Source organism: Ictidomys tridecemlineatus, chromosome 15, assembly GCF_052094955.1.
Source record: "Ictidomys tridecemlineatus isolate mIctTri1 chromosome 15, mIctTri1.hap1, whole genome shotgun sequence".
Taxonomy (NCBI): Eukaryota; Metazoa; Chordata; class Mammalia; order Rodentia; family Sciuridae; genus Ictidomys; species Ictidomys tridecemlineatus.
The window spans coordinates 10676852-10813824 of NC_135491.1; the positions used below are offsets into that span (position 1 = coordinate 10676852).

General features: G+C 55.8%; 6 protein-coding genes and 2 long non-coding RNA genes across 23 annotated transcripts in view; 4 read left to right on the forward strand and 4 right to left on the reverse strand.

Moving 5' to 3' along the window:
- Positions 1 to 220: 220 nt before the first annotated feature.
- On the reverse strand, positions 221 to 25940 carry Mark4 (microtubule affinity regulating kinase 4). 5 transcript variants are annotated; one of them, XM_078031895.1, is made up of 19 exons: positions 25642 to 25938; positions 24842 to 24950; positions 20978 to 21178; positions 20105 to 20179; positions 18211 to 18264; positions 18060 to 18108; positions 17342 to 17407; positions 17191 to 17261; positions 16356 to 16412; positions 13914 to 14150; positions 10793 to 10912; positions 10350 to 10449; positions 9512 to 9621; positions 9244 to 9403; positions 7531 to 7748; positions 6802 to 6905; positions 4005 to 4283; positions 2800 to 2844; positions 221 to 1477 (listed from the first exon to the last, which is right to left on the reverse strand). In XM_078031895.1, exons 4-19 carry the CDS (start codon positions 20171 to 20173, stop codon positions 1141 to 1143), a joined length of 2076 nt encoding a protein of 691 aa, XP_077888021.1. In that variant the 5' UTR covers positions 20174 to 20179; positions 20978 to 21178; positions 24842 to 24950; positions 25642 to 25938; the 3' UTR covers positions 221 to 1140. The 5 variants fall into 5 exon arrangements, with proteins under 5 accessions (XP_077888021.1, XP_077888019.1, XP_021590894.3 ...); XM_078031894.1 differs by lacking the exon at positions 24842 to 24950 and adding an exon at positions 3761 to 3840 and having other exon boundaries at positions 1280 to 1477; positions 25642 to 25940; XM_078031893.1 differs by lacking the exon at positions 24842 to 24950 and having other exon boundaries at positions 25642 to 25939.
- Positions 10908 to 14744, forward strand: LOC144370774 (uncharacterized). Its single transcript, XR_013430712.1, has 2 exons — positions 10908 to 12114; positions 12935 to 14744. It is a non-coding gene; the product is annotated as an uncharacterized LOC144370774 (long non-coding RNA).
- Positions 25941 to 29586: 3646 nt separating the features above from the next.
- On the forward strand, positions 29587 to 50811 carry Exoc3l2 (exocyst complex component 3 like 2). 2 transcript variants are annotated; one of them, XM_078031890.1, is made up of 12 exons: positions 29587 to 29740; positions 33656 to 34191; positions 36874 to 37504; positions 39205 to 39316; positions 40446 to 40547; positions 40624 to 40724; positions 40961 to 41071; positions 43660 to 43795; positions 46605 to 46727; positions 47140 to 47295; positions 48109 to 48230; positions 50151 to 50811. In XM_078031890.1, exons 2-12 carry the CDS (start codon positions 33672 to 33674, stop codon positions 50440 to 50442), a joined length of 2406 nt encoding a protein of 801 aa, XP_077888016.1. In that variant the 5' UTR covers positions 29587 to 29740; positions 33656 to 33671; the 3' UTR covers positions 50443 to 50811. The 2 variants fall into 2 exon arrangements, with proteins under 2 accessions (XP_077888016.1, XP_077888017.1); XM_078031891.1 differs by lacking the exon at positions 29587 to 29740 and adding an exon at positions 32460 to 32627.
- A 14597-nt stretch (positions 50812 to 65408) lies between these two features.
- On the reverse strand, positions 65409 to 66136 carry LOC144370771 (uncharacterized). Its single transcript, XR_013430711.1, has 2 exons — positions 65889 to 66136; positions 65409 to 65738 (listed from the first exon to the last, which is right to left on the reverse strand). It is a non-coding gene; the product is annotated as an uncharacterized LOC144370771 (long non-coding RNA).
- An 18851-nt stretch (positions 66137 to 84987) lies between these two features.
- Bloc1s3 (biogenesis of lysosomal organelles complex 1 subunit 3) lies at positions 84988 to 87233 on the reverse strand. Of its 3 annotated transcripts, none has more exons than XM_005338215.5 (2): positions 87092 to 87233; positions 84988 to 86651 (listed from the first exon to the last, which is right to left on the reverse strand). In XM_005338215.5, the coding sequence occupies exon 2, from the start codon at positions 86640 to 86642 to the stop codon at positions 86055 to 86057; it is 588 nt and encodes a 195-aa protein (XP_005338272.2). In that variant the 5' UTR covers positions 86643 to 86651; positions 87092 to 87233; the 3' UTR covers positions 84988 to 86054. The 3 variants fall into 3 exon arrangements, with proteins under 3 accessions (XP_005338272.2, XP_021590865.2, XP_040136065.2); XM_021735190.3 differs by having other exon boundaries at positions 87047 to 87207; XM_040280131.2 differs by lacking the exon at positions 87092 to 87233 and adding an exon at positions 86798 to 87034.
- Positions 87234 to 87591: 358 nt separating this feature from the next.
- Trappc6a (trafficking protein particle complex subunit 6A) lies at positions 87592 to 95257 on the forward strand. Of its 3 annotated transcripts, none has more exons than XM_040280132.2 (6): positions 87592 to 87745; positions 93000 to 93067; positions 93201 to 93378; positions 93898 to 93981; positions 94131 to 94224; positions 94974 to 95257. In XM_040280132.2, the coding sequence occupies exons 1-6, from the start codon at positions 87662 to 87664 to the stop codon at positions 95003 to 95005; spliced, it is 540 nt and encodes a 179-aa protein (XP_040136066.2). In that variant the 5' UTR covers positions 87592 to 87661; the 3' UTR covers positions 95006 to 95257. The 3 variants fall into 3 exon arrangements, with proteins under 3 accessions (XP_040136066.2, XP_005338271.1, XP_077888027.1); XM_005338214.5 differs by having other exon boundaries at positions 93261 to 93378; XM_078031901.1 differs by lacking the exon at positions 94131 to 94224.
- A 1587-nt stretch (positions 95258 to 96844) lies between these two features.
- Nkpd1 (NTPase KAP family P-loop domain containing 1) lies at positions 96845 to 104402 on the forward strand. 2 transcript variants are annotated; one of them, XM_040280124.2, is made up of 5 exons: positions 96845 to 96935; positions 97532 to 97650; positions 98617 to 99054; positions 101057 to 101188; positions 102324 to 104402. In XM_040280124.2, the coding sequence occupies exons 2-5, from the start codon at positions 97545 to 97547 to the stop codon at positions 104117 to 104119; spliced, it is 2472 nt and encodes an 823-aa protein (XP_040136058.2). In that variant the 5' UTR covers positions 96845 to 96935; positions 97532 to 97544; the 3' UTR covers positions 104120 to 104402. The 2 variants fall into 2 exon arrangements, with proteins under 2 accessions (XP_040136058.2, XP_077888018.1); XM_078031892.1 differs by lacking the exon at positions 98617 to 99054 and having other exon boundaries at positions 96847 to 96935.
- A 3350-nt stretch (positions 104403 to 107752) lies between these two features.
- Positions 107753 to 136973, reverse strand: part of Ppp1r37 (protein phosphatase 1 regulatory subunit 37) — a 38924-nt gene continuing 9703 nt past the window's right edge. For 2 of the 6 annotated variants that reach the window (XM_078031897.1, XM_078031896.1), the window contains 12 exons: positions 114803 to 114900; positions 113580 to 113625; positions 113395 to 113495; positions 112588 to 112731; positions 112050 to 112200; positions 111760 to 111915; positions 110730 to 110842; positions 109974 to 110115; positions 109723 to 109889; positions 108894 to 109620; positions 108504 to 108590; positions 107753 to 108426 (listed from right to left, as the gene is read on the reverse strand). In XM_078031897.1, the coding sequence (XP_077888023.1) occupies positions 108508 to 108590; positions 108894 to 109620; positions 109723 to 109889; positions 109974 to 110115; positions 110730 to 110842; positions 111760 to 111915; positions 112050 to 112200; positions 112588 to 112731; positions 113395 to 113495; positions 113580 to 113625; positions 114803 to 114900 (1928 nt within the window). In that variant the 3' untranslated portion in view covers positions 107753 to 108426; positions 108504 to 108507. Of the gene's footprint in view, positions 108427 to 108499; positions 108591 to 108893; positions 109621 to 109722; positions 109890 to 109973; positions 110116 to 110729; positions 110843 to 111759; positions 111916 to 112049; positions 112201 to 112587; positions 112781 to 113394; positions 113496 to 113579; positions 113626 to 114802; positions 114901 to 136973 lie in introns of those variants that run through there. The other 4 variants (XM_078031898.1, XM_040280127.2, XM_078031899.1 and 1 more) reach the window with 4 other exon arrangements.

The window sequence follows — 136973 nt, forward strand, 5'->3', positions numbered from 1 at the left end:
CCCACCTCCACCTGGGCTTCTGCTCAGGGCATCACCAAGTCCTGACCAACTCCTATTCATCCTTCAAAGCCCAACTCCAGTATGAGCTCCTCTGGAGCTTCTTTTCCAACCCTCCTCACTCTCTCTCCAGGCTCCCCAAGACAATAGTTTCCCTAGTGTTTGTACCCACAGACAGGGCACCCATGTCTCCCGGTCCAGCAGTGGCCGGGCACGGAGTAGGCACTGGTCAATGACTGTTTATTGAATAAATTTACTACTGGAGTAGGAAGAGGCTGAGTCCAGTGTAATATAGTTGGCGGGAGTTGATAAATGGGGGTCCCCAAGAGAGGACCTGGATGGGGCCAAGTTCTGTCCTGCCCTTTCCCACTACAATCCTTCACCCTCACACCCGCCACCCCAGCTCTGCAGATGACCAAACAGGCTCAGAGAGAAGCCACTGGCCCCGGGTCACACACCTCCTCTCCACTCACCTGCAGGGAGGGCAGGGAAGGAAAAGCCCTGGGTCAGTGTGGGGGACTCTCCTAAGTTTATTGGGCAACAGGCTGCAGGTGAGGGGCTGGTGGGAGGGTGGGGGGTAATAACTTAAAAACCGGAGGTGTCAGCGGCAGCTTGAGAGACCTCTGCAGAGGAAGGGGGTGGGGTATTTACAAGGATTTGTACAAAGTGCCCCGCGCCAGCCTGGGGCAGGAATTGGGGTTCGAGCATGAGGGGTGGGGGAGGGGAAGGACTCTGCCTCTCTGACCCCATTCCCAGCCCCCCACGAGTTCTCCAGTCTTGGGCTCAGCAGCTCCCCTGCCCTGCCCGAGGCCTAGTTCTTGAGCTGTTGGAGGAATGTTCTCCTAGGCGTCCCTTCCCGCCTGCCCTGCCCCCAAAGTCTCCTCAGGTGCCCCCACGGCAGGGTGAGGGGGAGCAGGACTGGCTGGAGCCTCCAGGAGGGTGCCAGCTCCCCCGGCTCAGTCCCCTCATCCTTCTCCAGTGCCAAGCAGCCCCGGAGAACAGCAGAGGGGATAACTTGTGTCCCCAACCAAATCCATGGAACCCGAGGTGATGACAAAAGGAGAATCCTCTCCCTGTCCCCTTTCCTCTTGCAGAAGTGAAGGGAACGAGAGAGGAAGAGGAAGGGACCCGGGCTGTGGTGGCTCAGAGCTCGAGGTCGTTGGAGATGCGGGTGACGAGGGTGCGGAAGGCCAGGGCGGTGCCCGCCACACGGCGGAAGAGAACGCCCCGCAGGCCCGGCCGGGGCAGCTGGCAGACCTCCACTTCAAAGTGGGACAGGGGCTCGGGCCCGCCCGCACCCCCGTGCAGACAGGCCAGCAGGAACGGCTGTGGCTGGCGGCAGCGGCAGCGGGCGGCTGCTGTGGCCTGGCGCAGAGCTGCCATCAGGGCCTCGGGAGGGCGCGAGCTGGTCAGCTTCACACTCCAGGGGAATCGGAGCAGCCGGGGGGCGGTTTCCGTTTGATCCCAAGGTAGATGGCAACTGGGGTGGGAAGAGAGCAGGGGTCACAGACGGGAGACCAAGGGAAGGTGGGTGGAGAACTGAAGGGACAACTCTCTCCACTTTGGGACACACGTCTAGCTGTGCCCTCAAAACCATTCTTGCACCTGCAGTGACAATTTCAGCTGGATATCTCAGCCTGGCTGGAGATCACATGTCTCAGACTCCTTTGCAGCCGGGCAGGACCGGGTCTAAATTCTGGGACATGGGCAGAAGTGAGGCCTGCCACTCCACCTGGTGTCCTTCATAAGCGTCCCCATGCCCGGGGACTGGCAGCAGCACCAGCCAGCCTCGCCTGGACAGATGACTAAGGAATGGGGGAGAAGAACCCAGCCACCTGGATGACCATATGGGGCAGAGTGACCCTGCCACACGGCTTGGATGAGAAACTTATTACTGCATTTTGGGGTCTCGTTGGAGCATGTGAGCTTGGCTCCTACCTAATACTCTTGTGGTAATGACAATCCCTTCTCCCGGGGGCCCAGCGCTCTTCACTCTAGACCAGGGACTCACTTAGAAGTACCTTCGGCACAAAGGGGTCTTTGGAAATTTCTCGGGACTTTTTACCTGGGATGAGACCATCACTAGTATTTATTATGCTGGGGAAATGGGGCAGGTCAGGGATGAGAAATGTCCTATGACGTGAAGGCGGTCCCTCTACAAAACGCAAGGCCAATCAGAACTTCCACTGCTCTGCCCACTATGATTGGATCAATGACGAGCATACGGCCAGGTCTGACCAATCAGAGTAGTCCACCCTTTCAGCCCCAGCCAATGAGCGTCAGTCTGGACTTTATTGGAAACAGGGGAAGGCTCTGGGGTCTCTAAATTGGTAGGGGTGAAACTAAAGCAGGGCTGCCAAATACTGTGCTGCCTGCGTTTGTAAATAAAGTTTTATTGGGACACAGCCACACCCATTTTTATGTAGGGAATATGGTTTTCTCAGTGGAATGGCAGAGCCCATGCCAGAGACTGGCTCTTAAAATCTAAGATATTTGCCCCCTAGGCCCACACAGGTACTGTCTGCCACTGCGTGGCTCAGAGCAGTGGGGCAGCCACTCTGCCACCATGGATGAGAGGCGAAAGGAGGCCGGGTGGTGGCAGGAGGGCAGCTGGGCTGCAGCTAGGACAAGATGGTGCTCAGGGCTGTGGTGCAAAGGGCAGGAATCCAGGGCAACTGGCAGAGGAGGTGGGTCATGGGGCATTTCAGAAGGCTGGGCTTGGAAAATGGCCTCAGGTCCCATCTGAGGGCCAGGGGGGAGGGAGGGGCTGTGAGGTGGTCAGGGGCAGTCACATGCACTCACCTTGTGACCTCAGGTCCCCCGATTCTCTCAGGTTCGTCTGCGACCCTGGGGAGGAGGTGGACAGGGTGTCTAACCTGGACATAGGGAGCCCTCCTCCCCCACCCACTGCCTCCCGGGCCCTGCCTTGGCCCAGTCCCTCCCTGCTGGCTAGAACTGACCCCCTACATCTCCAGAAGGGGGTTCGTCCTGAGAGGGTTAGTGCAAGTGGTAGAAAAGACACCGAAGAATTTGGAAGACAGAGAAAGAGGGGGTGGGTAGATACCTATATGTAGAAGGGGCAACAGAGAGACGCACACACACACAGTCGGCTTTGTTGAAATGGCAGACACCTCCTTAGTGAGCCTGTCCCTCCCCTCCCCACACCCTGGACCACCGCCCTGCTCTATTTTTCTTCTTAGTACTTGTACTGCCAAGACCAGATACTCCTCCCCCCACCCTCTCTCTCTACATATATGTGACTTATTTAGATATTTTCAGGTCCCCTACTAGAATGTGGGCTCTTCTAGGGCACGACATTTTCACATTTTGTTCACTCCTGGGTCCAGAATGGCACCAGGAACACAGTAAGTAGGTGCCCCACAAGTAACAGCAGTAATGAATAAAAGTAGTGAACAAATTATTTCTAAATACTGCATTCATAAAGCACTTTCCAAGAAAACCTCCTCAGTCCTCACAACCACCCTCGAAGGAATGACCTGTCATTGTGACTGCCACTGTACAGAAGAGGAAAACCAGGTCCAGAGAGGTTGAGTGACTTCCTCAAGGTCACTCGGTAGAGTTGATATCTGGACCCCGAGAGTCTGGCTCCAGGGGCCATGCTTCTGGCCACCGCTCTTTATTAAAGGAGTAAATGAACACGCAGACCCACATCCAGGCCCTGTTCCCCACTCACATGCACGGCCCCTCCCTGCGGCCCGCACACACACCAGATGCAGACAGGGAGAGCGTGGGCGGGACTTACTGATCTTGGATCCCTGGGGCAGAGAGGCGCCCGAAACGCAGCGGTTAGAATTCTGCCGTTTAGAGGGATCGAGGGTGACCCTGCAGTGTGAGGAGGAGGTGACAGGGATAGGGGACAGGGGAAGGGAGCAGGAGGAGGAAGAAAAGGAAAAGGAGAAGGAGGAGAGGTCAGGGCGCAGGAGGCAGAACAGAGTAGTAGACAGGCCAGCCCGTTCCACCCCCACCTGGTGCCCGGCGGTGCTCACCGACGGGTCAGCTTGGAGGTCAGCTTGGTGAAGAGGTTGGTGGTGGGGCGCGGCCGCCCGGCGGGCAGGGGTGCAGCCTCGTGTGCCAGCGTGGGCGAGGCTGGGGGCCCGTTCTGCACGCCCCCGCTGCCCCCGCCCCCTGCCCGCCGATCCCGGACCTGACCACCGTGGAAGGTGCTGCGGATGGTGGAGCCGCGTGCTAGGCGGCTCCGCTCCCCAGATGGGGGAGCCAGGCTGTGACTGGAGGGGGAGGCGGGGGGTACCCGTGGGGTGCCCGAGCTGTGGAGAGAATGACAGGTCAGGGTGGGACTCCGGGGCAAACCTGGGCCCCAATCCCCCAGATTCTTCACTGTCCTGCCCTGAGCCCATAAACCCTGGAGCTACGGGGCTGCTATGTGTGGTTGTGCAGGCTGCAGACTACAGACCCACAACATTATTTTATGGACTTTTAGAAGGAAATTAGCTCTTTTTCAATCTGTTCCTTCTTTAAACTTTACCTCCTCCAATCTGTCCAGTGCTCCAACTTTCCTCTCTCCAGACTCGGCAACCAAATAGACTTTACATATACTTGTGGATGATTCCCTTGCTGTGTGCTATCCACACTTCAGGAACCAAATGAACTTGGCAAAGGCTGCTCGGATAAGGAGCAGATGTGAATATCAAAAACCCAGATTCATTATGACAGCAACCTCCTCCTCCTCTTCTTTTTTTTGAAGATGGGGGTCTTGCTATGCTGCTTAGGCTGTCCTTGGACTCCTGGGCTCAAGTGATCCTGCCATCTCTGCATCTGGAGTGACTGGGACTACACATGAGCCACTGCACCCAGCTCAATCATGACAACTTGCTGATGGGTGAAAATACAAAGGGGACCCCCCCTTACTTTTTCAAGATATTATGAAGGAAGTAGGGGTCCCTCTGTCCCAGTTTTTCTCCAGTCCTTTCCGACTCTCCCAATCCTGACAGCTGAAATAGAATTCCAATTTCTATCTTCCAGGGACCAGCCTAGATCTCAGAGAGGAAAGCCTGACTGTGGCAGAGGCCATTACCTCTCTCCCAGAATCCATTATCCCTGTTTTACTTCCTATGAACCCTGCTCATGGCCTCCCAGAGACTACACTTCCCAGCAACCCTTGCAACATGGGTGGTAGTCATGTGACTAGGTTCTGGCCAATAGAAAACAAGCAGAAATGCCTTGTACCATTTCTGGGTCTTGCTTTTTCTTTTCTTTTTCTTGGTACCAGGCATTGAACCCAGGGGTACTTAACCACTGAGCCACATCCCCAGACATTTTTTTAAAATATATTTTATTTAGAGAGGGTTTCGCTAAGTTGTTTGGAGCCTCACTAAATTGCTGAGGTTGGCTTTGAACCCACAATCCTCCTGCCTCTGCCTCCCCAGCAGCTGGGATTACATGTGTGCTCCACTGTGTCGGGTGGGGGGGCCATGCCTTTCAAGAGTGCTGCATACCCTCTAGTTTTTTCTCACTTCTTGCAGATTGGGAAACAGTGGCAGTTGGTAGAGCTGCTTCAGACCAGATTGGAGTCTCAGCATGAAGAGCCGCAGAGTCAGCCTGGGCTCCCTGAGAAACCCTGCTGTCTCCCCACCACCCCACCCCCCTGGCTGAGGTGCCAGAGATGGAACCCAGGGCCTCATATGTCAGGCAAATGCTCTACCACTGAGCTACAGCCCCAGCCTTCAAAATTCCATCTTTCTTAAGCCACCATCCCTTGGAAAGGTCTCTTTGTTCCAGCAGCTTGAGCTATAATCTAACTGACCAGGAAGACTGTGTTACTACAGCTGCCGATGCAGATTCTGGAGTCAGTCTGCAACTCTTGTTCCTTGACTCATCAGCTACAGTGGGCCTTGGGCAAGTTATTTAACCTTTCTGTGCTTCATTTCCAGTTACAAAATGGAAATACTAGGATCTACTTGCAATATCATTAGAAGCATTAAGTCAGCTAAGGTACTTTGCACATGACTGCTGCCTGATGAATGATCACCATTCTTACTTTTATTTAGTAAACCATCAAGATAGCTCAGCCAGGGCCTAGTGTATCAGCCCTGTGCCAGGTACAGGAACACCTGTTCACCATTGGAAATCTTAAGGGGGGCTGGATGTAGCTGGTGTTGGCCCCATTTTACAGAGTAGAAAAGAGGCTCAGAGACTTGTCCAACAGTAATTGTAGTAGCAAAGTGCGGAGGCAAGCCTCAAACAGAACTGAGTAGTCCCAGAATCACGACTGTCGCCCACGGCATTACCCCGCCCCCAGCCACCGTAACACCCGCCTGCATTTATCAGGCACGTCCCAGAGCTGGGCCTCCGTGTTGGCTAGTCACATGGCCAGTGGCCCTTGCAGGTGGGAGTGTGGCTATCCTGGAGGTGCCGCACTCCTGGATGGGCACCAATTCACTCCCTGTCCATGCGCCAGCCCCCTGGAATTGGTCCCCTCACTTGCCAGCTAGAGAGACCTCACAGCCTTGGGCCACCCAGCCGGGCCACCCAGCCAGATGATGTGGAAGCTGTGAAGATCTGGGGCTTCTCTCAAGTTCTAAAAATGGATCATTCAAAAAATCCGGTTGGGTTCCCGCCGCGGCTTGTAGGCGAGAGCGAGGCAGCCTGCTGTTCTAAGGCTGGTGACTGGTTAACTAGGTGAGGACACGGACAGGGTACCTGGGCACGTCCTACCAAGGGCAGGGTGGACCCGCCCACTGTCCAGGCAGGATCATCTCAGATCCAGGGGCCTGCTCCCTGCCGGCCCCTCCTGCCCCGGGCCCCTCCTGCCCCGGGCCCCCATACCTGTTTTCTTTGCCATTTGGCAACAGGGACGGGCGCTCGGCCCCTGGGCGCTCTGTGCAAACGTAGGTGTTCCTGCGGGTCATCATGCTGGGAGGGAGATTGTTCTGTGGGGGACACGCGGGATGAGGAGCGGTGAAGGGCTGCCTGCCACGAGCCTCTTGCCCTCTCCCAGGAGGACTGAGTCAGGGCCTGGGTGGAACTCAGGGGGGCAGGCAGGTGAGGGCTCAGAGGCCCCCAAACGCAGAGAGGTCCACAGGCTGTTCCCACTGGTGCCATTCACCAGCTCTCCAGAGAGAGAGCCATATAGGCCATACAGGTACAGGGACATGCCACACTCGGTCCCCAGTGAGCCCATGTCCTGGCCGGGCCGCTTGCACAGAACATCCCCCTGCTGGCCGCCCCACTCAGCCTCTGATCTGGTCAGTTCACAATATGCCCTCCCCAGGCCAGGCAGCCTCTGGGCCTCCTGGGTGCCCACTGCAGACAAATATGTCCCCAACCCCAAGAGACGATGAGCTCCATGAAGACACGGAGTGTAAGGATCCCACTGTCCCCTTGGACGTCAAGGTCTGAGATCAGGTCTCTGCCTCAGCAGGGCCCGCCCGGTGCCCTTCACCAGCTCTCCCTGGTGACAACAGGCTCTTCCCAAATACCACACAGTGCCCTGGGAACTGCAGGACGCCTGGGTCAGAGAAACGCACCGCAGGTGGCCCGCCCTCGCCCACTCACGGGGGTGCTCGTGCTGTCCTTCCGCCGCTCGGGGATCTCCGCCTTGTTGGGGTTGTGGGCGCTGCTGACCATGGGGCTGGACGGGGGCAGCCCCCGACTCCCGCTCCCCGCCGCGCTGCAGCTCGCCTTCCGGCCTGGCAGCCGCTCCTCCTTGAGCTCCGCCTCCCCGGTGCTGGTTGGGCTGCGCTTGGGGTGCAGGGGTGCCGGGGAGGGGCCACCTGGGGCGGAAGGAGCAGGTCCCGCTGATAATATTGTCAAAGCCACCAATGCGTCCGCGCGGACCCAGGAACCACAACAGGACCTCAGGTCCAAACAGGCTTTGCCGGCCCCCCGCCCCCGTAAGTATCAGGCAAAGAAAGGCCTGACCACTGAGCCCCCCGGCCACGCCCCTTGCCTTTTTCTTTTTTCTTTTTAATGTCAAAAGATTGGGAGCAGCCTAAATGGCCCGCATCCAGGGGGTGGCCAAATAAGTCAAGGTATTCCCACAAGGAGCCACACGTGTATGGGTGTATGGAATCCCTTAAAAGAAATGTCCACAACAGGCAAATCCAGAGACTAAGCAGACTAGTGGCTGCAGGGCGGGGTGGGGGTGGGGGTGGGTGGTGGGATTCTTGGTGTGATGAAAGTGTCCCCACAGCCAGCACGGTGATGGACTCTGGAAGTATAGTAATGCTGGGGGCTGGTCATTTTAAATGGGTGAATTGTATAGGATGTAAATTATCTCAATAAAACTACTTAGAAATCAGTGGAGAATTTAAATTTGATGAAGATGTAGGCAACAGACCTCCTGGAAGTTTTCGTGCCTAATCTTTTTCCCCTCATTCTCCTGCCTCAGTCTTCCAAGTAGCTGGGATTACAGCATGTGCCACCATGCCTGGTTTCCATGCCTAATTTTTGACAGTGGTGGGGGTCTATTTATTTTCTGCAGCAGATGAGATATTTGTTGGCTGCAGAATGTAGGGCACAATCTGGTATCTTCCCAACCTCATTCCACTTGAAATGGCCTCCTCCCATTTTAGTGTGGAGGAGAAGTGAGAAGGCAGTCTCTAAGCAGTCACTTTGTACAATGAGTCCTGTGCCCCAGTTGCAGTGAATTAATTCCCCAAAGACTCTGATATCAGTGCTTCAACACAGATGAGTAGCTGAAGAGATTCAAGGACCTTTTGGGCTGGTCTCTAAAAGTGAAATGTTAATTAACCTCCTAGCTGGGCATAGTGGCACATGCCTGTAATCCCAGCTACTCAGGAGGCTGACACAGAAGGATTGCAAGTTCAAGGCCAGCCTCAGCAAGTTATCAAGGCCCCAAGCAACTTAGAAAGACGCTGTCTCAAAATAAAAGCTAAAATGGGCTGGGGATGTGGCTCAATACTAGAGCACCTCTGGGTTCAATTCTCAGTTAAAGGGAAAGAAAAAAAAAAGGCCGTGGATGTAGCTCGGAGGCCGGGCGCTTGCCTAGCACCTGGGTTCAATCCTCCGTACAGCAAAAGGAAAAGCAGAAATCTGTGGGCTCACGGATCAGGAAAAAAGGTAAGGTGGGATAAGGGACAAACGAAAACCCAGAAAATGGGAGAGGAAGCAAGTCGCGGCTCGTCTGCTCAGCTCTGGGCTCTTCCAGATGGACCCCCGCTGCCTCTTTAGACGCAGCCCCTGGTGGCCCATTCCAGGGCCCTGAGATGGGGGCGGAGCCTGCCTGAAGGGGCGGGGCGAACTCACAGAAGTCGCTGTGCCGGCGCTGGCGGTGGTAGGTGGAGGAGGAGCTCCGCTGCCCTTTGCCGTGGCTGGTGCCTTTGCTGGCGCTTGTCCCGTTGGTGGTGTCGCTGGGCGCCCGTACCCGTGCCAGGGCCAGCCCTGGGGCGCCGCGGTCCCCACCCTCCTGCAAAAAGTCGGCAGACAAGACGTCTTGGCCGCCCGTCCCCTGTGCCCCCCAAATCCCTCCACCGGGGGCAGGGCACACTCCCGAAGGCCCCTGGCGTCCTCTGACCTCAGTCTTCCTGCCCAGCAGGAGGTAGGTGGCAGTCACTTCGTTGTACTTCTGGCTGGTCAAGGCCTCTCGGATCTCTTCCCGGGTGTAGCCCATGCCCACCATCACCTCTGCGGAGGGCATGAGAGCGCGGTCAGCCTCCCGGACCCCGCCACCTGCTCCCCTGCCGCCCTGTGGTCTGTCTGGAGCCATCTCCCTTCTACCATGGCAGGCTCCCGACCCCTGACTGCTCCATATGTCACGCCAGCCAAAGTGTCCTGTCCCCAAGGCCATCTGCCATTGCCTTCCCTTCTGAGAGGGCATCAGGCTTCCAGCACATGCTCTTGGCAGCCCCCTCCCATAGTGAGCCACGAGGAGAAGCTCCCAGGAAGAAGACTCCCAACAACTGTCTCGGAGCACCTGGGTCCAGCTGTGCCTGAAAGCTGACTACCCTGGCCTTGGTAGTCATGTGAATGAGTGAACTGTCAGTATTCGAACGTGAAATTGCTGATACTGGCAAACTTTGCCCTATAAATGGCAGCCTCTTGGGGTTTCTGTTACTCGTAACCAAGCAAGTCCTGAGGAATGCAGCAGGCTGTCATGGTCACCTCAGCCTCCTCAGCTGTAGAAAGAGGGCTACGGGGTTTCTAACGGGTTCTTCCAGGGGGAAAAAGTCAAGGTCAAAGCCAGCAGGACCTACTACACACAGCTGGGGCGGATCCACTGTTTAAAATGCAGAGCGACTCCATGGGCAGCCCTGGGATTCCTCCCCCAGAGGCGCGCAGGGGGACACTTGCTGGCGCTGGGCCACGAGGCACCCCTCTGCAGGCACTAGCCAGAGGGACGGGGTGGCCCTCACCTATTCGCTTGGTGTCCCCGAAGTCCTCCTCAGGCTCCGTGTATGGCTTCAGCTCCTCGCCCTCGTAGCCGATGTTGATCCACTTGTCTTTCATGATTTGCTGCAGGGACCAGAGGTGTCAGGGGAGCCAGGAATCCGCAGCTGCCCCTCAGCTGGCCCAGGTGGGGCTGCGTACCCTGCTCAAGGCCGACACCCAGCACCAGGGATCCTGAGGGCCGGCCCCTCCCCCGCCTCCCGATGCCACCCGATGCCACCCGCCTGCTCTGCGGCAGCTGGGTCCCCGCTCCCTGTAATCATCCAGTAGCTCATTAGCTAATTACTGGCGTGGCAGGGAGTGGGCGAGGCTGCATGGGGATGGGCTGTGCCTGGGCTCCCCGTCCACCTCAGGCGGGACACTCAGGCAGAGTGTGGGGAGCTGGCCGGAGGCGCAAGGCCGGGCTCACCTCGAGAGTGCAGCGTTTGGCGGGGTTCAGCACCAAGAATCTCCGCAGGATGCTCTCACAGTCGGTGGACATGTAGAAAGGGACCCGGTACTTCCCTCTGAGGACGCGCTCCCGCAGCTCCTGTGGGGACGGGGTTACTGGGGGGGGTGGCCGTGTCCCCAGCCCAATTCTCGCCCACACACCCACCTCCCTCCCAACCCTCGGACAGAAGTGACGGCAGCCCCGAGCCCCAGCCCTCTCCCTGACTCAGTTTCTCATCTGTAAAATGGGAACACTGCAGAGATGCAGCAATTTTAAAAAATGATATTTTAAGGCTCAGAACTCTTCATTCAGGGAGAAACTCTGTTCTTGTTTGAACAGGGGTCACAGTGAGAGCCTCAGCAGTAGCTGCCCCAGGGCAATGCTACTAAATGCCAGGCACAGAGGGGGCCCAGCACGCCCTCCCCACCTGCCCCCACAGGGCTGGGAGTCGGAGGACCTTCCGGAAGCACACTTGGCCCTGCTTTTTGTCTGTCTGCCTGAGGTCTTTCCCAGGGTCCCCAGCAAGGCTCCAAGGTCAGGAAGCCCAGGCACCCCCTCCCAGGGAGACAGAGCAGGGGGACAAACCAGAGGCCATGGGGTCAAGCCCAGGGACTGGGAGGGGAGCCACCTTCCAGGCCGTTCTAACGGGGCTGAAAGAGGGGGCGCCTGGGAAGCACCGCAGGGCTGCAGGCCACGTGGGCTCCAAGGGTGGGATCACTTAATATAAAGCCACCTCGGAGACTGCTGGCTACCAGCACCACGCACTCAAGGCACAAGACACCATCGCCAGGACATCACTGGCCTCCAATGTGCGATCCTCCTGCCTGAATCGTGGGGGCAGCACCCATTTTCCAGATGAGGACACCGAGGCTGGAGTGGTGGGCCCTTGTCGGAGGCTGAACAGCAGAAAGCAGCAGGGCCTGATTCCGAGCCAGGAGGCGGGGCTCCGAGCCCTAAACTACACGCCTGTCATGTGATCAGAGCAGCAGCCGCCAGGCCTGACGCCTCGGCCAGATGCCAAGTCCTGGTGAGGGCTCCAGGCCCAGGCTCAGGCTGGCTGCGAGCAGTCCACTCTTCCGTCCCCATCTTACAGGTGGGAAACAGGTTCAGAGACTCGTCCCAAGTCACTCAAAAGGGAAATGACAGAGCTGGCTGGCTGGTGGGAAGACCCGGAGAGCGAGAGATGACAAGGGCCTGGGGCAGATGAGAGGCTAGCCTGGCCCCTCCAAAAGGCCTCTTAGCTTTCTGCTCGCTACTCAGAAAAATCACCCCGCGGCAGGACTGGGTCCAGGCGCTTCCAGGTGAGTCTTTTCTTGGTGGCAGGGATTTGATATCAGGGCGCTTGGCCACTGAGCCACGTCCCAGCCCTTTTTATTTTATTTAGAGACAGGGTCTTGCTGAGTTGCTCAGGACCTCACTAATCTTCTGAGACTGGCTTTAAACTTTCATCCTCCTGCCTCAGCCTCCGGAGTTGCTGGGAGTACAGGTGTGCGCCACCCTGCCCGGCTCCCAGCCCTTTTTATATTTGATTTTGACACAGGGCCTCGCTAAATTGCTGAGGCCAGCTTCAAATGTGTGATCCGCCTGCCTCAGCCTCCTGAGTAGCTGGGACGCCATATGAGCTCCAGGTGCATATCTTAATGGTCCTCACTCAACAGAGCGGGAGAGTGAGTTTACAGGGCTCAGCGGCCTGCACAAGGCCACCATGAGGAGGGCCCTTCCTGCTCATCACGCAGGCGCCTCTGACCGCCTGTCCTCAACAAGGACTTGCCTGACTGCCCGATTTCAAACGCCCACGGGCCACCCTGAGCGACACAGAGTCCCAGCTGCAGAATGCCTCCCCAAAAGGTGTGGCCTTGGTCCAGCCAGAGGCAGCACCAGGCAATCCAACTGCAAACAAGTGGCCAAGCCGTCTGCCATGCCATGCCATGCCAGGGGACAGAGAGGCTGGCAGCTGCTCAGATGGGGGGACACAGGGACTGGGCACATCTGCAGAGCCTGAGCGAGTCCCCGGCAAGGAGGAAAAATAGCTTCTGAGGAGGCTCCTGGGTCGGTGGGGGGAATCTGAGTGTGGACCACAGGGTGGAGGCCAGGACTGAGCCGCGGATGTATTTCCTGTAGGTGACCATTGTCTGGAGAATGCGCCTGGTCTCAGAAGATAACCCACTGTAGCCTTTGGGAACAAAAGGGACACAGTGTCTGCAAGGAACTGTCCCACAGTCCATCAACAAGGACCAGAGCTACCTCGTCATGTGCCTGTACAGACAGATACGGCCCGGGTGGCCAGGGGCCAGCTCCGCGGCTCTCCCAGGGGACCATGTGTTCTGTGTTCTATTCTTGCAACATTTCTGGAGACTGGCAACATCTCAAAACAGAAAGTTCAAAGGAAAAAAAAACACGCAGAGGAAGACAGGGCCCATACGGGCTGCCCGCTTCCAGTGTCTGTCCCCAGCACTGGCCAACACCTGCCACCACATCTCCTCAACTCTTCATTCTGCTTCCTGCCTGGCTCCGCGGCTGGGACATCAGTTCCAGAAAATTTCTTGTTCTGAGCGTTCATCTCGAGGACTTCCAGTAACTTGCTAAGTTTCGCAACCATAGCCACAATCACTGTGAGCACGTTTTCCATCGTTCAGAAGCCCTGACCCCCGGCTGTCACCTCCCCTGGCCCACCTGGCCCCTGCGCCGGGTGGACATTTTCATAGAAATGAAGCCACATGCTCTAGCCTCGCGACGCTGGCTCTGTCTCTTGGCACAGCACTTCAAGATCCCCCCATGGAACGGCAAACACACGGGCAGGGGCTGCTGCCACTTGTCACGTATTTGCAAAGCCTCAAAGTGACCCTCGTGTCAGAGGTGGATGGCAAGTATCTCCTGAGCGAATGAGTGGGCTGAGCCAGGGATTCAAACCTGTCATGAGCCCCAACACGGCACCGGCCTCGTGGACTGGCCGCCTGACGGTGGGGACGGGGTCCCCTGCTCCATCTGGTCATATGACCTCGGGCAGCCCCACCCTCTGGTCCCTGCAGAGGAGCAGTGCAGGGGACAGGGTGGGGCCTGATGGTGGGGTGAGATCCCCACACCCAGCTGGGCCCAGCACCTTGAGGTTGTGCCCGTCAAAGGGCAGGGAGCCGCTGACGAGCGTGTACAGGATGACGCCAAGGCTCCAGATGTCCACCTCCGGCCCGTCGTACTTCTTGCCCTGGAACAGCTCCGGGGCGGCGTACGGGGGGCTCCCGCAGAAGGTGTCCAGCTTCGAGCCCAGTGTGAACTCGTTGCTGAAGCCAAAGTCGGCGATCTTGATGTTGGCCTCGGCGTCCAGCAAGAGGTTCTCGGCCTGGAGCAGAGGAGGAAGGTCAGGGCTGGCTCAGCCTGGGGCAGGGGCGCGGCGGGGAGGCCACCAGAGTGTGGTCCTGAGAGCTGCTCGCGCACTGCTCCCTACTCTGTGTGACCTTGGGGAGTGACTTCACCTCTCTGGGCCTGTTTCCTCCTCGGTGGAGTCGGGGGATCAGTCCCCACCTCACAATGCAGTCTGAGGACAAAATGAGCAAGTCCACATAAAAGGCCCAGAACAAGACTGGCACCGATGAGAGCTGAGCAGGTGCCACCACCCCATGTGGTCTGCAGAGCCGGGGTCTCTGGGAAACCCCCGGCCCCTCCCCGAGACTCAGTTTATCCAGCAGAAAAGATATGAGAATAAGAGACGGCACAAAATTATAAAATATGACTAATTTTATCTATCAGATGTGTGCCTACTATGTGCCGGGCCCAGTACATAGTAGGTGGGGTAAGGGTGCAGAGAGCCCAGCTCCACTCTCGCCTGCTGTGTGACTCTGGGTGGGTGACCCAATCCCATGCCTCAGTTTCCCTGTGTGTAAATGGAGGGTGACGGTGGAGTGGGGTCAACATGAGGTGCTTATATTGACCTGGAGCGCAACTGCTTTCCGCTGGTAGAAGGTTTTATCCTTTTCTTTCTTTCCTGTTTTCTTTTGGAGTGCGGATAAAACCCAGGGATGCTCTACCACTGAGCCCCATTGAAGGTTTTATTTTGAGACAGGGTCTGGCTAAGTTGCTGAGGCTAGCCTTGAACTTGCAATCCTCCTGCCTCAGCCCTGTGAGCCACCGAGATGAGAGGCATGGGCCACTGTGCCCCGCAGGCTTTGTCTATTTCTTGAGGAAGGTGGCCTTGTGACTGCCGTTTCCCAGATAAGGACACTGAGGCTCGGGGAGGCCACCTCGTGCCCACAGCAAGCCAGCTGGAGCCCCATGGGGCTGGTGGCCACCAGGCCTGAGCAAGAGGAGGAGCACCAGATGCTGCTTCTGCCGCCTTTCCACATCACCCACACCTGGCTGTCCCGTGTGAGGTCCTCGGCAGCTCAGGCCACCAGCATGTGCCTCCTAACTTCTGTACCACCCTCCCACACCTCCTGCCCCAGCAGGGCTTAGGGCACAAAGGCACCTCACACAGTTCGTCCCAAACCAGAACCCAGCAGCAGCTCAGCCTGGCTCTGGGGTGGCACTTCCCACTGGCGTTTGAAACCCCACAATCCACCTCACCCTCACATCTGGTCGCCTGGTGCACTCACAGGACCATCCAGCAGGGGGCGTGCGGCCTCCAGGTTAGCACCCAGCAGCCCCAGAGCCCTCAGGGCAGAGCCCAGCCCAGGCCTCCTTTCACACAGAGAGCACCAGAACCTTCTATGGCAATGGGAAAGTGGCATTTTATGTGTTTGGCTCTAACAATAATTTTAAAAACAAAGTTTGCCCTTTGTATATCCTTTTTTCATCTCATTTTTCCTGCAATTAATTTTTATCAGATTTTATAAGAGCACCTGTCCACAAGAGTTTTTTTTAAAATGGGGGTCTCTGTGTTTCTCTGGCAGGCCTCAAACTCCTGGGCTCAAGGGATCCTCTTGCCTGGGTCTCCAGGACAAAGATTTAAAAAAAAAAAAAAACCGGTCCTTCAACCCTGAGCTGACAGAGAAGCTCCCCAGGCCCTGGCCTGTGGCCTGGCACACACTCAGGCGCCCACTGCAGCCCGGGACCTGCCAGTCTCAGCTGAGAAGCCCAGTCCCTATGGTCCCTCTGAGTGGGGTGTGGATCACCCGGGGACAGAGGCACATAAGGGTCTGCGGGCTCAGCTCAGCAGGTAGCTGGGGTCCGGCCGGGTGCGTCCCTGTCCTGCCCACCGCTGGCCCCATGGCTGCTCTCTCCAAGGCCCTTCTCAAGTTCCAAGATCCCTGATTCTAAGACCCCGCAGGGTGTGACTCTGGGGACCTAAAACCTCTTCTCAAGGATTCCTAAAAGGTCTTGAGTCTGAGGCCCAAGTCCTGAGGCTCTAAGAGGGACAGACTACTGTGTCCTGCTGTCCCTGTACAGTAGGATACTCTATTGCTCCCTGGATGACTCCCACCCCCTCCACCAGCCTTGCTTGACCTCAAAAGCTTGTGCCCAGCTCCACTAGGGAGGTGCCAGGGGACACGCTGGGGGGGGGGAGTGGCCAGGCTAGGGTCCCTGCGGTCACAGTGGGCTGGGGGCTTACCTTCAGGTCCCTGTGTACAATGTTTTTCTGGTGACAGTAGTGCACGGCCGACACAATCTGCAGGGAGAAGGTTTGTTACTTTTGGCCCTAAGTGGTCAGCCTCCCTCAGGGGCCTGTGAAGCCCATCACCACCAAGCCCCTGGTTCTAGCCTCCCCTGGGTGCAGGCCAAGCCCCTGGAGCCTTATGCCTACTTCGGTCACAGTGGGAGATGTTGTGGGACCTATTAAGACATTTGCACTAGGACGCGTGACATTTTCACACTCAGACATCTAGATACTGTCACACACAGGGAGTCAGATTGAAAACGTCAAGGAGGAGCCCTCTCCCGACTTACTTCTGGGAGCTCCTGTGAAAGGGTTATGAACCTGGAGATGGACACGGTCCCCACTCACCAGGGCTTAGGCCCCTCACACCCAGGACAGCCGCCAGGGCAGCTGGACAGTCCCTAGCTGATGCCTGCACGCTCACTGGCACACTCAGCCACGCACATCCTGCACACCCACACCAGAGCTCAGCACACCTGCAGCCCTCTCAGCAAACCAACCCCACACCTGGCCCCCCAACCCACGGCCTACTCCACTGCGCATGCGCACGCCCACAGCTGGGCACGCCCAGCCGGCCCACGGCCCACACCTGTGCACCTGGGCCTGCGCCCGGGGCCAGCACTCCCTCCTGCCCACCCAGCCCAGCACCTGTGACCGGTACCCACACACTCTCACACCTGGCATCGGTATATCTGGGGACCCGGCTCTGCACCCTCACTTGAGCCCGCATCCCCAAGTCACTGGGCAACCCTGACCACAGCTGGCCCCAGGTCCTAGCCTGACCTCTGACCTGTCGGAACTTGGCTCGAGCTTCCTTCTCCTTCATGCGGCCGTGCGACACGAGGTAGTCAAACACTTCTCCTGCGGGGCAGAGGCCAAGGGGGTCAGGGCAGGCGGGAGCGCGCGGGGCGGGGCAGGGGCCGGGGCGGGGCGGGCCTCACCGGCACTTGCGTATTCCATCACCAGGTACAGTGTCTTCTCCGTCTCGATGACCTCGAAGAGCTTCACTGCCGTGTGGGGGAGAGGAGAGCACAGGGTTAGGTGGGAAGGGGACGCCCCTCCACCCTCCACCGGGACTCACACGACCCGGATGTGCCAACCACACAGCCCCCTACTCCAGAACCCTCAATGGCTCCCTGCTGGGGGAAGGTTTTCCAAACTGGTCAGCCCCACTCCGTCCCCCCCACACACACACACACCAGCTGGGAGAGGCCAGGGCTTAGTCCGCTTTCTTTACTGCTCCCTGGCACTGGCACACAGCAGCCACCCAGTATTTATGGAGTAAAAGATGGATCAACAGATGCTGCAAGGCCAGACCCTGCGGCTCTCAATAAGGCCCCTCTGTCCCCTCCCTGCCTAATAATGTAATGACAACGATGCTCCCGATGAAAACAGATCAGATCCCAAAGCTCAGCCCTGAATGAAGCGTTCTGGATGCATGAGCGTATCCACTCCTCACAATGACCTTGACATAGGTCTTTTTATCCCCCTCACTCTAGAGGAGGCAACAGGCTCAGAGGCTGAAGTCACACAGCACTGACACCACTGTGAGGAACAGGTCTAACTGCTGTAACCCTGGCCCCTCTCCCCCCAGTTCTCTCCTTTCCCACGCGCTCCAGTTGGTGGCCTGCCTCGGAGCCCACCCCTTCCCCTCCTCACCGATGTTGGGGTGGTTGAGGCCCTTCATGATGCGGACTTCTCGGAACAGCTGTGGAGGCCAGAAAGGAAGACAGAGAAGAGTGAGGGGGGAGGGTTTGGGGGCTGTCCCTGGAAACTAGCTCCGGCCCTGCTCCCCTTCCCTGGGCCTCACCTTCTGCAGACTGCTGGGGTTGAGCTGGGTCTTGTCAATAATCTTGATGGCAACCTAGAGGGACAGGAAGGGGACAGATCAGGATTCCAGGGGCCCTTGACACGGGGAGGTCCCTAACTCTGATCACCCTGGATGCCTCTTCTCAGAGAAGCCCTCTATCCAGGCCATTTCTAGAGGATGAGGACCCTGGCCAGAGGCACACACATACAGTCCCCGTCTCCAGTGCCACACTTACTTCTGCAGGTAAGTATCCCCCATTTTTTTTTTTTTTTTGAGGTACGTGGTCTACCACTGAGCCACATCCCAGCCCTTTTTAATTTTTTGAGACAGCATCTCGCTAAGATGCTGAGACTGGCCTCAAACTTGAACTTGTAGTCCTTCCGCCTCAGCCTCCTTGCTGGGATCACAGATGTGTGCCACCACACCTGGCCCATCACACCTTTGTTCAAAGATGAAATGGTAAATAACAACTAGCTCACTTTACTCCCACACACTGGACACCAGGCCCTGGTCTGTGTGATGCACAAATGGGACCTCTTCACCCTCACAGCGACCCCACAGGAGTGCCAGGACCACCCCCATTCACAAATGGGAATCCGAGCTGAGTGCAGAGGCGAATGCCTGTAATCCTAGCAGCTCAGGAGGCTGAGGCAGAAGGACAACAAGATTGAGGCCAGCCTCAGCAACTTAGCAACAGCCTGACTCAATTTTTTTAAAAAATAGAGGCTGGGGTTGTAGCTCAGGGGTATAGTGCTCTTGGGTTCAGTCCCAGGTACCAACAAAAACAAAATCCCACAAATGGGAAACCGAGGCATGTCACTTGGTCAAGGTTATGCAGCTTAATACAGTCTTTTAAACTCTTTGATAAAAAAAAAAAAAAACCTCTTAAAACCTTTAAAGATTTTTTTTTTAAAAAAAAGGTCTTTGAGGCAGTCCTCAATGGGGAAAAGAATTCGAATATTATTGAACTTTACTTATTTTACAATTTAGTTTCTATTTTAAATCACACATTGGGATAGAACCCTATGCACTTTTCCAATGAGTGGCTTAAAAAAAAAATCCTAATTTAAGCCAGGCAGGGGGGGCACAAGCCTGTAAATCCCAGCAGTTTGGGAGGCTGAAGCAGGAGGATCCCAAGTTCAAGGCCAGCCTCAGCCACTTAGCAACAGTCTGTTTCAAAATTTAAAACAACGGGGGCTGGGACATAGGTAGCTCAGAGGTCAACGCATGCCTAGCACAGTGAGGCACTGGGTTCGATCCTCAGCACCACATAAAAACAAATAAATGAAATAAAGATTAAATTCTAAATTTTTTTAAAAAAATAATAAACAACAAGGGCTGGCAGGTCACTGAGTGGTAGAGAAACCCCGAGTTCAATCCCCGGTACCCCCCAGTCTTCCTCTAGCCCCAGGTCCGTAGTTCTCCCACAGGGTTCCGGGCCACCCCCAGATAAACTAGATTACAGAGCTCTTTCCCTGGGAGCCTCGTTCCCTTATAATCCAGTCCTCTCAGAAACCTCTGGAACCACGTGCAGGATCCACATATGGTGAACTACATGTTCTGTGTGGGGGAGAGGGTCCCTCAGCTTTCCTCATATTCTCACGAATAGATTTTTAAAAATTTTGTCAAACACTTTTCATGCCAGTATTGAGAAGATCATATGGTTTCTCTCCTTTAATCTGTGAATGTGACGAAGTGCGTGAATAAATTGTCAAATGGAAAAGAACTCTGCATTCCTGGGATAAACCCAGCTTTGTTATCGCACCGCTTTGTTCCACTCTTCTGCCGATGGTTCTATTTGCTAATATTTTGTTTCAGGTTTTTGGTTTGAGGCCAGCTTGGCCAACACACTGAGACCCTGTCTCAAAAAAATAAACAAGATTTTTGTACCTACATTCACCAGTAAGCTTGGCCCATAATTCTGTTCTGGTCTGGTTTGGCTCTTGTGGCTACGCTGGCACATACAAATCTGTTGGGGGGGTTGGGGACGTGGCTCAGTGGTAGAGCACGTGCCTAGCAAGCGTGAAGTGCTAGGTTCCATCCCCAGCACTGTGCACGCGCAGGCTCACCATGCACACACCCCACACACCCGTTGGGCAGCAGAGCCTCTTTGTTCAGTCTCTGGAAGAACTGGCATGACATCTGAATGTTAGGTAGAATTTGCCCATAAAACCATCGGGGCCTGGAGTCTTTTGTGCCTATGCCATAGGCTGCCTAGGGGCAGGGACAGTCCATGCCCAACAGGACTTCAGCTACCAATTCCATAGTTGCAAAGAGCCCAGAGGAAACCATGAAACCACCCACGGTCTTTTTTCCCTTTAAGCATGAGCCTCAGCTCTCCTGTGTAGCGGGAGGTTTGCACAGCTCTTTCTGCAATAATGTTTGCAGGTAGGACTCCGCACTGGGGGCATGGGGGACGGGACTCTGGTGGGGCAGGATTTTGGTGGGGCAGGACTCTGGGGGGCAGGACTCTGGAGAGTGAGGCCAAACTTGAATAAAGTCCGTGTGTTCTCAAGATCTCCAGAAGACTTGGAAGAGCCCAAGCCACCACTAAGGCCATGAGGTGGCCCAGGAGCACGCAGAGGCCATGTGCATCCTCAGGACGAGAAGGGCTCTGCCCGCCGTCCCGTTTCCTGAGTTTCAGGGAGGCCTGAGTTGGTCTCTCTGGGCACTGGGGTTGCCTGGGTAAAATCTGAGGTCATAAGGCGAAGCGAGGCCACCCTGAGCTCTCTGGAAGCTCTGGTGTGGCCCACCTGTGTCCACTCACCTCCCGCCCGGTGAGGATGTGCCGGGCCAGCTTGACCTTGGCGAAGTTGCCCTTCCCGATGGTGCGCAGCAGGCGGTAGTTGCCCACGTGGGGCTGCTCCTCAGGGCAGGAGGCGATGGAGTTCCGGCAGCGGGCACCCAGGGAGCGGCTGGACCAGGACGGTCCTTTGTCTGAAGATCGGCCACTGCCCAAGGTGCCATGCTGAGCGGGGGAGATGAGCGTGAGCGGCCGACCCCACCTCCAGCGGCACCTGTGGCTGGGCGCTTCACGAGGGCCCTGGCCCTGGCCCCTGGTGGCCCTTTTCCAACTCAGGCTGCAGAGAACCACCTCCCCTCGGGACCCTCCATTCTATACAAGAGGCCTCCAGGAACAAGAGGGAAGGCCCGGCTCTGCAGCATCCCGGCCTCAGGAGCCAGCCTCTGCCGTCTCACTGGGACTCCAGTTTATTTTAAATGCTGTGACCCTCAACCCAGTCAATGACATTCCACCCCGACCCCCACAGATCCTCACGTTCAGCTTCAGCCATACTGCCCGGCTGTAGTCCCCAATTCTGCCCCACACCCAGACATCAGCCCGATGGCCAGACCCTGGCGCTAGTCCCCCCTCACCCAGTGTTGCCTGCCGTGCTTCCGGCTACCTGTGATCAACCATGATCCGAAAATGTTAAATGGAAAATTCCAGTAATGAACAATTTGTTAAGTTTTAAACACCTTTTATTATACTACATTATAATTGTCCTATTTCATTAGAAGTTATTTATTTTTTTATTTGGTGATGGGGATTGAACCCGGGGGGCTTAACCACAGAGCCACATCCCCAGCCCTTTCTTATATTTATTTTGAGACAGGAGCTTGCTGAGTTGCTCAGGGCCTCACTAGGTTGCTGAGGCTGGCTTTGAACTTGCCATCCTCCTGCCTCAGCCTCCCAAGCAGCTGGGATTACAGGTGGGCATGACCAAGCCTGGCAGTGGTTATCGTTAACCTCTTACTGTACCTAATTTAAAATTGAACTTGAACATGGGTACGTATGTGCCGGGTTTGGCCTATCCCCCATTCCAGGTGTCTCCTGGAAGTCCTGGAACATGTCCCTGAGCACGCAGAGGGGACTGCTGAGTTCCATCATCCTCGCCCCAGTTCTACTCCAGACTCCAAGCCTTCCTTTCGCCCCGACAGCCTGGCCCAGCCACCGAGACCCGCCCGCCACGGGAAACACTGTTTCATCCTCGGGCTGCCCTCACCACCCTGCCCCGCCGTCTCCCACGCCCCCACTCCTCTGTCCCCAACATTCTGTTCCTGCCATCCTGTCCCTCCCGGGCTCCCTCCCCCACAGGTCACCTGCCTGCTCCGAGTTGCCCTGTCCTGGATTGTGAGCCCCAGGGACCATGGCTCCCTTTCAGGGCTGGGCCCAGCGTGTCAGAGGCTCAGCCAAAATGGCTCTGCTCAGTCCTTGCCGTCCCCGTGCCCTCTCAGGGCCAGAGGTAGGAATCAGAGGACAGAGGACGCTGAGGAGGACAGGCCAGGTAGCCGATGGGCTGGGGGCCCTGTCTGCTCCTCACAGGGACTCCCTGCCAGGCCACCTCGCAGTGACGACCAACATTTCATTAACGTGGCATGACGCCCGCACAGCAGTGTCCCCATTCTACAGGAGGAAACTGAGGCCAAGGCCCGGATCCGAGCCCAGCCAGCTCCTGCCCACACTCTCACGCCGCCTGTCCCTACAGCGAGGCACAGGGCGGCCCGGCCTCGGGCAGCGAGCAGCTCCCGGCGCCTGACACCCAAGTCTGGTGGGGGCACCTGCACCTCCCCGCGCCAGAGGAGCTGAGCCCTGGAGAGGGAAGGGGCTGGGCAAGGTCACACAGCTCATTCACAGGGGGCAACAAGACAAGGTCCCCAAGCCTGGGCAGGAGCCACCTCTGGGCTGCCGCTCCAGGCACATGTCTGGCAGGTAGGCCCTCCCCCGGCCTCCAGCGGGGGGCCAATAAGACATGCATTCTCCAGGCAGGGACCCCAGAGTCCCCGCGGCTCAGTGGGGAGAGCACCTGCCCAAGGTCACAGGGCAGGTGAGGGAGCAGCTGGGATCCGAACCCAGAGCGCGCTCCACCCAGGCCTCCTCCCAGGGGAGGGGAAGCCCTGGTGACAGGGCACTGAGATGAGGGCTAGGAGGCCGCAGGGGGCCTGTCAGGGGGCACAAGTGAAGGTGGGATGGCACCCACGGAGGCAGCACTGCTGAGGGACCCTGGGAGGAGCAGCTGGGACAGTGGTGACAAAGCCCCCAGGAGTTGGGAGCAGGAGCTGAAACTGCCCCGTCCCTCCCACCGACGACGCCAGGCCAGTTGCTCGGGAACCTGGGAGGCTGACCCCTGGGGAGGCCTTAGACCTTGGGGGGGGAGCATGACCCATGGCTGTTACCCCAGGTAGAAGAGGGGGCTGCCACCTCAGATCCCAGAGGGAGACAGGTGGCTTCCAGACAGGGGACAGGCAGGCCTCACTGTCTGGAGTGGCAGGACAGGAGAGAACCAGCCATCCTAAGTCCCCACCAGGCACAGATCGCAACCACCAACACAAGAGGACGTCCTGCTATCAACCCCATTGTACAGACACAGAAACTGAGGTTTGGAGGTCACACGCCAGGGAGGAAGAGACACCTGACCGGAACCCGAGTTTATCTGAATACTTTAAGCAGCAAAAATGACAAGGAGCATCCTCCTGAAAATCTCCCGGCAGGGAGGTGCCAGCGTCACCCCCTGAGAGTCGGGGAAACTGAGGCTGGAGCAGGCTCTGCAAGCTCCCGCACGACTAATGACAGCCCTGGGTACGAGTGCTTGGCCTTCTGACTCATCTCCACAGTCGCACAGCGGCCAACATCAGAGGAGCGCTTCACCCACATTGCCTTGATAATCCTCTGAGGGACCCAATGGTCACCCCCATTTTCCAGGTCAAGAAACTGAGGCTCAAAGAGGAAGAACCAGTTTTCTGAGGACACAGTGCAAACCAGCATGCAGAGCCACACTAGGGCCCAGAACCAGGGGCCAGGTTCCTCCCTGGCACCTCACTGTAGTGAATGGGAAGGGAGGCAGGTGGCCTTGGCCAAGACTCCAAACTGCCCACCACGACAATGGGGTGGGGCATCTCTGGAGGAAGGGCCCTGCAGGATAAAGAAGGGAGGGACCTCTGGAGGGGCCCTGGGGTGGCAGTGAAGGCCTGGGGGGCAGGTACAATGACCCTAGTAGAAAAGCAGTCTGGGCTGTTTGGTGGCTGGTCTTTAGGAACCAGGAAGGGGCTCACTGGGACTGTCTGGGCCATGGTGTAGTGACAGAGGGGCCTGGGGAGGGGGAGAGGGCTGGAGCTACAGGGGCGTGGAGGTCTGAGGCCAGGAACCCCTGGGCCAGGGCCCAAGCCTCGGGGAAACTCCCAGAAATGGAGAGGGGGAGCTTCTAGGAGCAGCCCTTGAAACTGGACAGAGGCCTGGGGGCCTGGAAGTGGGGGGAAGGGGCTCCCCGGGTAAGAGCGCCTGGAGCAACGGGGGCTGAGCCCTGTGGGCCACCGAGAGGCCTAGGAATCTGGGGAGAGTGCTTGCAGCAGTGACCCCAAGAGAAGAGGGCTTCGAGCCAGGAGGGCAGGACCAGAGGCTTGGTGTCCAGGAGCCTTCTGGAAGCCAGTCTACGGGATGCTAGTCCTTTGAGCTTTGAGTCAGAGCTGAGGAGGGGCTTCCTTGGGAGACAGACCCCTGGCAAGGAACGGGGAGGCCCTGGGGCAGGAGAAGGGAAGGGTCTGGAACTCGGGGCAGGGATGGTGGCCACAGGGGAAGGGCCTAGACCCGGCTGAGGCGGAGGTCAGGAGTTGGGGGCTTGGGGAGGGGGCTTGCCTGGAGCTGAGGAGCAGATACAGGGAGGATGAGGCCTGGAGTCAGACTGGTCCAGGGCCTAGAAATCCGAGCCAGGGCTGGGGGCCTGGAGTTGGGAGGCCAAGGCTTCCTGAGAGAGGAAGAGACCAGAGAGGGTCCAGGTGGCACCTGGGGGGAGGGGGCAGGGGACGTGGGGAATCCAAGGACAGGGCTGCTTGGCAGAGGAGCACCAGGCCTGGGAGTAAAGAGACCTTGAAGCCAGAAAGGGCCCTGGGCCTGGGCAGGTGGCACCCGGCTCGAGAGAAGCTGCCCACAGGGCGGTGGAGCCCGGAGGGCCGGGGGGCTGGGGCCAGAGGAGGGGGCCTGGGCGGCGGTGCCGGACGGCGAGGGCCGGGGCAGAGGCAGGGCTGGGCGGCCTTGCTGGGAGAGGGCCAGGGCTGGGCCTAGGGGGTCAGGGGCCCTGCAAATCCAGGAAGGGGCGAGTGGTCGGCCGCGGAGCCGGGAGGGGAAAGGGCTGGACAGCCGGGAAGGGAGGGGCTCGTGGGAGGCAGGGGAGGGGGCTTCCTGGAGGGAAGAGACCGAGCGGAAGCGGTCTCCAGAGGGACCGGAGAGGGGTCCCGAGAGAGGGGCGCCCCAGGGGTCAGGCTGGGCCGAGGGGGAGAGGACAGAGAGGCCTGGAAGTCGGAGGGGGCCAGGGGCTGGCGAGCCGGGTCGGGCCCGGGAAACGAGGGCAGGGGCTCGCGGGGCGAGGGGCAGGACCCGGCGACGGGGTCGGTGGCTGGACCCAGCCAGGGCTCCCCCAGGGGCCGGGCCCCACTCACCGTGTCCGAGTTCCGATCGTTGCCCGGGGCCAGCGCCGTCCGCGAAGACATCTTCTCCGGGTCCCAGGGGGCAGGGGCGGCCGGGTGGGGGGGGCGGGGATCCGGGGGGCCCCTCTCTTCCCCTCCCCCCCCGCCGGCCTGGGGACGCGAGCTCAAAAGCTGGGCGCCGTGGACGCCCAAGTCCGCGCCGCGGGAGAGGGGGCAGGGCGGGGGAGGGGACACCGAGGGTCCTAGTGGCCCCGCGCGGTGTGGGCCCGGGGCGCCATGGGGGCGGCCGGCAGGCGGGCGGGCGGGCGGGGGCCGGGGAGGGGGCGCGGAGCCGGCCCGGGCGGCGGCGTAGGGAGGCGACCGAGGGGCTGGGGAGGAAGGGACGTCAGGGGGAGGGGCGGGCAGGGCGGGGCCGTTGAGACCCCGCCCCCGCCGCCGGCCCTTAAAGGCGCAGGCCCGGGCCGGCTGGGGGCGCTGGGGGCGGAGGCAGGTTTGGGCGCGCTGACTGGGAGCAAGTTCTCACAGGAAAGCCGAGACTCACCGGAAAAGAAGGGGAGAGAAATGTTGAGGCGGAGCGCCAGAGACGCTCCGAGAGATGCCGAGAGATGGAGAGATAGAGAGATAGCAACAGAGATAGGGAGGCACAAAGAGACCGCGAGAGGCGGAGGCAGAGCCCGAGGGAGGGAGAAACCCAGAGACACAAAGAGGTGAACAGAGAGGCAAAGGACAGAGACCAACACCGAGGACAGAAAGAGGGGGAAACGCAGGGAGGAAGAGAGGGTGAGAGGTACAGAGAGAGACACGCGGAGAAGGACAAAGAGTCCCGTACCCCGAGACAGTAAGAGAGCAGAGACCTGGGAAGAGGATGGAGATAAGGAGACAGAGCAGAGACACCCCGTCCCCTCCGAGAAGCAGGCCCCAGGCAGAGGCGCGCCCACCCCCGTGTCCGGGTGCTCGGGGTGTGGGGGGTCTTAGGGCACGGGAGGGTGGGACAGAATGGCAGGGGGACCTGGCCACCACAGAGGGCTGGCCAGCCTCTCTAGTGCTGCCGTCCAACCCCCTGAAAACCCCAGACCCCAAGAGGTATCCTCCAGTGTCCTCTGCACCTCCACTGGGGTTGAGGACCCTCTGTCCATCCGCATGACTCCGAGCAGGCACCCGATCTTTCCAGGGCTCCCTCTCCCGGGCTATAAAATGAGGGTTTGGGTCTGCATGTGACCTCCCTGGCCGGGCTGAAGCAGGTGCAGAGGGACCCTGCGCAGGTGCACAGCTGCAGGGCACGCTGCTCTCTGGGTGGAAAAACAGACCAGGGACGGCAAGAGCTTTGCCCATGGGAACCGCTGGAGTCCTCTAGACCAGGGTGGGATGACAGCAAGAGCAACACCACTTGTTCTGTTCCTAGAATCACAACACAAGCCCTGGGAGGAGGTCCGTGTCCCGCCTCCAACTGTCGCAAAGTCTGCTCACCTTCCCGAACCTCAGTTTCCCTTTCTGAAAAACAGTTTTGTTTTGTTCTGAAAAACAGATGTTTCCAACAGTGTGCTGGAGCTAGTTCAAGCAAGCTGATCATTACAGTCACAGGAATTTTGGGATGGTTGTTAACCATGGCCATTATTAAACATTAAATTATGCAAACATGCAATTAAATAAATTCTATTAAAAACAAAGGTAATATACACTCATACATCCTAATTATTTTGCTTCGTTTTCCCATATTCTCTGATCCTGTGGTTCTTTACCTCTATTGTAGCTGTTTGATGAAGCTGCTGTGTGGGAGTGGGCTACTATGTATCTCTTCCCAAAAATCCTTTCTGGGGCTGACCTTGGTAGCTTGAAATTAGTAGTGGGGATACTTACATCATGGAAATTGCCAAGTGTTACATAGAGATCACCCTCCTCCTCCCCCGAGCAAGTTGGTCATTGAAGATTTCCCAGCATGTCTCTGGTTGAGATCTTCCGCCCTGTAGATCATGGAGACCTCTCCCATGCCAGGCCCTGAGCACTCGACCCTTTCTGCCACCCCATGGGGTAGAGGTCATCTCTATCAACCCATTTAGAGATGAGGAATCAGAGGTCCCAGGAAGACAAGTCACAACAGAAACTGACGGGCAGTGAGTGGTAGGACTGGGATTGGAACCCAGCTGCCTCCCAACTCCAGAACTTGTGCTTTTAACCACGATGGTTTCCTGTTTCCGGATAATAACAGCAGCAACTGCAGTGTGCAGCCAATCAAGGAGGATATCTAAAGTCAAGTGCTTCCCGGGACCTGGATTAGAACTTCATTATTATCAGAATTCAGCACGTGAAGCCTAAGGAGTATTAAGGACAGAGGCAAAGGCGGTCGGGGAGAGTTCAGGATGGGTTCTAGAAGCTTAGTGATTCTGTGGGGTGAGGAGTGGGATCCTGGGGTGGAATAAGGGGGTCAGACACCACCCACCTCCCCCAAGCCCTTCCCAGTCCTAGCCCAGACAGCTGCAGTCCTCCCGTGGACCACACGGGGGCAGCACATGCCTCCCCACACCTGCAGGACACACTTTTGGGCCCACCCCTGTGCCCCTATTCCTCAGAACTGTTCCCACCCCATTTCCAAGATGGGGAAAAGTGAGGCCTACACAGAGAAAGGCTACAAAGTAGATGAACCTTGAAAACATATGTTTAGTGAATGAAGTCAGATCCAAAATGATTCCATTCACAAGAAATGTACAAAATAGACAAATTCTTAGAGACAAATCCTTAGTGGTTGTCAAGGGCTGAGAGGAAAGAGGGCTGGGAGTGCCTGTAATGGGTACAGGATTCCTTGGGGAATGATGTGAATGTTCTGGAATTAATGGTGATGCCTCCAGTTTCCTTGTGAATAAACTAAAACCCACTGAATTGTATGTTTCGAAGGGCAAATTTCGTGCTATGTGAGGATAGAGTTCAAAAAATTTTTAAATTAAAAAAGAGGGGGCAGGGGATCTGACAGTGGTCACAGCCCACGATGGGCCACTGGTGACCCCAGGTCCTCCTGCAGAGGCTGACGGACAGTTGGGGGGGGCTGAGGCCTGCTCCTTCTCCTCCTGCCCCCCCACCCAATCAGCCCTTCCCCCACAGCCTATTGTCCTTGAAGTGGGGCCTTCAGACCTTGGAATCTTAACCCCTGACCCACTTCCCCTAGCCTCAGTGTCCACTGAGCTCAGAGAGGAACTGCTGACCATCTGCCACCACAACCTCACCCCGGCCAGTGAACACTTGTGCCAGGGTGAACACTGAGTAAACCTAGAAACAGCCTTGGCCTGCTCTTGGTGGTAGAGAGCTTGCCTGGCCTGCAGGAGACCCCGGGTTCCATCCCCAGCAGCCCCCACCCACACACACTGTGTCCCCAACAGGTGCATTCTGCATTCGCGAACAGGTCTTTATCCAGTGCCTACAGTGGGCCATGAGCACGGTGGACTGAGTCTGCTTTGCCAGGTTGACATTGGAGCGGGAGACGCAGGGCAGGCACATCTGATGGTTTCAGGAGCCCACAGATCAGCTGGGGCCTGGCAGAGAGGGGCTGGGCGGCGGGGGGTCTGGAACTGAGACTAGGAAGACGGCGAAGGGGGGGGCCGGGCAGTTTCCTGGGCAAAGCAATAACCCCACCAGGCCCAGCACCCACCCGACCAGCAGGCTTCCTCCCAGTCTTCACCTCACCACGGGAGACCCCAAGTGTGGGGGGCTTCTCTGGAAATGCCCCCCGGCTTCTCTGTCCAAGGCCTCGGGCTTTGCTTGGGCTGGAGAGAGGTTCTGGGCTCCAGTCCAGGGCGGGGTGTCTCCCGGGGTGCCCAGGATGGTGTTGTCACCTCGGGAGGCGTGAAGAACAGGCAGGGGGCGGGTGGATTCCGGCCTGGGGGGGGTGAGGGTGGGGACGGCTGTGGGCCTGTCCTTCCCAGGCCAACCGCAGCCTGCCTAAAAGGGCAGACAGATAATGAGTCCTTCCCGCCCCTGGCCCCAGAGAGGGAGGGGTTTCCTGACAGGAAATTGTCCTCCTCCAAGCCACCCCCCCCCAGATCTAAGCTCTCAGCAGCCCTGGCCCAAGTAGCCTGGGGACAGGACAGCAGTGGGGACACAGGGACAGGCACCGAGGACAGAGGTGAGTGTGCAGCGGGGAGGGGGGCACACCCTGGGGTCCCTGCAGAGAAGAAGCACAGCCCAGAGGTGGCCTGGACTGGTGGCCCCTGCAACCTGCACCTTGAACCAAGAAGGGGCTGGGGGCCGAGAGTGGCCGGCGCTGGTAGGTGCCAGTGGGAGGGCAGAGGAGACGGGCAGGGGGAAGCTGGCCCGAGGACCTGGGGGCTCCGGGGGCCTTGGAGAGCCCCTGGGTGGGATGTGCTCTGAATGCAGATGGGAAGACTGAGGCCGGGAAGGCACGGCGTCTCCAGGACGGGACACAGGATCGGCCGGGATTGGAGACGCCGAAGATAAGATTGTGTTTGGGGCGAGGATTAGACTGGGGTGGTATCATGGGCTTCGGGTTTGGGGACATGTGACCTGTGAGGACAGCGCTCCAACGTAGATGCTGGGGACTAGGTAGTGACGGAATCTGCAAACAGAGGTGAGGGTGGCTGTGGGGGATTGGGGGCAGCGAGGAAGAGGAGGAGGGGCCCAAAGAGGGAAGCTCTGGTGGCCGAGACATCCTGCGGGGGAGCCAGCCGGGAGGCAGGGGGCTTGCTTGCGAGATGCCTCGGAAGTGAGTCAGGGGCCCCGGCACTGGAGGCGACAGGGCACTGGAGAGGGCAGGATGTCGGGAGTCAGCTTGCAGAGACGGGTGCTGGAGCCAGGAAGGGGACAGTCAGGACCCGTTGGGGGCAAGGCTTGATGCTGTGTTTGGGGAGTGCTGGAAATAATTTGGGGGGTTACTGGATTCAGTCTGGGGGGATATAGGAGCTGGCCCGGGAGTGTCAAAGCTAGTTTGAGCCAGGCGTGATGGCCCACGCCTAAAATCCCAGCAGCTCAGGAGGCTGAGGCAGGAGGATCGCGAGTTTAAAGCCAGCCTCAGCAAAAGCGAGGCACTAAGCAACTCAGTGAGACCCTGTCCCTAAATAAATACAAAATAGGGCTGGGATGGGGCTCAGTGGTGGAGCGCCCCTGAGTTCAATCCTTGGTACCAACAAAAAAGCTAGTGTGGCCAACACTGACATGGGGCGGAGGGGTGGAGACAGTTTGCAGGGATGTGGGAGGCAGTTTGGGGGGATGATGGACGAGGCATGCGGAAGCCAGTGTGGAAGATGAGGGCAATCAGCACCTGGGGACACTGCTGTACTTGGGGGGGTGGCGTTGAGTGCACGCAGACACGGGGGGCTCCCAGCAAGGGGTTGCCATGATGACTGCCCACCCTGGGGGCAGGGGACTGTGGAGACTAATGGTGTTTCTAGAAACAGGTTAAGAAGCACAAGCTGAAGTCCAGAGACTGAAATGGGGGAAGGAGGGGTCACTACAGATAGAGGTACTCTGTGCCCAGCCCAGCCCATCAGGACCCCAGCACCTGGCCGCTCATCCATCTGTGCACACTGCACTGTGCTGACCTGTCCCTCAGGTGCACAGAACCCTGTGACCATTGAAAACAACCCGTGGGCCGCATGTGGTGGCGCCCGCCTGTACTACCAGCAGCTTGGGAGGCTGAGGTGGGAGGATCTCAAGTTCAAAGCCAGCCTCAATAACTTATTGAGGCCGTAAGCAACTTAATTAGGCCCTGATGAAAAACAAAATAAAAAAAAATAATGAAAAGGGCGCAATGTATGGTAAAAGCCCCTGGGTTCTATCCCAGTACAAAACAAAACAAAAACTACAGGTCAGCAATACGAGAACCGGTGAATGCCTGATGCTTTATTTAACTGCGTCTCGTCATAGTGACACAATGGAATATCATACAGCTCTTAAAATAAATGGTGGATGTGAGTAAATCCCACAAGTTTGTAGTTTGAACAAAAGAGAAAAAAATCAGCTGAGCAGGGTGACCCATGACTGGAGTCACAGCTACTTGGGAGGCTTAGACCAGAGGACTACTGACCCCAGGACTTTGAGGCCAGTGCAGTCAAGTGAGTCCCCATCTCAACAAAACAAAACAGCAGCAACAAAACTCCATTAAGTTGCAAGAAACAATTGTGTAATTGAAAGTGGCTGAAACTATGTGAGGCAGGACATTATTTCTGAATGCATGGGGCAGGAGATCCAAGTCTACCTGATGGAGGGACAGCTCCTTTCCATTTCCTTGGGAGAAGGAGATGGAGGGGGACCCAGGAGAGGGTCAGGGAGTGGCAGTGTACTTGTCCCCCCACACACACACACACTCACTGCATCTGCGAGGCAATTTTTTTGGTACCCACGATTGAACCCAGGGGCGCTAAATCCCTGAGCCACATCCTCAGCCCTTTTTATTTTTTATTTAGAGACAGGGTCTCGCTGAGTTGCTTAGGGCCTCACTAAGTTGCTGAGGCTGGCTTTGAACTTGGGATCCTCCTGCCTCAGCCTCCTGAGCCGCTGGGATGACAGGCGTGCGCCACCACTAAAAACCCCTAAAGCAAATAGAACAAAGGGTTGCATTCGACGTGGCTGGGAGCACAGGGGAGTTTATTAAGTTTGTTTTCTACACTTTTCTGAATGGTCAGACGACTTTGTCATTTGAAAAATTTCAGTTATTAATTCAGTTCGTTGGTCATTTCACGAGTGCTGGGAATGGACCCCAGGGCTCACACTTGCTGGGCCAGCGCCTCCTCTGAGCTGCAGCCCAGCCCTATTTCATCATTTTAAAGAGTGCTCTTCCGAGTCCCTGTGGCCTGCTCCCTACTGACCTCTTCCAGAAGGACCCGCCACCCGAGGAAGGGACAGTCTGCCTCCTCCTTCCTCTGCTTCCTGCTAGCACCCATTCCCCGAGGGCCCGCCCAGTGCTTGGCACTGGGACCGCAGCAGTGACTGAGACCGCCACAGCCCTGCTGTCCCGGGGCTCCAGTCCAGTGGGGAAACAGATCTGTCCCCAGACGGTGATGACTGGGGGGGCAGGGCTGGCATGAGGGAGCCCAGGGGTTCTGGGAGCCCTGAGGGGTTCTGACCCAGCCTCGGGATGGGGAAGGTGTGCTGGAGGAGTGGGGCAGGGAAACCGAGTCCTGAAGCTTGAGGCCCGGCTTCTGTGTAGACGAGCAGCAGGACTGACACCCAGGGAGTCCCAAGTCAGGGGTGGGGACAGCAATGGGGAGACCACCGGCTGTGGGGACGGGCCTGAGCTCTGTCTCCAGGCACGGGGGAGCCATGGAAGGGTCAGGAGCTGGGGAGGGGTCTAGGAGATGTCAGGACTAGAGGCCAGAGTCCAGGGAGGATCTGGGGCAGAGCTGTGGGCAGGGCTCGGCTGGGCAGGGGCCACGGAAGGGAGAGGGACAGACCTGAGACACCAGTGACTGGAGAGAGAGACTTGGAGATGGAGCAGGCAGGATTCAGGAAGCTGTGAGCCCTGCAGGGACAGGGACCAGGTCTGCCTTAGTGACCACTGTGTCCCCAACACCTGCACAGGAGGGGTCCATAGAACTAGTGAGGGGTTTTGTTGTTTTAATTTTGTTCAAATACGCAAAACCAAATCCACCAGTGTAAAGTGTGCAATTCGGTGGCATTTAGCACACTGGCCACCTCTGTAGTTCCGGCCACGTTCATGTCCCACAGGAAACCCTATACCCCTTGGCAGGCACTCCCAGACCCTCTCCCCAGCCCCTTCCAACCACCAATCTCCTTCTGTCCCTGAGGATCTGGATTTTCCTAGGAAGTGTTTGCTGGAGGGATGAGGGAGGCAGAGGGGACAGGGCCCCAGGTGAGCAGGGGAGGTGGCAAAGGGGCCCAGGCAGGTGCCCGGCTGTGCAGCCTGGAGAGACTGCCCCCTGCAGGATCATGGAATCATACGTGCCACCCGCCCCCCAGTGAGGTTCAGGGGGTACTGAGAGCTCAGATCAGGCCTCCCACAATGTGCTTGGCCCATCCATGTGCCAAAGTGGTCATCACTCTCCCTGGTCATTCTTTTTCCCAGGTGCCTGCCTGTCAAAATGCCCATCCTGAAGAGCCTAGGGGTGGCAGACCCTAAGGTGCCCCGAGCAGGGACCCTGCCCTTGAGGTCCTCTCGGAACCCCTTCGAGGACATTCCAGGGCTGGAAGAAGAATCTGGGGAGCTGGGGACTCTGCCCAATGGAACGTCTTGTCACCGCCGCGCCACCCTGGAGAAGCTGGCAGGCCTGTCCCCTTTCCGGCTGGGCTGGGCCCAGGGCCGACGGGCAGGCAGTCCCGGGGATGGGCCACCGCGCTCGTTCCTGGGCCGCGTGCTGCCCCCGGGGCTCCGAAGGAGCTCAGCAGACTTTGGCCTCCTGGCCCGGCTGCAGGGGACACGTGCCCACAGTGACGAGGAGGGGCCTGGGGAGGCTGCCCGGAGACTGGCCTTCCTGCGCCTGGGGCGTGGGCCCAAGCCTCGGCGGGCATCCCTGGCTGAGAGGGTGGTCCCAGCCGGGGAAGCTGCTCCTGAGCCTCCACCCAAGGTCCCGGAGCCCCCAAAGATGAAGGAGCCATTGTCAGGTGAGTGGGGAGGTCCCGACCCTCCATCTCCCCCTCATCCCCCACCAAGTGAAACCCGACCCCACCCCCACTATTTTTTTTCTTTACCATCTTTTTAGTTATACACGGGCTCAATATCTTTATTTTTTAATTTATTTTTATGTGATGCTGAGGCTCGAACCCAGTGCCTCCCGTACGCAAGGCAAGCGCTGTGCCGCTGAGCCACACCCCAGCCCGCCCGTATTCTTGAACACAACTGGGGTCCCATCCTCTCCCCACCTGCTATTCCACCGGGTTCCCTCTCCAGCCTCACTCAACCTTCTGTCATTTCCAGCATCTGCTTTCAACCCCGTGGCTCTCCCTGACCCCAGGCCCGTCTCATTCCCATCCCACTCTGAACCCAATCCTAACTCCATCCCCAATCCACACCTTCAAGTTCAATTAGGTAACTCATGTCCCAACGTGACCTTCAACCTCTTCACCCTGCCTAACCTCCACCATCACCCCTAACTAGATCCACCCAAATCTAAGCACCAGCAGGAGGGTTTTCCCAGGTACCACAAACTGGGTGGCTTAAAACAACAAAAAATACTGCCTGGAGCCTCCTGCAGGGTCACGGCAAGCTCTGGCCTTCCCGGGCGGGGCGTGGGGGGATCAGGCTGATCTTTCACTTTGCTGCCTTTCCCCCTCCCCTCTTCTCCGTGTCTTTGTGTCTAAATTTTCCCTTTTATGAAGACATACTGGATTAAGGGCTATGACCCTATAACCTCTGGAAAGACCCGATTTCCAGTGAAGGTCACATTTTGAGTGCTGGGTTCCAGACTTGATATCTTTTGAGGGAGGGGGAGGGCTGGCACGCTTAATCCCTATCGCCAGCCCATCTCATCCTGTGCCCGGGCAACCCATCCCTAGGCCAGGCCTCGCGGTCCTCCTGGGTGCTTTTCTGTACCCACCGGGCACTCACTGCAGCCCCCTCGTGTGGGTCTCTATTTTGTATCGGAGCCTGTGCCCCCTCTTCAAACAGCGTCTTTAACGTCATCTCTGTGCCCCACACCTTGACAGCCCTGAGTGGGTCCACCTCATTCCACTCCCAGGCCTCCACTCCCTTCCAGCCCAATCCCATCCCCATGTTTGGTTTCTCTCCTTCCCCCACTGGTCTCACTCCTGACCCCTAGCCCCAGGCCCAGCTCGGCACCCACCCTCCACTCCCTCCCACCCCTCCTCACTCAGTCCTGTACCACCCAGTCCTTCCCCAGCCCCCAATTTCAACCCCAACCCCAATCTCAGCCTCCTTAGCACCCTCTGCACCCACCCCACTCCCAAACCCAAACCCCACCCTCACCCTCCACCTTCATTCAACTCCATCCACATTCCTGGCCCCAATCTCAACTCGGGTCCCTGCAACATCTTCAGACTCAGGGCCCTCTGAGCTCACCTGCACCTCCCTCCAGCCCACCCAGACCCCAGCCCACCCCGTGCCACTCTCGATTCCTTTCCTGTTCCCCTCTGCAGATTCCTAACCTGGTCCCAATGCCGGGCTTGCTCATCCCAACCCCATCCTCCTCCCATCCTCCTCTGGTCCCATCTCGGAAACTCCATCCTTCTAGTCAGCACTGTCCCCAGCCCCACCTTGATTGAGCCCCTGCCCGGTTCCCAGCCCTCCCCCCAGGCCCATGCTGCTGTTGTGCCGGGGACCTCCCAGAGCCCCTTCTGTCCTCTGATGCCCTCCACATCCTGGCCAGAGGCTATTTCGGCCCCTGCTCCCTGGGGACTGGGAGGGCACTGCAGGGAGGTGAGGAGGGGGTGACTGGAGCCCCTGCCTTCTGGAAACGGATGGGCAGAAATAGCGCTGGCCAGGAAATAGTTTCTCTGCCAGGGAGGAAGTGGAGGGGGAGGTGCAGGGTAACTCCTGGCGCGGACCCTCCCTCTGCCTTGGCCAGAGCCTCCCAACCCCATGACTCCCTTTCCCCGGGCGCGTCTAACATTTCCAAAGTGCCAGCTCACCCCGACAGCCATGCCAACCCCCCAAGACCCCATCTACCGTCCCCACATCTTCCTCCCTCTCCCTGCTCTGCCCCCGCCCCCTGGTGGTCTCCATCTGGCACCCTTCACCTGGCTTGTGTCTTGGCTCAGCCCTCCACCTTCCGGGACCCTCCTCTATTTCCCCCCCTTCCCAGTTCTCATCCCTCCCTCCAACCCTGACGCACATTTCCCTCGCCAACCTCTGGCTTCCCTCTGCCTGAAGCCCTTCTGGATCCCCTGACCCCTGGACCCTTCCCTTCTTCCTTCCCTCCCCCTCGCACCCCCTCCCCAGGCCTCCCCCTCCTCCTCTCCACCCTCTTCCTCATCTGACACCTTGTAGTCTTGTGGCCCCCACATCCCGTGGGCAGGTTCCTCTCCCACCTTCAAAGCTCCTGCCCCCTACCTCCTTGGTGCCCAGGCCCTCTCTCTTGTCACCTCACCTCCCGGCCCTCCACCCCTGCCCTCCCCCACCCCGACCCCCATCTTCCCTCCACCCTCTCTTGACTTCCTCCTCCAGCCTGGTCCCCACTTTCTCCCACCCGCACTCCACTTCCCTTCCCCTCCTCCCCCACCTTGCCCCTCGCCTGCCCCTTCGCGGAACCCATCCCTGCCGTCCTCTCCTAGCCACCCGTCCCCGGGCCGGGCCTCGGGCGGGCGCCCTGACCTCCCTCTTCCCCACAGTGCTGGAGATCCTGAGCTTGATCCAGCAGCGCGAGCTGGCGCGGGCCGACGAGCACATCTTGGAGCTGGAGGCGGAGGAGCTGGCGTCGTCGGGGGGCGCGCCAGGGCCGCCGGTGGCAGAGGGCGCGAGCGGGGGCCGCCGAGCGCGGGACGTGGCGCTGCTGTACGAGGCCCTGCAGCGCGAGCTGTGGGCGCTGGTGCGCGAGACGCTGGCGGGACCCGGGCCCGGCGCGGGAGCCGGGGCGGGCGCAGTGGCGCAGCTGGGCCAGGTGCTGGTGCAGGAGGAGGCGGCCGATGGGCGCCGGGGGCCCGGGGCGGCCCGCAAGCTGCGCGCCCGCTGGGCGGAGGCCGTGGCCCGAGCCGCGCGAGAGCGCCTGGAGGCGGCAGCGCCTGGGGCGCCCGGGGGCCTGGCCGGGCAGCTGGAGGCGCTGCGGGCGCGGCTGCTGGAGGACATGGCCGTGGTGCGCGGCCGCCTGGCGCCCGCCTACCCCGCTGGCCTGGGCGCTTTTGGCGTCTACCTGCGCGGCTACCACGGCGCACTGGCAGAGTGGCTGGGGGCCTCCGCCCGCCGGAGGCTGCCGCTGGCGGACCGCTACGCCCTGCTGCACTGGCACAACCAGGTGTACCCCAGGTGAGCGGGACCGCCGCTGTAAGATCGCACAGAGCCCCAGCCCCACCCTGGCCTCCTCAGATCCTAGGGACCTTGGAACGCCAGCCCTTCAGTCCTAGAACCAGACACCATAGCACCATTGACTATTCAGGCCTCAGCACAATCCTAGAATCTCAGCGCTGTCACCACGGATCCTCCCTGTTCCAGAACCTCAGCGGCATTCCAGTCCCAGCCCCTGGACAATATGGACACTTACACTCTTAGGGATCTTAGCACCATTGATCCTTCCAGACCCAGACCCATCACGGACACGCTTCTAGAACCTTAGTAACACTGACAATCCTGTCCTTAGGCTTTGGCACCCACCACACTTCCTGACCCAGAACCCATTCACACCAAAGGTTGTTTCAGTTCTAAAATCTTGGGCTGGGGAAATAGCTGCGTTGGTGGAGTACTTGCCTTGCATGCCCAAGGCCCTGGGTTCAATCCCCAGCACCACACACACACACACACACACACACACACACAGAAACACACACACACACACACACATAAAATCTCACAACCTTGACCTAGTAGTCCTGACAGCTGAGCACGGTGGACTCTTCCAGTCCAGAAAAGTAGCAGGGATGACACCTACACAGCTAGAATCCTAGCTGTTCAGACTTCCCGCCCTAGAATTTTAGCACCCTGGACTGTTCCAGGGCTAGAACCTTGGCCAAACTGACCTTCAACTTGACTATTTTTGGCCCTTAGAATTCTAGCTGCTCTCTATCATTTTCCATCTTTGGGCTGTTAACTCGTCCTATCTTTGAACTGTGGAATTCATGGCTCTTTCTTAGCACCTTGTGAGCCTTCAAATCCCACACCTTAGCCTCACCCGCTCTTGGTGCTGAGACCTGGACATGACTGACCCTCCCAGGCCTAGAATCTTACAACCACTGACCTTTGCATCCTAATCTTACCCTTCTTGTGGTGGGGGAATGGAATTTGGTGATGAGTTACATTTGGTCACATATCCTCTCCCGGAGAGGGGAGTTTGCCACCCCAAATTGTACCTTGGTGAGTGAGGGGTTTGGGAAGTTGTCATCAGAAGAATGAGAGGGCAGTGGTACCAGCACTGACCCTGTCGTCCCCATTTCTCCTCCCCGTCAGGGATGCTCCCAGACCATCTGGAGAGGTGGAGGCAGGGTGGGGGTCTGGAAAGCTTCCAGGAGCAGTGAGACATGGTTCATGCCCCGCCCCTGTGGGGAGATGGTTTTTCTGTTCATGCAGATGCAATGAGCAGAAGTCAGGTGCGGGTAGGCTGGAGTAGGGGTGACCGTGGTGATATTGCTCAGCCCAGGCATGCAGGGAAGTAGGAGGAGGACTACGGGGGCTGGACTGGGGAGCCCCTGAGGCCAGGAGAGAAGCAGGACCTAGAAGCAGAGGCAGAAAGGAGCCTGTGTCTGACTAAGTGGATCGTGGGAGAGGCCTTGCGTGTCAGATCAGCAAGCCTAGACTTGACCCCTGTAAGTCTTGCCCGGACACCATCCATCAGGGAGCTGACTCAGAGACCTGGAGCCAGGGCAAGGACTTCCTCTGAGGGATGAGCAGAGCTGGCCCTGAAAGAGGAAGGGAGTGGCCCAGGGTCCCAAACACGGTGGGAGGTCACCAGGTGGGTCCCTTTGCCCAGCCCCTCCTCCCACAGATCTCCCTGTCTCTTATCTCCCACTTTCCAGGGAGGTCCTCGGGCTGGTGGACATGGTCGCCCTGGAGAATGGGGAGCTGGGCCCCCTTCTCTCCCCTGGCACTCTTCGTGGTTTGGAGGACGAATGTGTCACAGATGTCAAGGTACCTGGGACTTGGCATTGGTGATTTGGGGCTGGAGTTGCTCTGTAGAGAGGAAGGGTCACAGTGGGCTTAGGTTGGGGGTCTCCCCTCCTCCATTCACTATTTCCATCTCCCTTTCTCTTTGTGAACTTTTGACTTCTGTCAAAGGCCATAGACATGGAAGCCCACACTGGTCATTTCCATTCCGTGTTCTGTGCCAAGCACCAGAGCCCTGAAGAAGAGACTTTCTATACAGGTTCCATAACCTTGGACCCTTCAAATCTTAGATCAGGAGAAAGCTGTCACAGAACATCAGCTCAGGAATGCAAACATGTTGTGCAATACCAAAACATCTTTTTATCATGGCTGCGCTGATAGTGAATGCAGTTAATAACAGAACGGCCCCAGCCAACTGGCCTGGCCTGGCCACAGTGGGATCTATTGGCTGATGCTAATCTTTCCCCAGCCACAGAAATCTGATCCTTGCAACCCCAGAGTCTAGAGTCCAGAAATCACATGGCTAGCTTATTGAATTGAAGACAATCCACTGGACCAGAGAACGAGAGATGCTGCGTAAGCCTTTCGAGTTCTTTTTTTTTTTTTTTTTTTTTATATTTTTTTAAGGAGAGAGAGAGAGAGAGAGAGAGAGAGAGAGAGAGAGAGAGAGAGAGAGAGAGAGAGAGATTTTTAATATTTATTTTTTTTTTAATTCTTGGCGGACACAACATCTTTGTTTGCATGTGGTGCTGAGGATCGAACCCGGGCTGCACGCATGCCAGGCGAGCGCACTACCGCTTGAGCCACATCCCCAGCCCCTCGAGTTCTTGAATCTCAAGAGTCTGAGTCTTGAACTAATTAAAACTCTGGGGGCAGAGTTTTAGCTCCCTCTCGCAGTGAAAATATAGACCCCTATGAGATGGAGGAAGCTTAACCCACAGACTCAGTATAAAAGCTCCAAACCACAGACTTAGGAACGGAAAGGGTTAAATAGATTTTCTGGTTCAGTCTCTCTCCCCAGCATCACCTTCCGCTTAGGGTCTGTAGGTAAAATCCAGAACCGTCTGAGGCTCCAGGGGATCCTGGTGGATATAGAGAGAAAGACCCACCGGTGGCCCCTGCCTCCCGCCTGCCTCCCGTGTTCCTCCTCCAGGCTCAGACGCGGGCAGCCCTTCTTCGGGTGCTGCAGGAAGATGAGGAGCACTGGACAGACGCGGCGGACTGGTCCAGCAGCCTGGCCCAGGACGTGTGTGAGGTAGGCGGCGGGAGGAGAAGGGGCGCCCTCCAACTGTGCCTGCCCCCACCTCACCTCTCTCCTGTGGCCCACGCAGCTACTGGAAGAGCACACAGAGCGAGCGCCCCGCATCAGCCAGGAATTTGGGGAGCGGATGGCACACTGCTGCCTGGGGGGGCTGGCAGAGTTCCTGCAGAGGTAGGGGGTCTGCAGACCGAGGGGCGGGGCTGGAGGTAGGGGGCGGGGCTGGAGGCGGGGGGCGGGGCTGGGGTTGGGTACCGGGACCTGGGATCCTATAGAGGAGGAGTAAGGATGGGCAGAGGGGCCCGGGAGGGGTCAGGATTGCAGACTGAAAGGCTGAGTGCTCGGCCAGGGGCCCTGACCGGGCACTGGGCACCATCCATCATGCCAACTGCCCCTTCTTCTCCCCCCAGCTTCCAACAGCGCGTGGAGAGATTCCATGAGCACCCAGGAATCCGGGAGCTGCCCTCTGACACCTACATCAGCAGGACCATCTCCCTGGTCAACTGTGGGCCCCCACTGAGGTGAGCACTCGCAGTGTCGGGCTGTGGAGGCGCCTGTTCTGGGTGACAGCTGATTTGGAGTGTCCAGGTCCTGGGTGGGAATCACAAGGCTGACCCAGGGGGACATGCACATGGGACCTGAGAACATACAATATGGGAGTTCTAGAAGAAAAATAACACATAGAATCACAAATTAGAATTATAGAGTAGTCAGAATACTGAAGTGTAGATAACCTGGAAGCCAGACTCAAAGGCTCCAGAATTGCGTGTATTTCTATATTTCTTTTTATTTTGCTTTTTTTAAAAATTAACTTCCTTCCCGCCCCTTCCCTGGTACTGGGGATGGAACCCAGGGCCTCACATATGCTCAGCAGTCACTCTACCACTGAGCCACGTCCCAGCCCTTTTTATTCTTTATTTTGAGACAGTCTTGCTAAGTTGCTGAGGCTGGCCTGAGACTTTCAATCCTCCTGCTTCAGCCTCTCAAATTGCTGGGAATACAGACGTGTGCCACCATGCCTGACTATTAACTTGTTTTAAATTGCATTTGATTAAATTGATTTATTTATTGGTGCTAGGGATTGAACCCAGGGCCCTGTACCTGTTAGGCACATCTCTACCACTGAGCTGCATACCTCCAGCTCTTCAATGGCACTTTTAAAAAATGGTGACACATGGGGCTGAGGTTGTGGCTCAGTGGTAGAGCACTTGCCTGTGATGTGTGAGGCACTGGGTTTGATTCTGAGCACCACATATAAGTAAATAAGTGAAATAATGGTGCATGAGCATCTAAAAAAAATGGTAACACATTCACATGAAAATATATGAAATAATAAGTCTTCCCGCCTCCCCTCCTCCCCGTTTGGGGACAACTAGAATGTGTGTGTGTGTGTGTGTGTGTGTGTGCGCGCGTGTGCGTGTGTGTGTGTGTGTGTGTGTGTGTGTGTTTTGCGGGGGCATTTCAAATATTTACCAGTAACAGGTATAAATAAGTGTATATATGAATGTGCACACATATTTATACAAATACAAGTGAATCTATTTAACTATATACATATATATTCTCTTCCTCCCCTCCTCCTTCCTTCTGTTCCCCTCCCCCCTCCTGTTTCATGAAGTCTTTTCTCTGTATCCATGGTGGGGATTGGTTTCAGGACATCTCCCTGCCCCCTTCATCCCCTCTGTGGATACCAAATCCATGGACACTCCAGTCCCCTATATAAAATGTGTAGTGTTGGCCAGGTGCAGGGGCACACACCTGTAACCCCAGCAGCTCGGGAGGCTGAGGCAGGAGGATCACCAGTTCAAAGCCAGCCTCAGCAACTGAGCAAGGCCCTAAGCAACTTAATAAGACCCTGTCTCTAAATTAAAAAATATCTTTAAAAAGGGCTGGGGATGTGGCTCATAGGTTGAGTACCCCTGGGTTTTTTTTTTTCTTTTTTTTAAGTGAAGTGTTTGCATAGAAGCTCCAAACTTCCTCCCCGATCGATGCCTGACCCCGATGACTTATGATCCCTAATACGATGGTGACTGTGTTTAAATAGCTGCTATGCTGTATTGTTTGGGGAAGGATGAAAGAAAAAATCTACGTGTTTTGCTACGGGTGCATTTTTTTCTCTGAATCTTCTCCATCCACGGTTGGTTGAATCCGTGGTGCGGAGCATGTGGACACGCTGGGCTGACCGCACAGATAGTGGAATACTTCCTAACAGCTTGGGGATCTTCCCACTGATGCTTTAAAGTGTCCCCATGCTCCAGGGCCTGGAGGGGTTCTATGGTAGGGCACTGCCTAGCACCCTGGAGGCCATGAGTTCCATCCCTGTACTGCAAAAGGAAAAAAAGGTCACCATGTTCCTTTTTGATGTGGGAACCACATTCTGTGCTTGCCCACACCGTCACTGGTTTAATCATCCCCAGTGGATGGACATGTGTTTCCACAGCTCCAGGGAAGAACCCTGCTTGCTTGTCATCCCCTGTAAGTGCGGGGCCTCTGGGCAGACATGTTCCCAGAAGCAGATCTGCAGAGAGGGCCCAGGGGACAGTGACAGAAATGAGAGGGAGAATTCAGAATTGCAGACTAAGTTTAGAACCACGGACAGAATGGAGGCCTCTTCACTCCCATCTACAAAGCACCAAGAGAAACAGAGACCCAGAGAGACCTCTTTAATTCCCCCATATTCCCTAGACCCTTGATGTCCCCAGCCTCCTGACACCCTCAGCCCCAGACACCCCTTGGTCACCTAACATCCCCCAGCCCCCACATAGTCCCCAGCTTCCTGAAATTCCCTAGTCTCTGCCTAGAACGCCCCAGTCTCCTCTAGATATTCCCAGCTTCCCAGACATCCCCCAGGATCTCCCAGGCCTCTGCACCCCCAGCCCAACACCCCAGAGTCCTTCAGCACCCCATTCCCTAGACATTGCACACCCTCCAGACACCCCAGCCCCAGGCTTTCCCTGACGTCTCTCGGGCCCTAGACCTTCCCCAGAGCCCCCCATCTGACCTGTCACTGTGCACCCCATACAACGGGGCCCACCTTGGGGAGACGGGGGCAGGGAGTTGGGCCGAGATGTCGGGGCTCCTTGACTTTTGGCTTCACTGATCTCTGCAGGGCTCTGGCCGAGCGCCTGGCCAGGGTGGGGCCCCCTGAAAGCGAGCCTGCCCGGGAGGCCTCCGCCAGCTCCCTGGACCGTGTGACCAGGCTGTGCCACCGCGTTCTGGCTGACATGCTGTTCCAGGAGCTGCAGGTGAGTGGGCGAGGGGCTGGGGGCTGTGCCAGTGCAGGCAGCCCCCCCCTGCAGCTCCCTTCAGCAGGCAGAGGTGGGGGTGATGGCCATGCCTGCGCTGTTTGGGGGGCAGGGGGGGTGCAGGAAGGAAGAGGTGGGAGGATGTGGCGGGGGAAGGACAGACAGCCACCAGCAGGAGGGGACTGGGGTGGAGCCCTCGACACTGAGGTCCCCCAAATCCATGCCCAGCTCTCCTGGTCCCTGGGGTCCCATTTGTGCATCTCTGGGCCCCTGTGCCCACCCCAAGGGGCTAGGTTCCCAGGTGTGGGAGTGCATGGAGCGAGCACCAGAGCGACTGGGGAGGTGCACGGAGGTGGCCTTCACTACAGGTACAGCTGACCTCTGCCAGGAGCCTCCCATGCCTCCCAAGTCCCTCAGAGCAAAAGCCAAACTCCTCCACGGTCCCAGGGCCCCACATGGTATCCCAGACCTCGTCACCTTGTACCTCACTCCTCCCTTGCTCCACTCGGGCCCTGTCAGCCTCTTGCTGCCCACAGCAGGCACATCCCTGCCTCTGGGCCTTTGCACCTGTCACTCCCTCTGCCTGGCATGCTCTCCCTCTGATATCCCTGTAGCTCCCTGTCTCACCATTTTTAAATTTTGACCCAAATGTTACCTTCTCAATGAGACCTTCCCCGATCACTTAAAACAGAAGCTCCACTAAGTGGGGCACACAGACCCGCACCTGGAGTCCCAGCTACTCAGGAAGCTGTGGCAGGAGGCTCCTTTGGGCCTAGGAGTTCTGGATAACATGATGAGACCCTCGTCTCTTTAAAAAACCAGAACCCCTGAGACTCCCCCTCCCAAAGCCCTGACCGCCACCCACCATGCCATGTCCTTTGCTGGTATTTATTTATGTATTTTTTTCAGGGCCTGCACGGCTCGGTGGGGGCTCTAGCACTGAGCTGCAGCCCCTGCCCTTCCTCACACTCGTGATCAGCACCTGAGGGGCGTTCTCCGAATTCAGAGAATGTTTCTAAAATGCCTTCTTATGGAAAATGTCAAACCTACATGCATGGCCAGAGCAGACAGAATGACCCCCTCAGACCCGTGGCCTACCTCCAGTCGCCGTCCACTCCTGGCCAATCTTGCTTCATCCAGAGTCCCCTTCTCCCCCTGAATTAATTAATTGATTGATTGACTATTCTTTTGGTGCTGGGGATGGAACCAGGGCATCTCACTTCAAGCCCTTGACCACTGAGCCACATCCCGGGCCCCACTCCACTGAATTCTGTTAAAAATCCCCTCACATCCACCAACACTTTAGGCTGTATCTCCCAACCATAAGAAATCCTTTTTAAACAAATACAACCAACAGTGACATTTTTTGGAGGCACTGGGGATTGGACCCAGGGGTGCTTAACCACTGAGCCCCATCCCCAGCCCTTTTTAAATATTTTATTTAGAGACAGGGTCTCACTGAGTTGCTCACAGCCTCACTAAGTTTGAGGCTGGCTTTGAACTCAATCCTCCTGCCTCAGCCTCCCAAGCCACTGGGCACACAGGTGTGCGCCATGGCAACCCGCTAACAGTGTCATTTTATACAGACGCCCGGCCCCAGCAGACTCGGAGCTGATGCAGACGGACAGGGTCTGCTCCTTAAATTCCCATCTCACTCGTGCTGTGTGGAGCAGGCCTGGGCCACTGGCTCAAGTCCTCGACCTCAATCAATCAGAGGGAGGATGAGACTAAGGGAGACAGGGGAAGGAGGGTGACTGGAGAGGCAGAGGGACAGAGACAGAGGGACACTGGGAAGAGACAGAGACTAGGAGAGATGGACTCAAAGCCAGACCATGCACTGGTGTGAGTGTGTGACGCCTGTGACGAGGGAATGGCCCACATGTGAGTGTGCACACCTGGGTGTTGTGCGCCTCTGGCAGGGGGGGCCCCATTTTGGAGGCAGGAAACTGGGCCGCTGTCAGGAGGAAGGTCACTAACTGTCGCCTATGAATTCTGCCACCTGGATCCTCGTTTCTCCCTCCCTCTATGCTCCCCTTCAGCCTCCTCCCTAATTTCTGCCTCTGCCCAGTCTTGCCTCCTCCCATTAATCTGGGTAGAGCACAAACCTAACCCTCTCCTCTCCCCTGTCCCGAACCTGCCATGGCTCCCCAGTGCTCCCTAGTGTGAAAGCTGGCACGGCCCTGTGTGCTCCAGCCCTGCCACCTAGACTCTTCTCTCCAATCCCCAGCCACGTGCCTGGAAAAAGCCACTGGTGTGGGCCCCAGAGTCGCACAGTGCCCAACACACACTTAGGTCCAAGCTTCCTTAAAGGTCTGCTGTCATTGCCTTAAAGTTCTTGGTGATTTTGAACGAGGGTCCCCGGTTTCCTGTGGTGGGCACCTGGAGAACTGTGCCGATGGTCTGGCCAGCCACAGGGACCTTTATGTGGTGCTCTGACTGGCATGCTGTTCCCTCTGAATGAACGGTTCCCTCTCGTGCTCCTAACCATGGCCAGAGTCAGGGCCTGTCCTCCTCCTCCAGGCAGCCCTCCTTGACTCACATGCTGGGTCAGCCCACCAGGGACTCTAGGCTTCCTAAACCCCTGGTTTCCCAGTTGTGGCCCTGCCAGCTCTGGGTTGTTATTGTCTGGGGACCAGTCTGCCTCCCCTTTGGACTGTGAGCCCCAGGAGGACGCGGTGGGGGGTGTGGGGACACAGCAGGAGGAGGACCCTAGGTTAAGCTCTGAGCAGGGTTTAGAGATCATATTCCTGAGGAAAGAGCTAGGGGGAAGGAGGAGAGCGGTGACTTCCCTGAACTCTGTCCCACCCAGCCATACTTCAACAAGCTGATGCGCCGGAAGTGGCTGAGCAGCGCGGAGGCCCTGGATGGCATCGTGGGCACGCTGGGCGCTCAGGCCCTGGCGCTGCGCAGGATGCAGGATGAGCCCTACCAGGTGTGCGGCCTGCGGTGGGGAGCCGGCGCGGGAGGGGAGCAAGGATCTGGGGGAGACCCCCTCGAGGTGGGGAGTGGCTCCGCGGGGCCAGAGAGGTGGCACCTGCTGGGGCCGGAGGGGAGGCTCCTGGGAATGGGTGTGGGGGTGCGGTGCAGCCGGAGTGGGGCTCTTGGAGGTAGAACTTGGGGACTGAGGAGATGCTGGGACGGGGCCCCTAGGCGGGCTGTGGGGTCGGATAAGGGGTCTGGGAGGGCACCGTCGGGTAGGACAGGGCCGCCGGGTGGGGGTCCGCAAGGCGGAGGGTTGGGCGCCTGGAGCCGGCGCGGGCGGTGGGGTTGGGGGAAGGGGTCCCGCAGCCTGGGCCCGGCGGGGTGAGGCTCACGCCCTCGCACCTGCTTCCCGCCTCCCGCAGGCGCTGGTGGCGGAGCTGCACCGGCGGGCGCTGGTCGAGTACGTGCGGCCGCTGCTCCGCGGGCGCCTGCACTGTCGCTCCGCGCGGACCCGCAGCCGCATGGCCGGGAGGCTCCGGGAGGACGCGGCGCAGCTGCAGAGGCTGTTCAGGCGGTTGGTGAGTGGGGGCCCCCGAGCCAGGGCTGCCCTTGGCTCCCCAGAGTCCCTCCCAGGACTCCAAGACCACTCTCGGCGGACCGCGAGGCTTAGCGCGTAGTGACCTTGGCGCGCACCGGGCTTTCCGGCTGCAGGGACTCTGAGCTGGCCTCAGGTGCAGAATAAAATAACGATCCCCACCCATTGTTGCGGGGTTAGGTCGCTTAGTTCCTGTGCAATGCTTAGGGCAGTCCCTTGGCAGCGTTGACACCCGTGAACGTCAACCATGATTATGAGCACAAACAGAACGGGACAGAAACTCGGAACCCTAACGTCTCCTAATCTAAGAATGTTAAGCCAACAAATCTTGTTTGAACCCATTTGTAGCCATCAGGACTGGAAGGTCCCCAGTCAACTACTGTTCTGGTTTCTAGCCTGGAGTCCTTGGAATTTTTTTTTTTTTTTTTGGAAACTTTTTTGAGATAATTGTGGAATCACATGCACTTGTTGTAAGAAAGCTCGCACAGAACTCCCTGTACCCTTTATCCAGTTTTCCCCAAATGGCAACATTTTGCAAACTTGGAATAGATTTCGAGTCATGTGGCCCAGCTCCCGATTATCTGCAAAACCGGGTATAGATTACATTATGGATTGTCCTTCAAATATCTGAAGGTTCCAGATAACCCCCGGCCAGCCGGTCTTCTGACCCTTTGTACAGATGGGAAGAACCAAGGCCAGGAGAAGCCAGAGCAGGGGACGCTCCGTCCTGGGAGGGTGGCTCTGGGAGGGGGCACTGAACTGAGATGTGAGCCTTGCACCCCCACCACACCCCCAGGAGTCCCAGGCCTCGTGGCTGGACGCCGTGGTGCCGCACCTGGCTGAAGTTCTGCAGCTGGAAGACACGCCCAGCATCCAGGTGGAGGTGGGGGTGCTGGTGCGCGACTACCCAGACATCAGGTGAGCGCCCGCCCGCCCGCCTGCGCTCCCGCCCCGCCGCCTGCCGGTCTCTGGCGGCCTTGGCATCCGTCCCTGCGTTTCCTGCCCCCCGGCGAGGGAGGGAGGCGGCGAGCGTGTCTGACGGCCGTTTCCTGCTGGAACCAAGGCATTATTAATACGATTTCCCTCCTCCTGCCGCTGCCGCCGCTGCCGCCACCGCCACCAGGACTCGCAAACAAACAGGCGGTCACAGGAAGCCCAGGGCAGGGGGGCGCGGGGCCGCTGGGCGGCAGGAAGGGCCGGCCCGGCAGGGGAGCCGCGGGGGACACGGGGACAGGCACGGGCACGCGGGCGCACACGCACTGGGACAGTGGCAGGCGCAGGCGCCATCCAAATCCTGGTGGGCCGTTTCCTTCCTATGTGACCTCTGAGCCTCAGTTTCCTCATCTGCTCCCTAGGGACAATAGTGCCGTTTTCTTAGAATTCTTGGGGAGAACTGGTCGGCATCATTACTCCGGGCAGTTTGCGGAATCTGTATGTTGGTCCTAAATGCGCATCCTGCACGCCCACTGTGCAAGAGGTCCAGTTACAGTTAGTCACTCATCTGCTACACGCAGAAATTTCAGTTTCCCAAATATCCCACTTAGCACAAGTGGAAAGGGGACCTGAATCTGGCAGCACATGGGCTCACAGTGCTCTGGCCCCCAGACCTTCTCCACTCAGAGGGACAAGCCCCACAGAAACCAGAGTGAGGCATAAGCAGGTTTGGGTTCCAGGTTGAGGATGAGGAGTCTGGAACTGATCCCTAGTGGGGGCAGGGGCGGGAGTCACATCCTTAGGAAGGCCTGGAGCCCTAAGGGGTCCTGCATTCCTCCAGGTTTGGAGTTTCTGAACTTGAATCTTGGGTAGTGGATCCCAACTTGAATCTGAAGCTAAATCTGAGAGTTCACAGGCTGGGCTGAGAGGACTAGTTTCCAAGCCATGTTCTGGAGCTTGGCTGGGGCTGAAGGTTCTTGAGCCACGTTTGGGATTTGTGTTTGGGAGCTACAAGGATTGCAAACTCAGGATGTGGGAAGATGAAGACACTGAGGTGGGTCAGAGGTGGCTGTGGAAACCTCAGAGATTTGCACGAAGTGAAAGTTCTCGAAATGAGTGTTGGGCTCAGAGTCCTGAACTGAAATATGTGGTGTCTCTGGAGATTCATTTGGGGCCTTGTTTCGGAGTTGAGGGGGGAATGGAGGGGAAGGAGGATTTAGGGAAGAATGTTACAGGATAGAGTTGATTTTGAGGCTTCTGATGGGGGTGAGAGTCCCCCAGGTGAATTCTAGTCCTGGAGTGGAATTTTTGGTGGAGCATGGGTGTGGGGGCCGGAGACAAGGTCCTGAGTATTCTAGGTTCAAATTTGGGAATGAAAGTTCTAGAATGAGATCCAAATAGAGAGCCGCTGAGTTGAGTTTGGAATGAAGGTTTCAGTCCTGGCCTCAGTGAAAGGTGAGAGCTAGGAGTGGAGTGTGGGTGGACGGTTCTGGGTGGACATAGGAGATGATTGTGGAGCCAATTGGTCGGACCCTGAAGGTGAAGCTCAGGGTTTGTTGTAGGATCCAGTAGTTGCAAGGATACCCGGATGGAAATTTAGGAGAGCTGAGCTAAATTGGGGCTGAAGGTTCATTTTAACCAGCAGCTGAGACTTGGGGTGAACAGGAAGACCCCTGTGCTGGGTTTGGAGAGGAATGTTCTGAAATTGTGCTGCCCATCTGGGCTCACAGGGGAGGATTTCGCAATGGTTGGCCGAAGAAAGACTGGGGGAGGAGAGGATTCCGAAAACCGGGCGAGGGGGCTCCAGATTCTGTGTTGGAAGGGACTCAGGTGGGGTCTGCAGGTGGACTGGATGTGCGTCCAGAGCCAGGACCCCTGCGACCCTGTGCGTTCCTCTACCCGCAGGCGGAAGCACGTGGCGGCCCTCCTCGACGTGCGCGGACTGCACAACACTGCGACGCGCCAGGAGATCCTGGCCGTGGCCCGGGACCTGGAACTCTGTGAGGGGGGAGCCCTGTCGCCCCCTCGGGATCGGGCCTTCTTCTCGGACATCCCCGTGCCCCGCCCTTCTTTCTGCCTCAGCCTCCCCCTCTCCGTGGGCCGCCTCCCCCTGTCCCGGTTGGCCAGGCCCAGCCTGGCCTGTCTGCCCCTGCGGCCTCGGCCTCTGTCCCCGTCGAGGCCCCGGGCCCAGCGCTGAGGCTCTCCCAGCCCTCGGCCTTAGTGCCCCCCACTTTGCTGCTGAGACGCCATCCCCCTGTGCCACTGCCCAGACTCGCTGCCCGGCCCACAGAGCCCTGGGATGGGAAGAGCCTGTGAGGTCCCCTCCGCCAGCCCCAAACTCTCCCGCCGAGGGGAAGCAGAGGCCAGAGGGAGCAAAGGCCCTCCCAAGGCCAAGGAGCGCCTTGCCAGAGCTCCCTTCCCCCACAGCCCTGTGTAAGGGTGGTGTTCTGGAAGGTTCTACAAAAATATCCCAGCCCCCCCTTCCCCTCACCTCAAGGTCTGGCCCCCATCCAACGTATTAAGGAACGTTCGATACTTAGAATAAAGAGGTTTCTATTTAACACTAGGAAGGGCTGAGGCCTGAGTGTGGTGGAGGAAGGACGGGGGCAGGGCCCAGGGCCAAGGCTTCTCACCCGTCCAAGGCCAGGCTGGGGTCCAGCTGTCACGCAGGGCAGTGGAGGCTGTGGGAGGCCACCGCAGCTGCCGGCTACCCGTTTACTCCAAGTCCCTGGGCTGTGTGGCTCTGAGGCCGGCCCTGGGCCACTCTGAGCAGGGACCATCATCCTGTCCACTCTGGTCCTGGTGGGTGCGCCTTGGCATGGCCTCCCCGCCCATCCATCCTTGGCCGGGAAGCCACGTCAAGAGAGGAAGGAGGTTGGGGGTGGGGCCGGCGGCATCCAGGGCGCCCTCCTGGGTTGATGCAGGAAAATCTCAGGGTGGGAAAACTTCCAGCCTCTTACCCCCAGCCCCACCGGATCCTGGTCTCCACGGAGGCCTGGAGGTCACCTCCCTGCTGACCCCTGCCTCTCCGGCCCGAGATGGACAGCACATGATGGATGCTTCCGGGCCTGTGTTGTTTTAATTTTGTTTTTTTTTCCCTGAGAAGTCAGAAAGAGGAGACGGCCAGGGGTCAGCCCCGGGGCTGGGGTTGGAACCTCACGCACGTTTGAACTCTGGGAGCTGAGACTGAGGCTCTTGGAGCCTCCTGGCTGGATAGCTGTGGGCAGGAAGCTGCCCCTCTCTGGGCTCTGGTTCCTGTCCCTCCCTGGGAAATCATTTAACCTCTCTTTGCCCAGGCTGAGGTAAGAGTCCCGAAGACCGACCCCCCTCACTTCATCCCCGAAAGTGCCACTTTTGAGGGGTGTACTGACAACAGAATCCTGGGCTTCCCGAATGTTGGGCAAGGGCTCTGCCATGACACTCTTGGCATTGGAGACCCACTGGGTGAGTGCTCTGCACAGAACCGGAACCAGTCACCAGAGCTGCCCCACCCCACTCCCTCAGCAGAAGGGGGCCCAGCCAGGATTTGAAGGCACCTCTGAGTCCAAAAGGCTGGTTGTGCTTTCTAGTGCTTTCCATGGGTCAAGGCCGGTGCCAAGTGCCATGCACACACGTCCTCCCCTTGAGCCCCCCGGGCTTGTGGGAGGGTGGCTGCTCTAGGGGCCTGGGGGACAAAGGCGGGGTCCTGGCTCTTGATGGGGGGATTGGATGCACTTCTTCCCGCCTCCAAGTCTGCAAGCATGTGGAGAAGGGCACCGAGGGAACTGTCCCCTGGTCTTGGGAACAGAGGCTTCTCTGGGGGGAAGCATGCTCAGGAGGTGAGGGTCTGCTGGGAACCCTGGACCAGGCAGAGGCTGGGATTCAGCCCTCAGTCCAGCCCTCGAGTGGACTGAACCGGCCCCCTGCCGACTGAGCCCCACTGTGTGCCGTGCCCGGGGGGTGCCCAGAGTGGGAGCAGCTGACACCTGGGTAAAGAAAACACAGTGCATCCACAGGACACCTTCACCTAACAGTTAAACGAAGGCTGATACCCGCTGCAATGGGGACGCACCTCCTCTGGGTCCCAGTGTCCTTCTGATGACTGTGGACCCGGCCCCCATTTCCCATGGAACCATCTGCTGAAGACCGTCAAAGCCTTTGGTGGTGGGAAGGGCCTGGCCACAAGGAGGGAAAAGGCCAGGGTGTGGGCAGTGCCCACCTACCAGCCTCCGTGGGCCCCTTCACCAGCACCCCAGAGCCTGCAGGGAGGAGGAGGCAGAGAGGGAATGGGGAGCTCCGCCTGCCATCACGGGCCCTGAACCCCGGGGTCTTCTGCAAATGCACCCTCCACCCCAGAGCCCAGATGCCTGCCGGGCCCCCACTCCACCCTCTCCACCCCAGACCACCCTCAGAGGCCCCACGGCAATTCCCCAAGATGCCGTCCCCCGTGAAGCCTCTGTCTTGAGACCGGACCCCTTTCCCGGACGCCCTCCCATCCCTCATGTCCCCGTTGCTCTCTCTGAGCCTCCCTACCTCCCTCTGCCTCGGAGGTCCTGCCCTCTCTCTGGTCCTCTGAGTCCCATGGCCAGCCCTGTTAATGTCACCAAATTATACACCTAACATAGTTCAGTGATCTCTTTTATGTATATTTCACCACAATAAAAATACGAGAGAAACCTCATCCTCATTTACAGTGGATTTCCAATCCCCAAGGTCCTCTTCTGGCCCTTACCATCCACTGACGACTCGGTCTCTATTAATCGACCATTTGAAGATGCTTTATGTCCATGGAAACAAGCAATCCGTGGGCTCTGTGACGGCTTCCTCCTGAGCGTGACCAAAACACCCAACAAGGACAACCTAGAGGATGAAGAGTTTCTTGGGGGCCATGGTTTTGGAAGTCTCGGTCCATAGGTAGCCAAGTCCATGGCTCGGGCCAAGGTGAGGCAGCCACTCCTGGAGAAGAGTCCGTCAGAGGGACGCGGCTCAGCTTGAAGCAGGGTCAGGAAGCAGAGGTGGGAAGGGCCCAGGGAAGATGCACCCTTCAGAACTCACGCCCAGAGGCCACCCCTTCTAGCCACACACCCCATGCCTAAAGCTACCACCCAGCTCCGTCAAACCAGGATGGACCAAGAAGGTGACAGCTCCCAAGACCTGATCATTAGTCTCTGAATTCCTGCATTAACAGGAGCTTTGGGGAGACACCTCATTTACAAACCAGTCTGTCCCTTGTCCCCAGGAGTTCATGTCTATCTCACAATGAAAAAATGCAACTAGCCCATCTCCAAGAGTCCCAGAGTCTTAACAGTTCCAGCCTTGCCCAGAAGGCGTATCCAGGTCCAGAGTCTCGTGAGATTCAAGGCAAACCCTTGGCTGGGAGCCCCTGTGAAAACCAAAAGCAAGTTGCATCTAACCCATAGACAGCGACACCCAGTAAACTTTCCCATCCCAAAAAAGAAGGAACAGGGGCATGAACAGAGGCTACCAGGAAAGATGGAAACCCAGTGAGCAAACGGGTTTCCTCCCTCCCCACACAGGACCTAGGACACTTGGCCATGACGTGTCATTTCCAAAGGGCTCTGGAGCAGCCCACCTGGGCTCTTTGACCCTGGCACTCTCCACAGCCAGCAGATTTCCTCAGTGGACAGTCCATGGTACGGCATCTCTCGATTCTTGGGGTCTCCATTCCAGCTTTAGCTTCTCCTACACAGCTTCACACGTGGCCCTCTCAGGGGTGGCCTGCAGGGACTCTGACCATGCTTTGTTTTTCCTGGCTTCCCAGACCTTCTTCAGGAATCTCGGGGAAGCCACCATGACCCCTCACCTATTCCTGCGACGTCAGCACCCTAGGGATGATGCCAAGATCTGCTACCATCTTGCACAACACATGGGCTCCTAGAATCCCAGCTTCAGCGGCCCCCCCAGTGCCTGTGTAGCTCCACGTGGTGAACCAACTTCCTCGGCCTCTCTGTGCAAGCAGGGCACCCTCAGGACCTCTTCTCAAAGGAATTTTCTCCTCTGTGCCCTGGAGCCAACTATCCAGTGGGTGTGGTCTCGTAAATTCCAGAGGTGCCCTCAGGTATCCTATTCAGTCTCTGTGCAAAGTCCTTAGCATCACTTTAGGGGCTATGATCTCTTCAACAGCCACACCTTCCCTGGCCCCAGCTTTACCTACACTTTTCTGGTCAAACTACAATACCTTAATATCCTTTAGCTTTGTTCTCTGCTCCCCATTCTCACAGTAAACCTTGATAAAAGCTGCCAGCAATATTCATCCCACTGACTGAATGCTGTGCTATCTTGAATTTTTCCTCCACCTACCACTGGGGCTGTGGCTCAGTGGTAGAGCACTTGCCTCTCATGTATGAGGCACTGGGTTCGATTCTCAGCACCCCAATAAATAAATAAATGTCCATCAACATCTAAATTTTTTTTTTTTAAACACAAGTTTTCTCCACCAGATTAACGAGTCCATCGTCTTTAAATTCAGCCTGACACAGAGTCTCAGGACATGGGCAAATACAGTCCAGTTCTTTGCCAAAATATAACACGAGTGGCCTTGAGTCCAGTTCACAAGAGAGCCCTCATTTCCCTCGAAACGTCACAAGCACATTCTGATCGGCATTCTGGTTTTCTAGGTCCCACAGAACTGTCCATGAAACTCCACTTACCACCCTCCTAGAGCTTTTCTGTGTGCATCTCTAAACTGTTTAAAATTCCTCCCATAAACCAGCAGCAGAGGCTTGTGAACCACACGGTCAGGTTATCACAACCCTGACCCCCAGTCCTGGTGAAAATTCATGTTTTAGTTGGTTTTTGCATCACTGTGACCAAAACACCTGACAAGAACCACTTAGAGGAGGAAACCTTTATTGGGAGTTTGTAGTTTCACAGGTCCGGATCCATAGAAGACCAACTTCATGGCTCTGGCCCAAGGTGAGGCAGCACGTCATGGGGGAGGGGCCCGGGGAGGAAAGAGGCCCAGCTCATGGTGGGGTCAGGAAGCAGAGAGAAAGAGAAGGGAAGGGCCACCAGGCGCGGTGACACACGCCAGTAATCCCAGAGGCTGGGGAGGCTGAGGCAGCCTCAGCAAAATCGAGGTTCTAAGCAACTCAGTGAGACCCTGTCTCTAAATAAAATACAAAGCAGGGCAGCGGGTGTGGCTCAGTGGTTGAGTGCCCCTGAGCTCAATCCCCAGTAAGGAAAGAAGAAGGAAGGGGGGAAGGGCCACCAGTGACCCCCTCCTCCCACCAGCCTCACCTGCCTAGTTACCACCCAGTCAGTCCATTCAGACTAAGATGGACTCTCATAACCTAATCATTCCACCTCATCTAATATCCCTGCATCAACAGAAGTTTCTGGGGACCTCCTCCTAGTCAAACCTGGACACAGCTGACTTTCACGTCGTCATGGGAAGATACACCACACTTACATGTTTATAAGTTGGTGGACATTTGGATTTTGTTTCCACTTTTGAGCTACTGTAAATCGTGCTGCTATGAACACTCATGTACAGGTTTTTCTTGGCTAAATGCTTGTATTTCTCTAGGATATATATGTTTAGATCTTTTGCCCCCAGGACTGTGGATGGAACCAAGGGGCATTCGACCACTGAGCCCCATCCCCACCTCTTTTCTAAAGTTTGAGACATGGTCTAAGTTGCCCAAGATGGCTTTGAACTTGTGATCCTCCCGCCTCGGCCTCCTGAGTTTCTGGGATTACAGGTACGTATCATTGTGCCTAGTTTCTTTCTCTCTCCCTAAACATTTATTTTTTGTTTAGTTGTAGGTGGACCCGATACCTTTATTTTATTTGTATGTGATGCTGAGGATCGAACCCAGTGCCTCATGCATGCTAGGCAAGCACTCTACCTCTGAGCCTCAACCCCAGCCTCTCTCTTTCTTTACAAATACAAATTACATACATCTGTGGTGTGCATTGTGTTTTAACACATGTATACATCGTGGAATGGCTAAATCAAACTAATCACCAGACGTTACCTGGCCGCCTCCTCCTTTCTTTTGTGTGTTGTGAGGACGTCTATTCCCTTAGCAATTTTCAGGGACACAATACACTATCAAGCACAGTCACCCTGTTGTGTGTGGGTCTCCTGTTGAGCTACACTTGTGCTTTGACCCACCTCTCCTGACTGCTTTCCCTTCTTTTCTAATGTATTTTTAACTATAAATAATCCTTTTAAACATGACTGTGCCTCATGCCACGTGTCTCAATACATTTTCCATTCATGCAGTTTTATGCAGTTTCTACTTCCTCTTTTGATTTCTTCTTTGACCTCTGGGTTATTTACTTTCATAATACTTGTGGGTGTTTTCAGATTTCTTCGTGTTATTGATTTCCGCTATGGTCAGAGCAAATATGTTGTGATATTTGAATCTTGTAAACAGCATCTAGCTCAGGGCTTGCCCCTTTCTTCAGGATGCCAATCCTGCCTTTTTTTTTTTTTTTTTTTTTTTGGTCCTGGGGCTTGAACTCAAGAGCACTTAACACTGAACCCCATCCCCAGCCCCTGTTCATAATTTATTGAGAGACAGGGTCTCACTGAGTGGCTTAGCGCCTCACCATCGCTGAGGCCGGCTTTGAACTCGAGATCCTCCTGTCTCAGCCTCCCGAGCTGCTGGGATGACAGGTGTGGGCCACTGCGCCGGCTTAGATGGACCTTTTGAAAAATGTTTTTCTTTGTAAATTATTATAGATTCATAGGAAGTTGCAGAAAATACAGCACAGGGGTCTCATCTTCCCCTGATCCATTTTTAGACTGGAATGAGGAAAAGGGACCATTTTTACCCTCCTACTGAAAGAACCAGAAATATCAGACAAAATGTACGAGACAGCGGTGAGGACATCGACCGTCAGGCCACGGAGGACCGGGGCCCCCGAGGAATGGGAAACAGGCAGCTGGGCCTCCAACTGGCCCTGGAGAGGTCCTGGGGTGGGGACCAGGCTGAGCCCAGAGGAATCCCCAGCTGAGGAACTGCAGCTGAGGCTTGGGGACCATGCTCAAGGTCACTGGACGGAGCACTGCGGGAGACATTTGCACAGGGAGAGACCCCAAGTTCTGCAGAGGGGCTCCCTGAGTACACAGCAGGGTGCTCATGCATGCACGTGTGTGAGGTGGCCAGTGAGAAGTGGGGAAGGAACCTTCTGGAAGAATTAGAAGAATCCTTGCCAGGTGTTGGATAATCCTAACATCTCCCAGCAGCCAGAGCGGAAACCCTGTGCGTGTGGGAGCACTGGCAGAAGGCTCTGAAGGGTCTGGCCTCCGTGGTGGGAAATGATTCGTCTTGGTCAAGTGCGGCTACTCTAGTTTGCGTCCTACCTCAACCATTTCCCTTCCTTTTTAAGACTGAATAATATTCCACATACACTGGAACAGAGAGGAGACCTTACAAAAAGAAGTGAAATTTCTTATTCTGAGTAACATGAATCAGTCACAAAAGAACAAATCTTGCACAATTCCACTTATATGAGGAACTGAGTGTGGTCAGATTCATAGATAGGGAAAGTGCACCGGCGGTGGCTTGAGCCATGGGGAGGGAAGGTGGTGAGTTATTGTTCAATGGGGACCAAGTTTCAGTTTTGCAAGAAGATTCCTGGAGTTGCCTGGTGCTGATGACTGCCCTCAAATATAAATGCACTTTGCCAGATGTGGTGGTGCACGCCTGTAATCCCAGGGATTTGGGAGGCTGAGGCAGGAGGATTGCAAGTGTGAGGCCAGCCTCAGCAATTTAGCAAGATCCTGTCTCAAAATAAAATATAAAAAGGGCTGAGATATCAGGCGCAGTGATGCATGCCTGTAATCCCAGTGGCTTAGGAGGCAGAGGCAGGAGGAAGGTGAGTTCAAAGCCAGTCGCAGCAAAGGTGAGGCACTAAGTAACTCAGTGAGACCCTGTCTCTAAATAAAATACAAAATAGGGCTGGGGATGAGGCTCTGTGGTTAAGCACTCTGGGTTCAACCCCTGGTACAACACACACACACACACACACACACACACACACACACACACACACTTAATGTCAATGAACTATAAATTTAAAAAGGCTAAGATGCACCATGGCCGGGCACCATGGCACACACCTGTAATCCCAGCGGCTCGGGAGGCTGAGGCAGGAGGATCACAAGTTCAAAGCCAGCCTCAGCAACTTAGCGAGGCCCTAAACAACTCAGTGAGACCCTGTCTTAAAATAAAAAACAAAAAAGGGCTGGGGATGGGGCTCCATGGTTAAGCGCCCCTGGGTTCAAACCCTGTTCAAAAACAAAACAAGAAAAGTGAAGACAGTAACTTTTACGTGGTCTGTATCTACCACAGCTGAAACAAGTTTCTGTTTTTATTTTTTTAAGCCAGAGGCAAAATAAGGAATTCTTCAGACATTCCAGAGGGTAAGGAATGTCTCCACAAGATATGTTGCAGGAAACCCTTCAGGCAGAGGAGGAGATGCCAGATGGACATCTGGGCTGCGCAGAGGAATGGAGAAGGGTGACAGTAACTCTGTGGGGAATTATAAGCTGCTTTTCTTATTATCTAAATCTCCTTCAAAGAAAATTGACTGGAAACGCAGGCAACTGCCACGCATTATGCGGGTGGATGATCTGTGGGCTGAGGGGCAGGTCTGCCACGTGTGGACTGGAATTGTCCCCTGCAGGGAGCCTGTGATCAGTTAAGGATGTCCACTAGAAACTAAAGGAAACGGGGCTGTCGCTCATCCATGAACAAAGAAGATAAAATGCAATAACAAAAAATACCGGATTCATCCAAAAGAAGGTAGAAAAAGAGGTCAAAGACCAGATGAGACACACAGGCGAGAGGGACAGCAGGGATACAGTCACACGGAGCCACAGAATCGCAACATCAAACCTGGACTGTGTGAGTGTCCAGTTGTGAGACAGATGTCAGGCGGAACAGAGCGAGGCCCGCACATATGCTGCCACAACAAATGCTCTTTGTAAATATAAAGTCTTCTTCTATAAAAGTTAGTTCAAAATGGACCACAGGGAGGAACAGCAAATCAAAAACTATAACGCTCCCAGAAAGAAACAGGAGAAAAATCTCCGCGGCCTTAGATGAGACCCACACATGTCACATTAACTCCCAAAGCAGGATAAGCATGAGCCATGAGAGAAACCTCGCTTACGTAAACTTTATTGAAATTGGAAACATTTGCTCTCCAAAAAAACATCCTTATGAGAATGAAAAGACAAGCCACAGATTAGGAGAAAACACTCACGAGTCACATACTTGATAAACAACTAGTACCCATAGATTCTGAGACTACTTAAAAACTGATGCTAGAAAACAACCAATTTCTTTAAATGAGCAAAGATTCAAATATTTCACTAATGGAGATATGAATGGGTGACATGCATGGCCCAGTGACAGAGTGCTTGTAAGGGGTCCTGGTACCATCGCTAGAACTACAGAGAGGGAGGAGGGGGAGGGAGGAGGGAGGAGGGAGGAGGGGGAGGGAGGAGGGGGAGGGATGAGGGAGGAGGGGGAGGGGGGAGGAGGAGAGAGAGGGAGGAGGGGGAGGGAGGAGGGAGGAGGGGGAGGGAGGAGGGGGAGGGAGGAGGGAGGAGGGGGAGGGAGGAGGGGGAGGGAGGAGGAGGAGGGAGGAGGAGGGAGGAGGGGAGGGAGGAGGGAGGAGGGGGAGGGAGGAGGAGGAGAGAGAGGGAGGAGGGGGAGGGGGGAGGGAGGAGGGGGAGGGAGGAGGAGGAGGGAGGAGGGGAGGGAGGAGGGAGGAGGGGAGGGAGGAGGGGGAGGGAGGAGGAGGAGGGAGGAGGAGGAGGGAGGAGGGAGGAGGGGAGGGAGGAGGGGGAGGGAAGAGGGAGGAGGGGGAGGGAGGAGGGGGAGGAGGAGGAGAGGAGAGAGGAGGGGGAGAAACTTTGACACTCTTAGATACCTACCCAAGAAAAAAGAAAGCATTTGTTCACACGCAGACTCAAATGCAGATCGCAGCAGTTTTACCTGTAATAAATACACACAAATGGGAAACAACCCAAATGACCACTCACACATGAATGAATAGCCAAACTATGGTGTGTCCGTGAAATCTTGTACTGATAGCAATGAAAAAGGATGAACTATTGACACGTGCCATAGTGTGAATGAATGAAAAATAATGATGTGGAGTGGAAGAAACCAGACAAAATATACAGACATACATTTCTGGAAAATTTCTTTCTTTTTATTTTTCATGGTGCTGGGGTTTGAACCCAGGGCTTTGTGCATGCAAGCCAAGCACTCAGGGACTACAAACAACAGTCTGATATTACATTTCATGATGCAATGAGTTCAGTCCATTTTTAGTATATGCAATTATACTTCAATAAGCTAGGAGGAAAAACGCTTTCTCTCTAAGATCAGGAACAAGACAAGATGTCTACTTCATCTTTATTTTTCAAAAAGTTTTTTTTGAAAGTCATTTTTAAGGCTTTTTTCCTGACCCCGTGATGTGACTTTTTAGCAGGGGCAGGTGGAAGTGTTGCTTGTGTGTTTCTGACCAGCTCATATGGATCCTGTCAGTCCCTATCTTTGGGTACCATGTTGTGTTGCCACAATCAACCTCTCCTCTGGGAGAACTATGTAAGGCAGTGTGTTTGACAGTCATTGTTAGAAGTCTATAAAGTATTTTCTATCTCGTTTTATATATGCAATATGTAAAATTAAAAAAATATTTTTTTTCTGGATTGAGAAAAAGGATACAAAATGCAAATCCCACAATTTTGGGTGGGGGATGGGTACCAGGGATTGAACTCAGGGGCACTCAACCACTGAGCCCCATCCCCAGCCCTGTTTTGTATTTTATTTAGAGACAGGGTCTCCCTGAGTTGCTTAGTGCCTCACCATTGCTGAGGCTGACTTTGAACCCCTGATCCTCTGGCCTCAGCCTCCTGAGTCACTGGGATTACAGGCATGTGCCACCACACCTGCCTTGCTGCTTCTATTAACCCATGACATTATTTTAATAAGTGTTATAAAACCAACCTACTGAGGGCTTTCCTCCCCTGCACTGTTCCTTGCTACTGTCCAATCAAACGCAGTGGATTGGCCTTCGATGAGACCCGTCATGTGTGCCACGTGTAACACCCAAAGCAGGATAAGCAGGAGCCACATGAGAAACTGCCCTTACGTAAACTTTGTTGAAATGGGAAACATTTGCTCTCCAAAAAACATCCTTATGAGAATGAAAAGACAAGCCACAGATTAGGAGAAAATGGCCAATGGGGGCAGACAGGATATAAAATTAACAAACCAAATTGGTTTATTTAAAAGACTGATCTAGGCCAGGTGTGGTGGCACACACCTGAAATCCCAGTGGCTCGGGAGGCTGAGGCAGGAGGATCGTGAATTCAAAGCCAGCTTCAGCAATTTATCCAGGCCCTGAGCAACTCAGTGAGCCCCTGTCTCTAAATAAAATACAAAACAGGGCTGGGGACGGGGCTCAGGGGTCCAGTGCCCCTCGGTTCAATCCCCAGTAGCAAAAAAAAAAAAAAAAGGATTAATATACCAACAAAACCTTCGCAAGACCATGAGGGAAGAGGGAAAGTGTGGTAAACAGTGCGACGCCCCTGTGGAGCCTGCCGAGGGTGAAGAGAGAATATTCTCAGTCACTTTATTATACATTTGAAAACTTAGATGAAGTGGGAAAATTCTTTGAAAAATGCAAGAATTTAAAGTCAGTTCATGCAACTGTCTAAAGGAGAAAGAGAAGCCCTGAAGGGTCCTCACACGGTATTTATCAACGGAACTCGCCCCAGACTTAAACCCTTTCCACTAAATCCAGGTCCAGAGTCCTCAGGCCTGAAGTCGTGTAGACACTTAAGGTAGGAGGGTTGCTCTCATAGAAATCCTTCAGGGAGTGGAAAAGCAGGGCACACTTCTCTGCTGTTTGGGGTTTTTTTAATTTATTTTTTTTAGTTGTTGATAGACCTTCATTTTATTTACTTATATGTGGGGCTGAGAATCGAACCCAGGGCCTCACACACGCCAGGCAAGTGCTCTACATTCAGCCCCAGCCCCTTGTTTTGTTTGGTTTTTGTTTTTTTGGTTTTCTGTTTCTTTTTTTTTTTTTTAAGAGAGAGAGAGAGAATTTTTGATATTTATTTTTTAGTTTTGTATGTGGTGCTGAGGATCGAACCCGGGCCGCACGCATGCCAGGCGAGCGCACTACTGCTTGAGCCACATCCCCAGCCCTTCTGTTTCTTTTTAATACTGGAGATTTAATCCAGGGGCAATTTACCACTGAGCTACATCTCCAGCTTTTTTGGGGGGGGGTACTCAGAATTGAACCTTTTTTGGTTTTGTTTACTTTGAGACGGAATCTCACTAAGTTGCTGAGGCTGGTCTTGAACTTGTGATCCTCCTGCCTCAGGGGCTTGACCCCTGTGCTTTTGTACTGGGCCAAATGGGTTAAGCGGGGCCTAGCGTGATTAGACTCCTCTTCTCTGCATGGTCCTGGGGTGAACTTGGCTGAAAGAGAAAAGTGCATGGAAACTGGAAGTCAAAGGTGCAGCACCGTCAGGGTCATTTCTCATGAATGGCAGCCAGAAGAGGTGTGAATGCATGCGTCCTTAGGGGGTTACAACTGGCCCTTGCTCTCACCTGCAGTGTGAGAGGCACAAGTCTTCCAGACCCTTCCCCACACTCCGGCTTCCTCTCTCCTCTCCTTCTGCCCTGCTGGCCAGCACAACCCAGACCCACCACCCGCCACGGAGAGCAGCCTTCCAAACACCCCCAGGTGTCCCTGGAAGACTCGCTCTCTAGATCTCCCTCCACGGTCTGACTTGTGCACCCACACACTGCTTCAGGGGGGCTCGCTGGGGCTTTCCCACTGGTCCGCTAACTCTCCTTTCTTTGCCTAGCACCACCTGCAGTTGAGTAAGGTCTCCTTCCGGTAGTAGATCCCTTATTCCATGAAACACTGTGGTTGGATTTGTTGTTTTGTTTTTGCTTTTGCTTCAAAATGTTTCTGCCTTTGCAGGGTGTCATGACACACACTTGTCATCCCAGTGACTTGGGAGGCTGAAGTAGGATGACTGCAAGTTCAAGGCCAGGCTAGGCAACTAAACAAGACTTGTCTCAAAAGCAAATAAGGGCTGGGGATGTAGATCCCTGGTAGAGCACCCCAAAGTTAGATTCTGAGTACCCCCCCAAAAAAGTTTCTGCTTAAAAAAAACTTATTATTAGGTTGTATGGCACTTGCCTGACATGCAAGAGGCCCTGGGTTTGATCCCCAGTACCATAAAACAAACAAAAAAGAAAAAAAAAGGAAAAGAAAAAATGTCAATGTTGTGCAGCACAAAGAAAAGATAAGAACTAAAGACCAATGCCAATGGTATTAGTCAGTTTTTGGTTACTGTTACAAAGTACTTGAACTAATCAAGTTGAAAAGAGAAAAGGTTCATTTGGGCTCCCAGTTCTGGAGACTTCAGTCCTTGGTCAGTTTGCCTATTGCTTTTGTGCCTGGGGCAAGGCAGTATGTCATGGCAGGAGAGCGTGGCAGAAGCAGCTGCTCACCCCAAGGCAGCTGAGAAGCAAAGAGAGAGGAAGAGGAGGGGCTGGGCACCTGATATCCTCTTCAAGGGCACATCCCTGATGACCCGACTTCCTTCTACTAAACCCACCTGCTAAAGGTCCCACAACCTTCCAAAAGCACCACACCCTGAGACCAAGTCATCAACACATGGGCCTTTGCAGGGGAATATCAAGATGCCAACTACAGCAACTACTAATTTGTGATCCTGGGTCGGATTCTACACAAGGAAAAGACATTGCCACAAAGACATTATTGAGAAGACTAGAGCTTTTTGAATATGGACTGTGTCTTGAAAGTAGTATGTGTTGGGGCTGCAGAAATAGCTCAGTGGCAAAGGCTGTGCGTGTACAAGGCTCTGGGTTCAATTCCCAGCGCGCGCGCGCACACACACACACACACACACACACACACAGACTATGTCAATGATAAATTTCCTGCAGTTGGCACGGCACTGAAATAGAAGAGAGCATCTCTGTTCTTCAAGATTATCAAGCCTGGCCAAAACATCTTCTTCTGCTGGTGGCTGTCTGTCTGTCCTGGGAAGAGGATTGTTAGGTGTATGAACAAACACACGTGGTTTGTTGGCTATTGGCAAGTTTCCTTCCACAGAGGTTGGACCATGGTGTGTGCCACCAGCAATGCTCGAGATCCTGTTCTCCAGCTTGTGAAATGCTGCCAGTTCCAAAGGTGAAAAATGCTACTTCAAAAGAGTTTTCTTCTTTGGTGTTATTTCTTTTTGTCCCCCTGTTGGTGGGACTAAACCCTTACACATGCTAACCACCTGCCCTATCACTGAGTGACACACCAGTCTCACTGGTATTGTCCTGGATGAAGCTGAGCACCTTTCATGTGGTTAAGGACCATTTGTTCATCTTCCTCTGTGAACTCTTCATCTTTTTTACACACTTTAACAACTGCGCTTTGGGCGCTGGGGATAGAGTTCAGTTGGTGGAGTGCTGGCCTCCTTGCATGCACAAGGCCCTGGGTTCAACCCCCAGCACCACAAAATAAATAAATAAATTAATTAATTAAATTAAAATGGGACTTTGATATTTTTCCTCATGATTTTGCAAAGCCCTTTATATATTAAGGCAGTAGACATTTTCTGTACAATGGAAGTTGTAAAGATTTTTCTCTGAGATAGATTGTTACACTTTTCCTTTGTTATGGTATCATCTTTTCTTAAGCAATTTCTAAATCTGTCAAAGTAGATTTATTTATAAATTTTATTGTATTGTTCCTGGGTTTCCCTGAGCATTTTATTAGGTACAATTTCAAACCCACAGAAAAACGGAAGGATTGACACAGCGATCACCCCTGCGGCCACCCCCAGATTCCTCTCATATTTTACCATATACTTCTTTTATGATTTTCTATCCATTCATCTGACTTTGCGATGCCTTCCTCTAAATAACTTGGAGCATATTATGAACTTGAGCTCAATACTGATTAGAGGTCCTTTTCGTGGTTGCTTTAATTCTCAGCATTAATTGGTGAGATTTTCCCCACTCCACAATGGAAATTTCACTTTTGGTTTCCTTTTTCAATGGGGATTTCTGATTCATTTGGATACTGTGCATAATTCGAGGAAGGGATCATATATATATATATATACACACAAATATATGCACACACGTGTATAGACGGGTTCTATTTTTCAAGTTATAATTCACAAACCATAAAATCCACCCATTTGATGTACACAGTTCAGGGCATGCAAACGACACCACTGCCACCTTACGCATAATTTTTTAACGTGTCGTTTCACCCAATGGCCATTGAGTCGTCAGCAGACACACTAAGAACCCTCCTTTCCGCCCTGGACTGAGGTCGCCCTTCTGCCCGACGTCCGGGTGTGCGGGCGCCGAGGGCGGCTCTGTCCCTTGGCCTCTCGTCCGTTTATTCCGCGTGAGGCGTCTTTGAGGACATCTTTATTAAGACCGACAGTTCTGGGCCAGGATTCTGGGGAGAGGGAAAGCAGGACAGTTGGCAGCGACTCCCCAGCGACTGGGGAAAATCCACTCAGGCAGCGGGAAAGGCAGAGGGGTCAGTCGGGGCCTCCTGCCCACCTGCTCCCCAGCCCGGGGTAGGGGTCCCCCCTCCTCTGCGCACCTGTCCCCTGGGGGAGCTCTCTGCCACCAAGGCACCTACACCGCAGGACTGAGGCACCCAAGGCCAAAGGTGTGTCCAGTCTCTGGCGAGGGAAACCTTCCAGGACCTCCTCCGACAGACGCCGGGTTGTCAGGTGACATTTGTGAAGCCCAACGCGGGGCTCGGGGCTCGCTGCGGGAAGGGGCTGGCGAAGGAAAGTCCGCCCTGCTCCTGCCTGCACGCCCTGGCGCCCTGCAACCTGCCCTGGGCTGAGGTCCAAGGGCCTGAAGCCCCGCCCCCAGACCCTCCCGAGGCCCCGCCCCCAGACCCTCCCGAGGCCCCGCCCCCAGACCCTCCCGAGGCCCCGCCCCCAGACCCTCCCGAGGCCCCGCCCCCAGACCCTCCCGAGGCCTTGCCCCGAGCCCCGCCCCCGAGGCCCACCTTGCGGCTCCGCCCTTGAGGCCCCGCCGCAGGTGAGACCACGCCTCCTGCAAGAAGCCTTGCGGTCACTGCATCTCTCTGACACCCTCCACTGCCTCCTGCTGGACTGCTACCCTTGTCACGTTTCTTTTGAACACTTTGCCCCATATTTGTCTCATCCTATAACACTCCACAGCTCGCAAGGGCTCCCAGCTTCCCTATCTCTTAGAAAAAAAAAAAAAAAAAAGCAAAGAAATCTGACTTGCTCTCGTACTGTGTCTCGGATGTCTATCGAGCCTAGAATAGCCCCCCTCAGGTGGAACACGATCCCCCCACTTCAGTACTTTCCTACATAATCTTCAATGCCAGAAGAGGATCCTGGGGACCGCCCACAGTGGCAGGAGCCACTGCCCTGTGCGCAGCCCCTGCTGGCCCAGACTCACCTGGACCGTGGGCATCATGTTGCAGTTTGCAGTGTCTGAGATGCTCTGGGGAAGAAAATGGGACCAACCATTTCCTGTCCTCACCAGCTGCCCCACACCTCCCACGTTTTCTTATTTAAAACTTTAGAATGTGTTTTTAAAAAATAGTACCTAGTAGAATTTAAAAGGCACATACCTGCTTTGGCCTATCAAGTCCAGTTCAGTAAATGTGTTCCTTTGCAAGATACTCACACATGTGGACAACAAACACTTGAAGCTATTCCTGGTGACGGCGTTGGTAGGCACAAATAATACGGAACCCCTGGCGGCTCACCAACAGGGGAATGATGAGATGAGCAGCGGAGCTAAAGGACGGGTCACCGTGGGACAGTACAACAATGGGTGGCCTATGGTTTTACAAGATTAGAATGTTCCCCAAGACACATGCCTACTAGAAAAAGGCAAAGCTGCAGAAAATTAAATTTTATTCTGGATTTTTAAAAAATCATCAACATGCTTCCATATGCATAGAGGAAAAAATACCTGCCACATGTTTAATTAGGGGCCAATTTGGAGAAATAGGATTGGAGGGGGCAGGCCGGTTTCCACTTTCTTCTTCTTCTTCTTCTTCTTCTTCTTCTTCTTCTTCTTCTTCTTCTTCTTCTTCTCTCTCTCTCTCTCTCTCTCTCTCTCTCTCTCTCTCTCTCTCATAGTGGGGATTGAACCCAGGGTTGTTTAATTGCCAAGCCACATCTCCAGTCCTTCTTGTTTTATTTTGAGACCAGGTCTCACTAAGTTGCTTAGAACCTCTCTAAATTGCTGAGGCTGGCTTTGAACTTGCAATCCTCCTGCATCAGCCTCCCAGGCTGCTGGGATCACAAATGTGCACCACTGTATCCAACTCCCTGTCTCATTTTTTTAATGCATTAATTAATAGGGATTGAGATGAAGCTCAGTGGTAGAAACCCTTTGGGTTCAATCCCCACTACCATAAACAAATACACACACACACACACACATACATTTTTTTTTTTAATAATCCACATGCTCAGAAAGGCAGCACTGGTTTTCCCATGAAGGTAATTCTTTAAAGTTAGCACAAATCCACTTGAACACTTGTGCCGGATGGACACTGCAGAAGGGCGCCTCATCCAAGGGACCCTCATGCATGTCCCAGACCTTGATTCACAGCTGTTAGGACACTTTTCCAGTAGAAGGCAATAGAGTACCGTGTTCTAAGGATGCCCGGCTATTCCGTGGGTTTTCCAACAGAGGGCGGTAAAGAGTGAGCGAGAGGCGCTGTACAGTTGATATGTCATTGTGCCTCCCTGCCTCTATGCGTCCCTCACTGAGCGAGGGGGGACATACTGTGTCCCTCTAACAGTCCCGGGGAGACTGAGTGGGGCAGTGGGAGGGCAAGCTCAGAAGGCTGAGGTCAGTGTGCACAGGGGGCTCAGCGGCACATGTGTCCAGGGACACACACAGGCCTGGCCCTATAGACCCCCCAACCCCCTGGGGATCCTGGATAATCCTGCCACAAAGTTGCTCTGGAAAGGGCGGGGACTGGAGGGTGAAGGCCTGAGCCCTGGTCCTGACCGGCTTCTGTCCAGCCCCTCTCCCCTGACCCTAGCTCCACCTGTGCCTCAGCCACCGACTCCACTGTTGGCTGGGCATCCGCCACGACCTCCTGCCCAGCCCGGGATCCTGTCCCCGCTCAACCCCATCCTAGAACTTTCCAGCCAGGCCCCTCCGGCTCCAGTTGGCTCAGGTTTCACCTGGAGGAGGATGCGCAGCCCTGCCTGAGAGCCACCTGGATCCAGCACTGAAGCATCCCGCCTTCGAGGTTACTGGGTTACAGGCCCTGGGGACACCCTGAACAAAGAGAAAACCAGCACCGCCCAGGGCGCACTGAGGACGGTCTTCCAGGAAGGCATGTGGCAGGCGGCAGCTTCGGGACAGTTGGAGACCAGGGTCACTGGCCCAAGTAGACAGAGCCTAGGAGCCCATGGGGCCTCCTGTGTGATAGAATATCCACTCATTTATGTCTCCTGAGCACCTGCTCTTTCCTGGGAGGTACTAAGGTAACTATGGCAGACGGAGGCTCACCTGGGAACTCTCCGCTCAGCAGCCCCAGTACTTCTCCTGCTCAGAATACTCCATGGCTCCCCAGGGCTCTTGAGGCAAAACAATGCCCCTCATTCTGGCCCTGCATGTCTTGCTCCTGCCTGGGTCTTCAGCTGCATCTCCTGTCAGGGGTACTCCATGGGAGCACCAGGAAGAGCAGACAACTGACCTAGTTCCCATAAGCACCCTTGGATTTTCCTGCCTCCGAGCCTTTGCACATGCTGTTCCTTTTGCCTAGACTGTCCTTTCTCTTGAGACATAGTTAGTAAATACATGTGGAATGAGGTGGGGCGCACATCTGTCATCCCAGTGACTCAGGGATACAACTTGCAAGACTCAGCAATTTAGCAAGACCCTACACAACTTAGTGAGACCCTGTCTCAAAATAAAAGATAAAAAGTCTGTGGATGTCGCTCAGTGGTAGAGCACTCCTGGGTTCAATCGTTACTCCCAAAACATAAAATACAATAAATTTTAAACTTTCTTGTGGGAGACCAACCTCACACGTGACTGAGTCACACTCCCCGGCTGGGTGCTGAGGTGCTCAGTCACAGAAATGTGGCAGAGCTTTCCCCACCCTTCTTTGTTCCAGGGTTGGTGTCTCGTGATGGGTGTGTCTTGCTACAGCCCCATGGGTGAAGCTACGCTCACCTGTTCCTTTGTGATATTACCCCTTGCCCTGTTTAGGATAGAATCTTCCATGGAAGCGCCTTGTGTGTGTCCCCTCCTCTTACTGTGCCCTTGGGTGTGGCCCACCCAGGTGTCAGTCAACCTGCTGACAGTGGACATCATGAAGACAGACTCAGCCCCTGAAACCTGACCCCTGGCCTCATTTGAATAGCTTCTCCTCAATAAGAGGGATCAGCACGTGCTCCCTCTCTCTCTCTTCCTGTGGACCCTTAAGGTCAGAGGAGGATCACAGTGACCCCCAAGACAAAGGTCTTTGTGGCTCTTGTGTGGTTATTTCCTGCAGCCCAGTCAGCCCAGTTCCCCTGGAGTGACCCCTGAGCCTTTTAGTCGGGAGAACAGAAACCCGGCACTTTCTGCTTCCGGTTTTCCTCCTGCTCCGTCTCGCCTCCTTTCTCAGCTCTTTTAGTTCTGGGAACTCTAGGGATGACCTGGACTGTGCTTCTCCCATGTCTCTGTCCCCACAGTCTTCTCATCTAGTCTTTTGACTTTAAATGTCATTGACATATTGACGATGCCTAAATCTCCATCTCCAACTTGAGCTTCCCCCCTGAACTTCAGGGCTGTGTCCCCAAGGACACGTTTCTCCAAACCTAGGCTCACCCTCTTTCCCCCAAACCTGCTCCTCCCCAGTCCTTCTCTGTTGTACAAATGGCAGCTCCGTCTGAAGTGTTCTGGTCAAACCCTTTGGAGCCATTTATTTTATAAGGTCAGGATTATCTCAATGTCAATGTCAAGGAAAGACATCACGAGAAAAAAACCTGCAAATCGATATTCCCCCGTGAGCATACACGTAAAACTCTTCAATAAAATATTAATAAATCAAGCCCAGCCATGTGTAGAAAGGAAAAGAGGTTGGGAATGGGCGAGATTTGTCACAGAAATGCTGGGCGGATTCAACACTTGAAAAAAACAGTCAGATCCAGCAAGCCCACCACTGGGTGTGCTGGAAATAAAGTGACATCAGAATGTCCAAGAGCCATCTGCATCACCATCTTTGTGGCAGCATTATCCACAACAGACACGATACAGAGTCAACTCAAATGTCTAGCAGTGGAAACAGAAAACGTGGTACATATACACAATGGAATACCACGCAGCCTTACAAATAAGGAAATCCTTTCATCTGCATCAACATGGACAAATCTAGAAAACATTTCTTAAAATAAGCCAGGCATAGAAAACCAAATACTGCATGATCTTGCTTATGTGGGGAATCTAAAAATGTTGACTCATGCAATTAAAGAGTAGACTGGTGGTTACCAGAGGCTAAGGGACAGGAAGGTGAGGGACATGCTGGTCAAAGTGTACAAAATTTCAAGGGTTGGGAATGTAGCTCAATGGTAGAGCACTTGCCTAACATGTGCCACCCCTGGGATCCATCCCCAGCACCACAATGTGCAATAAATCTACCTGAACAAATGAATTACAAGAGAACAAAAGCACTGCTAACATGATACTTAATGGCTAAAGACTGAATGCTGTACCCCCTAAGATCAGGATCAGGGAAAGGTTGTTCACTCTATAATCCTCTTTAAAATCATATTGAAGTTCCTTGCTAGTGCAATAAGACAAGAAAAAGAAATAAAAGGTATGCAGATTTGAAAGGAAAACTGTCTGTTCACAGATGAATGACATGATTGGTTATATAGACAATTTCCAGAAATCAACTTAAGAAATGTTAGACCTGATACAGAATCAAAAAGTGAGTCTAAGTATATTTCAGGTTATAAGGTTAAAACCTTGTACTCACATGCCTGTTCGATGTCTTGGTGAATCTCATCAGCTCTACTTTAAAAGTATATCCATAATCTAAACATCACTTGTACCTCTACTGTGATCCCCTTGGTCAAAGTCACCAACATCTCTTGCTTGGAAATTGTAAGAGCCTCTTAATCTAATCTCCCTGTTTTCACCCTCACCCCTTATGGAATTCCTCTTCTGCTCAGAAACCCCCTATGACCCTATGTCACTCAATGAACATTACAGTCTCCACAATGACCCACCAGATTCCCCAAGACCAGCCCTGAGGAGCATTTCAGTTGCCATCTCCTAGCAGTCTCCTTCCTGTCACTCTGATAGAGCCACAATGGGCAAGCACCTTCCCACTTCACCAATAAGCCATGCTCCCTGCCTCAGGGCCTGTGCAGCTGCCTTCATCTTCACCCTTGAACTCCCTGCTCTCAAGTGTCTGCATGACTCCCTCCCTCACCTCCTTCAGAGTTTTCTCAGTGAGAGCCTCTCTGATGAAAGTAGATAAAAATTGGAACTCGGGGGCTGGGGGTGTAGTTCAGTGGTAGAGGATGAGGTTGAAATGCACAAGGTCCTGGGTTCAACTCCCAGCACCTAAAAAAAAAAAAAAAAAGAAACTACATCCCCAGGACTCTTTGACCTCCTTTCCTGATTTTTCTCCTTCACTGTTTGCACCTTTTGACAGAAGGTGCTTTATCGTGTTTACACCTGCCTCCCTTTCCTCTTTTGATTTTTAAAAAACCAGTTTGGTTCACGGCTCCATCCCCTTCTGTACCTAGAAGATGCCTGGCACAGAGTCGGTGGCCAATAAGTATGTTTTGAAGGAGTGAATCAGAGTGATAATGAGAGGACTGATAGGAAGCTAGAAAACCAGTGGAAACACTGTCCCGGAGGTGGGGGAAAGGGGACACTGAAGGAAGGCTTCCTGAGGGAGTAGCCTTCCAATCTACGGGGCAGCCAAGGAGAAACAGCCCAGAGAAGCTGTCACCCTCTGCAAGTTGCCCCCCAACTTTGGGTGCGCAGGCCTTACCCATGCCGCTGGTGGCTCCCGTGTTCACTGGGGGAGAGAACAGGAGGAGGGCAGGAAGGGGCAGCTTCCTCCCCAGGGGCCCTGCCCGGTGTCCTGGGCCAACCTCCGTCCACCCCAGATCCTGCCCTCTGCGGGTTCCTCGGCTCTGCATCCCGGACCTGACCCTGGCCCCGTGCTCTCCCCGCATCTGGCGCGCTGACACCTGCTCCCTCATCTGCACAGGTTCAGAGATTTCATTCCTCCCCTACCCTGGCCGCCCCAGCCTTCACCTCCCCTGCCTCCAGCAGTCCCTCCGCCCCCGCCCTCAGGGGTGCACTCATCTGTCTCTGGTCTTCGGTTCTACAGCCCCACCCCTATCACTCCCCACCTGTCCATGGCCACTAGCAGGTGACCATCACTGATGATCAGCTGGCCTGCTCTCACAGCCAGGCTAGCTTTCAGCCCCGCCCCTCATTCTAGCCACGCCCCATTCCAAAGCCCAGACCACGCCCACCCGCCCTCGCGCCGCCCCCTGCAGTCTCCTTGCCCAGGATCTGGGCGCTGGGTGGGCGAGGGTCCGCCAAGGGCCTCACGAGCTGGTTGGTGAATCCAACCAACCTAAGGAGTCCTGTTTCTTTCTTTCTTTTTTTAGGCAGGTCACCAGGGATTGAACTCAGGGGCACTCGGCCACTGAGCCACGGCCCCAGCCCTGTTTTGTATTTTATTTAGAGACAGGGTCTCACTGAGTTGCTTAGTGCCTCGCTTTTGCTGAGGCTGGCTCTGAACTCCTGCCTCAGCCTCCCTAGTGTCTGGGACTTCAGGCGTGCGCCATGGCGCGCTTGATTTCTACTGTCAATCACAAAGGAGTTTATGTATGTAAACCAAAAATGCCTCCTACAGATTTTCAGCTCAGGCTGAAAAAGTCCTTCCAGTGGCCTTTGCTTCCCCCTGTGACTGTACTTCTCAACCTCCCTCACAAATTCTTTCTCCCTTTTCCCTCCAGTTGTTCTTCGTGTTTTGTTATTATTACTGCTGTGGCAAAAATATATATATCATAGAATTTTACTATTTAAATTTTTTTATCATGCAATATTGTCACCAGTAGAAAAACTCCTCATTTGGGGACGGCAGAAATTCTTTGTGAGTGTAAGGAGCAGGGGAGGATGTTTTCTGAGGTTTTGAGGGAAGGAAGCTGTTGTGTAAGAGGAGAATGGGCCAAGGCAAAGAAAATCCTCAGGAATGTCTGCTGCGGTCTAGCAAATACTAACTTTTCTGCGAGGCTGGATTTACACATCCGAGAACTTGATAGCTTGTTGACAGCTCAATGGATTAAGATTTTGTTAGGCTCTCTTGAAAAGGCAACCAGAAAAATGCACCAGTAGCTGGGGACAGCCGGGCACACCTGTAGTCCCAGCAACTCTAGAGGCTGAAGCCGGATTGCTTGAGTCCAGGAGCTCAGGAACAGCCTGGGCAGCAGAAAGTGACCTTGTGTCAAACATAAAAATAAAAAGGGCTGAGGATGGAGCTCAGTGGTAGACTGACCCAGGGTTCAATCCCCGGTGCTAGAACAAAAAAAAAAAAAAAAATTGGCACTGTCTCTATACTCTGCTCTCAGCTTACCTGATTGTGACAACCCTGTTCACCTGTATTGCCACGAAAATAATGGGGCAGCTGCAGGTATCCTCGGAAGAGCTGTAGCCTCTCGGATGTGTTCTAGAGCAGACTTTTCAGGTCAGCTGGGCCCTGTGGCAGCAGGCATGACCCTATGCGGCACATGGTGGCTCCAGCTGCCACTGTAATTGACAGAGGCAGTTATTTAACTCTGGGCTCCCACTTGCCTCCAGCTTCCCATGCTGGGCCACTAACACAGCTGTGTCTGCCCCTTGTGACCTTCTGGATGGATTTTTTTCTTTCTTTTTTTTAAAAATTATAGCTATTAACACATATTAATTGCATGAATTAACAGGTCTCACTGTGGCACTTTAATACATGCATATATCATACTTCCGTCATCTCCACCCTCCTTTCTGCCCTCTCCCGCTCGCCCCTTTTCCCCCAGCCAAACGGATTTTATAGATCCAAATCCTCTGTGGGTCAAATTGGACCAAGGAACAGCCAAACAACAACAAGAACAAAAAAGCCCACTTGTTTGCCTGGCAGAGCCTGTCTATAATGCCAACTACTCAGGAGGCTTAGTCAGGAGGGAAGAAAGTTTGAGGCCAGCCTCAGCAATTTAGCAACCCTCTTTCAACCCTTTTCAAAATAAGGGCTGGGATACAGCTAGGTGGTAGAGTTCCTTGGTTTAGTTCCCAGTACTACAAAATAAATAAATAAATGTAAATCATACTCAAAACTGTCCTTGATCATCAGGGCAAATGGTACATAAACTTATTTTTTTGTGTGGGGGGGTGCTGGAGATTGAACCCGGGGTCACTTTACCACAGAGCTAAGTCCCTGGCTCTTATTTTTATTTATTTATTTATTTATTTTAGGTGTAGATGGACACAACACAATGCCTTTATTTTTTATGTGGTGCTGAGGATCGAACCTTGGTCCCACCCATGCAAGGCGAGCGCTCTGCCACTGAGCCACAATCTAACCCCTCTTATTTTATTTTCAAGAAAGAGACTTGTTAAGTTGCTGAGGCTGACCTTGAACCTGCAATCCTCCTGCCTCAGCCTCCTGCATGGCTGATTACAAGTGTGTGCCTCTGTGCCTGGCAGAACAGAAACCTTTTGACATGAAAAGGACTTTAAGTCCCTGCCCTAAGTATGCCTTGTCCAGTCACCTGCCATCGGCCACTGTGGACCTCGGGACTGCTCTGACGATGAACACCCTTCACTCTCCACATCCCACCTGACAGAGTACAAGGACTTTGGGTTACTTCTCCCAAATTCACCCTCTTTCACCAGGAAGTGGCCTGGAGATGTCATGCCCATTTTTCCATAGAAATGGAATGTAGAAATTGACAGATGGGAAACGTAACAGTGGTTCACTTCATGGTTTGAATGTAGCCCTTGCTACTCTGCCAAAAAAAAAAATCTGGCATACTTCAAACAGGAGATGTGGATTCCTGTACCCTGTGCCTGACACCTCTAAGCCTGCCCTCCCTGGACTCACTGAGTATTATGGAAACGTGGCGGAGCGCTCTGATGGTTCTGAGGTACCTGGAGCATCATCCACAGGTAACAGATGCTTGGCCCCCACTGACAAGCCTTGGTGTCCCTTTTCACCAGGAGGTCAAGTGCCCTTCAAAGTTGTTTGAAAAAATTCTCCCTGCCCCCTTGCTAAGACGGATTTTATGAAGTATCACTGACCACCAATGCTGCCATTAAATAAAATATCCCTCTGGACTCCTAGGAGCTGGGCCAAGTTGGACGCAGCTCACCATCCGCAGGGTGCTTGGAAGGCCAGCCCTGCAGATGGTCTCACAGAGTCTGTTCCCAAGCTCCTGAAGCCGTAAAATTGGCAGATTATTCCCCAGGTCTCCATCTCGGGGTGGGGGAGTCAGCTCAGTAGAGCACTTAGCAGGCAAGTCCTGGGCTCCATCCCCAGCACCAGAAAAAACAACAAAAAGAAACCTTCATCTTCATCCGCCTCTACTTTCCCCTCCCCTAGGACCCCCGCCTAGTGGAAGGACAGGGCCCAACTCCTTTGACCTTTTAAACAAAAACTTCCCCTTTTCTCCCATCTATTAAGCAGCATCCTGGAGGTGGGGTCGGGGCTCGGTGGTGGGGCGCTTGCCTAGCACTGCTGAGACCCGGGTTCAATCCTCAGCACCACACAAAAAAACAACAAATAAAAAAAAAGTTAAATTCTTTAAAAAAAAGTAGATTGGAAACTGCTTCTGTCCATGTGTCCCCTTCTCCTTCTGACCTTCTACTAGGGACTCTCTTTAAGTCCTGGTGGCCAGGGGGATGATGGATGTCACAGCCCGTTGGCGCTCACATTCGTGTGGCCTGTCTTGGAAGCTCTATCTTGCTGTCACTGATCCTTCCTGCTTTTCTGAAAGCCCTCATGGCCTTGTGCCCATTTCCCGGACATGGTCACGTCCACTGACGGGCATACTTGCCCAGGTTGTCCACATCTAACAGGGCAAAAGGAACCGGAACTGGTTTTTTTTCCTGCCAAAGTGAGCACCTGATGGACCAAGCACGGAAGGTGGATGGGCAAGACGTGGTGTCTACAACCCCAAAGAAAACCCTCTTCTTCTTTTTTCAAATATTTATTTTTTAGTTATAGGTGGACACTATCTTTTAAAAAAAATACTTTTAGTTGTAGATGGACACAATACCTTTACTTATCATTACGTGGTGCTGAGGACTGAACCCAGGGCCCCACACATGCTAGGCAAGTGCTCTACCACAGAGCCACAGCCCCAGCCCAAGAAAACCCTCTTCTGAGTTAATGGGGCCTCAGTGAACTTCCAGGGAAGCCCACAGAGAATCCTGCACAGGTAAGATGGGTGGGAAGGAACTTTTGTCAAAAATAGGCATGGACAGGCGTGGTGGCAAACACCTGTAATACCAGCAGCTCGGGAGGCTGAGGCAGGAGGATCACAAGTTCAAGGCTAGCGACTTAGGCCATAAGCAACTTAGTGAGACCCTGTCTCAAAATAAAAAATATAAAAAGGGCTGGGGATGTGATTCAGGGGTTGAGGGCCCCTGGTTTTAATTCCTGCTACTTAAAACAAAAAACAAAAAACTAGGCATGGTATGGGGCCTTTCCTGGCTGACAAAATACATGCTGTTATAACCAAACCCTGTGGTTTGATCCCCAGGCAGCATTCTCCAACTCTCACTAGGACACAAGTGACTCAGCACTAACATTTATGACCACAACACTGGCCAGACAGCTAAATGCTCTGGTCGGTCCTCCCTCCACCTCGTGCAACCTGTCCTGCCGTTGGGTCTGCTCCTCCGTGGGGAGGCTGCCCACAGTTGCGCCTGGTCCAGGCTAACTTGGTCAGGCAGCAGCCACACCTCGGAGCTGCCAAGGCCCGGGCAGGCCTCCTGTCAGACGCTCTGCAAGCCGTCCTGCTGTTAGGCTGACAGGAGCATGGAGCGTGGAGGCTGAGGCTGCCAACAGGGCTAGTGACAAAGGTCGGTCTTGAAATCCCCTGAACTGGGGTAATCTCAGGTTTCACTCTGGCCTGGACCGCAAACATTGATTACTTATTTCTGTGCTGGGGATGGAACCAGGGTCTCACGCAGAGCTCCCCCCTTCCCCCTTTTCAATTTGAGACAGGCTTTTGCTAAATTGTCCAGGCTGGCCTTGAACTTTAGGTCCTCCTGCCCTCAGCCTTTTGAGTGCCTTGGATTATAGGTATGCACCACCGCACCCACCTTGTTTTTTTTAGTTGTAGATGGACAGCGTGCCTTTATTTTTTTATGTGGTGCTGAGGATCAAACCCAGGGCCCCACACATGCTAGGCAAGCGCTCTGCCACTGAGTCCCAGCCCCAGCCCATTTTTTTTTAAATATGTCAATTAAGTATATAAAGTCTACCCACATAAATGGTCTGCTACCTGGCTCCACCTGTCACCACGTGCTCCTCCTTAAATGTCAGTTAAATAATAAATTCGGGCTCCCTCATTGGTAAGGTCATGCCAGACAAAGGAGATTACTTTGAAAATCCACTTGCATGTCACCATTAGGAGTTCTTTTCACCGTTGAGGACTGTCACGAGCCGTCTGCAGACTGTGTGTGTGAGGCCATTAGAGGGGCAGGCCTGGCACTGCGGGCTCCCTGTCAGGGAGTGAACGCAGGTGCACCTCCCCTCCAGCTGGGCCTGTGATCCCACGCAGCACTGAGATGCAGCACTGAGACGGTGTGACTCGCCAAGGTGTCAATTAACCTGCTGACCACAAGACACCACCAAGCAAGACTCCGCCCTTGAAGCCTTATCGACCTGCCTTATTTGGTGAAGAACATTTTATCAGAACTCCTTTGTTGGTCCCCCTATAAAAATAAAGAGATTCCGGGTTCACGCTCTCTTTCCAGCGTGGAAGCTGGACATTAAGGTCGTAGAGCCGTCCCACTCTTACCCTTGGTTTAAGAACTACTCTCTGTATCGTGTGATTTTTCGCCATTTTCTTAGCTTAATATTGCGGCCAGCTCTTTGAAACCCAGTTCATCTCATCTGCGCAGGCTGCTGGCAAGAGAGGACTTTATTCCCAAATTTCAGAACTTATGGTTTAGAAGAGGTGATCAGAAACTTGACCATTGTAACTCCACATCACATACAACCACAAGAATGGGGAGTTACACCCATGTATGCATAATAAGTCAAAATACATTCTGCTGTCGTGTAGAACTAAGAACAAATTTTAAAAATTCTCAAAAAAACAAAAAGAAAAAAGAAAAGTCACATTCCATTACGTTACTGTAATGTAACCACGATGATTACATTTTGGAGGTAACTAGGAATTGAACCCAGGGGTGCTTTTACCACTGAGCCACAACCCCAGACTTTTTTTATGTTTTATTTTGAGGCAGGTTCTTTGTTGCATAGGGCCTCTCTAAATTGCTGAGCCTGGTTTTGAACTTGAGATTCTCCTGCCTCAGCCTCCTTAGTCGCTGGAATTGCAGGTGTGCGCCACAGTGCCTGGCAGCCACTGATATATCAAAAAAATGATAACATATTTTTAAAATATATTCTTAGTTATTGGTGGATCTTTATTTTATTGATTTATTTATATGTGGTTCTGACAATTGAACCCAGTGACTCACATGTGTAAGGCAGGTGCTCTACCACTGAGTCACAACCCCAGCCCTGGTAACACATTTTTATTTGTTCTTTTTAGATAAAGGCGACAGTAGCGTGTATTTTGACATATTATACCTTCGGGGAGTACAGCTTCCCATTCTTGGGTGATAATGTGTTGATAATGCCATGGAAACCCGGCCTCACTCCAATCAAAAGTTCACAGTTCTTGGGGCTGGGGTCATGACTCAGTGGTTGAACGCTTCCTGCCATGTGTGAGGCACTGGATTTGGTACTCAGCACCACATGAAAATAAGTAAAATAAAGGTATTGTGTCCATCTACAACTAAAAAAAATTTTTCAAAGTCACAAAGAAAAGTTAACAGTTCTTACCTTCTATGTGCCTAGACCCTGGTACCAACTGCCTAGCACAAGGAGATTCACTGATGGAAAACGCGGCTTCTAGGTGAATCACATCAGGCAATAACATGTAACTTACTCCAATGAAAAGAGCAGCTGAAAGCCCTCCACCCAACACCCGAGGCTAGCCATCTTATTAGCTACCTTCCCCAGGGTTGGAAGGCCGATTTAAAAGAACGTGGCGACATTTCCTTAAATCTGCTCTTTTCTGCGTTTTTACTTTTTTTCTAATTATGTTTCTCTCTCCCTGTTTTGCAACTCTTTCCCATCAGCTGCTCATGGGAATCTTTCCTCCAGAGCCATTAACTGGACCCTTGCCTGTACCAGGATTGGACACTAGACATGGTGTTCTCCCCGCGTCAGCTCAACTTTATTATGTGAGACATGCTAAGAAGCTTCAGATGGAGGAAGGATCAGAGATCCAGCTGCATATTGCTAGCCTGGGGAAAAGCTCAAATCCAAAATTCTAAGAATGGTTTCTACAGAGAGCATTTTGCCTTCATGCCATTATAAAGTTGAAAAACCACGAAGTAAAACCACGTCAGGGTCCATCTGAATGGGATAAATATGATAATGATTGACATCTTTATTTCCTTCCTGATTTCGAAAACAAAGGGATACTGCTCCTGGGCATGCTGACACATGCACACCTCTAATCTCAGGGCTTGGGAGGCTGAGGAAGGAGGATTCGAAAGTTGGAGGCCAGCCTGGCCAACTTAGTAAGACCCTGTCTCAAAATAAAAAAGTAAAAGGGCTGAGGATGTAGCTCAGTGGTAGAGTGTCCATGGGTTCAATCTTCAATACTAAAACATAAAATAAAAAAGGAATACTTCCAATGTTTTTGTTTGATAAATATCCTTTATCAGGTTAGGGAGGTCCCCATCTAGCCCTATCTGCTTTTAAAGACATTTTTTGGAGGGCTGACGACAGAGTTCAATGGCAGAAAGTGTAAGACTCTGGGTTCCATTCCCAGTAACATAAAAAAAGTTTAAAAAAAATTTCTATTCATGAGCTACATTTCATTAAATGCTTTCTTGTCATATATGATCTTGGATTCTTTCTTCTTTAATCTATAAATGTGGTAAATTATATTAATAGAATAATATTTGAACCCTTTTGCATTTCTAGGGTAAATACAGCTTGATCCATATAAATTCTAGATTTTCTTCATTGATATATTGACTTTTCTGTCTTTTCTACTTCTTTACCCATGAGGCCAGCCTATAAATTCTTTTTTTTGTGCATGTGATACTGGGGATTGAACTGGAACACATTGCGACTGAGCTCCAAGCCTAGCCCTTTTTGAGGCAGGGTCTTGCTAAATTGCTGAGGCTGACCTCAAACATGGGATCCTCCTACCTTAGCCTCCAGAGTTGCTGGGATTACAGGTGTGCATCACCATACTTGGCAGCCTATAAATTCTTATTTGGACACAAAGGCATGCTAATCTCATACACTGAGGATGTGTCTCCTTTCCATTCCCTGAAACAGTGAACCTAAGACTTCAACTTCACTATCCTGGGAGCTTTGGGAGACCCATCTGTAAAACTGCCCTCAGACCTACTTTCTCTTCTATCTCTATCCACCCCTAGAGAACCTCATCCATCCCCGCCCTTTATTGTGGCAATAGGGACTGAACCCAGGGCCTTGTGCATGTGACCGAGTGCTCTTCCACTGAACTACCCCCAAGCCTTACCCCATGGTTAAGGGGCCATCTACAAAAAGGAAGACTCGGAAACGTGCTTCTGCAAAACCAATCTCTCTTGAGCTCCAGGCCCTACATCTGATGCACTTAGTAGATATCTAATAGATTTCCAAGATTAATACACCTAGATTCTTCTCTTTGTGATCTGTAATCTCCCCTCCGCCCCCAACCTGCTCCCAGTAGACAGCTGTGCTTCCCCAGGACAAGCTGCTTCACCTGTGAGTCCTGAGAGCTCTGCCTTCCTGGTGCCCTTCCAAGGCGGCTCCTCCCCTCCCCCGCTGCACCCGGTCCAGGTGGCCACTGCCTCTTGGTCAGTTTTATTACAGGGTCCTCAAACTAGTCTGTCTGCCTTCTATTTTGGTCCTCTATTCTGTGGGTAGCACAGGGTTAAATATAGCCACTGCTTGTTTCTGAAATGAAGTTTTATGAAAGCACTCCTGAACCAACCCTCTACACTTCAGTCATTTCACCTGCTCTTATTCACTTCACTGACTTTAAAAATTCCTTTTTTTGGCACTAGGGATTGAAGGCAGGGGCACTCAGCCACTGAGCCACACCCACAGGATCTCACTGAGTTGCTTAGGGCCTTTCTAAATTGCTGAAGCTGGCCTTAAACTTGCAATCCTCCTGCCTCAGGCTTCTAAGCCCCTGGGATTACAGGTGTGTACCACCATGCCTGGCAAAAAAATTATCCATTTTAAGCTGGGCAGGGTGGTGCACACTTGTAATCCCAGCTGCAACAGGGAGGCTGAGGCAGGAGGATCCCAAGTTTGAGGCCAGCCTGGGCAACTTATCGAGACTTTGTCTCAAAATAAAAACTAAAAAAGGGGCTGGGGATGTGGCTCAGTGGTAAAGCAACCTTGGGTTGAACCCCTAGTACCAAAAAAAATTTTTAAAAATAATTTACCAATTTTAGAGTCTAGAAAACTCCTCTCCCATGTGGGCCATGGTGGTGATGGCTGATGAAATTTGATGGCGCATGAGCGAACTGCAGATTGCTTCCTCACCTCTAATTGCCTTTCCCATAGATGTTCTCAAACCTTATCCTCAGGGAGGCAGATTTGAGATGTCCTCTCCAGTCTCCACATGTGGCTGCCTTGTGAATAAACTCTTCTGCAAAACTCGTGATTGGCCTCCTGTGCGGTACGCCAAGCAGGCCTGGCTTGGTCACACACCCGTGCTCATTGATTTCTGTCACCCAGGGCTCTTTTCCCTCGGCAACAGCAGAGGTGAAGGCTCTCACTGGAGACCACATGATTTGCAGCATGAGATATTAGCAGCTGGCCCCTTACGGAAAGTCTCCTGGTTTTGGTCTATAGATGCCAGAAAGGTCCTTCCAGATGCAGAGCCAAGTCGCTTCCCTGCTGGAACACAGATCTGTGGCTTTGCCATCCACTCTGAACACGATCCCAGGGCCTCCCCAGGGTCCTTTATGCTCCAGGCCTCTGCGAACTCCCCTCCCAAACCCTGTTCGGACCACAGTGGCTTCCTTGCTGGTACCTGGGAAACGCCCCCCCACTCCTCCAGCTGCCTCTGTATTTCCCGTCTGTGTCAGGAAGCCCATCTCCTGGTACTTCCCCGCGGTTCTCCCTCCCACTGTGAGATAATCCTGTTGGGGGGGGTCATCTCTTCAGACGTCTTCCTCATCACAAACACCCCTCTTCCCGGCCCACCCACAATCACTTCTTTCCCTGGGAGACCCGACATGGACATCGGTGTTCCTTCAGGCACCTTCTCGACAACCAGAACCTGGTCCAAGAGAGCCGGACTTGGGTTGTTTCCTTTGCTCCATTGTTGATGAACAGTCTCTCAGTTCTGACTCCCATTAAGAGCTGTCCTTGGATCTTGGGTGAACTAAGTGACTTACCAATGAATAGAATTCAGTGCAGCTGCAGGACTCTGGAATCTAGGTCAGAAATGGCCACATCTGCTTGGTTTGCCAGGTAAACAACTGTGGAGCCCTGAGCTCGCAGAGGGATGGTTCCCAGCAGCCAGGTGAGGCCGCCCAAGCCTCTCATGATGAGCCCAAGCCAAACAGCCAGGACCACGGACCACGTGCACACACTTGGCCTACTCTTTTATTCAATGGCCTACTCTTTTAGTCCAGCCCAGCTACCAAGTGCGACTGCCTGGGACTCTGCAGGCCAATCCACGCACTAGGTGACTACCACGGGCTAACACGACCTCTACAGAATCGGCCGTAGGAGAGTCTGCCTGGCCCTTCCTCCTCGAAGCAGGAGACCCTCCAGCTGGGCCCTGCTGCAATTCTTAACACATGGATATTTTTTTTTTCTTGTGTGGTGCTGAACCCAGGACCTCACAAGTCACAGGGAAGCACTCTTATTATCAAGCTACATCCCCAGCCCTTTTTTTTTTGACAAGGTCTAAGTTGCTGAGGCTGACCTCAAACTTGTGATCCTCCTGCCTCAGCCTCCTGAGTAACTGAGATCACAGGACTGCACCACCACACCCAGCCCCCAACCCACGGAATCTTTGGGTGTAACAGAACAACTGTTTAAGCCTTTAAGTTTTAGGGCATTTGTTACAAAGCAATAAAAATTAGAATACTGTATGGGAGAGTCCCTCTGTCTCCCCAGGAATTTCTCAGCATCTTGTGTTATTCCTGATTCAGTCTTTGACCATCTCTCCAAGGATAAATCCAAGGACATAGCTCACAGCCCTGCTCATTCACCATCCTATCCTCCTGCAGGTTTCGGCTGAGCTGAAACCCAACTGTCCTTTTGCTGCTACACAGTCTGAGCTGAATGTTGACTCCCTAGTTTGAGCCAGAGATGCTTTATAAATGCAGTTTTCTGGACCATTCTGAAAGGGTAAATCCTTCCTTTCTTCCAGTTTTCTGGACCATTCTGAAAAGGTAAATCCTTTCTTTCTTTCTTCAAACAGCAAGCCTGGAAGCTATGGTAATCCAAGAGCCTGGGTCTCAGTATTGACAAATGCTGTCAGGATAAGTGTGAGCTGAGCTACCTCTGCACTTCTAGCTCAGGAAATCGACTGCCCCTTCTCTTCTGAGCTTGGCTGAAGATGCTGGTTGATTCTCTGCTTACTGGTTGCTAAGTGAAGAGCAAGAATTCCTGCCTGGCTTAGAAGCCTACCTTCCTGACTCTTGCTGGTGCCGCATTCACCTCTATATCCCCTCTCTTCCCTCTAATACCTCAGTAGGTGCTATAGATCAGATATTTTTTTTTTTTTAATATTGGGGATGGAACGCTTGGGTGCTCTACCACTGAGCCATCCTCAGTCCTTTTAATTTTTTTGAAATATGGTCTTACCAAGTTTTCCAAGTTGGCCTCAAACTTGTGATCCTCCTGCCTCAGCCCTCCCAAGTAGCTGGGGTTATAGGTGTGCACCACCATATCCAGATAGCTAGGCTCTTTAAAGCCCCACGGAAGCCTTTGGGTTCAAGCATCTCCCACTGGCAGGGTGTGGTGGTGAGCTGAATTCAGCAGTTCCCTTCCCCAGGCGCTCCCCGATGTGATGTACCTTGCAACAGGCCCAAGGCAATAGGCCTAGCAGCCTTGGACTGGAATCTCTGAATCTCTAATCAAAACAAACCTATCCTCCTTATCTCAGGTTGATGGTCTTGGGGATTTTGTCAGTGTAGGAAAGTTAACACGCCCTTTTTGACTCAGGGCTCTGCACATGCTGTCTGCATTCCTCTCCATTCTACTCCCAGGTCACTTATGGACACCTCCAGGGCTCAGCTCAGACATCAAGGTCACTTCCTCTGAGAAGCTAAATGACCACTCCTCCCCAGACCAGGTTGTGCAGAGGCCAGCAAACCTTTACCACACTGCTCTTTCTTTAGAGCTCTAAGCATGCCAGGAAAAAAAGAAAACAAAAAAACTGAACAATAAGTTATGGTTCCTCCAGTTATTTATACAATATTGTAAGTCTCCCATATTGTCAGGGACTGCTTGTTGCAACCCCCAGCTCAAGAACCCCAAAGTGTATGTTGAATTAATTAAATACAAATAAATGCAAAATCAAGGAAAAACCCAAATACAGTTTCACTTTCAATAGGCTAGAGAGGGGGCCTCAACTCAGAGAAATCACCAACTCACCCAGTCCATACTGGGGGGGTGGGGAAGAGAAACTGAGCAAGTTGGGAAATGTTTTGGATTTTAATGAGTCCACCATAGAGAGCTCTTCCTCACCTTTCCATCCTGGGGCTCAGATCTTGGAGTACGGCTTCGGGGAAGGGTGTAAATGTGACTGTGCTGAGGACAAAGGCAGGCCTGAAAGAGGAAGCAGACTGCACACAGAGGCTTCTACCCCAGCCCAGGAGCTGGGCCAGAAATCCACAGCCTTTCAGCACCCAGGGACCAACAGACAGCACACCTGCGAAAAGTGGGACCCTACTGCACCAAAAGCACCACGGTGGGCTGAAGTGAGCCCAAGTGCCTGAAGGGTGTCACTTCAGGTCTAGAGAGTTAGGAGGGGGCACCACCTTGGCCTAGAGTTCCTGGGTCTGGAGGAGATGCCACGTGCCAGGGGATCTGGTGCAGGAGGATCCCTTTGGGTCAGGAGGGGGCATCATTTTGGGCCTGAGGAAGGAAACTAGTCAGTACATGGAACTCCAGGACCAGGTAACTAAAGTAAGCATGACAGGAAAAACAAAAGGAAACAAAACCTATCCTAAGGGTACGGCTGGACTCTGGAGATGAGATCGGGCTGAAGGGGTGGAGCCAAGCCCGAGGAGGAGGAGGAGGAGGAGCCAGGAGACAGGGTGGAAATAGACCACCACAGAGCAGCTATTTACCAGAGGCCAGAGTCAGGGCCATGAGGCAAAACCAGGGCGTTATCCAGCGGGGGCAGGTTTAGCCCTAGGATGCGGAAAGGAAGACAAGAGTACTGTGACACAGCCATGTCACAAAAGCTACCAAGCCTACCCCCAAGAGGCAGTCAGGTAGGGAAGTCGAGTCTCAGGCCCGAGGTCCCGGGTCTTGCTCGGGCTCGCTGCCCGGCACACCGCGGATGTCCGGCAGCAGACAGCAGCTAGCCACGATGTCCAAACGCTCAGCAAGGGCGCAGAGGTCCCCGCGCGCCAGACGCACGCTGTGGGCTGCCGCCAACCCCGTCGCCTGAGCGGCTGCCAGTCTCCCAGCCAAGGCGGCCACGTCCCTGCCCGCACGGCGGTACACGCCGCTCACAGCAGCGGCCACATCGTGGTCCAGCCGCGCTTGGCTCTCGGCCAGCCGCTGCTGTAGCAGCGAGCGCGCGGGGGCAGGTGCCGGGGCTTCCTCGGCGGCCCAGGCCTCCCCTGCCGAGTCCCGCTGCACCACAAGCGGAGGCAGGTCCCTCGGCGCGGCAGTAGGCTCCGGCTCCGGGTCCGAGTCGGTCTCTGCAGCCTCCCCGGCTACCTTCAGCCCCGTGGGTCGGCCGCGCGACGGGCCGGAGGGGCCCAGGTACAACTCCTCCTCCGACGAGGACGCAGAGAGCTCCGAGTCCGTCTCAGCCGCCTCCCCAGGAACCACGGTCCCGGGCCTCCGCCGACGACCCTGGGATGCCATGGCGCGGCGCTAGGAAAGAGAAGCGAAGACTCCGCGTGAGAGGCACCCCTGCGTGGAAAGGGCATAACCTGGAATCCTAGTCCCTCTGCTGCTTCTCCTAATGATTTAGGGACAAATGCTTCCTTTGTCGCGGCCTCAGTTTCCTCTTCCGTTACCTGGAAGGTGACGCGGGCAACGGACCCCAACCTCTTCAGTGTACAGATGGGAAACTGAGGCCGAGCTCGATTACGGCTCTAGGGCCGGTTCCTAGAGTTCTAAACAGTTCTTCCGGAATTCGCCTCCAAACAGAGGCGGTGAGTCCTTCAGGCCTCAGACCCGAAGGCACGCGGGCTCATGAGTGGCTGAGGAACCAGTGACAGTCATAAAATGGGGGTAGTCCAGGGGACTGGGATCGGTACACTAACCCGAAGGAGGGGGTGAAGGGTCAGCACAATCGCCCAAAGCCATACCAGGTCTCAGGAGCTCCGAGCCCGCGGGATCCCCTATCGGGCGGAAGTGCGGCGTCACAGAGGGCTAAAGTCCCGACCAATAAGAGAGTGGGTTGGGCGGGCATTTGACGGCCAAGTCACGAGGGGTCGTTCTCTACCAACCAGGAAACCAGTTCCCAGCACCATCTTTGAGGGCGTGTGCGCAGCAGAGTCACGTGAACGAAGGCACGGCCAATAGGGAGCGGTCGCACAGGCTCTTCCGTGTTGTGCTTCGAGGAAAGCCTAGAGCGGACAAATAGGGCTTTTTTAAAAAACAAGAATGTCACGTGCAATCCGGCATTCGGCCAACGGAACAAGGGCAGGAGTCCAAATAAAGGCGGAAGATGGTATCACGTGTGGCCAATGAGAGGCAGAGCAACGCCGCCCCACGTCTCGCCGCTCACGCGAGCCCGCCGCGGGGAGGCGGGGCCAGCCTAAACACCAATGGGAATGCGGTGGGCGGGATCTATCGGAACGAGGGAGGCGAGGCTTGCCCAGTCCGGCCAATAAGAGCTGGAGTTGCGGTGGTAGTTGGGCGCGCGAGGCTGACGCATGGCGGATGCAGTGTTGTTTGAATTTCTGCACACCGAGATGGTGGCGGAGCTCTGGACTCCCGACCCCGACCCAGGCTCGGGGGTGAGCGCGGGGTCTTGGGGGAGGAGACGCCGACCGCGACGGGAAGACGGTGTGCAGGCCTCGGGGCGCACGGAGGGCGCGTGCCTTCGGTGTCTGCCGCCGAGTTCGAACCTCTGGCCCCGCCCCTGCTTCGGAGCAGGCTTTGGGTTGTGGGGGGTCGCGACGGTGCCTCCCTCGCGGGTTATTGGTAGAAGTGAACCAGATGACTCAGGGTAAAGCACTTAGTTCAATGTCTGGCATAGAGTAAGCGGTTAGCAATTATAATAATTGTTATTGGGCGTGTACCGAGGGTGAGGACTCGCCTCCACCCCTCCCCAGGCATGCAGTCCAGTGACTTAATCTTTTTGTTCCTCAGTTTCTTCCTTTGCACGAAGAGCCTCCAGCAATATCTAAGTCACAGAGTAGGAGGGACATTTATTCACCCCACAAGCACTAAATCAAAATGCCGATCTTCATGAAACTTAGGTTTTAGTAGAGGAATCAAATAATAAAACGTGTCACTAGCTGTTGAGAAGTACTATAAAGAAAACTTCAGGAGAGTCCAGGAAGAAAGAGGAGGGGTGCGTGGTGGATGATGGGGGCTAGCCTGAAGAAGGGAAGGAAAAGGAGGCACCAAATCTGGGGAATTAGCGGGGGTGGGTTGGTAAGATCAGTCCAGGAAGGAAAGGAGGAGCGAAGCTCCAAAGAGGAAGCACGTTTGACATTTTGGAAGTTAGTCCTTGTGAAGACTAAATGAATTAAAACTTTTTTTTTTTTTTTTTTTTTTTTTTGGTACTGGGGATTGAACCCAGGGGTGCCTTACCACTGAGCTACACCCCCGGCTTTCAATTTTTTTTTTAAATTTTGTTTTTGAGATAGTATCTCATTAAGAGACTGGCTTTGAACTTTTGATCCTCCTGCCTCAGCCTCCTGAGCTGCGGGATTACAGATGTGCACTACTGCGCCTGGCAAAACTTTAAAGCATTCAATATGATGTCTAGCACATAGTCTATGAAACATGAGAGCTTTTGCTGTAAAGCTGTTGGGGGATGCTGAGGATATGGCTTGCCTTCCTTGCACTGTACTGAGGTTTTATTTGCAGCATCACCAAAAAAAAAAAATGAAGAAGAAATCAGTAATTGAGAAAAAATGGAGCTTCACGGAGTGTAGGTGCTTAATAATTGGGGTGGTGGTCACTCTTTTTCACTATTGTTTTGTGATCATGGTCATCACCACATGCAAGAATGTATTTATTGTAGTATTGAGGATGGAACCTAGGGTCTCAGATTCTCCCTAAAATTGCCCAGTTGGCCTAGAACCTGCCACTTGCCTCAGCCTCCTGAATAGCTGGGACTACAGGTGCCGGCACCATGCATAGCTATGCAAGACATTTTTATTGGCTCAGGTTTCCTTTTGCACATTAGGAGTCCCAGGGAGAGTGTTGCTGGTTATTATCAGGGTAGTTTCTTCTGAGTTTATTCATTCATTTGTCAGACTTTTTACTAAGACCTCCAAGGTACCATGCCTTTCTGTAGGCTCTGGGGATTCCTTAGTGAACCACACAAAAATCCTTGTGCTCCTGGAGTGTCTGTTGAAATGGAAAGAGATGAGTGAAGCCTGTGGTAGGTTGCATAACTGCTGTAAGATAAAGCCTGGCAGCGTGGCAGCTGGTGAGTTGGTCAGTGGGTTAACAGCTTTTCAGCACCCCACACTTCCTGGCTTTCAAACCAGAGATCCAGGGCCCTGACCTCTGCCATTTCTCCTCCAGTCCTCTACCAGGCCCTGGTTGTATGTTTCCCTTCTGTCTGTCCACTCCCTTGCCCTGGCCCAGGCTCCCTCCTCTCTGCCCCTGTGGGACTGCCCTACTCCCCTTTTGCTTACTTCTCAGTTAACACCTATTAATCTGTCAGATCTTCCTTCAAATGCTCCTCCTCAGGGAAGCCTTCCCTGAGCCCCCAGGCGAGTTTTTGTCTCCTTCACACATTCTGGGCCCCCTCCTCACTCTCTGGTTGGCTTCATCACACTCAGAAAGGTTGTATCTGAATTGTGCTTCTGTGCCAGACTGTGTGCCCCACATGAGCTGGGACAGGTCTGTGTGGATCACATAGTGGGTCCTCAGTGTGGATTATCACGGAAGTGAATGCAGACCAGTGCTGTGGAGGGGGTAGCGGGCCTGGATCCTTTGAGCATTGTAACCCATCATGGCTCTCGCGGCAGGAGTGTCGCACATGCTGCCCTGGGCATCACAGTCCTGGTTGCACTAGCTCCTCATCACCCGCCTCCCGCACTCCACCTGACCCTCCCTCTGTAGGTGTAGCACCTGAGCTGAGGGGAGGGAGTTTCTTGCTCTCCAGGGTGGAGCTGGGCAAGGAAGGCTCCCTCTCCTCAGCTTGCACCAGGCCATAACTCTCGCCTGTGCGAGTGGGTTCTGTGGTCAGACAAGTGTGGGAAACACTGCTGTACTCAGCTTGACTCACCCCCGGTTATCAGGGCACTTGACCTTGCCTGGGACTCCTGGGCCCAGTTCCCTGCCTAGGCCCCTGGGGTTTTGAGTCTGGGGTCTTTCCAGAGCCTCCCATGGGACTAGTGGGAGTGGCCTGGACAGCAGGCTTAGGAAGCTCTTGGGGGCCTTAAGGTGCAGACAGGGAAGAACAGAGGCAGGTCTGGGACTTTCGAGGGGAAGGCCCTTCTGGAGGCCGCACAGGGACAGTCAGGGGCCAAAGGAGAACTTGACAGCTGCTTTCCAGAGCTCCTCTCTGGTGGGGACTGTCTCCACAGTGACTCCCCTGCTGCTTGAGGATGCCCTCATACTACCCTGACTTTGCCCATGTCCCCTGTCTGGCATTACCTCCTTCCCATCAGTAGTTTCAGAGGAACAGAAAGTGCACCAACTCTGGGCCGGGCTCTGGCCCGTTTGTGTGAATGGGAGAGTCCCCACCTTGTCCCTTCTGTGAGAGGACAGACAGGGAAGGCAGGCTGTGACAGAGGCAGTTAGCTGTTTGTCCCCTCCTCTGCCCTTTCTGCCCCTTGCCCTCACTTCCTGTTCCCCTCTTGCTTGCCCTTCTTCCGCATACCCCTACCTGCCAGTCTTTTCAGGTCAGCAGATATTTAATTGGCCCCTGTCTTGGTCCAGGCACAGTGGGACCAGCAGTGACAATATCTGTGACACCATGTGCAAGTAGGCACCTCCATGAGTCCTTTTGTACATGTGGGGAAACTGAGGCATGGGCCAGCAGGTAACCTGCCCCAGTTCACACCTTGTAAGTGGTGGAGCCAGGATTTCCAACCCAGGGAAACTGAAGTTCACGGAAGGAGAACTTGGACTTGCCAGCAACCCTCTGGCTCCCCTCCCCTCCTGGCCTGGCTGGGGACCAGGAGGCTCTCTGGCCCCATCGGGCCCTTCTTACCTTATGGGGCTGTGGTCCTGTCGGGTGTCCTCAGGGTGTCCCCCCTGCCCGGTGGAGGTCATCCAGCACAGTCTTTCTAAGGGTTATTCGTTACATTCCCAGCTCTCGTGTGCTCCCTGCCAGATGCCAGGCCCGCAGGGCAGGGGCTGAGTGTGCTACCCCTGCATGTGGCAGTCAGGCAGCACCTGTGGCCTCAACCCTGGGCTGGCTGCAGGTGCCCATGGGGAATGGCAGCCCCCTTGGCCTGCTCCTGCCCCTCCTGGTGGAGCTGGCTGTGCTCTGCCCTGCACACTGGCCAGTCGCAGGAGACGAGCTTCTGGAGGACACCCAAGAAATGGAGGGATCCACGGGGAGAGCTCAGTTTTCCTGCCATGTTGGGAAGTCCTCGTGAGCAGGGACAGAGATTCGCCCTGTCGGGGTGGAAGGGATGGGAGGAGGATGGGAGACCACAGGGGAGTGACAGCCAGACCTTGCTAGGTGCTGGCATAGGTGACCCCAAGAGAGAGCGCCCCTTCCTTGTGGCTCTTCTCCAGCCAGGGTGCTGTCACCTCGCTTGGCAGGCTGTGGACGGGGTGTTGGTGAGGTTGACTTAGCCTCCTTGAAGCACCTGACTGGCATTTACTGATCCCTTTTCTCGTGGGGCTCCCAGGAGGTAACGCCATTAGCCTTATCCTCCTCTTACATGGGGAAACCGAGGCTCACGAACTCGGCCATCGCCCCAGCTCCCACGTCTGGTAAGTGTAGGGCAGATCTAAACCTGGGTGCTGAAGCCACGGGCAGTGCAAGAGGGACCCACGTGTCACTGTGCTGATAATCCTTGCTCAGGCCCCATTCCCAGTGCTCCCCACCCGGTGGGCCTCGCCTCACCATCTCCCTGACGCAGCACAGCTGTGGGTGGCATCCTGCCTGCCCATCTGGGCTTGTTGGAAGCCCATCTGCTTGGTTTGGTAGCCCTGTGGCTGAGTGGGCCTGGGACAGGTTCTTAACCCTTTGGAGCCCGTTTGCAGGTATGAAGTACAACCGGCCTTATGGGCTTATTAAACTCAAATGAGGGGCTGGGCGTGGCAGTGCACGCTTGTAATCCCAGCTGCCTGAGAGGCTGAGGGGGGACTGCCCAGAGGTTCAAGGCCAGCCTGGCAGTGCAACAAGATCCCATCTCAGGGGGCTGGAGTGCTCTCCGTGAATGCACAAGGCCCTGGGTTCAATCCCCAGCAACACACACATACACAAATCCCATCTCAGGAAAAAATAAAAACGAGCCCCAGCCATTCTGTGCGCTGTCCTTGTGCAGCGCTCCTGCTGCCCCCCACCCGCTTTGCTCTCATCTCAGTCCTCACCTGGCCGCCTCTGCCTCCTGGAGCCCCACGTGTCCTCCCAGGGACCTTGGCTGGCTCCTTCAGGCCTGATAGTCTTAAGTGACTCTCACAGTCTCCCTTCTGATGGCCTAGCCCAGGGCTTTGGCCACATGGGCCCTTGGGAAAGTCCCCTGGGGGTCCTCCTCACGAGTGTTGTAAGGCCCCCTTGGAGCTCCAGGTGTGTGGAGGGTGCCATCTGCGAGGAGTTGTCGTGCCTGCCTGGGGAAGACGTGGACTCCTGGGGGCGGCAGGCTGAGCCTGAGGCCCGTGGGGTCTGTGGAATTGGGGGGGGGCACAGGCTGCCCTGGGCAGAGGGCAAGGCTGGCCAGCCAGGTGGCCCCCAGGGCCTCCAGTACCCTGGGCAGGCTGGCAGGAAGTCCCCCCTCCGCCTCTTCCTCCTCCTGGGCTGATAGGGGTCCTGCTCTTGGGGTCTGCTTGCAGTGGCCACTCCTGGCTGGCTCCTGCTGGGAGGTGACCAAGGGCCCCCTGAACCTTTCTTCCCTGGCCTTCTAGGGACAGAAGACATGCCCGTCTGTCCTGGAGAGCATGGGGTTCCGCGTGGGCCAGGCTCTGGGTGAGAGGTGAGAGCCCGCCTTCCTGCCCCCCTACCCTGGCCGGGAGGGTGTGCAGGACCCAGGTTGGGTCCTCTGGCAGCCTGGCCCAGGGCAAGGTCAGTTGCTCCTTGCTTCATCCCTCTTCCTCACCTGCTGCTAGCATCAGCTTGGGCCCCAGCCTGCCCTGCCCTGCCCTGCCCTCCCCTGCCCTGCCCTCCAGGCTGCCCCGAGACACTCCGGCCTTCAGGGAGGAGCTGGATGTCCTCAAGTTCCTGTGCAAAGACCTGTGGGTGGCCGTGTTCCAAAAGCAGATGGATGGCCTTCGCACCAATCACCAGGTGGGTGTGTGCCCTGTTCCCTGGCGCCTCCAGCACAGCTGGCCTGGCTGAAGGCAGAGGCTGGAGCCCGGGAGGGGGAGCCCTGGTAGGAAGGCTAGAGGGGCCTGTGGGGGCCGCCCAGGGCCCGGAGGTAGGAGGAGCCACTGGAAGCCACCTCTTCTCTGGGTCTGTGTGGTCCTCTGAGGAGGCCCGGGCTGCGGTGGGGCATCAGGCTATTTCCAGAACTTCGCCAGCCCCCAGGATGCAGCCCTGCTGGTTGGCAGCAGGTGGCCTGGCACCACACTGCTCTTCTCGCGCTGCTCCCTTCCTACTGAACACCCATGCGGGCCCAGCCACCTGGGAGGCAGGAGCTCCTTTCCCGGGAAGCCATGCGGCTGGCCGGGCAGACCTTGGCCCCCCACAGCTCTGCAGGAGGGGTTTCCAGCCACAGAGCCGTGAGGTGGGGTCCTGGGCCCTGCCTCCCTCTCCACATAATGCCAGTGGACAGGCTGGGCCCATGAGCTTCTCTTCTGCTTCCAGGGGACCTATGTCTTGCAGGACAACAGCTTCCCGCTCCTCGTCCCGATGGCCTCAGGCCTGCAGTATCTAGAGGAAGCCCCCAAGGTATGGGGGGCTGGGACTGTCACCTTCATTTACCTGTCTACCCGCCCTTGCTCCTAGCGGCCCTTTCCCAGGCCTAGGGAGCATCCCAGGCCCAGGACCTGGGTGCTGGCCTCCCCTCCTCCCACAATGGTCTGTGTCCCCTGCCCCAGTTCCTGGCCTTCACCTGCGGCCTTCTGTGTGGCGCCCTCCATACCCTGGGCTTCCAGAGCCTGGTCACCGCCTCCGTGGCAGCCCTGCCCGCCTGTGAGTCTTGTTGGGGGGGTTCTCCTCATCCTTTGTTCGGTGGGTACTGGGGAGGCCAGGACAGGCCCCGGCCCCCGCTGACAGATGTGGGATTTGGGGCTCAGCTTAAGTCACCTGTTCAGGCCCCTCCATGCCCTGGCGCTGGGAGGGCCCAGGCCTCTGCCTCCTCGGGAAGTCCCAGCCCCAGGGAGAAGCCCTTGGTAATCTTGAGCATGTCTTCCCAAACACGGAACCCAGGGACGTGACAGGTGTCCTCCTTGTTGGTCTGCTCACGGGGGCAGGAGGGTGGCTTCGAGATGGGCGTCGGTTGCAGCCCACACAACAGGTGTCTCCTGACGCCCGGGTACTGCTGGGATGGAGCCCCTGAGCAGGAGCTGAAGCCTTCTCCCTGCGCGAGCGCAGCCTGCCCTGAAGCTGCTGCCAGGCTGCCTCGCCATCCCGCCCCCCAGTTATTCCCCATCTTCCAGTTTCGGAGGTCACTCATGGGGAAATGGGGCCCAGGTGGGCAGGGCTGCAGATGGACATGCCATAGAGGCCTGTGCCAGGCCTCCCTGCCCTGTCACCCACACAGCCCTGGGATGTGGGCCAGGAGGACAGGAGCACTGTGCCCTGTGACCTGCTCGCTGGTGAATTAAGGCCCCACCCGGGCCACCAGGCTGCCTCACAGGGCATGGGAGTGTCAGGGCTGTTGGCTGCCCTCTGCCTCCCCCAGATCACAGCCTCCGGCTAAGGTGGCCTTTGCCTTCCAGGTAAGTTCCAGGTGGTGATCCAGAAACCTTGAGGACCCGGTCACCCCTGCCCAGCCGCAGAGCACCCCTGGTTTTCACCCCTCTGGAGACAGCGGGCACCTCGGCCCAGGACCTTGGGTGGCTGCCCTGGGGGCGGTCTTGGGGTCAGTGCCCGGACTCCAGTTCTGAGTGTCCCGTGCTCAACGGGAGCTCAGGGCGCTGGAGGCAATGTGTCCTACTGGTCAGGACTGGTGGCGGGATATGCGCGACATCACTCAGGTGTTAATAAAGTTCTGTATGTGGCATTCGGTTCAGTGGAAGGTGGGGGGGCAGCAGTGCTGCACTGTCACAGGTCCCACTGGGCCGCAGACGGCTCCTCCACCTCTGGGACCCTCCCCTCTGCCCGCGTCTGCCTGTACTGAGGGCTGAGCCCCTGGACTTGCTGCCCTCCCTGCACGCCCCCGGGCCTGCTGCCTCCCTAGCAGTGCGGGCTGTCCTCTGCCCAACGGGGCACACTACGCCGTCTCTCCGGGAACAGGGCTGGGGGCATCCAGAGCACGGGCGAGGGGAAGCTGGGCACTCTCACCCGTCCCTACCCAGTGCCTGGGTGCACTTCACTGGCCTGGCTGACGTGGATCCTCCCAGAGATGGTAGCCCGGCTGCTCTGCACTGTCTAGGGAGTGTGCCCATTTGCACTTGTCACATCTGGGGTGTCATACACGTGGACCTGGGCTCCACCACCAGCCGCCTCCTGTGAGCACCTGGGCCTCAGGGATGCAGGCTGGGGCTGGACGGCACTGTGACCGGGAAGAGTCCTTTGTTAAAAAGTCGCCTCCATCTCTAGAGTGGTCAGAGGCCCCTTTGGCCCCACCCTGCCCGGCTCACCCCCAACCCTGCCACCCTGTCCTTGCTGAGGCCTGAGGTTAACCTGTAAAGATGCCCATCACATGCCATCCAGGGGCTTCAGGCAGAGCCCTGGGGAGTGGGAGACAGGGCAGGAAGCCTTCCCCAAATGGGCCGAAGGGCCAGAGGAGAGAGCAGCAGGCGGCAGGAGGGAGGCCTCCCCCTGGTCACCCAGTCAGAACCCCAGAGGGAGCGCCCTGCAGGGCCCGGCGGGCTCCCTCCCACCAGACCACCCCAGCCACTTCTGAGGGAAGTGACTGATCACCCTGGGCGCCAGCCACCTCAGGGAGATGTCCCTAGAGGACCTAGGGCCCCACAGTCTCATGTCACTCTTGCCCAGCAAGCCTTGGGAGCCTGGGTGCACAGGCCACCTGCCATGCTGCTGTGTGGCCTGGGGCAAGGGGCTGCCCGTCTTGGGCCTCCATTTTCTCATCTGTGAAGTGGGCATCACAGCAGGCCCCGGGCGCTGGTGAGGAGAAACAAGCGGAGTGTGACCAGCCCCAGGATGCCCTGCATGTGGGGCTGTCAAGGCAGGTGTGTGCGGAGCAGCTGAGAAGTGGGTCAGCCAGTGCCCCCCACGTGGCGCTAGGGCCTTTGCTAAAGGCCCAGCCCTGGACTAGGTGGACTCCTACCTGATTCTTCTCGAGACAGGCGCCAGCTGGGCCCACTCAGTAATGAGGAAGACAAGGCTCAGAGGAGTGAAGTCACTTGCCCAAGGTCACACAGCTGGGCCAAGGAGGAGTTGGCAACTGAATTGGATCGTGCCTTCTCCCAGGACAACCCCCGACCCAGCTTCTGCCCCAGCAGGCGCGCCCCGGGGCTGGGGAGACCCTGTGACTTGGCCGTGTGAGGGCTGTGGTGTCCATCTCCATCCTCCTGGGGGACAGTGTGGGAGTGATGGGGCTCCCAGTCCTAGAGAGTACCAGGATGGGTGGCTGCCAGGAGGGGCGGGGACAGGCAGGCAAACCGGTCTGGCGGGCGGGCAGCTCAGGGCTCCACTTGGGCCTGCGCGACAGTCGTGGGGCTGGCCTGGCAGCTCAGGCCACGGGCTGGGAGCTGGGGCCACAAGGCCACCTCCAGGTATGTTTGGGGACCCCAGACCAAAGGAGGTGGTGGGCAGGGCCACACACCTGGCTGCTGACCCTCACCACCCCTGCTCCCTGGCTTCCCCTGCCACGGCCCCCCATGCGGCATCCCTCCTGCTCTGCCCGGGCGCTTCACGCCTTAAAGCCACACGTCCCTCCTGGCCGGCTCTGCCCAGTCTCCCCAAACTGGATCAGTGCAATTTAGCCCCCCGAATTTCCCATCCCCTCATTCAACCCCACTGTACCCAGCGGTGGAATCCGCTGCCCCAGAGCCTTGGCCGCCCCCCAACTCAAGCCGCATCGGCCTCCCCAGCCCCAGCCTCTGTTCCCTTTGTGGGCAACCCTGCTGCCCAGCCCGCCTCTGCTCGGCACCCCGTCAACCCGGGCGGCCTCCATCCTGCCTGGTGGCCGTGCCCATCCCTCATGCCCCGAGGAGTGCTGCCCCTGCCCAGGGCCCAGGAACAGGACCAGCCTCTCACCTGGCCATCACACACAGCCGTCCCCGGGCAGGGCTGGGTTGGCAACCTCAGCTCTCCGCCACTCAGGTCCCAGGGTGCTGGGCACTGAGCCTGTGGTGTCCCTTCTGCCCAGGAGCAGGCCCCCAATGTCACGGCCTGCCATGAGCAAACACTACAAGGTCCACTCCACCAAGAGTGGCCAGAGCCCCAGTGAGCGCTACTTCTTGGATCCAGAGGTGGGTCACCAAAAAGGTAAGGATTCAGTTGGGGGCATGGGGGGACTGGCCCTGAGTGGATGGTCAAGCGGAAAGAGAACTCAGGCCCCAGGGGGAGAGCCACCGGCACCGGGGAGAGGCTCTTTGCTGTGTGTTGGAGACGACGGGGTGCGCTGTGGTGCCCAGGCTGCTCTCCAGCTCCTGGGCTCAAGCGATCCTCCTGCCTCAGCCTCCCCAGGAGCTGGGACTACAGGCTTGACCTTGAGCCTGGGTCTGTAGAGGCTTCAGTTTCGTGGGGCCTGGGGGGTACGGCAGGGGTGAGGGGGCCAAGGGTGGGAACCTACGCTAGGAGCAGGGGAGACCCTCCTTATATCTCCAGGCTCCAAGGGACAGAGCCAATCTGGGGGCTAGCTGTGGGGAGACGTCGGGAGGGGGAGCCCCAATCTATTGTTCTGCATGGTGGGGACTCAGCATCCAGTGGTGACCGCAGGTGCTCCTGCCAGGGGGGGAGGGGACGGTTACCTCCCATCAGAGCTGCTTCAGCCTCTCAGGGCCAGGCAGGCCCCCAGCCTCCCTGGCCAGCACTGCCTGAGCCTGGAACACCGCCCAGCCCCCTTTCCTGGCCCTGGTCTAGCCCCTCTCAGTGGCCACCACCAGGCACTCTGGCCTCTCCTGGACCTGCCAGGCCACCCCCAGTGGGGTCCCCCCAGCACTCCCGATGAGCCCTGCCCCGAGGACTCCTTAAGGCCCAGGATTTCTGGCAGCAGGAATCCGGGGTGCCGGGATGCACAAGCATCCTGTCGTCACCCCGCCAGCCCTGACCCCCATGCCCCAGCCTCCTAGCTGGCCCCCCACACCCCCTCCTCGAGGTCTCTGGTCTGGGGCCCCTGGCGCTCCCCCCAGGGCTTCCCCTCAAGACCGACCCCTTCGGAGCCGGCACCTGGGTCAGGGAGTCACCCCGGGTCAGGGAGTCGGGCGCACCACCCCACTTCCTTCCTTCTAGGATGCTGTCAGCAGTGGTGCCAAGACCCAGCGGCCCCTCGAGCCCATGGGCCCGGTCGGCCATGCCCCCGGTCACACTGGCAGCAGGCCTACCACATCCACCGAGGGGGTGGCAGTGGCCGGCGCCAGGGCCCCCAGCCCCGCCTCCTGCAGCAGTGGCAGCCCCAGCCCCCGCCTCCAGGCCCCCTGCGCCAGCGCCTTTGCCCTGTTCACGGGGCGCAGAAGGGGCTGCCTCCAACCGCCGCTGCCCCCTTGAGACCAGCCGGCGCCCTGCAGCCGCCCCCTGCGCCCGCCGCAGCGCCCTCCGCAGCCCGCGCCTCGGCCAGCAGCGGCCCAGCCCTGCCCTCCGCAGCCCGCACCCTCCTGGAGCCCAGCGAGCCCACCGAGACCCGGCCCCTACCGGCGCCCGCCGCCTGCGGCTCCTTCACCTACGGCTCCGGTGCTCAGCCAGGCCTCCGGACCCTCCCGTCCCTGCCTCCCTTCTTGCCTGGGCCTCCTGCTCCCTGGCTAGCTCTGGCTGTCCTCCCCCCACGTTCTGGCCCTGGCAGAAGGGGCGTCATCTCTGCCCCGGGCCGCAGGTGGCTGCCTCTGCCTGGCCTGTCGGGTGCGCGGTGTCGGTCCTGGTGGGCAGCAAGGCCTCTCTCCCTCTCCCTCTGCTGACCCCTGGCTCTGCTTTCTCTGCCTGGCGCCCTCTCCGCTGGCCCAGGAGGCCACGGGGGACATGGGGCAGGGGGTAACAGTGACATGGGCAGCTTGTTGGCCAGCTCTGGAGGGGGTCGTGTGGCGCTGCAGCAGGAGTGGGGAGTGAGGGGGGCGGAGCGAGCAGGGAGAGGTGGGCGGGACCCAGGAGCGGGCGAGGGGTGTCTTCATGGAGCCCGTTCTACTGGAGGAGGAGGGAGGCACAGGAAACAAACGGGAAAGTCCAAAAGCCTGTCACTGGTGACACCACATGAAAGAGAAACAAAGCAGGGAGAGGAGGGGCGATGGGTCTGCAGAGGAACAGGCCACCAAGGCTGGGCCTCATCAGGAGGCATCTGAGCAGAACTGGTGCAGCAGGGTCGACCAAGGCCCAGGCCCTGAGGTACCTGTTCCAGGGACAGAAGGAGACCAGTGCTTCACTCTGGCTTTCCCCAGTGAGGCAGGAGCCACAGGCAGCTTTGGAGGGACAGGAGCTGACTCAGGACCCATCAGGACAATGGGCTGCAATGGGAGGGTGGCAGGTGCCTTGGGGCTGCAAGAGTGGGCGGGAGGTGCTGGTGGCCTGGCAGCAGAGGTGGGGACACAGTCACTCTGGTTCAATAGAAGATGAACAAGAACTCAGGTCTAGTTTGGGCCCAACCTTGTTACTGGAGCCTTGGGGCCAGGATGCCCATTTCACACACAGGAAAATAGAGGCTGAGTGAGGTGAGGTCACCCATTGATTAGGGAGAACTGGACCAGGTGTGCCCTGGCCACCACCACCTCAGCCAACCTTGTTCTGAGGCTTCCTGCTGCCCTCCTGGCTCTGCCACTAGGCAAGGCCATCTCCTGCAGCCCACCAGGTGGCTCAGGAAGTGGGTGGGACACTGCCCACCAGAGCCCCATGTTGGTGCTCCAATTCCAGGTCCAAGAAGTAAGGCTTGAGGGGTTGGGCAGGGTTGTTGTGGTGCTTGGTGGCCAGGATTCTGTGTTTAAATGACCATTCCAGACAGTGGCATTGGCCAAAAACCTGGCAGGGACCAAGGACCTGGCCAGACCCTTTGGCTTCCACACTCCCTGGCACTCCTCCTCTCAGGGGCCCCACTTCTACGGTCCTGCTGAGAATGAGGAGCCAGGACCAGCACCCTGCTCGGGCACCTCTTTCCCAAGCCTGATCAGGTGGGATTAGGTGACTTGTGGGCATAGGGTCCTGGAGAGGGGAGAGGTCAGGGTAAAGGGTAGGCAGGAATCGGAGAGGAACCTGTAGTCCCCTGGATCCACCAACCCACCCACCCACCCACCCACCCTGGTGCCAGGCTAACAGTGGGCAGAAGCCAACCTGCATCAGGGACTTTGGAGGCTGGAAAGCCGTGTCTTAGCCTCCGAGGACCTCATGTCCTGTGACAGATCCATGGAATCCTCCGAGGGCAGCCGTGAGCTGGGTCCAGCAAGCCTGATAACGGAAGCTTAGGACAGCCAGACTCCCACAAGCCTCTGGTCTGGGTCTGAGAGAGTCCAGCTTCTCAGCCTCAGCCTGATGGGTCCAGGGTTAGATTCTCCAAACAGCACATCTGTCACTGGAGGTGGAGGCTCCGGTGACCCCAGAGACCTCCATTGTAGCAGCTGACTTGGATCACCTGGGGAAGCAGGGAGGGGCTGCTCATGCAGGGAGGGCCAAGGGTGAGGCTTCAAAGGACAGCTGGGAGGTGGGAGGGTGGTGCCGGGCCAGCCTCATTGACTCAGTTTCCCCACCTGACCCCCAGACATCCTGACAGAGGATGACGTCTACTGCAGCTGCCTGGCCAAGACTCTCTGCCACGTGCCCGTCCCCGTGACTGTGGGTTTCTACGCCCCCTTTGGCTGCCGGCTGCACATGATGCTGGACAAGATCACCAGTGAGGACCTGGGCCGGGGGTGGGGCGGGAGTTAGGAAGCCAAGCCTCTGGCCTCTGCCTAGTTCGAGGCTGCCCCAAGGTCCACTCACCTGTGAGATCAGCCGCCCCGGGTGGCCACCCATAACTCAGCAGTGATCGCTCCCATGCCCATAGCCTCTGCCCTGGTCCCTGCCTACTGTCCTCCCTGGCTTCCCCTCCTGCCCAACAAATCCACTCCTAAAATACAAACTGGCCCCCCCTGCCCTGGAGCCTCCCTTGCTCCCCAGCACCCTAGAGAGAAAACCCGGCTCCTCACTGAAGTGGCAGCTTCCTGCCAGCCCTGCTGTCCCTGTGCCCTGGTGCTCACTCCCAGGACACCCAGCAGACGGATGTTCATTGAAGGCACAGTGGAAAGCTGGCCAGCTGCCAGAGCCTGCTGGAGCTGACCCCAGTCCGTGTGGCCAGAGGCCTCGGCCGCTCCACCATGTGCCCAGTGGCAGTTCTAGTGCTGATTATCCAGCCCTGCCCCTGCGAGGTCACAGGAGCACAGCAGGGGCCTGGAGTTCCTGCCCTGGGCCAGGTGAGGTGGGAGGTGCTCGCTCCCTGCCTCGGACAGAACCTGCCCTGGACTCATCTGCTCTTCAGGTTTCCCAGCACCATCTTGTGCCCAGGGGACACAGTGGTGACCAAGATAATCAGGGCCTTGCCCTCACAGTCCAGCAAGGGACAGAGATGACCCTGACCCAGCCTGGGGTCAGGAGCTCCCTGGAGGAGCCAGGGCTGAGGCCCCTTGGAGGAGGAACAGGACAGTGAAAGGAGACTGGCACTGTCCCTACTGCTTCCCATTCTCTTCCTCAGGGCGTCAGTCGTTCCTTCCGTCCCTGGGCAGCCCTTTTAGAGCCTTTTCAGGACCCCCAGAAGGGCCGCCCACCTCTTGCCGGGTCCTGGCTCTCCTCACTTCCTCCCATCCACTCTCCTGAAGGCTTTGCTTCTGCCCTTGGCCGCCTTTGGTGCAAGCCAGGTCCAGGCCTCTCCATGACTCTCAGTTCTTCAGTTCAAGTCCCGCCCCCCGGTCCCCGCGTCCCGGTGCAGCCCCCTCCCCAGCCTGCCCCGCCCCCGTCGCCAAAATGCCACTTACTGGCGTCCCGCTCCGCAGTGCTGATGCAGCAGGAGGCGGCGCAGCGCGAGGCCGAGGAGCTGCAGCGCGTGCAGTGGCGGCCGCGGCCGGTGCGCGGCTGGGGCTTCCCGCGGCTGCTGTGGTACCTGGTGTTCCTGCAGCCCATCATCACCGAGCTGCACCTGCGGCGCAAGAACGTGCAGTTTCTCTTCATCCGCTTCAGCGCCTGGCAATACGCCGGCTCGGACAAGCTGTGGGCCGGCCTGGTGACGACGCTGTGCGAGGGCATCCGCCACCGCTACGGCGCCCTGCCCTTCAGCTTGTACTCGGTGCTGGGCAACAAGCCGGCCACGACGTCGGGCTGCTGCCACCGCGAGTGGCACTGCCGGCGCCGCGTGTTCCTGGCGCTGCTGGCGCTGCTGGCGGCGCTCTGCCTGGGCGTGGGCCTGCTCTACCTGTCCCTGGGCGGCCACGCGCTGGGCCACGGCAGTGCCAGCGGCAGCGTGCTCAAGGTGTTCGGCGGCGCGGCCACCACGCTGTCGGGCTCGGGGCTGCTCATGGCCGTGTACTCGGTGGGCAAGCACATGTTCGTGAGCCAACGCAAGAAAATCGAGCGGCTGGTGTCGCGGGAGAAGTTCGGCAGCCAGCTGGGCTTCATGTGCGAGGTGAAGAAGGAGGTGGAGCTGCTCACCGACTTCCTGTGCTTCCTGGAGATCTACCAGCGGCGCCGGCTGCGCGTCGTGCTCGAGGTCACCGGGCTGGACACGTGCTACCCCGAGCGCGTGGTGGGCGTGCTCAACGCCATCAACACGCTGCTGTCTGATAGCCACGCGCCCTTCATCTTTATCCTGGTCGTGGACCCCAGCATCCTGGCCGCGTGCCTCGAGAGCGCGGGCAACATGAAGGGCACGGCCGACAACGGCTACCTCTTCCTTAACCGCACGGTCACGCTGCCCTTCTCGGTGCCCATCATGGGCCGCCGCACCAAGCTGCAGTTCCTGCACGATGCGGTGCAGAGCCGCGACGACCTGCTCTTCCGCGAGATCACGCACAAGCTGCGGCCGCCCGCCGGCGAGGGCAGCGAGGGCGTGCAGCTTCTGGCGGTGGAGACGCAGGCGGGCGCCGAGCGCGAGCAGGGCCGCATCGACGCCGAGGCGGCGCGCCGCATCCAGGAGGCGCTCTTCTGCCTGCACGACGAGCGCGACTGTCTGTACGAATACGTGCCCGACAACGTGGTGTCCATGCGGCGCATCGTCAACACCGTGCCCATCACCGTGCGGCTGCTGCAGCAGCAGCAGCAGCAGGCGGACTACGGGGGCCCCACGCCGCGCCAGGCCGTGGCGTGGGTGGTGCTCGCCAACCAGTGGCCCTGCCGCCTCAGCTGGGTGCTGCAGTGCCTGGAGGACCGGCAGCAGGTCGGGGGAGCGCCCGAGGGTCGCGCGCGCCTCTGGGACGTGTTTTGCGACAACAGCCGTGAGCTGCACACCATGACCAAGGCGTTGCAGAACGTGCTCGACCTCGACGGCGACCCGGAGCTCTTTCAGCGCTTCCTGGGCGCCGACTTCCCCTTCACGGTGGCCGAGGCACAGTGCCTGCTGCGCTGCACCGTCAACCTGGACCACTCCATCCGCCGCCGCATGGGCCTCATCCGGGCCGTCAAAGCACTCAAGCCGCCCACCCCGCCCAAGTCCCCTGCTGGGGATGCCCCCCACGCCATCAACGGAGCCAACAGTGCCTCGGGGTCGTCTCCAGCAGGCCGGAATCCAGGGAACGCCAGTGAAGCCCACCAACCCCGGGAAAGAGCCCACGGGGGCAAGCCAAGGCCCGTGGCCTGACTGCCCTCCACTCCAGGGGGATCTAGCCCCCGTGGACCATGAATGATTCACTCCAGGGGCCGCAGAAGGCAGCAGCTCCTCCCTCAGCCCTGATGAGGGCCTGTGGGGGAGATGGGGGCCCAAGAAGCCTCAGTGGCCACATCCCCCAAGCGTCTCCGGGAGCCAGAGTGGGTAGTGGGCAGTAGCCTCCAAGGAGGGGCGGTATGCCAGTGTGCGTCTGAGGGCACACAGAAGGACCAGTGAAAAACGCAGGGCTCAAGTGCAATAAATGAAGATATAGAGAGCCTGGGTTGAGCTTCACATCCTGAACTTCCTTGCTCAGCAAGCACTGGGGGCCAGGCCTGCCCTGCCCTGCCCTGCCCAGCCCATTTCCTCCTCTGAGCTATCCTGGCAACAGAAGGTAGCATCCTGGGTGGCAGGAGGGCTTGCGGGGGCGGTGGGTGAGGCTGCAGAGGTGGGGGGAATGAAGGACAGACATGCCAGTTGACTCAAGCAATGCAGGGCACCCAGGCCTCCGGGGATCCCAGGTCCCTGTCCCCATGCCCTAGCCTGCCCTCTGTGGGCAGGGCAGGAGCTGGCATTTCCGAGGGTGGTGCTCCTAGTGACCTCAGCAGGCTGCTCCGCCCCCAGCATAATGGGCTAATTGGACTCAGGCAGCTGAGTGGGCTACAGAGCTGCCCCAGCTGAGTAACTGTCCAGGAGGTGCCTGTTGTATGGGTCACTCCAGGGCCACCACCAGCTGGTCATTGACACAGAAGCCATCTTGTCAGCCCCTTGGATGAGAACAAGGAAACCAGGATCAGTGACATTTGGTGTATCTGGAGTGTGAGCTAGACTGCCATTGCCACCAACTGCACCTTCCAGCAGTGGGACAGAGAACTAGGACAATGGTGTCCTTCTCTGGGCAGTTCCCAATTCCTCATGCATCAAATATTCAGCCACACACGAAGGCCTGTGGGGGGCCTGGCCCAGTTGGGGAGAGAGGCAAAAGGGACTGGCACTGAATAAGCTAGGGATCCGAGGTTGAGGGCGTGGCTTTATGCCAAAGCCCTGCCTGAGGGCTGAGGACAGTTCCCCAGGAAGGGCTCGGTGAAGGTGCCTATTCTCTGGCCACCGGGCCTGGGTTGCGGGGAGGGTGCTGGCCTCACACGCCTTGGCTCCCTCTTCTAACCACAGCCACTGCCGCAGGGGTGGGCACGGGTCAGAGCCCCATGACCGCCACAGAGACGTGGTCTCGGCCCAGGTGTGGCCAAGCTGGAGTGAGGACAGTAGGGGAGAGCCTGTCGAAGGACAAAGTCATCTGGGAAGACAGGACCTCGTGACCCCCCTCCAGTTGTCCCTCCCATCTCCCTTCCCACGGCTGAGCACGAGGCTGTAGGAAGCGGGTCCCAGGCTGGGGGGCTGGGAGAACCAGGACCCAGCCCGTCAGAAGCTGTAGTCAGGGTCATGGGCACCCAGCAGTGGCCAGACTGTTCCTTTATCTTAAGACCTTGGCCAGGAGTGCCACAACAGGATGTCAGAGTGGTGGTGATGGCTCTGCCACCAACATCCACACTGCCCTCTAGTGTGTGCAACTTTCATGGGCACCGGCAACAGGCAAGGCCAAGGGGCTGTCACCACAGTAAGGGTGCACAAGCGACACAGGTGCCTGTCCTGCCGCAGCAGAGGGTGAAGTGGGTAAGCCATCTGACCCAAGGAGGGATGCCTGAAGCCCCAGGGGACAACAGAGCTCCCAAGTGCATGGGAGGGTGAACAGTGGCCTGGTTCCAAACCCTCACAAACTGACAGTAGATACAAAGGTCACAGCCATCAAGGTCCTAAGATTTGGTCTTTAAGATAGGGCTGGGGTTGTGGCTCAGTGGCGGAGTCCCTGCCTGGCATGTGTGAGGCACCGAGTTCGACTCTCAGCACCGCATACAAATAAATAAAATAAAGGTCCATTGACCACTAAAAACCAAAACTTTGGTGTAGGGTTAGAAAAGACTCCCTCGACAGGCCCAGTGGGGCAACCTGTAGGTGGCTGAGGGCAAGGGGGAGAAAGCACTTGGCCAAGGGAATCCCCTTTGCCTCCAGTCCACGATTCGAGATTCCTGAAAATCAAGAGCCCTATAAAATTGGGGACATTCACTTCCTGGGGCTGCTATAACAAAGTCCCATGGACATTATTGTCTCGGTACAGAGGCTAGGATCAAGAAGGAATCCTCCCGCGCCTTCTCCATGGCTCGTAGGAACCTGTCCACATGCTGTCCTCCCTGTTGGCTGTGTTTGTGTCCAAATTCTTTTTTCTGGTTCAGGGGACTGAACCCAAGTCACTCTACCTGTGACTACATTCCCAGCCATTCTTATTTTTTGAGGGAGGGTCTTGCTAAATTGCCCAGGCTGGCCTCAAATCTGCAACCCTCCTGGCTTGGCCTCCCCCTCCCCAGGATCACAGGCGAGCACCTCCAGGCTTTTGTTTTTAAGCAGCCTTGGGGTGGAGCCCAGGGCTTGGAGCAGCAGACAGGTGCTCTACTACTGAGCCACATCCGGCCCCGATTCCCCCTTTAAAAGGACGGCAGTCACACTGGTTTAGGGCCGCCCTAGTGAGCTCATCTGAAACAAGATTAGGGGTAAGGTCTATTTCCAGATAAGGTCACATCCTCACCTTAAGCAAAGTTATTGCAAGGAAGGACAGGGACAAGGCTAGGAAGAGGATCCTAGCCCCTCACAGGTGGCACAGGGGCAGATGAGCCGCACCCGTCTGGCCTAGAGATGGAGGCAGAGGCCTAAGGGGAGGGCCATGGGCCTGAGAGGTGGGGAATCTCGAGCACTAGGTGGACTGGGGGACACTGGACCAGCCAGGCAAGACCTGCTTCTCAGCATCTGGGGACAAACCCCTAAATCTCTGGGCTCACCCAGAAGGTGCTGAAGCCAGGGCGTCCTGGAGGGGCCCCTCCTTCTCTCCCCACCCGCCAAACGGCCACAGCAGAAAGGATGACAAGTTCAGAACTCAGGAGTGGAGACAGGCTGGCTGTGCCACTGATCCCCAGCTGTTGAGGCACAGATGAGAGACACAAACTGGTGGCAGCTGTTGTGTATGGTTTCCCTGAGCCCAAATGGGAGCCCCGCCATTGTCCTAGGGAGCAGGGAGGACACTCGAGCAACAAGCACAAACCCACAGTGGTTTAAAGGGGAAAGATGCTGTTCTCAGACACCCAGGAGCCAGAGTGCAGAGGACTCCCAGGCTATGCAGGACCCCACACTCTGCAGGGGAGGGGACAGGGTGGGTGGCCAAGGCTCTTCCCACTGCAGGTGACAAGAGCAGGCTCTCTGAGCCACTGGTGACCAGGCAGAGGCTTCTGCACCCAAGCCCCTTAGGCAGCACCCTGACTAGACCTAGAGCTGGTGGCTACTCGGGGCTTGTTCCCCCAAAGGAAAGGTGCACACCACCTAGCTGGACAGGGCGGGCTGCGCTGCGCCCCCCGTGGAACACACAGGAAGGGGTGGGTGGAGTGGGAAGGCATGCTGTGGCCTGTCAGCCCCCTGGTTTTCCTCAGTGGGGACCCCTGGCACCTGACCCAGCAGCTGCTCTGTAACCAGGAGCCCTGCTCACCCCAGCAGGGGGCGCACAGTCAAGCCAGACGGAGGGGCGAATGGTGAACCCAGCCCCAGTTTATTAGAAAAGGTGTGAACAGAGCTGCACCGACAGGAGGGGCCTTCCCAGCCCCACCCGCCTTGCCCGCACCCGCCACCCGCCCACGCTTGTAGTGCCTCCCAGGGCGCAGCCTCAAGTGGCTTGGGCAGCAGGTCCCCAGAACCCATGCTGCCGCTGCCCCAGCTCCCTGATAGATTTATTGCACTTAAGAAAGAGAAAGCTCTGATCCTCTGCACCCAGCCCCACCCACACCCCACCTGGGGCTTCTAGGAATTTCCACCACCATCACCTCGGCTCACCGCCCCTCCCGTGCCACCGCTTGGTCCTGTTCTGGACCAACGGGGGCCATCCCACCACCACCCTGAACTCCTGCCCTTAATAGGGCAGGCCTGGCCAAATGGACACTCCTGAGTGGCCTTGTGGCCTGATGTCCCTGGAGACCTCCTCCTCCTCTTCCCATCCACCCCAGCCCCGAGTCTCTAAGTGGCAGACATAAATAGAAGTGCTGAAGTCAGGTGGGAGCCACCTCCGCGGCTCCTGCACCACTGGTAGTGTTGCCGGGGCGGGGCCTCGGGTGCCCACCCAGTGTCCTGGTCTCGGGAAGGCCGGGTGGGGTGGGCAGGCTCTCACGGCTCTGGTCTCGGCTCATCGAAGACCCAACGGGAAAAAGGAACTGGGGGAGCAGAGACGGGGCAGTCAGGGCAGGGCTCCGTCGCCCTCCCCAGCTCCCGGAGGTCCTCGCCCACCTACAGTGTCACAGTGTCTCCTGTGTGGCCTCCTGACTGGCCTCCAGAAGCATCTCCTCCAGCTTCTTCTCGTCCTGGGGGCGGCGCAGCTCTGTGGGCGGCAGCGTGTCAGGTGGGCGTGGGGGGTGCGCTCGCCTGGCCTGGCCCTGCCCAGCCAGACCCAGGGCCAGCAGGTGCACCGAAGGCCACAGACCTCACATGCTCCCACCCTGGAAAGAGCTCCCAGGGCCCCAGGGACACAGGACAAGAGCCACGGACCAAACAAAACTCATTCGTCCTGCCCTGGCTGGGCCATTTTAAAGAAGGGGACATAGGCCCACCAAGGCAGGTGCTGGCCTGGGGTCACGCTCGGTACCCTGGGGCCCTGGTCACCCTGCCCCTGAGCCCCTCTCACCATGTTCCAGGCTGCAGCTGCCCCCTTTGGCCTCAGGCCCCGGGGGTGGCTCTGGGGGCAGTGCGAGGGCAAACTCAGGCTTCAGGCCGTTGGGCAGTGGTGGCCCTGACTGAGGCAGCTCCAGCTGGGGCTGAGGATCAGACGACCCTGGGTCCTGGGTGCCAGTGGCCTCAGCTGGTGGTAGGGTCGGTGAGGCAGGTGGGGAAGGTGGAGGTGAGGAGGGCAGGGAGACCAAGGCTGGGGGAGCAGGAGGCTCTGCCCTTTCCGGTGGACTCTCCACCCGGGTCACCACAAACACCTTGTGACCTCGGCCTGGGCTGGTCACAGAAATACGTTGCTCAGTGGGGGAGGAGGGGCTGCTTGGGGGGCTCCTGTCCCCAGGGCCCAAGGAGTCCGTGGGGGGCACCAGAGCAGGGCAGGGGGCCGAGGGCCTCTGGCCACCGCTGGCCTCCTCCCTCTGCCTGTCCTCCTCCTCCCCGTCAGAGGCGGAGTCCGAGTCCGAGTCTGGGCTGGGTCCGGTGCTCGGGGCCCCATTCTGTGCCCCGGCAGCAGGCGTGTCTCCGGGCTCCTCAAGGGGCTGGGGCCCGGTGACGGTGATCTCGGGCATGGAGGCCGACGGCTGCAGCTGCTGCTCCTTCTCCTGTTCTCGCGCCAGCTCGAAGTTGCGCCCGCAGCCGCTCTGGATCTCTGCCAGCAGCGCCTTCTGCGTCTCCATGAAGCTCTTCACCTGTGGCGTGGGGCCTGGCTAGGGCTCGGCTCTAGGGTGCCCGCTGCCCACACCTACAGTGGCCTCCCCGTCCCCACGGGCAGCAGGTGGAGCCTCACTCACCGCTTCCTTCTTGGGCTCTCGGTCAAGGTCCAGGCGCAACAGTGAGTGGTTCACCTTGAGGGCCAACGACAGTGCCATGAGCCCGCCCGTCTTGATCTCGTTCTCCCGCAGGTCCAGTCTCAGGAGGCGGGGGCTCTCGGCGATGAACTCTGCTACCGCCACCGCGCCTGGGGGGGGACCGCAGGGCTGGCCGTGGGCCCCACGCCCGCTGGCCGCCCTGCCAAGCCCACTGGCCCCGCCCCGCACCCTACCCTCGCAGGTGAGCTTGGTGGAGGCCAGGCCGAGGCGCAGCACGCTGCGGTTGCTGATGAGCCCATTTTTGAGGTTGCGCACACCCTCGTTGCCGATGGGGTTGTGGCCCAGGTTCAGCGTCTCCAGGCTCTGTGTGTGTGGCTGCGGGAGGGCAGGGGTGGTGAGCCGAGGCCCAGAGGACGGGTCATTAAAGATGCCAGAGAAAGACTGGAGCCCAGGAGCAAGGGGCCGAGCACTGGCGCCCTGATCTGCTCACTCCTGGAGCAGTTGCGCCCCTGTGCACGCGAAATCTCCCTCAGCACTATGGCTGTCCATTCTAACACTCCCAGCATCCCACTGGTCCCCACCCCTCAACAGCCTGGCCGGCTCCAATGGTGAGGCTGGACTGGTCCTCGAGTGTCCTTAGGTCTGAGGACAGCCTTCCGGCGAGGGGGGAGCTGACCCCAGTACTGGGCAGCCAGTGCTTGCCCTCAGAGCCCTAGTGCCCACTCGGCTGGCCATGCATGGTACATAACTCAAGACGGAAACCTCGCTGAAGGCTTCCAAAAATACAACGCTTAAGCAAAATGTCTGCAGCGTGTGCAAAGCACACCCCCCCACCCCATCACACCGGGTGAAGAGGGCAACTGAGGAGAGTGGCACGGGGCCGCAGGCTGCTGGCAAAACAGGGCCCACGCCTGCAGGAAGAGCAGCCCGGCTGGGAGACGATGGTGGCAGTGACCAAGATACCCCTCCAGTTTCCCGGGCCCACTCACCAGCGTCATGCCTAAGAAGGCCATGCCGGTGTGCGTGAGCTGGTTGTTCCACAGCACCAGGGTCACCAGGCCCTTCCTCTGCTCCTTGAGGCCCTCGCAGATGTAGGCCAGACCTGGGGGAGGCTTGAGTCAGAACCCTGTCTGTGGCCCCTGCACATTCCAGGGACACGTGCGTGGGACCCTCTGCTTGGATCCTGCCTGCCTGGCCCCACAGGCTCTGGCCTTGTAGCCTCCCTTGGCCTGGCAGTCAGCTCCTCGATCCATGTCCCCCACCAGCTGCTTCTGGTCTTTGCTCAAATGAGAACATCCCCAGCTCAGGAGCTAGTCACGAACTGCAGCCTGGGCACTTGGCTCACGTGCCTCCTCTCTGCCTCATCTCCAGCTCTGAGCTGAAAGCCAGAACAGCAGGAGCACTGCTGGGGTGTGGCCTGCCATGCAGTGCGGACGCTGGCCTCTGGTCCCCCACTGCCCACCATGCCTGGGGACACTGCTCCATCGTGCCATGTGGCAGCCCCTCCTCCTTCAAGGCCCCTCTGCTCATGGTACCTCTTCCTCTCCTCCCAGCTGTTGGCAGAGGGGAGCCAAGGTCACCAATACCATACACCTTCACCCCAGGGAGCACACCGTGGTCCCCAAACCCCTCAGCTCCTTCCACTGCGGGCCACTGCACTGGCAAGTCCCTCTGCCCCTTTTCCAAGGTTGTAGAAGAGGCCAGCTCGGCTCGGTGTACAGCGTCCCGATCACTGCCCAGCAGCCCCCTCTGTGGCGGGTCCTCCTCGTGCCATCTCCCAGCCTCCAGCTGACCTGGGTGGCTCGCCTCCCTCATGCCCTCTGCAGATCACTGCTTCAGTGGCTCACCCCACGCCTCACCATGCCCCCAGGTGCACGCTGAGCTGTCCTGCCCTCCAGATGCCCTCTGCACTCCACGCTGAGTCAGTCACCCCTCTGGGCTCCCTCAGCCACATCCATGCCCCCAGCACCACGAGCCCAGGGTGGGGTACAGAACAGGTGCTGGGTGACCCCCACACACCTGAGTCCAGCACGTGGTTGTTGCGGAGGTCCAAGATCTGCAGGGAGCAGTTGAACTTGAGCAGGTTGCCCAGCTGTGCCGAGTCCTGCAGGCCATTGAGCTTGTTGTCCGCCAGGTACAGCTCCCGCAGGTTCACGTTCATCTTCAGGGCTGTGGCTGGAGGAGCGGGTGTGGGGTAGGTGACTGGCCAGGCCACCTCCTGGGGGGGCCCTGCCCAAGAGACCCCACTAACAGTTCCCGCTCAGCAGCAGGCTGAGGTCCCCACTTGTCCTCCTGGGGCCTAGGCTCACCGAGCAGCATGAGGGGCCGCCCAGAAAGGCTGGCGTTCTCCAGGTGCAGCACTGCGAGGCTGCTGCGGATGCGCAGGGCACGGGCCACGAAGGGCGCCGAGTGGTCCAGCAGGGGCGTGCTGCGGGCGTCCAGGTACTGCAGGCAGCTCGTCTGGGGGGTGGGGCAGGGTCAGGCCTCCCCCACCTCAGTGAGCGGCAAGGCACAGCTGGCGGGGGAAAGCTCAGCCTGGGGTCCCGCAGGCACACTCCCAGATCCCTGTGGTGGAGCCTCCTGGACAGTCCCGTGCCCTCCCTCTCTGGGCCCAGCTTCCCACACATGACTGAACTGGGGTTGGTGACCAGTCACAGCTCAGGGATTAGATCAGGAAGAAGTGAAGACGGTGGGAGGGGGGAGGAGGGTGGACCTGGCTGCAGGGTGCCTCTGGGCACTGTTTCCTACTGGCCTAGGCCCTAAGGGCTCACAGACTCAGGGCCAGAGGGACTGCCTTCTGTGTCTGCATGTCCTCCACCCTGAAGTGGCTGGGCAGGAGGCACCCACCTTCCGCATCATGTGGGCGGCAGCCTGCCAGCCCCGGGTGCCGATGTGCTTGTTGAAGGAGATGTTGAGGTGGGTCGCCGACTCGTAGTACTCGATCATGTCGAAGAGGGCAGAGGCACCCTGCAGGCAGAGACGGGGCCTTGGCTTCAGGGAGAGGTGGCCCCGGGGAGGCAAGTGAGCCTTACCACAGGATCTGTCAGCGACAGGAGAGGTTCTAGGCAGGGATGAGCCTCCGGTGAGAAGGACAGACATGGTGTCCACCCAGGGCACCCACTTCTGAGCCGGCCGTGTGCAGAGCAGGCTGCAGGCTGCCCCTCTGGCTTGGGCGCCGCCCCTTCTCTTTTCTGCTGGAGTCAGCCTGTTTTCTGTCACTGAGAATCCTGACTCATGTGCTGGGTGACCAGGACAGGCCTTGGCCTTGGTTCTGCAGCTTGCTTCCCCACAGCATCCCTCCGCAGGGTCACCGTGTCCCTCAGCTCCTTGGTCTGGGGACTTCCTAGTCTGGCCCTTGTGGGAAGAAGTTTTCCAAATGATCCCAGCCCTGCACACTGCGACCTCCAGGACAAACTTCTCCAAAGGTACCAGAGGACATGGAGCTGCTCTCGCCAGCTCTGCAAGCTTCCCATCATGCCCCTGCCCACTGAGTCACACTGATGTCTCCTTCTTGTTCTTCAAGAGGCCCTGCTCCTGCCCCAGCCCTGGCCTTGGTCTAGTGGGCCATCTCATGCTGGGTCTGCGCAGAGGCCTCAAAGGGGCCTGGGAACCGAGGGAGCTGTGGGTGTGTGTGTGTGTGGGGGGACTGCTCACGTCTTCATCCAGGTTGGTCTGCTCCAGGTCCACGACCTTGAACTGCAGCCTCTTGAAGACTTCTTCCAGGGCCTCACAGGTCTTGTAGTCAAGCTTCTCGCCTGGAAGAAGGCAGCGGCCCTGAGTAGGAGACCACGCGCCACCTCGTAGGGCCCCCACCGGCGGCTCCCGGCCTCCACACACACCTTTCAGGTCCAGGCAGTCGATGCGGTGCTCGAGGTCCTTGAACTCCTAAGAGAGCAGAGTGGGCTCTGGTCAGAGCGGAAAGACCCCCAAGACCCCCAAGAAGACAGCCTGGGCCAACAGTGGGGCGGCTGGAGTTTCATCAGCTCTGCTGTCCTGGGGTGAGGCAGAGTGCCAGGGTAGGGCTGGGGGAGGCTGGCTGAACAAAGTCCCCCAGAATGCCCCAGGGCTGGAACTGGGGTATGCGCCCCTGAGAGTAGGAGGAGCTCTGTGGGGTGGGGGGGTTGCTGAGGACTGGCCTGGCCCCAGCCCCTCTCCACCAGTTGGGGGAGCGGCCCCGGGCATCTCATGTGGGGTCCAAGCTGAGGGAAGACCACACACGGGGTGAGGCAGGAGCCCAGGAGGGCGGCAGACAGGGCGTCCTTCCAGCCCCCGCCAGCTGAGCTCTCCCATGTCCCCACAAGCACAGGTTCTGTTTTCTGGCTTCCCGCCTGTCACTCAAGGAACAGGCAGCGTGAGGACGTCCAGGAGTGAGAGGCTAAGGCCTGCCTTGCCAACATCACCAGGCTGCCCCTACGCCCTGCAGCCACGCTGGCCCTCTTCCCCTGGGCTGAGCAGCACCCATTTCTGGAATTCCTACAGAACCTCCCCACCCACACAGAGGCTGCGCTCCCAAGAGCTGGCTGTGGGAGCAGCAGCCTAGAAACAGGTGACCTTGGAACCCCCTGGAGGGACTCATCCAGGGAGAGGCAGAAGGTGGGGCTTTAGCAATGTGGCCAGGCTGGGTGAGCCAGGAGGGTGCCCGGGAGACCCCATCTGCATAGACACAGACCAGTCCCCTGAGCCTGTGTCCTTCTGAACCAATAACCCAGTCTCTTACATACGTGCAGAACGGGCCAGAGGACTGTGACAGCGGGGCCTCCTGGGGAGACTCGGCAATAAACGAGAAGTGGACTTGGCCTTTTATATCTGCATTTTAATTTTTTAAAAAAATCAGTGGATATACGAGGATTGCATACATGGCCTTTTCCTGGGGACCATAATTTCTCTGGGGGCTGACAAATGCTGGAATTTCTTCCCTGATGATCCGTCCCAGGCTGCTGGGGCACCCAGGAGAGCCTGGTCAACTTTACAACTGAAGAGGATTTCCAAAGTTCCGCTCACAGGCCCTGGGTGGGTGGCCAGCTGGGAGAGCCAGGGACCCCAGGGAGCAACCCCTCCATACCTGCAGCTGCCTGAGGAGCTTGGGGACCTGCCTGCAGTTCAGCTTCTGGCAGGCCTGCCTGTAGGCGCCGATCACCTCGTCCACTGTCACGTTCTGGGCTGCAGGCAGAGGGGCGACCTGTGACTCCCCTGCCCTGCCCCGCCCCACCCACAGCACCCAAGCCCAGCCTTCCCTCCAGGCCCTTCAGGGCCACTGCAGGACACCCCTAAAACAAGGCCCTTCAGGGCCACTGCAGGACACCCCCAAAACAAGTCAGTGCTGCCTGCACTCGGTTTAGTGCTGGGCTTCTGGGCACCTACTCCTCTCTGACTGGCTGTCTCCCTACTCCACTGACAGCCCCAGAGGACAGGGCTGTGCCATCTAGGTCACCACCATGTCCCCAACACTGCTCAACACAGGGCCAGGTTCAGAGCAGATATTCATTGCTGCTTTCTGACAGAGGGAGGAAGGTTCATTTCCACCCTATGAGGGAAACCAAGCTCAGAGACAAGAGCCTCCCATAAAACTACACAGCAGAGCTGGACTTGAACTCAGCTCCAAAATGCAACGCCTGGTGCCTCACGGACTCCCCTTTCCACAACACCTGGCACAGCCACAGCTTGCGGGGCGAAGGCCACGTGGCCCCAGCAGCACGTGGGGCTGAGCCAAACCCCACGGCTGCACGTTTCCGCTCCGGGAAGCCCACCGCATCCTTTCCATAGGCCCAGACTGGCCTTTTCTGGATGTTTCATTAAAATGAAATCAAATACTGCGTGGCCTTTTTCTCAGCCAGTTTCCCGCTGAGCCCGTTCCTGGCTCCTGCTCAAGGGGCATCACGGCTGCCCTGCCGCAGCCACATCCATCGGCTGGTATTTGTCCTCAGTGTCTGGCCGCTGGGGTGTGTTATTGGGTGACCAAGGAGAGTGGGAAGGAAAGGCTATGAGCAGAGGATGGAGACGGCCAGGCCTCGCTGGAGATCTCAGGTGGCGGAGCAGAGTGGGCACACAGGTGACAGCAGGTCGGGAATAGGCCAGAAGAGGGCTCTCAGCAGGCTTCTTTGCACACCCCCACCCTGCTGCCCTCTGCTCTGGCTCCTGGACCCCAGGGAGCTCCCAGTTGCCATCTCCATGAGGTCCCCCCCTCTGGCCACCCTCTAGACCAGGGCCAGCACTCCTGGTCTCACGCAGCACTACTCCATAATCTGGGGGAGGAAACCATAGTGCAAGGTGAGAAGTCACCTCCCTGGGGCCAGGCAGCTGGACAAGGCGAGTCTAGCGCTTGGCCCAGAACCTTTGCTGTAGTCTAGGGTGGCGCTGGGGTGCTGAGCTGCTGGTGTGGGGTGGGCGAGAGGCGGAGTCAGATGGGCTGGATCCGGAAGCAGCTGCAGGTGACCAGAAGCTTCCTAGGTGCTGGCTGCCCCGCCTGCAGTCTGTGGGGCAGCTCTCTGACAAAGGCCCACGTGCTTGTGGCCCAGAAACCGGCCCTGCTGGGAAGGCAGCACTCTGGACTCAGCAGCCACTCCAGCCTTGGTCTTGACCAACTGGTGGCCTTGAACTTGAGGTGGGAAAATGACCCCCCTTTTTTGTAGTTGTAGAATTTTTATGTGGTGCTGAGGATCGAACCCAGTGCCTCACACATGCTAGGCAAGCGCTCTGCCACTAAGCTACAGCCCCAGCCCGAGAAATGACCTCTTTATTTTCACTAAACTGAAATGGAGCATTTTCTTCTACCTTCTTATTAACATAGGTCAATACAGGAAAGAAAATGAATAGTGCTTGACAGATACTGCCGTCTTGTCATTAAAAGAAATGACAGATGTTTGTACATAAGTCACTGCAGATTTTGAATGCACATAACTGCTCTGAAAACAGAAGCCATTAGAGCTCCTGCTACCAACCATCATTTTGTGCGTCCATGAGGAAAAGCGTTAGTACTAGAGAACAACTTCTCTCTCCGGTGTTGGAGATTGAACCTAGGGGATCTTTACCACTGAGCTATATCCCAATCCTTTTTATTTTTTTAAATTCTAAGACAGGGTCTTGCTAACTTCCTAAGGCTGGCCTGGCACTTGCGATTCTCCTGCCTCAGCCTCCCGAGTTGCTGGGATTACAGGAGTGTGCTGCCATTCCAGGCCTAGATGCAATTTTAAGAGGTGAGCTGAGCTAACTTGCATCCTTTGTAATCACATTTGATATTTTATCTTTTAAAGATTGAAGTAGGGGCCATGGGATTTAGTGGACACCAGGGTGAGAATCAAGACCGTAGACAGACTTGCTTTAAAGGGCCTCCAAGTCTCCAGGTTCAGTGGCACACACCTGTAAATCCAGCTACTTGGGATGCTGAGACAGGATTCCAAGTTTGAGGCCAGAATTGGAAAAATAAAAATAAATTAAGAAGGACATGCATGGGCTAGGGCTGAGCAGTAGCGCACCTTTCTGGCATGTGTGAGGCACTAGGTTTGACTCTCACCACCACATATAAATAAAAAAACAAATAAACAAACAAAGAAATAAAGACCTATCAACATCTTAAAAAAAAAAAAAAAAAAAAAAAGATGCAGCTCAGTAGCAGAATGCTTGCTTTGCATGTATGAGGCCCCAGGTTCAGTCCCTGACACCACTTAAAAAAAAAAGGCCCCCTGGCCCAGGGCTGGTTTGGTAAAATCAGATGGGCTATCTGGATGGACTAATATGGCCTCACTAGCACGTCTCCACTCCTGCAGAGTCTACAGGAATAAGACTCATAAACAAACTCTGGAACTGCTACAGGTCCTTTAGGTGTGTAGGTCCAATGGCCCATCCTCCAGGAAGGCCCACCTATAGCTTAGGCTGCCTCAGCTCCCTATCTGGCTCCTTCAGTCCCCTGAGATCCAGGATCCCAGGTCTGTCCACTGGGGTGTCACTCTTTGGGGAGGAGAGGCCCAGGCTGTCTTGGTCACCACTATCTCCCTGGCACTGGGTCTTAGGGTAGATATCAAAACCCTTGTTGCCAGGTATGCCGGCACATGCCTGAAACGGCAACTATTCAGGAGGCTGAGGCAGGAGGATCGCATGTTCGAGGCAATGCTGGGCAATTCAGTGTGTCCCTATTTCAAAAAACCAGGTTCAATCGCACAAGAATCACTGTCACTGCCAGAGCCTGGGCCCAGGGAGAGCACTTGTGGCTCCTCCCTTTCAGGAAGGGAAACTGAGCTGAGGGGTGGAAAGGACTATGAATCCTCAGAGGAGGTTGGAAAGGAGGCCCCAGAGCAACTTGGTAACTCTCGGACACAAGAATGACCACTGCTCAAAAAAAAAAAAAAAAAAAGAACGTCAACTGCTTCTTGTCAATTTTCTCTAAGGCGGAGACACACCTTCAGGTCAGGGACAGACCCCATGAAAAACAGGTCAGGGCTCAGAGCTGGCCCACTGCAGCCCACGCTCTGGCAGTCAGCACCCCCCACCCTTGACAGTGTCCTCAGCACGTCTCAAGGCGTGACACATCATCAGTGGACAGATGGGGCAGTGTTTTCGGTGGCTTGGGAATGACGAGATTAATATTTATTTATGAGCATTTATGCCTAGATTAAGAACGAACTGGCAGCTGGGTAGGCGCTGCGGGGCGCACCTGTGATCCCAGTGACTTGGGAGACTAAGACGGCAGGATGGCATGCAGCGAGACTCTGTCTCAAAATAAAAGGGGTGGGGTGCGGTTCAGAGGTAGAGCTCCCCTGGGTCAACCCCAGAACCAAAAAATAAAGCAGAGACAGGCACAAAAACAAAACTCCACACTTGCTGTCACTTATGAATGAGGCTGAATATATTCAAACTAAGAAGCAAAATACTGAGAGAAAAACTAAAGACAGAGACAGCAGCACAGGCACAGCAGAGATGCAGAGGTGGCATTTATTTGCCTGGCACCTGTGCCATGCCAGGCACCACCCCGAGCAAACACGCATGTCAATTTTAGGAACACTTCCGTGCAGTGAGTACTCCTCATTTCCACTTCAGAGCAGAGGCTCAATGGCTAGCCCAAGGTCACGTGGCAAGCAGCCTGCAGCTAGGAGCTGGCCTGGGGTGCGCTGGCCCTCGTGTGTGCCCCAGCAGCTCAAGGGCCTGCCGGGGGGCACTCTGCAGACCCGCAGGTGCTCATACAGCCCTGCAGCCTCCCACTAGTTTCTGCCCCCCAAGAGGCAGCTCCTGCTCTCCACTAACTCGGGGACAGGCCCCCAAAGCATATGCTGAACAACCAAACACACGGGAGGCTGGCACTTGCTGGCACGGTAAAGGTAAGTTGTGCAAGTGCACGCATTCAAGGGGCAGGCCTTGGGTGTGTGCCCTGAGTCCAATGTTCTGCTCCAACTGGAGCCGGGGCTGGAGCTGAAGCGGTTACCAGGAGGGGAGGGCGGGGTGTGTGCGTGTTCAAAAGCATGTGCTGGGGATGGACTCACAGAGGGAACGGCTTACAGTGAGACCCAGGTTCGGAGCCTTGCCTGCCAAGAGTGTGACAAGTGATCACAGTGACCTCTTTCTCTCTGAAAGGGATGTCTGTGGAGTCTCAGAAGATAAGGGGCATGAGGGCACTGAGAAGTAGCTGGCACCCAACACAGCGCTGGCTTGGCCAGCAGGAGACACAGCTGGAGAACAAGATGATGGGGCAGCCGCGCCGAGTCCTGGGAACTGGCCCTGGTGAGGCCAATGCCAAGCACTGCCTGCACACAGGCTTGGCCAGCCGGTTCCGATGCCCCATGGGATGGCCTAATTATATCTCCATTTGTCATCGGGGAGAGCACCAGAGCTTGGCGAGATGTCCACCCAAGTCACAGAGCCAGGAGTGGCGGGACTGGAACACACTCCCAGGCCTGTCTTTCTCTGAAACTGAAGCTGAGCTGCACCACCCCGACTGGCCCAAGGAGCAGGCAGGCTGCTGGGAGCCCCAGACTCTCAGGGCCGAGATCCAGGCGAGACAGCCTTTGCTTCAGCTGGGTCTCTGCAGCCCACCGGAAGCTACCGCAGCCTCCCAGGGGCAGGCTAAGGGCCAAGAGGGCTGCTTCCCTCTACCGGGGTTGTCACAAAGGGAGAGACAGATGCCTGATGCTGGGTGTCAGGTGGCTCTTACATGTGCTCACGCAGGTGAGGTGGCACCCTTGAGATGCGAGGACAGGGGCTGCTGTGGCTCAAGCCATCCTTGCCAGCCCGAAGCCGGTGGAGTCACACCACCAGGAAGCAGCGCGGGTAGAGGAGAATGCTCAGACCAGGCACGCTGTCCCCGGCCAGAACAGCTTTCCCACACCAGGGGCCCCCGTGCGAAGGGTGCCTCTGGCAGCTGGGTTCAAGAGAGTACAGAGTCAGGAGGTCCCAGCTAGGGCCAGGCCAAGTGGTTTGAGAGCAAACACACCCAGGATACCGCAGCTCTGCAGAGCAGGCGCTGCTTCACTATTCTGGAAAAAGAAGGAGCAGGAGGAGCCGGTGAAGGAGGGGGGCGTCCCAGAGGCCCAGCCCTGGGCGCAGCTTTGCACACTTACTCAGAAGGCGCTCCAGGACCTGGACAGGCCCCAAGGGTGTCCCTGTGAGGCTTCAGGGACACGGAGGCAGACTGGCAGGGAACAATTCCTGGGGTGGGAGTGATTGTGGCAGCGAGGGGGCAGATCCAGGGACCAGGAGGCTGCTGGACAGGACGGGGAGCAGTGGAGGCTGAGGGGTGATGATTGTGGGCCTCTTCCTCCTGCTCAGGAGTCAGGAGTCACTGGGACTGGGAGCAGCGCAAAGACTCCTTAAGGAGCGGGGATCTCCAGCAGGCCTTGGAGGAGGCCCTGGTTGTGACCCAACAGGTAGGCTGCAGGGACTGGCACACCAGGTGGCACTCCTGAGGGGCCCTTCCATTTCAGGCAGTGCACCCCAGCCCCGACCTTCCATTTGGTGGCAAACAGGCAGCATGAGGCAAGAAGGCAGGGCCAGGACTGTGGGTGCGGAGGAGCTCACGTCACAGGCAGTCCTGGCCACCAGAGAGACCGCCTTTTAGTGTCCTCTTTTCAGAGCAGACTCAGAGATGGGAAGCGGAAAGGGGTTGTGACTGGAAGACAGAGGTCTGGCCTGACTTTAAAATGCACAGAGTCACAATGCAGGTCACATTTTTGGCACTTAGTTTAGGTTTTGCAGGACACAGGCTCTACCAAAAGCAGTCAATCATAAGCAGGGCACGGTGACGTGTGACTATAATTCCAGCTACTTGAGAGGCCGAAGTACGAGAATTTTAAGTTTGAGGCCAGCCTCAGCAACCTAGCCAGGCCTTGCCTCAAAATAAAAAGCGACAAGGGCTGGGATGTGGCTCAGTGGTAGAGCACTCCTGGTTCAATCCCTAGTCGACTCCCCTAAAAGGAAAGCAGCCATAGGTGGCGTGCAAGAAGTGAGCACGGGTGTGCTCGAATACAGCTTTTATTCACAAACTCTGGCCACAGCTTAGGCTCGGCCAGTTTGGATTACGTCTCCATGCTGTCACACTCATAAGAATTTAGGCGGCTTTTTGCAAGGAGAGCCGGGGACACTGATGGGGCAGGAGAGGAGCTTACCTTTCTCTGCATCTTTTATAACTTTTAAGTGCCAAGATGTATACAGATACTACCATGCGAAACGCTCCCACGTCAGTGAAGAGAACCCGACTGGGCCGGGCTGGGGCTCAGTGGGGGAGCGCTTGCCTAGCACACGGAGGCATTGGGTTCTATCCTCAGTACCACATAAAAGCAAATTAATTGTAAAAACAAAGTTATAAAAAAAATACTTTAAAAAGAAAGGAAGAAAACATAACGGCTCCCCGCCCTGCACAGCCCCCATGTCTGCCTGTCCTAGGAGGCCAGGCTTCTAAAACTGCCGACCCAGAAGGCTCTGCTTCCAGAGGAAGATGGTCAACAGGAATTGGACCCCTGAGGACCGGGGTGGGGCAGGGTGGGGAAGGAGGAGGCGAATATGACTTCAGGCCAGGGTCACTGAAGGAGGGCGGGCTGCTGTGCCAGGGGAGGCCGAGACAGATGGGGCAGCACGGAGTAAAGGGCCCCAGCATTCAATCCCTAGTCCAAAAAAAAAAAAAAAAAAAAAAGTACACTGCAATATCATTTTTACCAATAAAACAGATTAACGACCAAAATCTGGGCGGCACACGATGCTATCTGTGGGACTGGGGGAAACCAGCTCACTAGCAGGTGCTGGGTATGAACATGGGTAAGACCCCTTTAAAGGACAATTTAGCAGAACCTGTCTGAAATACTAATGCATAAACGCTTTGATCCCGCGATGCCATTCCTAAAAATTCATCCTACAGAGCCACTTGCCAGTGCCAAATTCCATATTAAAAGGTTATTCACTGCACTGCCTGCTGATGCAGAACTGGAACCACCCAGTACCCACCAACAGAGGACCAGGGGACCCAGTTCCCCCATGCAATGAAACCCTGTGGAGCCTACGCTTTCTAAGCCCCCACAGAGCAACAGCCAAGGTACTCAAAAGAAAACTGAAAGGTGCAGGGCGGTATGCGTGGGAATGTGACCTGTTTTTGTTTGTTTGTTTGTTTGGTTTTGTTTTAACCAGGGATTGGACCCAGGTGCTTAACCATTGAGCCATGTCCCCAGCCCTGTTTATATTTTATTTTAAGATATGGTCTTTTTTTTTTTTTAATATTTATTTTTTAGTTTTCGGCACACACAACATCTTTGTTCGTATGTGGTGCTGAGGATCGAACCCGGGCTACACGCATGCCAGGCGAGCGCACTACCGCGTGAGCCACATCCCCAGCCCAAGACATGGTCTTAACAAATTCCTGAGGCTTTGAACTTTCGATCCTCTTGCCTCAGCCTCCCAAGCTGCTGGGGTTATAGGTGTGTGGCTGGCACCCAGCAGAAAGCCACCTGTTGTGAAACAAAGGGAAATAAAAATCTGTTCTCATCATTAAGAAGCAAAGTAACACAGAGCTGGGGCAGCAGGTGAAGCAGCCCATGAAGCCACTTGAAGGTAAAGCCTTCAAGCAGGGAGGCCACTCAGGGTTGCGGGCAGCATGGAGTTGGGCTCTTCTCTGAGCACCACGCCAACTACCCAGCATGGGTGCAGACACTGGAGAGCACAGCCCCAGCCTCCCCAGTGGTCTTGTCCTGGGCCTGGGCAGGTGACAGCAGAGGACTGAAGAGAGCTGCCTTGGAGCTGAGTGTCGCCAGTATTTCAGAAGCAACTCAGAAAAATGTATAAGAAAAATAGTCTTGAGACGGACAGCTGATTCACTGCAAAATAATGGGGGTGGAGACAGCAGGGTACAGTTACCAGCCACACCATGGTCATTAGCGAAGCTGGAAAGTGGTCACTTTGGGCTCATTGTACTTCTTTCATAAACTAGAAAATGTCCATTTAAAAAAAAAGTTAATGAGGGGAAAGCAAGTGATCAGAGCTGGGGCCCCAGGAGCCAGAGGTGGCCTAAGGCTGGAAGGGAAAACTGGCTCTCACTTGAGCAGCAAGCAGCAGCAGGACTGGGCCAAGGCCACCTTTGGCCACACCCTCCATTATAAAGGCTGGTGTGGCCTCAGTAGTAGCCACCCTGAGGGCTCCGTGAAGGCAGGACTTCAGAGCCCACACTCAGGCACAAGGACAACTGGAAGGAGGGCTCTCCAAGGAGAAGTAGGAACTGGGGCTCCAGCCCGCGCCCATGACTGCAGGGGGAGCCCACGCCGCCCCTCAGGCAGCCCCCTCATGTACTTGAGGCTCACTGAAGCCCCCCCCCAAGCCCCAGGAACTGGGGGAGGCCCAGGACCCCTGCCCAAGACAAAAAGGAGGAAGTACAGAGAGGTGACAGCTTGAGTCACCACATTCCCCAGGGACCTTCCTCTTTCACTGCTAAGCCTTGGGGTGGCCTTCTAGGTGAAACTCCAACGTCAGCTTGCGGCCACTCACCGTCCGGGAGGTGTCCTCACTCCCCAGGCCCCGGGTTTCCCCACCCACTCGCCCCTGAGAATCCTCTCCCCACCAGACTGGGCATTCTGAGGGGTATTCTGGGGGACAGTGATTCAGGGCCACAGGTGTGGGCACAGAAGGAGGTGACGTGCCCTCCCAGGGAGAGCATGCTCTCTAAGCCAACAGGGACAATAGCCAAGATGTATCAGAAGGAAACTGAAAGGCGCAGGGCAGCAAGCGTCCACCGGGTGGCGGGAGGAGGCCGGGCGGAGGTCTGTCCCGGGTTGGCTGCTCTGAAGACCCTCACCTGGGACTGCTCTGAAAAATGAAGGGACGTTGGTGGCACTATCCTTCCCAATGAGCGTCCCTCAGATTCCTTGCACCCCATCAGGAGCTCAGTGACTGAGGGACACTCAGGGCTGGAAACCACAGGGCTTAGGAGCTGGCGCTGTCCCCCAGACTTTGTCCAGTCCACGTGGCAGGATGTCCAGGGCGAGGAAGAGCAGCAGCTCCCCCCCCCCCCCCCGCCACACCTGCCAGGTTCCCAGGACCAACTCCACCTCGCTCTTGCGACCCAGCCTATGAGCTGCACTGGCTTTTGCCCTGCTGGCACGTGGCCAGTCCCTGCCACAGCAGGGAAGCTGCGATGGTCCCTGGGCTGCGCTCTCTGGAGCTGCAGAGCTGCGCCAGGCGGGCCGGGAGAGCAGGGGTGTGCGGGAGAGCGAGCGCCCCCGCCCGCCGTTCCTGCCCCTGAGCCAAGCAGCAGGCCCTTCAGCCTATGGTGGCCCTGCCATGAAGCACGCCAGGCTCTGCCACACCTGCTTTGCACTGTCTGTTCTCTGCACTGAGAATGATGACCAGGACCAGGCCTCCCAGGTGGCCCTTGCGGAGGAGGCCCCATATCCCCTCCACCTGCACACCAGCCCTCTCTGACCCGTGTGCTCCTGACCTGGGTCTACAACTGCTCCCCACGGCTAGTATGTCACTGGGGCCTCAGTTCAAATGCTACCTCGTCCCAGAAGCCTTCTGACCCTTTCTACAGCAGCACTCTCTGGGGACCCTTGCCTGCCCGTCCCCTCGCAGAGCACACCCCGACCCGTGGGAATCTGCTTATTTTTCACTCCATCCTAGAGCCGGGGCTCCCTGAGCCGGGATGTCACTGGACCGTCTCAAGCAGATGTCTGAGAAGAAATGAAGATGCCACTCTGCTCTGGGAAATGGGGACAGTACCCACCTGCCCTTCTCTCCAGAGTCACAGCCTACAAGGAAGGGAAGCCACATTGTGCCCTGGCAGGGAGGCCTGACAGGGTGAGGTTGTGATATCCAAAGGGCTGGGACACCTCAGCTCTCTGGGTGACAAGAGGTGGTCTCCTCTGCCTCTCCTGGGGGGAAGCAGCACAACCAGGGACCCCTACCGCAGGAGGTGGCTGGCTTCTGGCCAACAGCTAGAGCCAGCCCTGCAGGCCAGGGCATGGCAGGGAGGTGGGAGGCCACAGATGGCAGGTGCTCTGCTGCCACCCACCTCACCCCGACCTTATAAGCCACTTGGCTGACAGGGACACGAATGGTCAGAAGATACCCACAGCTTCCAAGACACAGAAATGAGGCAGAGCAGGCCAGTTCCCTGCCGCCTGGCACAGAGCTGCCACCAGGAGGTGACGCCAAGGCCAGAGGAGCTTCCTGAGGAAAGCGAAGTCCAGGTCCTCATTCTGGTCTCAGGTCTGCAGCCAGCACCAAGCGCCTGAGTCCTAGCTGTGTGACAGACACTTTTTCAGTATAAATTATGAACATGAACAACAGCAGACGCTCGTCACTCCACTTACTCTCCCCAACAACCCGAGGATGTGGGGCTCACCCCCATTTTTCTTTTTCTTTTTTTTTTTTTTAAAGAGAGAGTGAGAGAGGAGAGAGAGAGAGAGAGAGAGAGAGAGAGAGAGAGAGAGAGAGAGAGAGAGAGAGAGAGAGAGAATTTTTAATATTTATTTTTTAGTTCTCGGCGGACACAACATCTTTGTTGGTATGTGGTGCTGAGGATCGAACCCGGGCCGCACGCATGCCAGGCGAGCACGCTACCACTTGAGCCACATCCCCAGCCCTCACCCCCCATTTTTCAACTGGGAAACTGGGGCTCAGGGAGATACTGAGCCAATAAAAGGGAGGGCGGGCACTCCAGCCAGAGCAGCCTGTGCCCTCACGGTCCTCGCTGGCCACTACTCTGGTGCCCTGCCTCCCCAGAGGGACTATCTGAGGTTTGGAGAGACGGCAGGGCACGTGCTGAGGACACGCCATGTGCAGGCAGGCCTGACCGTGCAGCTGCTCCACCAGGCCTGGGGTGCAGGTGGCCGCACCCTGGAGGACAGCACAAGGTGGTGTCTCCAAGTTGCTGAGGCTGGCCTCAGACTTTTTTTTTTTAATATTTTTTAGTTGTCTGCCCTCGGCCCTGGCACCTCAGGCTCTGTCCCAGCCATTGGTCTGTTTCCTCAAACCCTTTCCTCAGGCTGCAGCTGTGCTGCATGTGGCCCGCCTCTCACGTCGCCCCTTCTGGACAGTGAGCCTGAGATGCAGGGCCAGGTCTGTCCTGGCCACTGCTGTGTCTCCAGCATGGGGCTGGGCACAAACTCAAGCCTGGTTGAATGAGCACCTGAACCCCACAAAACACAGACAACACTGTGCTGAATGAAGACAGACGTCACCACGTAACACAAATGCCCAAGACTAGACCTAGCCCAGGGTTTTCTGCCGGAAGGCATGCGGGGTTGGGGGGACTCTATGACCCCCAACTGGAAAGGGATATGTGCGGCTGAACAAGCTGGTGACTTCAAGCCCCGTGATCTGAACGCATCTCTGAGACACAGGAAACGAGTGACCTAGTGAGGGCGTGGCCTCCAGAGCCAGCCTGCGTATCTGTTGTATCTGGCGGTGCCTACCTGGCCGTCTACAGAGCCCAGTCCTCCTCCTCTGAAAACTGTCCCGCCACAAGGCAGGACAGGGAGGGGTCCCGTTTGACAGGGAGGCGGCAGAATCTTAGCGAAGTCTACACAACCACTATGTTGGGCACCTGGACTAAGTGGCCTTGTCCAGCTGGTGAGATGGCCAGGCTTTGTGCTTGTGGAAAGTCCAGTGGGAGGAGAGGTTCTAAAGAAGAAAGAGGAACAAGGAATGCGCGTGGTCAGAGCCCAGGTGCAAACCCAGTTCCTGCCAGCGTCTGAGAGCCCTGGGGAGCTGCAGAGGCCTGTGTCCTTCTGATGAACACCTCATGACTTCACACAGCCCCACGTGGATCTGGCCCTGATGACAACTGTCACAGACACTGGCTCCAGTCTCCTCATGGTTGAGCCTCCTCAACTGGAAAATGGAGCCAATGACATACAAGCACATACGCCAAGCACGCAGTGACTTCCAGAAGCAGTCAGCAAGGCCACCCGGCTAGAGTGTAAGCACAGGCCGGTGCTCCGTGAACAACAGCCACTGTCCTGGCAGCCCAGGGCCTGGCGGATCTGCCAGAGGGACTGGAGGAGTGAAGATAAACAAAACCATTGGCGACAGCCAGATGTTCGCCAAGCAGCTGCCCCCAAACCAGCTGCCTCTGCCAGTCCCCTGCACCCCACCTCGGAAACACTAGCCACACCTTCTCACCTGCCCTGAAGACAAATATTTACTCAGGGCTGGGCACCGGAGGGTGCAGAGGTGCAGGCCTGAGGGTGTCCCAGCATCGGCAGAGGGAGGAGCAGTAGGAAAAATGGACACCCCGAGGGGGCGGGCGGGCTTGGGCAGAGGCAGAGCCACGCCAGGCACCCCCCCAGACACTCAGACCGGCACCAGGGCCACTGACTGCTCCTCCTGCTCACCTGCAAAGAGGACACACAGCCCTGTCTCGGGGCCCAGCTGGGGCGAACCGAGGGGGCAGGTAGGACGACTATACTGTGCCTCATGCGGGCCCTGCGGCCACTACGCAGGGCAGGGGCTGGGTTTGGTGTCTGGCTAGCCAGGTCTGGTGAGCTAGGTAGGCAGGACACCTCACCCTCTGGGGCTCAGGGTCCTCCCTCTGCACCCACCCTGTGGCACAGGGACCCGGCAGAACCAGCAGAAATGCAGGGGCCTAGCACCAAAGCCGGTGGCCAGGGTTTGCTGCTGACCTGTGGGCCCAGTGCCCCTCACGGCCCTTACTGCTCCTCAGGACTCCATGCAATGACTCTGGCGTTGCCGGCCTTTGGCAGGGGTCTGCACAACCACCTGTCTTCGGTTCTGCAGAAGAACACTCATGCGGCCTCATGCCTCTGCAAGGCAGTGCAGCTGGCCCCGCTCCCCCCAGCCTGCACACAGCTGGCAACAGCCCTTCTCTGAGCTGCCAAGGCAAGGCATTGCGCACTCACTCTGCCAGCGCCCACACAGGCAAGGTAGCAGAATCTACTTCTTCCTCCCAGTGCCACATCCTGAAGGGGGGCATCAACAGCAAACCCAACAGACACTTCAGTGAGCACCTGCTCTGTGCCACACAGGATGATGCTGGGGCCACAGTACCCAAGACTACCCCAGTCCCTGTCCACATGGGGCTCCCAGTCCAGTCAGGGTGACAGACCGTGAGCTCACTGTGCGGACGGGAGTAAATATTTGTCTTCAGGACAGATGGGAAGGTATGTGGCCAGCAGCAGACCAGAGTAAGCAGAGGAGCCTGGGAGAGCGCTTTACCCATCCTGGGCTACAGGGAAGGCTTCCTGGAGGAGGGGTCATCTGACATCACCAGTAGCGGGAGGGCAGGAACTGAGAATCTCACTCCTGTCGCTCCTGTGGCATAACTGCACCTAGCACATGGCAGTGCTCCTAAGTCCCTGCTGAAGGAAAGAAAAGCAGGAAGGAGACCCTTGGAGAATGATCAGGTGCTCACCAGGTAAAAAGAGGAAGAGCGCTCACTGGTGAATGTCTGCATTACCTCGTAAAGCTGAACATAAGCACTCATTGCAACCAGCACTTCCTCTCAGCTCCACACCCTGCAGAAATTCTTGCTCCCACTTGGGGAATGTGTTTTAGAAGTTCACAGCTACACAAGTTTGCAATATTGAAAAATGAGTCTGCCCAACTGTCCACCAGTAGCAGCGCAGCCGACCTCAAACTATAGAGCAAGCCCGGTGCAGTGGACACGCCCGGAATCCCAGGGATCTGAGACTGAGACAGGAGGATTCCACGTTCAAGGCCAGCCTCAACAACTCAGTGAGGCCCTGTTTCAAAATAAAAAAATAAGAATGACAGGGAGATGTGGCTCAGGGATTAAGTGGCCCTGGGTTCAATCCTTGGTACTAACGGAAAGAAAAAAGAGCCTGGAGCCACCTCTCAGGGAAACTGGGAGACAGGAGGATGGCGAGAGGGACAGCGAGAGCCAGGAGTCCACTCCCAGCAGCCTGTTCGAAACACTCGAAAACAAGGCAAACCAAACACCACGCTTTTCATCACACACAGGTAACAGAACTCTAAAAAGAAATGGAAATGAAGTGTGACCATCACGACAGTCAGGACAGTGTTCTGAGCCCATGTGAGCCAGCTGCCCGCCGCAACGCCTTCTCCTTCTCAAACTGGAAACAAGCCCAGGTGTCCGTGAGGCGACCGTGTCAGCATCTATTCCATACGCCGAGGAGAGGAGCGACTTAAAAAACAGAGGGAGGTGGCCACCGTCACTGCCAAGGGACTGGCACGTGCCAGGCTCAATGCCAAGTACAGATGATACTTTTGGGGAACTGAAGGTCATCATCAAGGTCAAATGAGACACAGAGCAAGGACTTGGCAGAGCTGGGGGTACCGAGGTGCTCAAAAAAGGTTTGCTGAGTCACTGGAGCTAGAGCACCCTGGATCCAATCCCTAGGACTGCAAACCAAACCCAACCAGGTAGCAGGTCACCAAGCCTCATGCAGTCTGCCTGGAGCTAAAGAATGTTAAGTCTTCCTCCTCCCTCCCCCCTCTTTTTTTTCTGGTACTGGGGGGTGGGGGGGGGAGAGGTTGAACCAAACCTAGGGCCCTGCAAGTGCTAGACAGGCATTCTACCACTGAGCTATGTCCACAGACCTTTTAAGTTTTGAGACAGGGTCATGCTAAATTGCTCAGTCTATCCTTGAACTTGAGATCCTCCCTCCTGTCTCAGCTTCTGGAGTCCCAGGCATTACATGCATGTGACGCCATGCAGACTTACTCATTTACTTTTTGGGGGGAGGTGCGGGGGGAGGTACTGGGGATTGAACTCAGGAGCACTGAACCAGTGAGCCATATCCCCAGTCCTTTTTTATTTAGAGACAGGGTTTCACTGAATCCCTTAGCACCTCGCTGTTGCTGAGGCTGGCTTTGAACTCGACATCCTCCTGCCTCAGCCTCCGGAGCTGCTAGGATCACAGGTGTGTGCCACCATGCCCAGTTTCATTTACTCTTTACCAAAGAATAAATGGGCTGGAGAGACACAATGATGACCAGAACAGGTCTAGTCCCTTCCCTTGGGTACTAAAGGAAGGCAAACAGATCATAAAATATATCACCTATGGTAACTTGGAAATGATTGCTTTTAGATATCTATTGTTTTGAGAAAAGTAACAGGAGAATGATCAGAGCATTTGAAAAAAATGTATATTTCGTATATATGTATGAAAATACATATAAGCAAGGTGCACTGGCGCATGCTTGCAATCCCAGCAACACAGGAGGGTAAGGCAAGAGGATCATTAGTTCAAAGACAGTCTCAATGAAAGCCTAAACAACTTAGTGAGACCTTGTCTCAAAATAAAAAATAAAAAAGATCTGGGGATATGACTTAGTGATTAGGCATCCCGGAGTTGTTCAATCTCTATTGCCAGGAAAAGAAAATACATATAAAGGTTATATAAGCTCTGGGTTATGATTTCCAACTCATTTTAATGCATCTGTATCAATTTCATTAAAATATTTGTAGAGGGGCTGTGGCTGTGGCTCAGTAGTAGAGCGCTTGTCTAGCATGTGTGAGGCACTGGGTTTGCTCCTCAGCACTACATAAAAATAAATAGATATTATGCTCTTCTACACCTAAAAAAATACTTTAAAAATATCTACAGAACTGAAACTTGGGACTTAAGGTTAAGACACCAGGCACAGCAGCACAAGCCTGTAATACCAGTGACGCAGGGGACCAAGACAGGAGGAATCTCAAATTCAAGACCAGCTTCAGCCACTAAGTGAGATCTTGTCTCAGAATAAAAAGGATTAGAGATGCAGTGATAGACTGCTCTTGGCTCAATCTTCAGAACTGCCAAAAAAAAAGTTGGAGGAGGCCCTGAGAACGCAGCTTAGTGGCAGAGCATCTGCCTGGTCCATGCGAGGCCCTGGCTTCTATCCCCAGCAGGGGGGGAAAAAAGTAGAAAAAAAAAATAAGGAATATTTAAGCCGGGACCTAAAAGATAAAAATTCCTTCATTTCTTCAAATATTCGCCTAGCCCATTCTGTGCCATCAGCACTATCCACGGTGCCAAGACAAGGCGGTAAGCACGACTGTCAGCCCCACTCAAGGCTGGCGCAGGAGTAGACATGGGGGAACACCGGGTCCCCCAGGGCCTGTAAAGGTCATAGTTACTGGACACAGCACGTGGTAAACAGGACCCCCACACACAAGGGTGTCGCACCTGTGACTGCAGGAGGTTTGGCAGCCTGCGCTCCTGCTCAAACACAAGCCTCACTGAGCCAGCACAGCTATGGTGAGCTGGGGGTGCTCAGGGCTAGGGCTAGGGCTAAGGCTTCCCGGCTCATGCCACCTTCTGCGAAGGAGTACACTCTTGTCAAGTGACTAAATGATTCCAACGAGCTGTTTCCCTGTCTACAAAGCTTGGGGCACTGCCAGCTTCACTGGGCCTGCGCTCAGCAAACAGTGCTGCAAGTGTGTTTGCAGGGTACCCTCGGTCCCTGCCCAGACTAGGACACCACTAACGCGTACTATACTCCGTCCGGCCTGCACTATGGGGCCTCCTCTGACCTCTGCCAGCCCTAACCTAGGGCTCCTCTATTCTAAGTTACTTGGGCTAAGATACTATAAAGACGTAGTGAAACAGTCCCTAATCTCCACTTTCCCAGCAAGACAAATGATAAATGAGGGAAACAGACCTGAACACCAAAATTCCACATATCTCAACCAAGAAAGAGCCCTTACAAAAGTCTGAAAATAAAAATGGGCACAGGGCTGGGAGTGGTGGCGCATACCAGTAATTCCAGTGGAGAGGGAGAAGCATCATAAGTTCAAAGCCAAACTCAGCAAGTTGACAAGACTCTGTCTCAACATAAAAAATAAAAAGGGTTGGGATGTAGCTCAGTGATAAAAGCACCACCCCCGGGTGCAATCCCCAGTACTGCAAAGGAAAAAAGCGGGGAGACTTAAGATATGAGAAAACAACTCCCTAAAGTATATAAGGTGCTAACAATACACAGTTAACTAGTACTCAAAGAAATGCTACCTAACACAAAACACCATCCTGATATCAAGAAGATCCAAGCCAGGTGTGGTGGTGCACACTTGTAATCCCAGCAGCTCAGGAGGCTGAGGCAAGAGGACCACAAATTCAAAGCTAGCTTAAGCAAGGCCCTAAGAGACTCAATGAGATCCTGTCTCAATAAAAAATACGAAAGGGCTGGGAATGTGACTCAGTGATTAAGTGCCCCTGGGGTCAATCTCATGTACAAAAAAAAAAAAAAGATCCAAATGCAAACAGTACTCATTCTGTGTTTTTTTTTTTAGTTTTCGGCGGATACAACATCTTTGTTTGTATGTGGTGCTGAGGATCGAACCCGGGCCGCACACTTGAGCTACATCCCCAGCCCTTTTTCTTTTCTTTTTTTTTTTTTTGGATGAGGAAAAAAGATGTTTCTCTTGCTAATTTAGTGGGAGGAGATGGAAGGTTAAATCATGTAAATTTTTCAAACAATTTGCTGGTATTTTCAAATATACTGCAGGCAAATATTATTTGATACAAAATGTTATACTCAAACTGAATAGTATACCATACGCATCCTTCTTTTCTTTAATGCAGGTTTTCTGAGTGATTCCCTGAACAGCATTCAAGTTAGTATTAGTCAACATGTATAATATAAGAAAAATCTGTATTTTTTAAGTGCCATAAAATCAAAGTTTTGCTATTAGTTCCATAAACTCTTTGTAGTCACAGCATCCACCGAGGTCGAAGTTCATCATGGTAGCAGAGCTGAGCAAGACTGAGGACAGTGCATAGACTTTGTACTCATTCATTTATTAAAAATAAAAAAATCACAAATGATAAAACTTAGAAATAAAAATAAAACCATTAAGTAGTTGCTATGTATTAAATTGATAAAGTATCAGCTCAACCATAAAGGTGCAAATTAGTACATTTATAATTGAATACAAAATAGTTAAAATAAATTGTAGTTGAAACAAATTAAAATAAACATAAATAAATAAATAAAAACCCTCCAATGGTGACCATGACCACAGAACCTTTCAAGGCTTGCCATCCAGAGAAGGCAAATTGGATCTGGGGCTTCAAAAGCTCCTACCTGCCTTGAGCTGGTAAAATCATCTTCCAAGAATGTCTTCTGCGAAAGCTACTCATGATAAACCGAAAGATTTATGCATAAAGATAAACATCACTATGGTATTTATGTGGCTGAAAACCAGAAAGGACCTGAATGCTCAGCAGTGTGGAAATAGCCAGGGCAGATTTTAAGAGCTCAGTGATTATTTTAATTTAATTTTTTAAAAATATTTATTTTTTACTAATCGGTGGACACAACATCTTTGTTGGTATGTGGTGCTGAGGATCGAACCCGGGCCGCACGCATGCCAGGCGAGCACACCACCACTTAAGCCACATCCCCTGCCTGATTATTTTAATTTTAAATCACCCTCTTTAAAAAATGAGGGGGCTGGGATGTGGCTCTGTGGTTAAGTGCCCCTGCGTTCAATCCCTGGTACAAAAAAAAAAAAAGAGAGAGAGAGAGAGAGAGAGAGAGAGAGAGAGAGAGAGAGAGAATATGAAGTGAGGACACACAGTATTCAACTCTATCTACAGAATCCTCTCAGTTTTATTTGTATACACCAGGGGCTGTATACCTAGTCAGAGAAAAGACAGGAAGGAGACGCATCAGCATGCCAAATTGAAAACATCCCTCCCTGGTGCTACAAACCATTGAGTAAGTCGTGCATCTAGGATATATATAGAACTCTTGCAACTCAATAATAAAAAGATAGCACAATTTAAAAATAGGCAAGAGATGAAGACATTTCTCCAAAGATACTCAAGTGTCCAGTAAGCACATGAAAAGAGGCTCAACCTCATTAGCCATCAGGGAAATGCAAATCAAAACCACAACTGACAGATGCCTACAATCAGGAGGCTGAGGCAAGAGGGCGGCAAGTTTTGGGCCAGCCAGGGCAACGTGGTGAGATCCTAGCTCAAAGTAAAAAGGACTGGGTGTGTAGCTCAGGGGAAGAACACCCCTAGGTTCGACCCTTCTTCCAATGCCATCCATAGTGAGATTCCATTCCACTGAGAATCACATTCAAAAGGCTTGGCGCAATGGCACATGCCTGTAATACCAGCCAACAAGAGGACAAGACCTTAAGGAACTTAGCAAGACCCAGTCACAAAAAATAAACAGGACTGGGGACGTGGCTCAGTGTTAAGCACTGAGGGTTCAATCCTCAGTACAAAAAAAAAAAAAGAGAGTAACAAGGGTTGGTGTGGCTGTGAGAATGGGAACCCTCACAAACTGCCAGAGGCAATGTCAAGTGGGACAGTCACTTGTGGAAAGCAGTCTGGTAGCTCCTCAATTAAAAGTCACCCGTTTGCTCCCCAGTTCTACCCCTAGAGAGAAGAAAACGTCCACCCAGAAACCATGCTCACTCATGTTCACAAAGCATTCTTTCCATAGCCCCCAAGTGAGACCGACCAAAGGTGCATCAGAGGGTGAACAGATTAGTCAGCTGTGGCCCACCCACACCGCGGAGAATCACCTGGCAATAAAAAGGGATGATCACTACGGTAACCTGGGGGGACTTTGGAAACATCCCACAGAGAGCAGGTGCTTGTAAAGGGGTGTGTAGTTACACAACTCCGTGTATAGGAAATGTCCAGAACCCCCAGAAACAAGAGACATGAGTAAACTGTGTTGGGGTGCGAGGGGGTGGGGGACGGGGTGAGGTAAGTGGCACAGGGCTTCTTTTGAGGCTAATTTTGGGAATACAGGCTCGTGCCACTGTGCCAAACCTTGAGTGTGATTCTAACCTGAGTCGTGACAGCGGGATTTTTTAACTCTATGAAACTCTGAAAAGCCAGTGCCTTGAAGCAGGCGAACTGTGTGCTGTGTGAATTTCATCTCAATCCATTTATTTTTTAAATCCCAGATGGCAAGATTAACAATTGGCTGTATTTTCTTCTTTAGACTTTGTTTTTATAAGGAGCATACCTTTCTCTCTTTTTTGGGTGGTACCCAGAGGCTCTGCACCCCAGAGCTAAATCCCCAGATCTTTTATTTTTTTATTTGAAATAGGGTGTTTCCACCTTGCGTCGGAATCCGTGAAGGTGCTCAATGAGGCAGGCCTGGACTTCAGCCCTTGGAGGCAGTGGACTGCAGGTGGCACCACAGCGCCCAGGGGGCACATTTTCCTCTCAGGGTCAGAAAAAAATGGACAGGCACTGCCAAGGGACCAGCCTCCCTTAGCAACAACCCCCTCCAGCTCCAGGGAGCCCACCCACCCTCCTCCCCAGCTCCAGGGGGGCGCCCAGTCTCTGAGCCACAGAGTGTGGCCAGAGCTGGAACCCCAGCTTCCCTGAGCCCACACCTTTCTGCTGGTTGCACCTCACCGGGTGAGGGGGCCAGGGGTGTGGCTGAACGACAGGGCATCTCTTCCCTTTCTCTCCCCGAGTATAGCCCCTCAGCGCTGGGTGGCTGAGAAGCACAGGCCATCCTCGGGGAAGCAGCCCGGGGCCTCATGTGTGACCCGGAGTAAGCCCTTCCCCGAGAGGAGAAAATGGCCTGTGCTGCCTCAATCCTCCTGGCTGGGGGCGAGGGGCAGTGGGCACAGGTGCTGGACCCCACAGATGCTGGTGGCCTGCAAAGTTAGGTGATGCCTGCGGTACCCTGGCCTGGCCCACACGGGCTCAGGCTTCAGAGTTCTACGTGGGGCTGGCAGGCTTCAGAGTTGGGCTCCAAGAGGGCACAGTCTGTGGGCTCTGTCCACCCTTACCCACCTCCATCTTAAGGGAACAACAGTTGCTAAGCACTGTGCTATGTCTTGAGCTATGCTGGGGACACAGCAGGGACCAATGGAGCTCCACCCCTGCCCTTCAGACAGGGATGGCCCATAGAGGGCAGGACTCCAGAAGAGCGCAGCATGCAGATCCCATGGGCTGACCCCAGGCCTGTCAGGAAAGGTGGCTCCCAAGGAATGTGGCATTGTGTGGTCACTGGGGGCAGAACTGGGCCAGGAAGTCAGGGTCCCAAAAGAGGGGGGTTACAGAACAGGGAACAAGGGGGAAGAAAAAGAGAGTCGCCGAGGCTTGGGTTGGGCAGCTGGTTGCCCTAACCCTTGTGATAGGCCTTATCATTGGAAGAGAAGGGGAATCTGGTCACCTGCCACAGCATTGGAAAGACAGAACTATTACTGAAACCTAGGGTCCTGCACCATGATGGGGAGGAGCCCCAGGACCTGCTCACTGCCCCCAGTGGTGAGACAGTACAGAGGGATGTGGGACAGGACTCCGTGAAAGGACCTGGCAGTGTCCTGATGCATGGAGCGAGCAGTGTCCTGGCTTATGGGCCACTTCTTAGCAGACCACCTCTGCCCCGGGGCCCTCAGGTTCCAGGAGTTTAGGGTGCCATCTCTTGGGAGGTTCTGGTCCCACGGAGGGAGCTGGAGTCAAAGAATAATAACAGTGTGAGGCAATGGCATGGGAACCCTCGAGTGCAGGACGGAACTCCCTGGGGGTGAAGGGAAGGACCGACTTGGAAGGACTGAGCAGGAGTGAGTCAGGCAGGCAGGGGTCTGGCGAGGGGTGGCTGCAAGCCGAGTGGAGCAGGCCGCAGGGCATCGCCAAGGGACAGGTCTCCTACACCAGGCTGGCTGTGGGCTGCGTCCTGTGGCCCCAGAAGAGCCTGGGAGACTTGCTGCAGAGTCAGAGCCTTCCTTCTGGGGATCCTGCTCTTCCCTGTGATGTGCTGTGCCAGGCCCAAGGGGGCAGCTGCCCGCAACAGGAGCCCTGAGCACTCGGCCGGCAGCAACAGGCACTGCCTCCGAGACGGAGAGGAAGGGGTAG

Coding starts and splice junctions, on each gene's coding strand:
- Nkpd1 (XM_040280124.2), top strand. CDS start 97,545: ATGTCACGGCCTGCCATGAGCAAACACTACAAGGTCCACTCCACCAAG. Junction 97,651..98,616: donor AGAGGTGGGTCACCAAAAAG/GTAAGGATTCAG, acceptor CCTTCCTTCTAG/GATGCTGTCAGCAGTGGTGC. Junction 101,189..102,323: donor GATGCTGGACAAGATCACCA/GTGAGGACCTGG, acceptor CCCGCTCCGCAG/TGCTGATGCAGCAGGAGGCG.
- Mark4 (XM_078031893.1), bottom strand. CDS start 25,692: ATGTCTTCGCGGACGGCGCTGGCCCCGGGCAACGATCGGAACTCGGAC. Junction 9,622..10,349: donor CGGGGACACCAAGCGAATAG/GTGAGGGCCACC, acceptor TGCCCTCCGCAG/AGGTGATGGTGGGCATGGGC. Junction 2,845..4,004: donor ACCTCCAAGCTGACCCGTCG/GTGAGCACCGCC, acceptor CCTCCTCCCCAG/GGTCGCAGACGAACCTGAGA.
- Bloc1s3 (XM_005338215.5), bottom strand. CDS start 86,642: ATGGCATCCCAGGGTCGTCGGCGGAGGCCCGGGACCGTGGTTCCTGGG.
- Trappc6a (XM_040280132.2), top strand. CDS start 87,662: ATGGCGGATGCAGTGTTGTTTGAATTTCTGCACACCGAGATGGTGGCG. Junction 93,068..93,200: donor GGCCAGGCTCTGGGTGAGAG/GTGAGAGCCCGC, acceptor ACCTGCTGCTAG/CATCAGCTTGGGCCCCAGCC. Junction 93,379..93,897: donor GCCTTCGCACCAATCACCAG/GTGGGTGTGTGC, acceptor TTCTGCTTCCAG/GGGACCTATGTCTTGCAGGA.
- Exoc3l2 (XM_078031890.1), top strand. CDS start 33,672: ATGCCCATCCTGAAGAGCCTAGGGGTGGCAGACCCTAAGGTGCCCCGA. Junction 39,317..40,445: donor AATGTGTCACAGATGTCAAG/GTACCTGGGACT, acceptor TTCCTCCTCCAG/GCTCAGACGCGGGCAGCCCT. Junction 41,072..43,659: donor AACTGTGGGCCCCCACTGAG/GTGAGCACTCGC, acceptor TGATCTCTGCAG/GGCTCTGGCCGAGCGCCTGG.